This window comes from Passer montanus, unplaced genomic scaffold (assembly GCF_014805655.1).
Source record: "Passer montanus isolate IOZ18808 unplaced genomic scaffold, ASM1480565v1 scaffold72, whole genome shotgun sequence".
Lineage (NCBI taxonomy): Eukaryota > Metazoa > Chordata > Aves > Passeriformes > Passeridae > Passer > Passer montanus.
In genome coordinates this window covers 3,794,384-3,935,512 of record NW_024372370.1, presented here as the reverse complement: position 1 = coordinate 3,935,512, position 141,129 = coordinate 3,794,384, and the positions used below count along the sequence as shown (strand labels likewise).

At 40.7% G+C, this 141,129-nt stretch overlaps 4 protein-coding genes and 1 non-coding gene across 8 annotated transcripts; 2 read left to right on the top strand and 3 right to left on the bottom strand.

Annotated features, from left to right (window-relative positions):
* Window positions 1-18,775: 18,775 nt before the first annotated feature.
* GPC6 (glypican 6) lies at window positions 18,776-29,906 on the top strand. Its single transcript, XM_039730440.1, has 4 exons — window positions 18,776-18,787; window positions 19,153-19,289; window positions 28,209-28,384; window positions 28,818-29,906. Exons 1-4 carry the CDS (start codon window positions 18,776-18,778, stop codon window positions 29,018-29,020), a joined length of 528 nt encoding a protein of 175 aa, XP_039586374.1. The 3' UTR covers window positions 29,021-29,906.
* Window positions 29,907-52,975: 23,069 nt separating this feature from the next.
* On the bottom strand, window positions 52,976-80,608 carry DCT (dopachrome tautomerase). Of its 3 annotated transcripts, none has more exons than XM_039730443.1 (9): window positions 80,496-80,608; window positions 70,296-70,530; window positions 62,001-62,300; window positions 60,460-60,560; window positions 59,203-59,369; window positions 57,393-57,572; window positions 57,152-57,287; window positions 55,452-55,653; window positions 52,976-53,550 (listed from the first exon to the last, which is right to left on the bottom strand). In XM_039730443.1, exons 1-9 carry the CDS (start codon window positions 80,547-80,549, stop codon window positions 53,369-53,371), a joined length of 1,557 nt encoding a protein of 518 aa, XP_039586377.1. In that variant the 5' UTR covers window positions 80,550-80,608; the 3' UTR covers window positions 52,976-53,368. The 3 variants fall into 3 exon arrangements, with proteins under 3 accessions (XP_039586377.1, XP_039586378.1, XP_039586375.1); XM_039730444.1 differs by lacking the exon at window positions 80,496-80,608 and adding an exon at window positions 72,117-72,169; XM_039730441.1 differs by lacking the exon at window positions 80,496-80,608 and having other exon boundaries at window positions 70,296-70,596.
* Window positions 80,609-81,012: 404 nt separating this feature from the next.
* On the bottom strand, window positions 81,013-81,085 carry TRNAF-GAA. The gene has a single exon. It is a non-coding gene; the product is annotated as a tRNA-Phe (tRNA).
* A 4,134-nt stretch (window positions 81,086-85,219) lies between these two features.
* On the bottom strand, window positions 85,220-98,822 carry TGDS (TDP-glucose 4,6-dehydratase). Of its 2 annotated transcripts, XM_039730478.1 has the most exons (12): window positions 98,511-98,822; window positions 97,054-97,120; window positions 96,594-96,662; window positions 94,830-94,920; window positions 93,742-93,884; window positions 92,098-92,196; window positions 91,318-91,377; window positions 89,674-89,717; window positions 89,238-89,403; window positions 88,612-88,670; window positions 86,622-86,719; window positions 85,220-86,246 (listed from the first exon to the last, which is right to left on the bottom strand). In XM_039730478.1, the coding sequence occupies exons 1-12, from the start codon at window positions 98,552-98,554 to the stop codon at window positions 86,146-86,148; spliced, it is 1,041 nt and encodes a 346-aa protein (XP_039586412.1). In that variant the 5' UTR covers window positions 98,555-98,822; the 3' UTR covers window positions 85,220-86,145. The 2 variants fall into 2 exon arrangements, with proteins under 2 accessions (XP_039586412.1, XP_039586413.1); XM_039730479.1 differs by lacking the exon at window positions 91,318-91,377 and having other exon boundaries at window positions 89,674-89,684.
* GPR180 (G protein-coupled receptor 180) lies at window positions 98,767-121,969 on the top strand. The gene is made up of 10 exons (XM_039730439.1): window positions 98,767-98,789; window positions 98,869-99,125; window positions 101,619-101,777; window positions 104,944-105,138; window positions 108,479-108,659; window positions 108,882-108,931; window positions 112,504-112,661; window positions 118,823-119,014; window positions 119,367-119,444; window positions 121,123-121,969. Exons 1-10 carry the CDS (start codon window positions 98,767-98,769, stop codon window positions 121,279-121,281), a joined length of 1,452 nt encoding a protein of 483 aa, XP_039586373.1. The 3' UTR covers window positions 121,282-121,969.
* Window positions 121,970-141,129: the final 19,160 nt, after the last annotated feature.

The window sequence follows — 141,129 nt, the reverse complement described above, 5'->3', positions numbered from 1 at the left end:
CAGTCTGCAAGCCTGGTCTTTAAACATATTTAAAAAATCCATTTAGAATTTTTTCACTAATTTGTTTCTAAGGAAGAAAAATTACCCATGGGAAAGCAGACCTTAGCAGTGATTTGTTGGCTGAAAATATCTGGGAGTCACTAGCTAGAAATAGCCAGTCATTGCTTAGGGCAGGCTAATGTTTTAGATCTTGACTTCCTTGACATATTTGGTGTTTTACCCACCAGCACCAGGAAGCACCTCTGCAGATAACCTGGATCATAAATTTATATCTGTTCACCATAGCGTCACCTTGAAGCACTAGCAGAGGTTGTCTTCCAAAATGGACATCACGAGTGACAAAGCTCATTATGACAGCATTCACAGGCACATGGAAAGTCCAGGTTTAATTTCTTTCCCTGGCTGATGAGACTGCAACCTCCCATCTTCCTTCCCCTTATGACAGCATTCACAGGCACATGGAAAGTCCAGGCTTAATTCCTTTCCCTAGCTGATGAGACTGCAACCACCCATCTTCCTAGAAAGGGGCTTATCCATCACCTGTTGTCCATCCTAATACAAGAACATCCTCCTTGATGAACTCTGTAGCATTGAAATGTCTTGGCATAAGTGTGGGAGTGTGAATGATCCTGGCTGTGAAGTTCAGTGATTAGAAATCTCCTATACCTCCTACTAATGCCAGTTAGTTAGCATTTAAGGTGACTTACCCTCCTTTCAGTTTCCAGCTGTTCTTTGGTTGTTGGTCTCTGGACCAACAGCTTGGTTTGTACTTGATGTAAGAACTGAGAGCTTGAGCACTTGAACCATCCTTGGAAGCAGATTCCATACACTTTACTGTCACCCCTTTTACCCGAAGTATGGACAAATACAGCACAGCAAGAGTGACAAATCCAAGTTTCTTTTACTGTTTATCAGTGGAACACTGATTGTTTCAGTGTGGTAATTAAAGAATATTAAAACTTGCCAATAAAGTTTCTTATTTGTTAGAGTTTGGAATGCAGATGAAATGTGTTACTAAATTGTGAATGCATCATCAGTGTTGTCTATTCTATTAGAACTAATGATAGGCAGAAAAGATAGAAAAGTGTAGCATAAAAATTATATTGTCCATTTTTGACAAATTGTAGGTTTATGGTACCTGTCATTTTGGAATGCCTTCAATTTTGAGGAACAGTAAGATGAGGTCATTTAGATATTATTGACTCTGCCTTAATGGCATCAGTCATAAGTATTTAAAGCATTTAACCCTCTATGAGGAGCTTTGAACTATAAAAGTTATTCTGCAATAAGGACAGCCTGCTGTTGTATAGCAGTGACACCAGATGTGTGGTCCCTTCCATGGCTGCCTCTACTGCCACAGGAACTTCTGTGGGTCTCATGGTGCTTGGAACAGCACTTTCATTGAAGACAGTGAAACTATACTCATATTAGGATATAGCAAGCATCTTTTTATTTGCCTATATATTTAAACTCATTCTAGCTAGATTGAACCATCTTTTCTAGAGTAATGTTAATGGAGTTTGGAATCAGTGAGCAAACTAACAAACTCTTGTTCCAGGTAAACAGGAGGTGCAGAATACATATTAATAAAAGACACCACATTCCGTTAGTAGAGCCCACAATTAGGCTAATAATACTATACTCAGCTTTTTCAGCAAATGGCCTTGTTTTTCAGCAGGCCTGGGCACTGACTGTTACAGTGATTTTGCAGGAAGCCTCTGCTCATTCATCCAAAGCATGCAAATGTGGACATAGCACATTAACTCAGACACCCTCTGAAAACAAACCTGGGCATAATGTTCACAAATCAAACTGTACATAGAAAAAGAAACCTAGAGCCTAATATTAAGTTCAGTGAGGTCAATATAAAAATGTCCACCCATTTTCTTAGGTTTTGGGTGAGTCACAATGAAGATTCAGTAGGTGTTCAGAGCATGAAGTTTGGAATTTCTTGTGGTCTAAGTGTAAACCCCAAAGTACAAATGAAAATGCTAAACACATTCCATTCACAGAGATAGCCTTTCCACTCACCACTAGCCTTTCCAATTTAACATATACCAGCAATTAAGTTTTCATCCCAGTTTGCCTTAAGTAAGCTTGACTTTTTTACCATTTGCAATTTCTAACTCTCTGTGAACTTCATAGTTCCAGCTTTCCTACTTGTGTCCATCTGTAGTCTGTACTGAGCCTGCAGACCACCTCTTCTGAGTTACTGGCAAAGAAGCACTCCCCTGATGCTGTTCATCAGTGTCAGACAAGCATGAGATACATAGATATCAGATATTTGAGCTTTTAGAATGCACCTTTTTCACTATCAGAGCTCAATGCATTTGTTACATATGGTACCTACTGCCATTTGAAATTATGCAGATCATGTGAGACACCTGCATGTGGCACAAGCTATGTGTCCCAGCAGTGCTTCAGCATGATAGCAGTCATGCACCCTTCTGAAACCACACCCAACATCCAGGTAGTGTTCTCTGGGGCATCTTCAACAGCAATGGCAATATTGGGGCAATTGGATCACATCCACCAAGTTAGGCAAAGGAGTTTCCATATACATTGCAAATATCAACCTGGGCTGCCTATAAGGGTATATTGATGCCACTAAATAGAGAACAGGCTAGGATATGATCCTGGCATTTTGAGTCTATGCAATGTAAACTGTGCCTTGTTCACACTGGTGAGGACTCATTTCCACAGGAGCAAACTGCCTGCACCCACAGACCACACCTCTTGGTCCTGGACCTCCTATGGTCATGCATTGTGCTGCTGTAGTCTTAGAAAATACTGACTGTGTGTGTCTGCAGTTCAAACAATCTGAAATAATGTGAGAGCTGTGCATGATCCATCCGTGTGGCAGCACTGAACTGGGCATATGTGTCACCGCACCCTTGAACGTGGCAGGAAAGATGTATGGCTGTGCAAGAGAAGGCAAAGCCTGCCAGGATAGCATTAGAGAGCTGTACAGAGCATAGGGTATCATAAATATGCAGTCTCATGTGCATTGCCTGCTGGGAGCCATCTCTGGAATGAACTCTCCACCAAGCCATATCAGGACACTGCAATGGAGAAAACACTTGGAGTGATTGAGCACAGTTCCAGGGAACATGTTAACAATTTAGCACCATGAACAGCCTGAGGTCCCATGTTTGGGCCATTTCCTATTTTTATGAAGTAATGTAGATTTATTTTCAGTGGCAACTGGTTAGTATTATTGATACTAGGGTTAAAAATGTACGCTTATACAAACATAGTTACATTTGTAACTTTTAAAATATAGGAGAAATATCAATTAGACTGTGCTTGAAATTCTGGTATTATTTTATCCTGGACTGTGTCAGGATAAAGAAGGACTGGGGTGAACAATTCTGCTTAGTCTTCCTGGAACTTAGCATGCCAACTCCCTTGGCAGACCATATAAAGGACCATGTTCAACAGCACTCCTGCCTAAGATATGTGAGACTGGTGTACTCACTGATGTAACCTACATCTCATGGAGAGTAGATGATCTGTGGATAACGTGTATACCCAAAAAAAACTAGAGTCAGTGAGAATTAAGCACTTAATACTGGCTAAAATCTGTTCCTGGCTCCAATAAAGCTAATCTAAATGAGCATTATGATGCACTACTACTTTAATTTTCAGCAGCCTTCCTGTTGTGGGAGTGAGAGTGCTCTGGGGAAGCAAATCATCAGGACATTGATTTAATATCAGTTTTGATTTAAATTTCTTGCAACACAGTAGGTTATGCTGACTCTCAGCCTGCGTGTGTTGTTATTTGGATTCTGGATAAACAAAGCAGTGTTCATTAGAAAGATATTAGTACTTTTGTTTTGATGCTCAGAAGAGGAGGAAGGGGGAATATGCCTTACATTTGTTGTCATTTTAAAATTTTAAACACTGAAAATCATAGGTAATTCATATCTGATGTATTTCCATATCAACTCAAAATATACTTCATGAATATCACTGCTGGTAGAGGAGTCATGCTTTCATATGGCTTTGCTGTTCGTAAACAAGTTTTCTTTTTACAAGTGAATGCACAGATCATTTTGTGACTACTGTACTGCAAGCTTCCCACAAACCTGAGTATTTGTGCCTTTCACAGTATCATTACTTTTCTGTGTGAGGCATCTCATCCACACATGTCTGCAGGATGTCAGTGTGCATTGTGAATATTTTGCTTGTTATGAGGGAATATCTCTTGGGTTTTCAAGGGTGCTTTAATCCCCAAGTATGGATTACTACTATTTTTTTGAACAGTGTTTTTTCTTTGCTGAGGTAAACACCTAGGAATCATCTGTCTGCTGAGAGAAAGCAGTTTAGCTTGTTGTCCCTAAGGGCAACCAGAGCTATCTGCTCCCAGTATTGTATTGGGAAAATTATGCTTATGTTGAAAATAACATTGGTCTGAGCTGTAATGGAAGGTACCACTCATCATATTCAAGCAAGACCAACTCTTGGTGTTTGGAGTCAAATTAATGCAAGGAGGAATTATTTCAGCATGCTATGAATTTAGTCTGAACAAAATAATTTTCTTCTTCATTGCATAGGATTACACATAGCCACTGTACATTCATCAAAAGGAATTTTTAATTCTGTTCTTAGAGTTATCAGGCACGTCTTTCTTTTTGTAATTGAATTTATTTACAGTTTTTATGCTGGACTCACTTGAACTGGCCCTGTGCATTTTTTGCCCCATCCCTAGTATTATAACATCTTGTTTCTCTTTTTGGTAAGAATATTCTGTGTATTTTTCATAAATCTGTGCTATCCTTATGGGAGGTTGTTCAATCTGGTTAGTTTTTGTTTTTGTTTTTGTTTTGTTGTCCTTTTTTTATGTTTTCTACTTACTTAATTGCTTTTGAATTTCAGAATAAAATAAAGACCCTAGCACTGATACCTGTCTGTTGTCTGGTTTAGAAGGAAAAATTAAATCATCTACAAACTGTCCCAAGAATCTGAATCCATAGGCTAGGCAGCATCACTGACTCTAGCTTGTCAAGCCTTTAAAAAATATTGAAGTATAGAGCTTTAATTTGTTTTGCAGTGAAGATGTTTCTCAGAAAGTCATTCAAAAGTAGCATCTGTGACCAACAAAATATTTTGGAAAAGCAGTTAACAGAAATATCACCAAGATTACACTGCTCTGAAATTCTTGTTCAACTACTTTTTCATTATTACAGCATGATCATCCAATGGATTGATATGAAAACAGACAGAAAATATATTTTGTGCACTAAGGTTTGTGTTGCTCCTGGAAGAGTTTAAAAGTAGGATTTTCAGTGCCTGTAGCTTCCAGCCATATTCAAGGGCACCTTGATTTAACTGTAAGCAGTGCCCCAGTGTATAGTCATAGGGTTATTTCTGTTCTTTGGGGAGAAAATCAGGCTGCAAATGCACACATCCTTCATGGCAGAATATCTGTCTAGAGAGAGGAAAGCAGATATATGTATAAGGGTAAAAATCCCAAATATAGCCTCTAATAGGTGTGATAATTATTTTCAGGAAAAAGTGATAAGATGCAGTTTAAATCCATTGGGCACATTGTTCCAATGAATGTGCAGTGTATTTATTAGGGTACTCAAAGGATTTATAGCTGCTCCAAAGAAGTACATCTGCTCTATGACTACAGGCAACTTTAGTTTCTAGGGAAAGTTTCTTGAAACTTTTTAAATATGCTTTAACCTCTTGCATGCTGACTTGACATACCTAAAAGTGAGTTGCCTCACACAGCCTTCACAGGAAATGGCTCAACAATAGCATCCATCTGCTCTGGATGCTCACACCAGGCATCTAACACCTCTGGCCTGACACCATCTCCAAGTATACACCTCCCAAAACTTTTGTAATTCCTGGTTTCTGGGAAAGGAAATCAGGGTATGAAGACTGGATGGAATTATAGTTTTTCCTGTAGTATCTGATTTAGATGACTTCAGCATGCAGCAGCAGTTAAGCACAGAGGAGTATATAAATATGTACACACATGGAATGATCTGCTGGTCCTAAAATTGGGTATCCTTGACAAACAGCCCAACAGGAGCCCACGTCTACATTGTACAGCCCTGCATGATTTGACCCAACAAATCTCCTGCCCTTTAGCTGTGCTCACACTGGCAGACCTGTAGTGTGGGGTGCCAAGGAAGAGTCTCTTAAGCCTCCTCTCAGGCCTGCAAGGGTTCACTCATGCTTCCCCTCAGGTGTCCACAGACCAAAGCTGGAGCTATCACAACCCTGGGAGCTGGTTGCCAGACCACAGCCTCCTGGTTACCCCAGCCACACAGGACAGACAGAGTCAACTGAGACAGCAGAAGAATGAGATACTGTGCTGCACAAAGGAAGAAGAAAATGAGACAGAGATAAAATTGAAAAATCAAAAGGAAAAAAATATCCCAGTAAAATAAGAATTAATTTTTCATTACATTCCAGTGCAAGTTATTACCACTGTGACAAAAAAAAAAAAAAAACATTTTAAACCTCATCGCCTCTTCTCATAGCTGCTGAATAACTTGCCCTCCTCATATGTGCCCATTTGTGGCTCAAGATGTGAACCAGAGAGAATGAAACTGCTTGCTTGATATTTAGGGCAGGGTAGTCAACAACTGCTTGCTCTGCTGGCAAATGACCCATAGGTCAGGCCCAGATGGATGTTGCCATTCAGAGTGCTGACTCAGGGAGAGCAGGAATGCCAAATGAATGAGCAATCATCTTGGTATTTTGTTTAGCATGGAAAATTCAATTAGAATTCTGTACTTCTCCTGCTTCTTGTTCTTCCTTGTGGCAATCTTTTTACACAACAGCAAGATGTTAACAGTGCAGAATAAAAGGCATGCTAATAAGTATAATTTTCCTTTTATTTTTTTCCCCTGAACACCGCATTTGCTTCATGTTCTTTATTCCATTGTACATAGCAATTAAATAAAGAAAAACTGGTGCTGGGCTGTTTCTTTCTACAGGGATTTTAAATTTTTCAAGCCACTCCTCTCTGAGCATTTGTACATTTGAAAGCAATTGTACATTTGCTCCCTTTCCTCCACAAACACCAGGTCCCCTCTAGGAAACTGCTGTCTTTGTATGCAAAAATGTAAGGGCAATGAATAGCGGTGGAATAGTCTGTCTGAAACCCATTTTCATCTGCTTCTTTCCTTCTTTTATCCCAAGTGTTATCTTATTCATTATAAAATATTTCTGTTCCTCTATTATATTTTTTCAGGTTCTTTTTTCTTTTTCAAATTCTCTGTGTTTACACAGGGTAGATGTGGCTTTGATGGACATATGATATACGATAGTTTGAGGCACATCTGACAGAATATGACTTTGGCCTGCATAAATTACTGTCAGGGAATTTTCAAGGAAGTATTGAAATAAATTTGCAGTGACTCAAAAATGTGTTATAAATTATAACATAATCCGCACCGTGGAATGATTTGATGCTTAAAACAATTAAGTGAGTTTTTTAGTTTAGGTATATCCTCATAATTTTTCCTCATAGTTTAAACTTCTCAAACTGCACTGAGCCCTTTGAGAAAAATACTTTAGAAGGGAAAATTTTCCCTCTCCCTTGATAAAAATCATATTTCTTTTCTGTCAGGCTTGTGTCTCTACTCTCACAGGTAGTTCAGAGATGGCAAGGTTTGGCCTTTCCTCACATACTTGTATCAACTCCTATAGAGGGTAACTAGGATCCTTCTACATTGTGCCACTACCTTCCTGATCCTTTTCTACTCCAAGTCACCAAATCCCAGCTTTTCAAATGACATTCTAGAAGTACTCCAATTAAGAGGATAAGAAGTGAGAGTTTGTGAAGCTCAAAATCCTTATGGGATCTTGAAAATATTCTTCAGGCAGTGGCCTATATTTTATGCATTCAGTATCAATGGTAGCTTTGACTCAGTGAGAGTAATCTCTTCTGTCTGCTGAAGAGCTCCTGACTGGAAAATAACTAGAATAGACAGAAAATGTGAATGTTTCTATTATTATCTTTAGCTCCCTTATGACACTATACTTTGTTAGGGTGTATATTCTTTTTTTTTCCATTTTAAGTTTTTTCTACACTGTGAAGAACTCCAGAGTTATTTTTACAGACAAAATTGCAAATTTTCTAGATTTTTCACTCCCAATCCTCTGACACTGCTTTTCTTAAAATCTGCAGTTTCACTCTTATAGTAAAACACATGCAAATTTCCACTTTTTGTGACTATTACTAAACTCCCAGAAACATGGATTTCAACGCTTCTAGATTTTGGAGGCAAATAAACTGCAGCACTCTTTACTTTTATAATGTCATTGTTTTTATGATAGACTCCTGACCATGATCCCTAAATGCCTGCTGATGCTGAAAAGCATCAGCAGACACAGGTGGGGTAGGCATTTCAAAAAAAAAAAAGCTGAACAAATAACCAGTGCACAGCTGCCTCCATCACGAGGGGGCTGGCACAGGAGCTGGGCTGCTTTCAAGCTCCTGTGTGCGAGGAGCAAGCATCGATCTTCTGTCCAACTACTTGCTTCCATCAGGAGCAGTAACTGGCAGGAGGCTGCCTGCCAGCTACAGGCAGCTCTGCAGCTCGGCTGTACCTGTTTGTTCTCAGAGACAGCTGTGAAGAACAGGCGGGATTGCCTGGGCTTCGAGGGAAGAATGAGACGAGAATATTTTACTGCTCTTTGTGAAGTGACTCACTAGATATCCATTGCAAATTGATTGCTTTGAGTCCTGTAGCTTTCCTTTCGTCACCCACCCTGCCCTCACAGCCCACAGCAGAAGATGCAGAACAGATGCATTCCCATTTTCCATTTGTGTTTGGAAATATCCCAGTGACAGCATCCTTGTCCCTGCAGAACCATGCAGGCTGTCTTCCCCCTACAGCCTCTGTGATGCTGGGGCCTCTTGCATCAGCACTGAAGGGAAGGGGAAGGTGGAAGCACAGAAAGGTGGAAAGAAAAAAATTAACAAAATCAAATTTACATTCATAGCTTCTTCTTGACTCAGGCCTCCTCCCTTGGTAGCACCCAGAAAGTGTGTCCCCCTCAGCAGTGTGGTGACACAGAGTTCCCAGATGCCAGCTGCATGCTTGTGGTGGCAAGGAGATGGTGACAAGCAACAAAGCCTGCCCAAGAGCCACAACAAGTACTCAAGCAGTAACACCAAGCCTAGGTTGCATGCTGTGTTTACCTGCTTGATTTAAATATAGCTTGAATTGTGCTATATTATCACTGTTGTTAGGCAGACGTGTTGGGAGAAGTGGGGAGACTTTTTACCTGATGCAGAATTCAAGAAGGGAAAATAGAGTTTTCATTGTAAGGAAAGTACTAGAGATGTAGGGGAATGCTTTGCTTATCCAGTGACTCTCTGATTTCAAGTAATTTGCTTGGTATATTATTATTTTTCATCTATATGGGGTGTTCCTTTCTTCTCTTCATTTTTCTATTTGGAATAAAAACTCTTTGGGACAGAGAGCTCATTCAAATTCACAGAGTATGCCTCAAATGCTGGAAACTGTGTTCATTCTTATCCATCAGTGTTTGCTCTTTAAATTGGCCAGATTAGATTTCACAAATGGTTTTGCAGTGTATTGAATTTATGGCAGAGGTGAGCTGTGCACCTTGAATTCATACTGCTCACCAAGTCACAGGGCTCAGACTGAGGACTCCAGATATACATATCTGCTGCAAAGAGAACCAAAGAAGGGTCCATTTCCTGATTCAGGATTAGATTGAGCACCAATTTTGAAAGAATATCTAAATTCATGACTTTCCACCCAGCCGTGACAGAAAACAGGGAATTGATTAGTCTCATAAGATTTTTGCTGCTTTAGGATAAAATCTTATGAGAACACTCCGTTAGTTTACTATACTTCAATCTGGACTTAAATTTTGTCCCTCTCTTGGAGTGATTCTTGAACAGCAGCAGTAGCTGGACCCACACCCAGCCCCTCCATCTCCTGTCTGCATCCACCTGGTCCCTGGTAGCCCTGAGGAAGCTGTGTGCAGTTGTTCTGTGAGGATCCAGTAATTGGGGCACTTAACCCTATCGTGAAAGGACAAGAGAGTGCAAGTCCACCTCAGCTCCCCTGCTCAGTAGGACGGCAGTGAAAGCCATTAGTATATTGACACAGCAGATTGACACTACCAGGCTCTCTCTGACTCTGATTGTTTTCCTGATAAGCACTTTCCCTGCTGAGCCTACTCATCCTGCTAGAAATATCTTTTTACATAACTTTGTGTCTCTGAAAACATTACCTTTTTCATTCTCGATATTTTGTGATTTTCACTTAGAACTTAGATGTTTTAACAATTTATATTGCATGTGATTTAACACCAATTTGTTGACATCTTTCTCATCCCTGAAACAACTCTGAAAATGAAATCGTGGCATCTTCCTTGGAGAGTCTGGAAAGAAAATTTAGCAAAAAAAATACAAAACTACACATCACTACAATGAGCAATTGCAACATCACAAAGCCTCTATGCTGACTTTTCATTTTTTCCTGACTGTATATATTCACCACTTGTAACAATGTGGATTTGTATGTATTTGGATTAAAATAATCCAGAAGGAAAATATCCAGGTCATTGAAATGAAGCTCCACCTCCAGAAGAGAATGACTGGCAACTAGAAGAGTTAGGGGACTGAAATCTAGCAGGCATTAATTTTGGATGGAATAAATTGTGATGTTAGAACAAGCAGGAGTTTGCATGCTATGGCTGTAAGTTTGGGGTGTTCCCATAGAACATTAATAATGGGAACATTATAAATCTAGATTATGATGTGGAGAAGAGCACTCTACTGTTCTAATGCCTTGCTCTCTGCAGCTGCTCTCCCTTGGGCTGAGTCTGTGGGACCTAGGGATCCCCTGGGATAATAGAGCCTGAAAAGTTTGGCTTTGAATCATTGAGAGTCCTCTGAGAACTTCTTCAGTTTGGAAAGCAAAGGAGCTATGTCAAGAAGTAACTACTAGAAGAAGTGAAGTTAAATGTAAGGCTACTTCAAGTATGAAGTACAATTATCCTTGCTCTGTTATGAAAGGACATACCCCAGCTCTTGCTGCCCTTTGAAATCTCACACTTCTCACGGCTCTTAGGAGGCTTCAACTATTTTTCTGCTGTAACACACGCAGTTCCTTTTAAACCCTTGAGTTTTAAGAGAAGAAACAGCCACTCCAGGTACCAGATAAACATTTCCAGGACAAATGAAAGTCTATGTAAGCTTGAAATACTCTATTAGTAATTGTTTACATTAGCTATTAACATTTGCTTGGAGAGATGAAGGATTGTTCAGAAAGAATCAGTGCTTAACAGCTTAGCCTTGCCACAGAAAAGCCTCTGGCATTTTATCTTTAAGATTCCAACATATTTCTGTTGCTACTTTAATGCTTATCTGCAATAAAAAGCTGATTCCTCCGAGTGCTTTGGATTTGCTTGAATCAGATTTATAGACCAGCTTTTTAGCGCTGCTCCTAGGTATTGCAGGGAAAGAGAAAGCTGCTTCAGGTCCTACAGATTTCCATTCCAGGGCACTGAGTTTCCAGTACCTTCTACCTTCCAAAAGCAATGTTTTGATTTACTGGGGGTCAAAGTGTAGAGTTTAAATGGACACATTTATGGAAAGGAGGACACATTTATGGAAATGATATTTGGGCCAGCTTGCTCCACCATTGGACAGACTTCTGCCCTTCATCTCTCCCCAGCCAAAATGAATGTTGAATGTGGCAGGAGTTCTGTGTCAGGCTTTACCAGACTGTAAGCAAAAATGTCAGTGTTTTATTAAAATGGAAAGGTCCATTTGATGATGTGAGACAACATTGTGCTCTCTGCAAGCTGTGGAGATTGCTGGAGGGAGGATCCCCGGGTGAGGGTTAAGACACAGAAAGGTAGCAATGCCAAAGGCACATACCTGTTTGCTTGTACTCTTTTGGAGCACAAGGCTGTCAGCTCTGAGCAGTGACTGTCTAGCCCCTACACGAGCCATAGCACCTGCCCCTGGAGCCAGCAAACCTGCAATGTGACACGCCAGCATTTCTGGGCCACAGATGGCAAGGAGCCTTCTGTGAGATAATGTCAGCTCTCACACAGACCCACAAATTATTTTCCTGAAAAACATGCAGTAGGCAACCTGGATTGTTTTAAAATGCCTGTTTCAAGTCAAAGCTCAATGAAACAAAATTCAGTTAGGTCATCCAAGACAGCACCCTGGGCGGTCACATATAAATCACAAGTTACAGGAGACCTGCCCAGATCCCTGCAGGTGTCTCAAACGGCACTAGAAACTTAAGTGAGTCTGTGTTGGTTTCTGGGGTTGTGACATGAATGTAGATACATAAGTGTAGGAGGTAGGAGTATTAGTGTGGAAGCTGAATGCACCCTAACTCTCTGAAATTATATATGTGTTATTCTGAGAATTCTGTAAGGTTAATAGCCATTCTTTACTGTTATTAAAAGACTTAACTTTTTTCTTGTCAGAGAGGCAATAGGTCTCAGAGACAATGACAGCAAAAAATGCTTTCATTTTACTCAAATACTCTGATGAGAAAAGTCTTGCTTTATAAAGTCACCTGGCTCATTTGTTTTATTTCACAAATTACCCAGGCGCTCATTTGTGCTTTATAACTGGAATTCTGCATTAGTTCTTGATTAGAAGAGCTGTCATCTGCTTTTCTGCAGATTCAGAAACATGAATCATGAGCAGGCAGTTATTGGTAAAACTCCAGACCATTTCAAGTCACAAAGTCAGGGGGCAAAAAAAAAAAAACCTGTGGAAAATAAAAAGCATTTGTTGAGCAAGAAGACCTCGGTGAAATTCTCAGAACTTCTCTGCCCTGAGAAAGTATCAATAACCATAAAATTTCACAGCCCCCTTTTTAGAACCGCAGCCTTAATGTTTTGTAGGGAAAATAAAGCTTTGGTTAACCTTGGCACTGGCAGACCTCATTAAAATAACAGCCTGTCACTTTCGAGTTTAAAATAACAGGGTTGTCAGTTTTATATTCAGCGGAACAATCTACGGTCTTATTCTCTGGGAAACACAGCGGGTGTGCTGAGGGGGGCTGGCAGCAGCGTCAAGACTGAGCAACACTGCCATCTCGAGGGCCCCCCAACCCAGGGTGCTCCCTGGCAGCTGGGGCAACGCGATGCTCAAATCCTGCTGAGTCCATGTGGTACACGCCTCACTTTTTAAAAAGCTGAAAATAATCCGCCGTCAAGTGCATGGTGGTTTGGCAACTGCTTGGCATTTAAATTTATTTTGTGAGAAAGTATGGAAATGTATAATGTATGAAAAGAAAAATTTCCATATAGAGCAAATAAAGTTCTGCCTCGCTTGTTTTATAATCGAAGCAAGTCACCCTTACTGAGGTACCTAGTGTGCATTGAAATTTTGGGCACCTAATGAGCCATTCTTAACAAAAATGTGCACCTAAGCTCCCTACATCTAATCAGTGGAGAAATGAAGGTGCCTTTAATAAAATGTCTGAGAGAGATCCTGTTTAGCTAAATTGCTGGATGAGAATAGAGGAAGCCTGGTTCAGTTGCTCATACATAAATGGCTAGTGCCTCCAAAATATCTATATGAAGATGAGAGAAGTAACAAAGGACACACAGGAGACATGTCTTTCTTGGGGGATAGTCCCTAAAACTTAGTGAACTGCTTTTCATTAAGCCCATTTTTCAAGGAAAACTGTCTGTCAGTTAAAATACCCAGCTGTCCTATACTATGCTGGTTGTGACATATGATTCTTGCCCTGACTGTGACACACACGTGCAGCAGACATATAAACATAACTTAGTTAGAGACAGTATATAATAAGTGCTTGCTAGCCTAGTTCTTTTAAACAAATTGTTAGCTGTTAGTCTTAGAATGCTTTCAGGTTAAATCCCTAATGGACATAAATTGATGTATGAAAGTCTGGTGCAGTTTTCTGCTGGTGTGGCAGAACACAAATCAAATGGTGAACTGTTTGTTCTTCCTACCTGGCCATGCCCATGATGAAGGGCATGCCTCTCACAATTCCACATGCAGCTCAGGTGCTCAAGCACCATATCCACAAATCCATTATCCAGCTGCCACCATTATGCAAGGTCTACATTATTTTTAATAAAGACTGCAAGGGTGCTGAGTGCGTGGCTGGGTGTCTTAGTTCCAGGGCTAAGCAAGCAGCAGGCAAACAAAAAGCTTGTCTGGTGTTTCACTGGAAAACAATGTAGCACGAAGAAGTGGCATTAGTTAAATGTTTCTTCCGAATGAAAGGGCAAAGGAGTCTGTGACTAAAGAAACTGAACAGACATGAACATGGCTCGTGATGGCTGCTTTCATGTCTGCTCTCTGAAACAAAATGTCAGACCTCTTTGCACTCGCTGTCTGTAGCTGTTCTGTCAGTGTGACACACTGTTAGAATATACTTTACATACACGGCCTGAAGTCCCTGAAATCACAGCACCCCTTCACAAGCAGCCAATCAAAACATCTGCCAAGTGTCTTTGCTGCCACATACAACCCACAGACAACATCTGGGCTGGCACCCTGGTACCCCAGAGAAGCAACTTCCAGTGAACAACCAGAAAGATTTGTACATTTTTCCAGGTCATAAAGACTTAATTCACAATGGATGTTGCATCAAGACATTTCTGAGCATCCACAAGGAGAAGGTGTTGACAGAAAGGCAGGCTGAATATTCTGATTTTACTTCAAAAGGAAAATCTTTCCAAATTGCAGAATAAACAAGAAAAAATGCAATTCAAAAACATCTTGAAGAAGAAAGAGAGATTAACGGGAAACATTTCTTCTTAACATAAAGACTCCATATTATTTTATTTCATTTATTGCATTGAACCTATGTCAGATTTGTGTGCATTTCACCGTCTTTGAACACAATTTTAGCATCTTGTGATAGTCCTTTATCTTTGAAAGTAGAATTATATGGGTGGGGATGATAAATCTGGAAGGAATATGAGATGGTCTTGGCAGGGGAAGATTTGACAGAGTAGGACAAAAACAAAAAAAAAAAAAGAAGAAATTTACTTTTAAAAAATTATTTTAGGGACTCCACATTTAAAATTTGCTTTTTTTTTCCCAATTGCTTTTGATCACACTGCCAAACATGCATTCTTCCACCAGAAATTAAACCAAAGTTATTCCATTGGCGATTGCCTGCCTCATTCACAAGCAAGGGTCTTTCTGCAATCTTTCATGCCTTATGAAACTGATATTCAGCACACTTTTTTTTTTACATGGTATATTCAAAACTTACTTTGAATTCTCATTTTATCCAAATGTCGTGAAGTAAAGCAAGGATTCCCACTAAAGTGACGGGCTTGCTTTTAGCTCACTTCCTAATTTTGACATGCAAGGAGAGTAAAAACAGAAACATGGGTCAGCTTTATTTACCTTACAACTGAGCCCATGCTGAAAGGTCTGGAACTGAGCTCATGGGTGCCCTTCCAAATTCTCCCGAGGAATTGCGTGAGATACATGACTAACTTGGTTGCGTAAAAAGTCAGTGGCAGAAATACAAAATAAACTGTGTTTCTCAGTGAAGGGTGTGGAGCTAAACCATTACTGTAACTCTGGATATGAGTTTCTCTTTGCAAATTATGCAAATACTTAACTTTTCTCACTTACACATTAATGCCTTTCTTCTGTTAGCAATTATAGATCAAGACAAGTCTATTTTAATATCCATTCTTTTATGTCTCCAATAAATTAAAAAGTTTACTTTTTGTGTGTTTCTTGCAATATCTATTTTCATATGAGAAAGTATTGTGATTCAGAACAAGTTTCATACCTCCAAAGTAGCTGGAAAAAAGGGTATTTCAATATATCAGGGCTATGTCAGGAAGTTAACTAGGGAAATTCAGGCTAGCTACAGCCAAAGATATCCAGCTGTCTTAATCCCTATAAATCTCTGCTAGAGCAAGTGGAAAGAAAATATGTAAAATATCAAAACTGTATGTGTCTCATGTTTAAATGTTTCCACAGAAGTCTAACCAAGCTTGAAAGTTAATCTTTAATTCAAAGAATAGGAAATACCGAGGAATCATTTACAAGGCCACAGGTCACTAGGGAATACAGTAGTCTGACTTCATAAATCACAAGCAAGCAACGTTAACTGAGTCCTTAGTGGGTTCTATCTCATTTTCAAGGGTCTATACATCTGTTACATATTTTTTAAATGCTGGTGGCGATCAAAACAATGTACACAGGAACATGTGTAACCATGGGGACTAATAAGAGAATTTCTGTGGTCGTGCTTGACAAGATCCCAGAACTGAAGCCTCTGAAATTCACAGGCAAAAGTTTAATATGTCATGGCAGGCATTACATCTCCTAATTCTGTTCTGCATTTAAATTTACATTAAAAGTACTCCAAAGTCATTTCCTGCCCAAATATTCATCTCACAGAAGTGGCCATTAGGCTACTCCCTAAAATAGGAGGTGAATCAATCAGTGTTCAGAATTCCTTTAGCAAAGCCATCAGACACCACAGTGCACTTCCAGAAAGTTTCAGGATGAGGTTCAAGGAACCAGTTAGACAGATGTGCAAACTCCAGTGCTAAAAACTGAGGATTAACAGAGGTCTGGTCAGACAGCAGGAAATGGCAATAGTCCAGCGACTGAGTCCACACAAGTTGTGTAAAACTCCATGGTGAAATAAAGCATTAGGAAGGTGTGAGGTGGGAGATAGCTGTGAAGGGAAATTTCTGAAGGACATAAAAAAATTTTAAAATGCATCTGAATCGAAGGCATCTTGAGAGGCTGTAAATGGTAACATTTCCCTAAGCTGAAGTAATTTTTACTATTGCTGCCTTTTGTGAGTCATGACAATGTCTGCTTCCCCCCAGGCTCTAAAACAGGAATTACACCTCAGAAGGATGCCTCTGAGATTTAATTAGTTGTCATTTACCAACGATCCTGAGTAAAGACCATCTTACTTTATCAGGTGTATCTCCTTAACACAAATTAAAAAGAAAATCCATTAGGACATTTAATGATTTGTTATCTAATATAGAGTATGCAGACACCATTTAATATCTTCAGAAGAGACTGGGGAATGGGAGTCCTTATTTTGATTTTCAGGGAGTATCTGGAGAGCGTGTTCAGCATGTGAGCTATAAGAATCTCTCTCCATCCTTTTACTGGCTTCTATGAAAAGGAAAGGCTTCTACTCCAAATTACAGCCCTTAGAAGGGCTGGGGGGAAAATCACTTTCCAATAGGTATTGCATCATTTGTTGAAAACAGAAGTCTGCAAGTCCTAGAGCACCAGCTCTAATTGGAATATGGGCAAAATCTGAATGTAACTCCAAACATATGAGTTTTGAAGAACTTTACATAACTTCCAGCAAGCAATGAAGTTACTGCTCTGAAAGCTAACTACTCACAACCAATATCAATCAGATTACTTGTGTAAATAGTCATCCAGGCAAAAGCAATAATAAGAAAATCTATCCCTTTGACTTACATGTTCAGCAAACTTATATTAATGGATCCTCCACCCTTTAATCTTTATTCCTTATACTTTCTATAGAATTCCTCTATTCTCACTGTGTCCTAGAAGGAATTTACACACCATGAACAATGGGCAGTTTAACTGAGTTGCTTGTACTGGTTTGCTGTCCCAGTAGAGACCTTGGGGTTTTTACCCCCAGCATGGGCAGAAAAGGAAGAGGGATTGCTATCTCCCCAAAAACCCTGGTCCTATGGACCAAAAACATCAGAAAGGCCAGGCACCCTGAGACCATCTCCACTTCTGCCAAAGCCTTGCTCACAGCCTGTAAACTGGAATTTATTTTTTGGCTTGACAGGGCTCCCCTATTGAGACTTTAAAGGCTTGCAAATGCCAGTAGTATCTCATGTGAAAACAAAGCAACTAGGGCTTGGCAAGGGGTGTGGAGAGATTTATAAGGTGTCTATCATGGCAAGAAACACTGTCAACAACCCAGACAGAAAAATACTGTCCTACTTATTTCTTGTGGATGAAAATTCAAACAGCACTTCTGAAATAACATCCTCAGCTGTTTCTATCTCCTGGCTTATAAAGTGACATTCTGCAGAGTTTAAGCATGGCAAAGCAGCATAGGCCATTTGTGAGGAGAGCTATCATGTCCTGAGAAAAAAGATAAAAGAGATAAATAGCCAAGTAGAATATTGTACCTCAACAAGCTGAAAGACAACCTCAAAACTGAATGGAGGAATGGAGAGCTTTTATTTCTTGGTTTTTTAAAGAACAAAGCTTAGCGATTTCCTTTAAAAGCTATTCAACAAGCTCCCCTAAATCCTATTACAACTTAATGTGAAATGCATCTGTTTCCATAAGACCCACACTGGTATCATTCATCCTTTGTAGTCTGTCCTTTGTTGTTTTTTCTATCTATTCTTGTAGATTTCTCCACTCTAGTATACCATACACAAAACAAGAACTGATAAAATTTTAGTCAGAGCATTTATTTATTAAGTTGATGCTGGAAATTCAGTTTGTTCCTGCTTGCCACCTGAATCATGCCAAATTAAATTATTGTTCAAGGAATTTATAAGGTAAAGAAACAGTTTCGATACTGTCCCAACATTTCTTGCATGCGGATTCTGTAGTCAGCTACAGATATTTAGCTACACATAATAGCAAAGATGAATATAGTCTCTGCATGACTTCTCACTGCAACTGAGTTCCAAATGTACTGCAATGTATTCAGCCCGTGTATCTTAAATCAGTTCAACATCAGCTCAGCACTGCACAATTTTTTTAGAACCTACACATGTAGCTGTCTATATAATTTTTTTCTAAGACATGACCAAGCTGGTGGGTTTATCTGATGTAAACTATTTAACTGAATTCACATTCAGCACACTGTGAAGCATATTAATTCTTAAAAAGGTGTATATTTAGAAAATCTTAGATAAATAGAAACCAGGAAGCGCAAGATGCAACATGCTTTTATTAGTGTTTTGCCTGTGGAAAAAGGTGACTTTGATTGTTTGTATGTTCTGAACTCAAATGCTGGGTGTCTTGTTTTTAAACACAAGGAAATTGAGTTGTAGCACCTTTAGCTTTTTTAACCTTCACCATCATCACCATTACAAATTTATACAATGTATTGTTTAACATTATAATTAGTGTGGCTGATGTTTTTTAATCTGTTTTCCCTCTCATTGTCTCTTAATCAGGTAACAGACATTAAAGAAAAGCTAAAGCTCTCTAAAAAGTTCTGGTCAACATTGCCCTACACAATCTGCAAGGACGAGCGAGTGACAGCGGGTCCGTCCGTCGAGGAGGACTGCTGGAATGGCCACACCAAGGCGAGGTGAGGTGGACCCCTCTCCACCCCACCCGGTCCAAATCCCCGTCTGGCCTGAAGCATTCATGAAACTGGGGGTATTTCACAAAACTGTTTGTGAGGGTGAAACAGAAATGGGGAGAACAAGTCATTGTCCGCACACCGCTTGTAGCCAAGATTACTTATTGTCAAAATGCCATTAAAGCCAGAGTGTGAGCCAGGGTAAATGTGCACAGAGGGTCAGCATGTGAAGGCAGAAAATGTGCATTGGTTCAGCTCCAGAAGGATAATTTATACTGAGATTTCAAAAAGCTCTTTAGGTCCATTTAGCATCCCTGTGTTGGGACTGACAGCTTGTGGAGCAATTGCACTCTCGGGATACCATACTGGGATGAAACAGAAATTGGAATTTCAACTCTACTTGCTATTGGCTGGCAAAGCTTAGGGCTATTTACAGGGGTTGGGGGGGAGGGCAGCAAAAAATGAAAAATCACCACCAGAGAGTAAATGTAGCACTCCTACTTAGCTTGTGTAAAGATTTGACCTTATGTTACTTCTTCAGAGATAACTGTGATCATCTGCCCGTGTTTGTGATGAGTATTCTGTGAGTTTTAATTTTGAAGCTTACTTGGCCCTGGCTGCAGCAGAGCAGGAGCCAGCAGATGAGCAGGTGTCTCCAAAAGTCCCAGTGTGGATTCATCAGCTGACAGAGGACAGGATCTGATTATCCCTGCTGAGAGGGGGAGGAATTGGCTCAAGGACCATGCCAGGGGCATGGTTTCAGGTGTGCAGCAGTATCCTGTGCTTTTGGGTAGACATGGGAAGTGGGGAGGTTTGAGTATCTGGTGACAGCTGAATCTCCAGAGAAGTGACACATTCTGGCACTCAGGGACTGGAATCTTTATTTTCCTTTTACCTGAAGATACCTATGAAGACAGAATATAAAAATGAGCCAAAAAGAAAAATAACAACTAACCAATTAAACAAACAATAGAAAAACATGATACAAGCATGTAAAATATAAAAACAGTGAAAATAAGACAACATAGGGAAAAAGAAATGTGCTCAGTGTCATTTTAAATGGGTGTATAGATGGACAGATGCATAATTAGGTTGCACCCACTTCACCATGTCATCATCTGATCATTTTGATGAGGAGCACAATTTGCAGGAGGATGTTTCACACTGAATACACACAATTTTTTCCTAGTCTTACTACATAGCCTTCAAAGGAATTCATTTTACAGACAGGAGGAGGGGGCCGTTTTGGAATACTGCTAGTCCCTTGAATCCACTTATGGATGCATGTGAACAAATCTGTCCAAAAGCATGAGCCACTGCTTAGCTGCTAAGCCCCAGATCCAGAGAAAGCCCCTGGGGATTCAGAGAAATATTAGGAGGAGTGTCTATTACAGGAGCGGCTATTACAGGACTCATCATAAAGGAACAGTGTGAAAAGAGAAACAAAATGTGCGGTTTCTCTTTCTCTATTTTATCCTTTCTTGTTATTGAGCTTTAAAAGACATGAGCTCAGGTCTGTGCACTGCCAGCAGTTAAGCAGAGTTTCAAGGCATGCCAGCTAAATGCCATGAGCCACATCAGGGTGCATGCATCAGTAAGAGATATATGCTGCTCTTTCTGCAAAAGAGCAGGCAAATCCCTTAATATCTATCTATTCCTCCTGGTATCCGTGCTTAACACTAGTGTGTGTACCACATCTGGCAAATACTTGGCAGCTCTCTTCTCCTGCACTGAAGGGCTTGGCACAGCTTCCACATTTGTTGGGAGTTAAGGAGGTACATTTTATGCATACAGTTTTTCACCCATCTTTTGCAGAATTTATCTTATGAGAAACCTGGGTTTCTTCATTATGACTTCTGAGATTAATGTTCTGGAGAGAGAAGAGCAGTCCTCTGTTAATCTCCTTAGTAATTGAGCACAGATGTTTCACTGGATGTAGAGTGACAGCTTCAAAATATCACCTGAAGATACCATTTCAGCAAGTCCAGCCACTGCTTCTCTGCCCAGTTTCTGTTTAATATCCATTCACAAAGGAAATGTATAGTCATAGTCTTAGTAACAGAATTCAATAAATTCTTCAGGTGGAGGCAATAGTAATAAATCAGAGAAACACCCCAGAATGCCATGGCTGTATATGAAATAGTATCAAAAACAATATTGAAAATAACTAGCTCTAAATGCAAAATCACCTCTTGCCAGTGGACTGCTTTCACTGCAGCAGAAAAAAAATAAAGGTTTCCTTGATCAGACTGATTAGTATCTGATATCAAATGATAGCTCACAGGAACAAGCATCTGGCCAATATTCATATATATATGTGTGTGTGTGTGTGTGTGTGTGTGTGTGTGTGTTCACTGTGTCAGCTAACATAAGCACCCCTGTGCTATATGAGGAGCTGCATGTTGAATTCCAGAGAATATGACAAAACCTGTGATAGAAAAAAAAAGAAACTTAGCCACCTCCTGTCTTCCTAGACATTAATGCTGTAAGAAGAGAGCATGGTGTTGGCTACCACTGGGAAAGGAAATTATTGCTAGGGTTTTAATCAAATCCTGTTCTGGAATAAAGAATTAGAAACTTTGAATTGCCAGATAGATATTATGCCTTATGTTTCACTTTACACATCACCTTTTGATGCTGCTTTTGCAGGGGAAAAGAGTTACAAACCTGAGATCACAGAGAATGAGAGCTTGGCTTTCTCCTGAGAGAGGCATTACACCAAGGTCATTTGTGGTTATTACACTCCCTAAATATCACTTTGCTGCCATGATTAATTTACAGTGACACCAGGTCACCAACTGAAGGTCGCCAATTCACAAGTAATCATGGCGTAACAGAGTCATCCATTTGGTGTTCTGGAAGGGTGCTCTTGGCTCATTGCTGATCCTGTACAAATAATGGTTTTAATCGGGTCACATCACGTAGAAACCAAGTGCTGTGGAAATGGGAAAATATTTATTAGATGGATTAATCTCTTTTTTTGAAAAATTCATATTAAGGATAATAATAATAGCTACTTCAGACAAAGTGCCTTTTAGAGAGATGCCCAGCAGGATTTCTCCATCAAATTTGTATTCACAAAAGAACGTGAACATAATTTTATGTTTAAAGAATTAACATCTTCTACCAGATGTGCAGAAACAGATTTCTGAAAGCTATTTAGGATCTAAAAAACAACATTAAGATCAAACTTTGAAAATTTACCTCCCTCCCTACATGCAATTAAATTCTTAACAACAGCTGATGGCATCTTCACTAATAGGTATTCTTCAGAATTAAGAAATTTTCCCAAGAATTATGGAAAATCAGACTTTAGGACTTAAACCAAGTCCAAGGTATTAATCCTTGAATATGTGACTTTAACTGAAGAACAGCAACCAAATCTGGAACCCTCTGGTGTTCAGGAGAATAACCTTGGATTGCTCCAACCAACTCAGGCAGCTCATTCCAACCAAAGCATCGGGGAGATTGTGCTCATGCACTATCATCCTGGTGCTCATGCTCACCAGGGCTATAGACTTTCTAACATGTCTTAGCTCTGAAAAGCTATAATCCATGGAATAGATGATACCTGCATTTGTTTCCACAAGGAACCTATCACTCCTCCAAACAGAAGAAGAAATAGAATGATATATGAGACATAAAAATAAAACAAACAGAAAAACATAAAGAAAGGTAACGAATAAAAGGAAAAATGAACCTTATAATTTTCAATATCTAGCTCAAAACTACAAGGTATGTCACCAAAGCAAACACAGGATAGATTCTCAGCTGTCCTGACATTCTCTTCTTCTCCTGCCACATATGTGGGAGTGTCTACTTCTGTGGCAGAGAGCTTTTAATTTCTGGTGAAATTCAGTGGGAAGAAAGACTCACCAGGTCAGTGTTTGCCCTGAGAAAGTTGCTCACTGCTGTCCAGCAAAGCTTGCAGTGACAATGAGTTTAGTGTCCTTTAGCTGGATGTAGGCACAGGTGACTGTTCAGCATCACTAGTGAAAGGGGGAATAAACCACTTCTCACTAAGTGTGGAAACTGCCTAATCTTAATTGATGGCTCTAGTTTATTTTTATATCTTAAAAAAAAAAAAACCACCACGCAGTGAGGCTTTTTTTTCCTCTCCTTGTGTCTGCTCAAGGTTTTCTCCAAGATAGAGGGGAAAAACCAAACTGAAAATATCCTATGGGGATTACCTCCTGAGAAAACAGAATCAGATGAGGTGAACTAGTTAGCCAAACAAGCCAGTTTTCCACTGCACTTATCTTTCAGGACCAGATGTGACTGGCTAAACCCAGCCCAGCCTGAGTAAGCCTCTGCTGTATTTTGTATTCTATTGCCTACAATTCTGTGCACCTGGAATAACTCCAGTACTGCCTAGGTGGCATGCCCCAGTTGTACTGTAAGCAGCTGCTGTGGCAGCAAAGTATGGAGAATGTTGCCCTTAAAGACAGATCCTTTTTAAAAATTAGATGCCTCATTTTTTTTTTTTCTTTTTCTTTTTCTTTTTTTTTTTATTGGACAGGGTGGGGGGGTGTCAACTCTACAGGCTTTATATATGTGACCTGAAAGATTCATCAATCATTTTAAGACTTGAAAAGGAAGCAGACACTATGGAACATTAACAGGTTATTAAAAAAAATATGAGGGGGAAAAGAGAAGTGGTTTTAAATTGGCCTTGTGGTACTTGGCTATGATGTGCCAAAAGACATCTTTGCTGTGTCTGCTGAGACAAGCAAGAACTGTGGAAAGGCTAAGAGGAACAGAAAGCATTAATATTTTAGAAAACAACGTAAATTACACTAAAATCCTGACATAGCTGAGCAAGGAGCAAACACCAGAAAACAAACAAACAGTATTGTTCAGCTTCTCTATAATCAGAGGGCTAAGGAAGCTTGCTTCCTTTTATTTTTTTTTTTCCTTTGCTAGGAGGAGAGGACGGAAAGAACAGACACTGATTCAGGTTGGCACTTCTCTTCATTTATAATGGGCATACAGTTCTTGTAATGGCCAGGCCTGCAAAGAAATCATTAAGGAGAGCAGAAGCAGCAGCAGAGCTTAAAATTCACAAGGGTGTCTCAACTTACGGAACTGCAGCAAAAGCAGCTGTGTTCAACAACTTTGCCCAGCCAGCAACAAATCTTCTGTCAAATCATGGTCCCAAGACATGGCTTCCTGTTTGGTGTGACTTAACCCTAACCCACACACATCAAAATGTTTTTGTCAGAACATGTGCTGGGCTGCCTCTCCGAGGCTGCCACTCACAAAACACCTTGGGCTGCATGTTCTCATATCTGCATCAGTCCTTTCAAGAAAGGAAAACTATTCAAAGATATTTCATTCCAGATAGACTTTTCTGTCTTTCCTCTCCCCCTGCAAAGAAGCAGGTGAACTAGTTCAGTAATGAGGGCAGAATCCAGCTACACATTCAAATGTGTAAATTCAGGTACTTAAATATGGAGTAGGACAGCAAGGAGTGTGTTGCCCAAGCAGTTATAGTATCATTGGAGATTCTCTGGCCATCTGGGATGAGTGTGACACAGGACACTGCCTCCCCTCTGGACCAGAGCCTGGGCTAAAACTGCTTGAGCATTTTTGAATGCACCAATGTTAAGATGCCTGAAGGGACCCCCAATATCCTGTCAGTGTATTCAAAGAGGCAGTTTGCCACTGCCAGAATACACTTACCTACTGCTATGTAAGATGATCTGAGTAGTCATGACACCTTCATGGAACTGGGAAATTAGACCCTGGAGCCAGTGGATATTCAAACCCTACTGGAGTGGCAGCATGATGCCAAGCAGCTCACATCCTAGTGGCTAAAGTGGCATTCAAGACCCAATTCAGCTGCCTTAATACACACACTATAACTTTATATGCCCCAGATGTCCAGGACCTCCCCCTAAAGCCTGCAGATATGATCCAGAAAGCCTCACCTTTCAGAGCTCACCTTTCAGAGCTAGTGACAAGAAGAGGAGGAATAACTAAGAGCATTCAAATGGCACCAGCTGTCTATGTTTATGCAAGGAAATCCCAGCAGATGAAACATAATGAACTAGTCATTTGGCCAAAGGCACATGGGACTCTAACAGCTGTCCCTGCTCCACTGATGAATAAACTCCTGACTAGCTGTGACTGGATCTGGTGGTGGCTAGATCTGGTGAGAGTGGGATTCTGCTTATGCACAGACACTTGCATTTGAACACACGAGGTTTGGTATGTGTGTAAACCTAAAGATTAATTTTCAGCCTTTTTGATTCTTTTGCTATTATGTCCTAAATGCCAAGGGAATTTAAGCATCCAACTAACTGCTAGGCAGTGTTAGGGCCATGGATTTCTTGTGACCTACATCAAGTATGTGTCCCTTACACACCTAAGAGAAGTACACTTGCCAGGAATGCTTTGGGGGTCACCAGATCCTGGGCAGATAAAGCAGGGTGTGTGGCAGTTTGACAAAATCACTGAATGGGCTGCCTCATGTAAAGCTAGACAATCTGAGAAGGACATCAGATGCACACTAGTCATAGTGCAAAATACAAACCTCCGTGAAATGCACACACCACAGCACTTTCTAATTGCTTTAAGTCAGTACATTCTTCCTTTATTATTGATGGTAAAACAAAACGAAATCAGACAGAAATCAGTCAAAGAAAGCCTGTGAGCTGCCCTTCAGAGCTGTCCTTAGCTTGTCATGGACAGCTTGCAATAAAGAGCTGCTAACCCATCATAAACAAGGAAAGCAATCCACATGAATATTTAGCAATTTCAGATCACTTGTAGCTGGTAACAGCTATGGCCATCATCATGGACAGGATACGGAGCAAGACAATCATCCTGTCTGAGGCAGTAGTTTGATTCTTACATTCTTGCTTTTTTAATCAACTGCACCTTGAAATTGCTGATTTACTACTAGGCTGAGTAATTTATCTACAGCAGCCCTTTCATTTGTAGAGACGTGTGACAGATGGAGATGCTGTTCCTTTGCAGTCCAGAGCATCCCTGCTTGCCAAGGTCTCCATCCTACTGCCTCCAGGCAGCTCTGCAGAATTATTTTCTATTCTGTCTTTAGTGATTCATAACACCATGGCCTGCAGTCTTCCATACTGGGGGAGGTAGCTCTGTGTTCTCACCACAGTAAATCTGACTGCAGGAGCCTGGATGGGATCCCCACAGCAATGTTATTTCTTGTCATGGTACTAGTGAAACAACAGGACATGCAGCTTGAAGCTGGGTATTTTGGCAATCATGTTTGGTTCTTCGGTGTTCACACACCCCCAGGATTATTGTCATGTAAACCTTCAAAGGCCACTGGTGGCAAATGAGTCTCATCTTGCAAAGTGAGGGCCCATTATGCTGAGACTAAGCCCTTCCTTGGTGCAACAAAGCACCTGTTGTCTTGTGAACCTCCAGAAGCAATGCAGAGCTTATTTTCCCTTCACCATGAATTCAACAGAGAAAATCTTTTCATCTCCCTTACTTTCACATTTATTTTCCAGAGATATTTCTTTTTCCAGACCAATACAATGCTGTCATCAACGCCAACCTTCAGTGCTGGTAGAGAACTGGGCACACACAAGTGAGAGTGATGTGAAATATTCTCAACCTATATTTGGTACCAGGCATCGTGAAAGTTTGTCTTTAGTAGGCTAGACTGTGCCATCATTGTCTGAGCACACAAGCACACAAGGACTCCCACAAACATCAGTAGGGCAGCCTGGTATGCAAACTAATTACAAAATAGATCATATCCTTATAAAGAATGTAAACAAAGGATAGATCTGCCCCAAATCCCTTGCAGCCTAAATATGAGACAAAGATAGTAGGAAAGGTAGACAAGAGAGAAGAGGGAAGCTGTGATGCACTATCTTCTTAGGGTATGCCAGCATAGAGAAATAATGTCAACCTTTTTTCAGTCTGGCAGCTGTAAAATGCACTGATAATTTTTGACTGAAATTTGAAGCAGGAAAAAATGTAGCTTTGCAAAAGCCTACAAGAAAGCTTCCTGAGAACAAAAAACAGCAGGGGACAAAGTGCATCTTTAACAAAGGGTAATGGAGATTTTTACTGTAGGATGATTGGAGGCATGGGCTGCTTTTTGTAGGGGAAAGATGTGCAAAAGCACACTTGCTGCCTGCAAGCAGCCTAAGACTGCATTATTCAAGGTCAGAGAAAGGAATGCTGCAGTAATCAAGAAATTATAAGGTAAGAGCCTGAATAAAAGATTCAGATTTGTGGATGGATAGGAAATGCCATACCCTAAATGTTATGCACAAAGTACATGAGACATTAAAGCCTGATTTAAAGAAATAATAACCAAATCAAAGAGAATACTGGAGTTTGGTAAAATTATAATGCTTTTTATGGGACTGGATGCCATGTAGGCTGGAGACGTTTTTCATGGTGGTCTAAAAAAGAGATGCAAGGAAAAATTGGAGAAGAAAATTAAGTGCTCTTTTAAACTAAGAAAGCCATAACCCCTCAAGATAGGCTTCTAAACTGTCTCAGAACAACAAATATGCTATATACAACAAAGGACTTCATATTTTTAAGCAGAAAGAAATAAAAACAGCACAATGCACTGTTAGATGCTTAATTTAGTGTACAGCCATTCATGTCAGCAGAGGATATGAATATGTGCTGACTTACTGCTGGCTTGCAAACCTTTTCCATAGTTCACACAGTCATTGCTCTTGCTGGGAAGTATATGGAGAGTTAGGAGGTTGAAAAACCTAAATTCTTTCTGCTCCCTATGCAGCTGTGCTACTAAACAGATCCTTTGGAGTCAGTAAAATTAAAAACTATATTTTTAAAACAGTTTTAATGGATCTGTTTAAGAACTGCACATTGAATTTCTTAGCACATCATTTACTGTACAGTGTTTTATTTCTGGAATTACTGTGTCTCAAACTAATCTTTCATTCTGCTGCATAGATATTTGCCTGAGATTATGAATGATGGCTTGACCAACCAGATCAACAATCCAGAAGTAGATGTGGACATCACAAGGCCAGACACCTTTATTCGACAGCAAATCATGGCCTTACGTGTCATGACTAACAAACTGAAGAACGCGTACAATGGGAATGATGTCAACTTCCAGGATACGAGTAAGAAACCATTAATGTCATTACATAACTGTAACTTTGGAACCCATTTATAAATTGGCTCTGTTGCAATGACTTTCTGCGGTCTTTGTGCTCTGCGCTGCTGACAACATAAAAAGTCTTTCTTCTGTTCCAAAATTCCAGTTATATAATTGTTTCTTTTGCTTCTCTTGCTTATCTTCATGTTTAATACATCCAGACACTGAAGGCTTTCCATAATGCCAGCAGTCTGATCCTTTTTCAGAAGAGCATTTAATCACCTAATTAAGTCACAGTGGGTTTCATTTGGAAGCTTTACTGATTGAAATTTAGCACCACCAACACTTCCTCATTCCCAATGTGTTCATTCCCGCTGGGGTGCCAAGTGGAAGGGAGAAAAGGGATGAAAGCTGCAAGCTGTATCACTCACGCTGTCTCCCTCACTCCTTTGTGCCAGGTGACGAAACCAGCGGCTCAGGCAGCGGGAGCGGCTGCACAGACGACATCTGTCCCACCGAGTTTGACTTTGTCACCACTGAAGCACCGCCTGTCGACTCGGACAGGAGAGAGGTGGAGGCTTCAGCCACACAGCCTGGCTGGTCACTGCAGACATTGCTCGTCATCTTCCTCAGCCTTGTACTGCAGAGACAGTGGAGATAATCCTGGATCTAGTCAGAGAAACTGTGTTTTAGCTACAGAAACAGCCTACTTTCTTCTTTTCTTATACTCTTGGACAATGGACCATGCCACAAACACTTGCAGTTTTCTACAAGATGGCAGTTATTGCAACCTGCTTCCCATTTTAGTTTTCCCAAAGAGTACCAGGTGCCAGACTGAACTGCTTCCTGTTTTTTTCAGATATCTCTGAAGACAATATCCACTCTTGAGAGAATTCTTTCTCAATCCTTTATTACAGGAGACTTTGTGAGCTTCATTTCCTTTTATGCTGCAAAAGGGAAAAAAGATCTTACAGTGTGTTTTTCCCCAGTGAGAAAAAAGACGGGGGAAGAAACCAAGAAAGTTTTCTTTCTGAATCAAGCCTGACTCAAGGCTGCTGCATTTCAACAGAATATCAACAAAACAAAACAAAAAAAAGACAAGAAAGGAACAAAAAAAATGCAACTGTTCTTCACTGACAGCCAGGTTTCCTTTAGGAACTTCTGTAGGATGATTCAGGTCATCAGAATGATCACTGTTATAGGGAGGAAGGCTGAATTTTTTTTCCCCAACACTAAAAAAGTATGTCTCAGCAGTGAATGTCTTGCACTCCATCTGCCAACCACATCAGATTGGTATGAAGGTAGAGAAGCTGAAAAATAAGTTTATCTTTTAGTATGGTAGTAGCTCCACTAGCTTCAGAATGTCATGTTACAGTTGCTTAGGATTTGAATCTTAATGCCCAGTAAAAATATGAGTAGTAGCACGATTTCACCTAGTTTCTTTTAGGATTTATCCATGTTATAGAATAGTCAGTTTTCCACTTAGCTCACCCCTGTGAGCTCACCAGCCATGATGGTAATGTTAAACAACTCTCTTGACCCCTCACGGGTTCAGACAGAAAATAATCTCTTGTGATGTAATCTTTTTCCTTTTGTTGCTGTTCTGACATCGATTAGAACTTTTTGCTACTATGTCCATTACCCTACCAAGACAGCAATTCACTAACAGACTAACAGCAACTGGATCAATAGTGTGTTTCACACCTAACTACATCTTTCATATCAGTTAATTTCAGTGTCACAAAAATTTATTCTACAAAATTTCAGATCAAACAAATATATAGTACTGACATGGAGATTTCTTTCACTTTTTTAGTCTTAGTATGATCATCTATTTTTATATATATAAATATATATAAATCACAGATTTTAACTTCTTAATTACGAGCTCAGGGTTGACACTTTATAAGAAAAAAAATGTTTGGTCAACCAACTCTTCTTTTTTGCTGCTCTGAAAAGTAACCCTCTAATGACTGGTGAGCATGAAAATCAAAGAAGAGAATTTTTTACATATCCAGTTGTCCATTTCCTAACAAGTTTGCAGGTTGGTGAAGAAAACCTCTCTCATATGTGTGTATTTGGTGGAGGGGGAAGGGGGGAGCATGTGAGTTTGTATGATAAGCCTAGAGAAGGACATGGATGTTAATTGTGATGGTAATTGTACTTCAGATTCTTCAAGGATACATTGCTTTAATAATCATTGTCTAAAAGTTATGGTCTGGGATAGAGTTTTCCTAATTCACATCCGGTCATAAAAGCCAAGATGGAAGCTGTTTAAAAACTGGACAAATGTGTGTCAATAATTAGACATCAAAATCTTCCTTTTTTTATCAAACACAGACGAAGGATTTTTGGGGTAATTCTGTGTGGTGTCGAAATAATTCGCCATAAATTTATTTCTGATTCTTACATTGACTCTGGAAATGGTATACACAAACTGTGGTAACACTGTAAGGCCAGCCAACCACATTCCAATTTAGCAGCAGAACAGGTAGATTGTATCCATTGCAATTGCTTTTTCTTGTCAAATTATAATTAGCTATTGATTTAGGCATGAAATTAAAATAGAAAACACACAGCACGTTAGAATAAAGTATACTTAAGCACTTTTACAAAAAAAAATATTTACAAGCTATTTATATAGTATGTCTAATAACAAAAAGCATAAGTTTTGAGCCACTTGTATTCAATTCCTTTTCTTCCCCATTTGTTTACTTTGAAATATAATGATAGATAGCGTCATAGAATCATGGAATCATGGAGTGGTCTGGGTTGGAAGGGACCTTAAAGATCATCTAGTTGCATCCCTCCCTGCCATGGGCAGGGATGCCATTCACCAGACAAAGTTGCTCAGGGCCCCATCCAGCCTGGCCCTGACAGGTAGTATGTCACTGTCTAAGTGTGCAGATCACACAGGTCTTACATGGCCATAGCAATGCTTCCTGCTTCTTCATATGTTCCCCCTGGAGCAGGTCTTCTGATTGAGCATTTACTGTATCCAGGAAGTTTAAGACAATGCTCATAGGCTTTTTCTTTTGCCCTGGTACAGCAGGTATCAAGCAGAAGGTCTTTGCTTTTAACTTTTTTCCTGAACTTGAACATGCAGTTTTCTATAAGGAGAACCCTTCAAAAATCTTCCCTGATCCATGTCTTTCTACCCATCTCCACATCCTCTCTACATCCGCAGCAACCTTCTTTCAGGAGAAGTTAAGCTTGATTTTGATTTCTCTGGTTGTGTGTTTACTCAGTGGTAACTGATTCTATTTCCATCTGATTATTCTAGTTCTGAAAGCTTATTGACAGGCAAAAGTGTCCAAGCCCTCGGAAGCAAGTCCTCTGCTGTACTTTCTCCATTCTGCTAGTGAAGGAGCTGATGGACTCTTCGGGTTTTTGGGTTAGCCTTGGCACACATGTAGGTGATCTGATTATTGTTTTCAGCTGGTGCAACCAAGGTGTGTCCAGGGTTCTCACATCTATTTGCAGACTTCCATGGACTTTTAGACAAGAAGTAAGTTGGATCTTTTTAGACAAGGAGTAAGAAAGAACTAGAGGTTCGCAGAAGGCGCTCATCACTGGAGGAGCTTGCCCTGCTTTTCTTGAACTGGATCTTATAAACTGCTGTTCAAACAACACACCAGCTTAATCTTTGCCAAAATGTGATTTTTGCAGGAGTTCTGCCAGAAATTTTTGTCTTCCATATTATTATTTCGCCTCTTATTTTGCTACTATGCGTGATGATATTTTGTCAGGAGATGGAGATGCCTTTGTGTGAAGTTACGGTATATACATTTCTTTAATAGTCCCTAAAGGTTGAATACACTCTTCATACATTGCATTTTTCTGAGATTAAGAGAGCTATTAAATCTACAGAGAAAATTAAATTGGGAATGAAGGAGAGAAAAGAAAAAACATTCATGTTCATAAATGTGAGAATCTACATAATTTCCAATTATTCTATTCACACATCCTTTGCGTCCAATAGCTCTTCTTCTGAGGTAATGTTTTGGTATGCCACAATTTTAGTATTTCTGTTAGCAGCAGATAAAGTAAAAAATTATAAAGAAGACAATTACATGTTCAAGAAAAAGGAGCTAAGTCCTAAGGAAAAGTCCTTTGATTGTGTAAACCCTCTATACTGGGCAATCTAGAAGTTTTTCAAAGGTAATGTTCTTTTAAAGCAGAGGCTAATAAAATATTAGATGCAACTGAATACATAACCATTGCTGTAGACCTCTGTGAGGTTTTATCTTTTTTATATTAACTGAGTTGTTTTCACATCATCCCTAATTTTTTCATGTTCATTGTACTGCAGATTTTTCTACTGATAACTCAGTACACAGTACTGTAAATGCAGTACAGACTACCTGGACTCTGGCCAAACTTAGGCATTTCAAAAAAGACAATCAGAAAAAATTGAAAAAAGAGAATAGAGATTTCCTGGAAAAGAGGAAGAGGAAAGGAAACTGTGCCTCGGTGTTCTGGTAAGGGTTGATCTATCCTAGTTCCCTAAGAGGCATCACAGATCTCTGTCCATGTAAAGCTCCAAAAATCTGAGTCTCAGATAGACTCAGTCATTCCCAGTTCTGTGGGACTTTTAGGAAGAATGATTCCCATAGATGTTTTAGGAAGAATGATTCCCATCAATTGATGAGAACCAATTTGAGCTGCTTCCCTGCAAAATGGCTTTACTGTGCATGTGACTGAGCACTGGCACAGATTGCTCAGAGAGGCTGTGGAGTCTCCCTCATGGGAGATATTCAAGAACCATCTGGACACAATCCTGTGCCATGTGCTCCAGGATGAACCTGCTTGAGCAGGGAGGTTGGACCAGATGACCCCCTGTGGTCCCTTCCAACCTGACCCATTCTGTGATTCTGTGATTCTATGAGCTGGAGCTGTTCTTGGGAGGTGGACTCTATGTGCAGTGTCTCAGCAGGCAGCAGTTGCCTTCAGTTTACTAACTGATTCTGAATCATTATCAAATGTAACTATACTTATTCACTGAAACTTTTATTATTTCAACATAAAAAATAAATTACAGCACTGATGCAAGTTGTGTTTTTTGTTTTTAATTTGCTTCCAAAGATAGCCCATTAGAACTGAATACAGAAAATTTTAGAACGATTATGCAGGTTTCTGTAGATTTCATTATGGATATTTAGAAGAAATCCACGTTTCAACGACCTCAAAACTATGTTTACTATATTAACCCACAAATGTTCAAACTTGGTAGAGGAGAATGGAGAGAGTTAACAACAGTGCAATGTTACATAAAATTGAAAAAAGCCATAATTTTAAAGAGAAATTCAGCAGTCAAAGGCTAAGTCAGTACTGAGATTATGTTGTCAAAACATAATAGACTCAGCAATGCCTACTTTCAAGAAAAATAGGTCAGGCAATGCACTGAACATGGCAATGTTTTCATTACAACTACTCAGATGGACTGTGAGGATCATATTAATATGGGTAATTATGACCCTTTTTGGATAAGATAATGATAAAGACCAGAGTACCATTGTAGCAGGGTGTGTGAAGGATAAATGTTATGATAGTAAAAATTTCCTCCTCTGTTAAACCATGCAGAAGACATTATGGAGAATGAAAAGCTTTGATTTTTAAAATAAAGTTCCAACATCGGACAAGAGTGATGATCTCAAATTAACTTACTCTGAACATTTTGCAACAGTCTGTCCTATTCAAATCTGCTGACCATTACAAACAAGCAATCACTTGAGGGTAATTTGCCAACATAACATGAAGTGCTCACTTACAGTATCTACTTACTTTTCCTACTAAGATGAGTATATAGTTTATGATTCTGATTGTGCATCATATGAGGTCATAACCAGACTTGTGCATTGCATCTGTTTGAAATCCTGGTGCCATGACGAAGCAAATGGGAGCTTTGTCATTTACAAGGATTTTGACTCTAACTGGGGAGAAAAAGTTAATTCCTTTTTTTCCGGAAGCTGTTCATATGTGGTTTATTTCTGACTCTTAATAAAACAACAACACTGTCCATAAAAGAAGTGACATTAGCATTGTCACCTGCAAGTTTTCAACCTCTACTCCAAAGCAGTTGCAGTCTTTCTGCCTGGTTTCCCCACAGCCAAGGTCTCTGGACTCTCCAGGAGTTCAAGAAAGTCATATGTGTTTGTCCATAGCTAAAAGTCTACACAGTTAAATCAAATAATTTCAAGAAATTGGTCAGTATTTCAGTCAGCTCTTATTTCACCTTCATAATTAATTATGTAGCACTGATAATCAACAATATAACACACATGAAAGGCTTTTGTTTCACACTGATGAAAAAAAGTCTTCCTTCTCCTCCTTTATTCTGGCAACAAGAAATCTGTGTGGCTTAATACTTAAAGCAGTTGGCAGCATCTGGTGTGTAGTTTGTTTATTAAATTCAGAACAGCTGTATTACTAAGAGGAGTTGTCTTTTTCTTGGGAGGGAAGAGGGAAAGAGTGTGTCCATTTATCATTAGCAAAAAAGATGTACAGAATGTTGACTATTTATCTTAGATATAGCGGAGGTCCATCTGTCAGCATTTCTGAAGATGTTTTAAAGTCAAATTTCCAGGGAAGACAAATCTACTCCCACTAAAGCATAAATCAGTATGATTTTCTTCCATGAAAATAATACAGAATATGTGGCTTTCAGTTCCAAGCACTGAGGAAGTTAGAAAGAAATTTTATTTCTCCAAAGCGGGAAGCTAGCCATTTAGACAACTCTCCTTCTCTCATCTCCTGCAGCTCTTTTGTAGCTCTCCAGGGATCTCCTGAGCCCCCACACAGATGTCTGAGGCAGGGAGCCTCCTGGGCAAGCAAGTTGTCCCTGCTAACAATGGAGTTTGTTTTTCCAAGATGAATAGAAAGACACCTGAGGAATGAGTCAGGGCAGAGTAACTTCAACAGTGAGACCCAGCAGATATATATGGCTGTGGGGGATTAACAATAAAATCAGGTGAGGGACAGCTGGAGCTCTTCACATCTGCCCAGCTCTTCTTTTCAACCTACTGCCTGTGAATTTTCAGAGTCGTCTGATTATATCTACTCATGGACATAGCAAAGGCATAAATATTGCTTCACAAGTCAGCAGTGCTTTGGTAGTCTGCTGCAAAGTTTCTCTCTTCCCATTTTCCTGGTAGACAGTCTAATTCTGTGTCTTTCAGAGTCTGAGGAAGAGCCTACTACCTAAAAAAGATTTCTGTGTGTCAGTAGTCCATTTTCCATGTTTAAAAAGCTTTATTTAGGCATAAAAGTTGTTCACATGTCTCATAAAAGTTACTCAATTTCACTATGCATCTAGTGAGTTTTATCCAGCCTGAAAATAACACTCAGAGGAGGCTTTGGAGAAAGCCCAAACTCCATTAACCCTCTAAGTTTCTTAGAGGTCTCCCACCTTCCACTAAATACCCCAAATACCAGGTTACAGGTGGACAGTTCTCCTTCTCATCCCTCCTCTCCTCTATTCTCACCTCAAAGTATCATCCTGGTCTTGAAAATCTTTCAAAATAAGTATTTCATAATTCCAGCCACTACCTTAGGAAAAAAAAAAAAAAAAGTTTGCCTTCGTGTTTCCTGATGATAAATAATTCTAACTAATGCTTCCTGTGTGCCACATGTCCCGTCTTTGAGTCACCAGTGTTGGCTATGACAATTTTCTTCTCCAGGCTGAACTGTCTTTTCTGTCATTTTTAGCTCACTGGATTTTCTATCTCCCTTCACCAGATTTCTGTGCCTTTGGTAGCAACTGCATCTTCTATTTTCAGACAGAGGAAGTAGCAACAGGGAGATTTGGTTCACTTATTTGGGAGGTTTCCATTGGGCTTTATCAGACCCCACCTTTAGCTTTTATTCTCTATTCTAAACACACTTGTGTGGATGTATGCTCTGGATTATCTGACATAAATCCTGCTGACTCCTTTGTCCATCTATAATATCTTATAGAGTATATTTGGGATTATTCATTCAGCTGTGGCAAAATTCTACTTCTTTCTTATAAATATAGCCTGAAATTTCTGTTTTGTTATTGTCTGGTATGCTGATGAGCCAGCAAGGCCAATGCCAAAGATCTTGTGGATTTTCTATAGCCAGATTAACTGAATGGGCAACAACTTCTGGAAACAGCTCATATTGCTTCTGTAATTGATTATTTTGAGGTCTGGTGTTGGGTATTTTTTATTTTATTTTAACCTTGTGGGCTTCATTTCATTTATTTCACACATTGGCTACAAGTATATTACATTGTACACAAATAATGTAACTACAGATAAATTTTTCAGGCTTTAGATCACACAGAAGATTTTTAAGCAATTGGTTGATCTTAAGGGTTTTTTTTAAGAGTGATCGGATCAGTAGATCAGTCTCAAAAATTTGCCCAAAGAGTAGTCGGAGGTCTTCAGATTTCAGCTTCATGCTATTAGTTGAGTTTGAGGCTCCAATAATATTTTGTAAATAATTTGTGAATATGTGTGTGTACTTGACAGGGAAGAAGGGAACATTTGCATCTCTGAAATATTCTGATGCTTCTTTTCAACTACTGCCTAATCTGAACACAAATCTACAAATTCACATTCAGATGTTCAGGGAAGTCGAACTAAATCAATTGATGGACATTTATAGACAGACTCCCCCCAGGTTACGTTTTCATGCTGATGAGCAACATCATTTAATTTCCACTAGCAATTTTGTTACATTTCTCAAATTCAAAGAAAGGGTGTTGTTTAAGTAGCTCAGATTTCTTGGTTTGGGTATCAATTGACATTTATATATGTTTGTTAAACTTTTATGACTTCAGACATATGAACATTGCTTGAAAGCATGCAAATTGTTAGCTCTGGGGTTTATGCTATATTTCTAGATTAGTATTTAACATAGCTAAATGTGAATTTATAGGGATGATATATGAATGCAAATCAACTTTAGAATAAAATTAGTTTTAGAAATGGAGTTGGGTTGAAAAGATATTCTTAAACTTTAAACCTGCTTTTCTACTGATCTGGTTCTAACATTTCAGCTTCTGGCACAACAAAAACCCAAAACCAGTTTATAGCTCATACCTGAAACTAAACAGTAGTTTCAAATTTGGGGGTTTCCAAAAAAAATGAAAGTTAGAGAAAAATCCCAAGTTCTCCCATCTCCAAGCACTACTTACAAAGATAGAATATTGAGCAGCATATGGCAGTGTATGTGTGTATATATAGCAGTATATCAAGGCAGGGTTTGAACTTTTAAGGGAAAGATTCTTTATGGCTTTGTAACTTCAGAGAAGTATTGTACCACAGAAATAGACAGAAATAGAAAAATATATACAATTGTTTTGATACATTTGTGAAATAGGTTTCACAGAACCTGATATTTTTTGTGCAAAATGCCTTAAATCACTTTATGTAGGGCTAACGCAATTGAATTTATTTCTGTATATAGCCTTTTATAGTAAATACTTCGGATGCAACACTAGACTTTTCTTTCCACAGCAATGATATACAGCCTTATGATTACAAACTATAACAGAGAGACAATGAAAGCTCTGCTTTACTAGCTGTGAATGCACTTTCAGTCCACTTGTAGACTGAGAGACTGGAAGCAAGAAGTGGTGACAGTGCCAAGAGCACCAAGTCCTTCCTGATGGGCAATGCCTACCTTCTCTCAGTCCTTTGCAACTAACTCTTTTACCTCTCATGCCATCTGTCTTCATGAAAATCAGCTGTGACCTAGGGCCTCAGATCATCCCACCAAGCACTTCAGGGAGCACACTGTCTTTGTAGTCTCTATTCAGTCAGCAGAGATGGGCACCTCTATACCTGGGAAGGGGCTTGCCTCCCTTCCCAGCACAGGCTGCCTGGGATGACAAGGTTTGTCGTGGAGAAATCTCACTTAAGTGCCTGGAGGTAGATGCCACTAGTGAGACAACAGGTCCAAACTTCACCCAGACCCTCTCCTGTGGTTTTATTTTCTTGGCGCAATGATGCCTCTTCACACCTGGGGTGGAGTGAGTAGCCTGGAGAACTCCACCTGGAGAAATCATGGTACAATAACTTTGTTTCTGGGCCAAACCCACCCTGGTGATTTGCCTCATACAACCAACATGCATTTCTTGCTCTGAATGCTGCCTGACACTGCTGTGTTTTTATGCTTACTAATAAGACATTGGAACCAGTCAAATGTCCTAGATTCAAACAGGAAAGGAGACTGCCTTCAATGCACATATGCACAAGGGATGGAGCTCAAACAGGTCTTTTCTGAAATCTCAGATGTCTTTGCAAGGCTGGTAAAAGCAGTGCACAGGGCTAAAGCCAGCTCAGACAGTTAGCAAAGATTATGATGCACATAGCCAAAGGACAGGAAGCAAATTAATGCAGTGTCTCAAAGAGTGAGGAACTGAGATAAAAACACCCTTTGGGTTGAATCATTAATGCACTTAGTTGTTTGTCAGTCTCAGCCCTTACTGCATCAGTGAAAGGAAAATACACATCTAAGAGGTCAGTAGAGAAAGCAAGGTTAATACTTACAGGTTAATGCTGACAAACCACTAACACACCTCTTAAAAAATAGCTGAATGGTATGACAGAAACAACTCATTAAAAGCTGAACTAAGCACAGCTTCATCTGTATCCCCTCCATCTCTTGAGACTCTAAATGAGGAAATTATTTTTTCTTCCCCAGAATACTTCTTGGGGGTACTTGAAATGTGGCAGAAACCAAAAGCCCTAGCTGTGAAGCACCCATTTCAGTCCAATACTCTTGGCCTCCTGCTCTTGTTTTCCTTTTGCATTTCTGAGAATGGCATATGCACATAGTGCATGTGAAGATGCATGTTTTCCCCATATGCACATTTATGTGTGCATATAGACATATATATGTATCTCTACAAATACAACCACAGACCAGTAAATTTCAAGCACATATGCTATAAGAGTATTGGAAAGGCTCCATTCACCACAATACTTGGCATAGCATAATGAGAAGAATCCCAGGCAGGGACTATAAGAGAGTATTGGAAAGGCTCCATTCACCACAATACTTGGCATAGCATGAGAAGAATCCCAGGCAGGAATTTGTGCTTTAAATATGTTTATACCTTGTGTCTCTATGAGTGTTGATGAAATTTTCTGAAATAACTGTAAAAGGGTGAGCCTGCAGAACTTAATTTGGCAACATCTGCTGCTACTAGTAAGGAACAGATAAAACCCACAATTTTCCAGATAAAAACAGCAACCTACATGGTATTTTGGGGCTTTGCTGATACAAATTTCATTATTCCTTGGTTTCTATTTCGGCAAAAAAAAAAAAAACCTGTAGAAGCTCACCAAGCTTTTCAGAACATCTACTTCCTTCCTTTCAGACTACAATAGTGGTTAAACGATGACTTTTCTACATTTATGGAAGTATTTTCTTTAAATATGAGTTGGGTAAAATACTGGTGATCAAAACCATCATCCCAGTTGGTGGGGATTTTTATAAAAAGTGAATTCATAATGCATGGAAAGTGGCTCTTACTTTTAATGATATCATCTGCCCCCCCTTAACTAAATTACAGCTTTATAATCATATTGCCACTGTCCATCACCCAAGAATGACATGTCACAATACCCAAAGGATTACCCCTACAGCAATTGGGTCTTTTTAATTTCTTTTTTCTCCACATACTTTCCTCCAGGAAGTTTTGATTAGTAGAAATGCATTCAGATTTCCCTGTGGATAAAAAGAAGGGAAGTGTTTGACATTTTCCAGGCAATCTCAGACGACACTGCTCAGCCCATTGCTTTTCCATTTCCCCCCGAGTCTTTACTAAGTCCAGTGCACAACAGCTAATGTGGTTTTCACAAAACAATGATCAGTAATGTAAATACCATTTCTCCCCTCAAGATTTATAATGAATTCTGTGTTTCTGAAGCTTGTTTCTCTCACAGTTTTTGACGTTAAACATGATATTTGGAAATCACAGAACAGTTAAAACATAAACCATTGTGTTTCTGTTCATTAGTAAGAAAAACTTGACTGCAGGGATATTTTCTTGGCAGGGTTATATTAACAGTCATTTACATGCATTTATACTTACACATGTATATGTAGAGCTGCACCTGCTTCTTTCATATAGCTTAAAATTACTACCAGATAATGAATGTCCTCCTATTAAACTCTTTTTTTTTGTATAGCATCTTCCTGAAATATAGACATTAGAAGACCTTGCTGCTCAGCCAAGGCAATTTTGCCTGGTGCAATATTATGTTAGTAGAGAAAGGCATTTGAAATATCATACATTTTATTTTCTGAATCAATACTTCTTTTGCTGCCTACTGAAAAATCCTTTTTTCATGCTTACAACACATCTGAGAGCTGGAATAGGATTGTAATATTCAGTAACAGACTGAAACAATAACTAGCATTCTTAAAGATTAATTTTATTTGCCCTGCCTTTTGCCTGCAAACATTATCCACATAATGCTTTTCAGACAGATTTTACCTTGTTAGCTTTCCTGCTTCATAGTATACATATATTAATGAATATGTATTTCCATTGGTGACAGTGTAAGGCAAGTTATTTCTCTCATAGTGTTATTCTACTGTTTATTCATGTGCATATTTTAAATTTGCAATGGCTTGTTGGAAAGTCTAATTGATTGTCACTGACTACTAGCCAGAGTTTTCTTTTGTTAAGACACCATTATATAAAATTCTGATCACTACATGAGAATTCACTTTTGATTGTTAGATCTAAATTATATCCTTTTCAAAATCACAGCAAACTCCTTATCAATGAATTTCCACTAAAACATTGTCAGAAAACATAGTTTTTCCAGTTGTCTTTATAATAAGAAAGAAATAGATTTTCTGAGTTAAACAAGATATATTGACCTTTATATGAATCTTGCCATAATTGGCAAAGCATTAAAATATAGAACTCACAATTCACTAACTCTCTGTACAGAGAGAAAAATAGCTCAGCTAGAAAATACCAGATTGCTTGTCAGGGAAGTCTTATTGATGCAACACACAAAGTCACTTGCAAACCATCTATAGGTATCTTATAGGTACTATAACTGTAGGTATCTATAGGTATCCTATAGGTAGTATAACTACTGTGAAATGTAGTAGAGACAGTCAAACTCTCTCCTTCCCAGTGTCATGAGATTTCAACTGTCTATATAATCAACAGACAGAAACAGGGAAACACATTCTTTCCACCTGCTGTAACTACATATACTGTATGTTGCTCTGACTTCTCTCTTGGGTAAAGACAGTAAAGGGTATTCTTGATCTAGCATCATGGCATGACAAGCTCTGTGACTGATTCATTGCCATCTTCAGCTTAGAAACTTTTCAATACATGCACAATGCCATAGGAGGTGGTTAGCACCCAGCCCATTAATCCAAGTATTAAGAGATAGGTGACCAGAAGTAGTTATTTTTGCTGAGGTTACTAAGTATATGGATTAAGACTTCCCAATGTAACTAATTTAAATTCAAAGTTTAGAAGTGTTCCAACAACCTTGACAATGTAATTTATGCTGTGTGAGGACTATGCAATGGAGGATCAGAAACACCTTCCCCAGCCTCTCTGGTCCTCCTCCCAGTGAAGTTAGTGAGAGTTTGCCATTGGCTCCAGTACCAGGAAAAGCACATCTAACAAGTTTGATACTAACCATTTAAATCTCTGTTTATATCTCAGTGTCTATCTCTCAAACAACACTGGTGACACTAGTTCATAATTAAAACAGAAATAAAGTGTGGGACTATCTTTTACACTGTTACTTAATATTCAGTACTGTATGTATATATCTACTTGACACCTCAGTGAAGACTTTGACATGCCTTATTCATTCTAGTTATTTTTATGGTATTGGTTTTGTTAGATTGCTCTCCCATATAAAGAATAAAACTATAACTGTTCTGACTTTAAATTGTCCAATTCATTTTTATCCAAGTTTTGTTAAATCTAAATCATGTTCATCAGTTCTTCTCATTCCCATCACCCTTCACTCACACTAGGAAGGCAATGTATATTGGTGGTTTAAAAACAGGTATTTGATATTCTCTGATGGACTACAATAAATATCTGAAGTAAAAACCTGCCTCATGTCTTGTGGTTTCTTGTCTGCAGAATGAAAAGTGCTCTCTGCAGACCAGCAGTGTTAATCCTGTGATTGTCAGATATTGGAGAATCACGAGGTCAAATGAATCTTTAAAATAACTTGTGAGGACTTCATTCTACAGCATTCTTTTTTTCAGCTATATTTATGTGCCAGTCATATTCCCCTAAAATCTGTCAGAAAAGTGAAAAATATCATGGAAGTGTCCAAAGTCATGACATCTAAGGATAAATTTCAGGCAGGAGTCTTTTATTTACTCTTTTGTGAAAGGTGAGATCTTTCTATGTCTACACATAAAATACTTCTAAAAATTATACTTGATTGTTATTTTTACTTACTTATTAGTTCTAAGTCAATCATATTAGGAGATAATGTAATGTTAGTGTTTTATTGAAATAGTTGAACACTTTTTTTTTTTATTAGAGTGCCCATGATCTAAGAGTCTTAAAATGTAAATCAATCTTGGTCTTTAAGAAATGTAGGATATGGCAAGTTAGAGGGGTCTCTTTCTCCTTTTTAGTTTGGCTTATTTTAATTTGTTCAGTGGAGTCTAAGATTTCATGCTAGGTTTTCAAACTGTCAGCACAGCCTCTTTAAAATTCTTCTCTTGATTAGGTTTCAAGTTTAGGAGTTTGTTCAGATGCCTACATACTGTTATCTGGCATCACTTGAAACACTTTAAGTTAGCCAAGGCATCTGCCCAGAGCCAGCAGACATGACACAGGACCTGCAGAGCCCTGCGTCCTTCCAGACTGGCAATTAGTTGTCCAAATGGGATGGTCTCATGAACCTTGAATGAAATTAAAGGCCTACATTTAGGCAAGAGAACCAATTTCCTAAATTCAGGTGAGCTAAATCCCACTCTAACCTGGTAAAAACCTAGATTTGGGCAAACTAAATCTCACTCTCAGAAAAGGTTTAGTTGCTTAAATAGAGGCAACGTTGTGATTCTGGGTATGACAGGGTTTGCTTCAGCTGCCTATTTTACATCTTCTAGTCCCGCTGCCCTGGAATATCTAGGATATATCAAAGAGCAGTGGACACTTCTGTGAGGCTCAGTGAGTCATAGCTTGCATTCAAGATATGTTTGTGTAGCTGGCAAATACACAGAGCAGCAGGAAATCCCTGGCTTCCTGGGATAGCGGCTGGAGCCAGTGCAGGGCACGCTAAGAATCTCCAGAGGCGCTGTGTCACCTGCCTCTGGCTACCCACACCAGCTCTCCAAGACAGGGGAAGCCTGACACCTTCTGGGCGTGTCTATCATTGAACTGAGAGAAACCAGCTCGTTTTAAAAATGATCCCGTGAAGAAATTGTTTGGGTAAGTTTGGGAAATGTACTCCTTTCTTTAGAGCACACTGCTGTGTTCCCCATCCTAAACCAAAACACTGTGTTTTCAAGGAGGAAAAAAATAGAAGACTGAAGAATGATTTCCAGCTACTAATAATTTTGTAGTATTCTTTAGCTTATTAACACAAAACAAACCTTACTGTGCATGTTTCCTGACAAGGTAAAAACAATTGCTTATCATAGAAGACTTTAGTGAAGCTTTAAATTCTAGTACTTCCTTGAAGAGATGATACCTGAAGCCATGCATAGTCTTCTGTGAATCATGGAAAATCTGACAATAATAACTTCTTTTAATTATTATTCCTTTCCTGTGCACCTACAAGAAGATTCTGTTAATTAATAGTGCTTTGCTTTAAATCCTGCTGGAACAGAAGGAAAATATGAATCACTAGGGATTCAATTCTCTTAAGTGACAAAAATTTACCTGCCTATTCAAACAGCACTGAATCCTTTAGTCTAGAAATACCATCACAACAATTTTCTGTGCCAAACTTCTGATACTTGTTTCATGACTGTATGAAATATTGCAAGTCTATTTTGATTCTTTTGTCTCATCAGAATGCAAATAAAATTCAAGGAGAATGGAATGTGAGAAACTATTTTTAAAAGTGAAAATACAACCATCTAACTGTTTGAAAACAACAGATGCTTTTATTTGAATGGCAAGTAAAGGTTCTGGTCGGTTGTTTTACAATTTAGAGATGATATTTGAACACCAGACTTGGCACTGAAATTATAGTAATATACTAAATTCTGAGGCTTTGCTGAATTTATTAGCAAATTTATCTCTTGGTGTAATACAGTATTGAACCTAATATTACATTTGCATATGTGGAATGCATATCCATTTACCTGAATGTTCAGGTAGTGTCTATGGCAAATATTAATAAATCCAAACTGTTGAAGTTAATCCAGGGAAAACTGTGGCCTAAGAAAATGTTTTCTGATGCATTGCTAAGCTGAGGCATACCAGAGAGCCACCAGATACAGATTTCCAGCTAATATAAAGAATGTGGAGGTGTAGAATTCTTGCAATATGAGGTAAGTGCAAAATACCTCCCCTGGGACTGGGATCTGCATGAGGAATGAAGTTGTCTTATAAAGAGAGGGATGATGGCCCATTTTTGAGCAGCTGATGTGGTGGATGATTCTCACTTCTGCCATCAGCTTCACCTCTCCAAGCCCAGCTCAGGGAGGAAGCAGAGGGCAGGGCAGCCCATGCAGGCAGGAGCTCTGGGGACAGGGCAGTGGGGGAGCATGAGGGATAGGAGGGGCTTGGAGAAAATACCAACATACTGAAACAAGACATCTTTGGTATTTATAGTTACTTCAAATAAATTATTTTATGAGATAAGGAGCATGGGAGAAAGAGGAGAGTAAAATTAAACAAGTCCAAGAGCTATAGAATAATGGAATTAACAGGAAAGATTTGAAGTGAGTATCAGTAGAAATATCCTTAAAGGGAAACAGATAAAGATGACTAGTCTGGCTCCTGATGTTAATTTTTGTGATGAAGTTTCTCTTTTTTCTGGTTAATTATTTTCTTCAATAATGCATTTATTTAGTTTTTATAGACATATTAATTAATTCAAAACAATCAATAAAATTATAAATACATAAACTTTTCACACACTATAAGATGTTTAAAACTTCCATCTTTCAGCTGCAGCCCTATACAGCACAGTATACACGATACAAATGGTTAGTACATGGGACAACTATTTGTGCTACTCAATTTATGAGGCTTCTTTAAAATACAGCCTAGGTTTAAGCATCATTCTATTTTCTCCCACTGGAATGAATGCTAATGGATAAGTTAGAGGAGGGTGAAATAGATATATCTGGCAAACAAGGCAGAAAGAACCAAAAGGACAAGAAAAGCAATGTGGAAGAGAGGAGGGAGATTGGAGAAGTCTCTAGAGGAACAAACAGAAGTGAAATCTCTGGGTACCTCCCAGCAGAAAAGAGAACTGGGACAACCCTGTGCTGCAATGCAAACATGCTGGAAATTCACACTGGATTTTTTTCTTTCCCGAGCTGTTTTTCCCTGAAATACTGAAATATTTGAGGGACTCCTCCCTGAAACAATTTCAAAGTTCCTTAACCATGCCACAGGCACAACTGAAGACTAAGGGATTCTACTCCAGGGCAAGCAGCTCCACTGCACATTCCATGAAATGTAGAAGGAAAAAAGTCTGACATTCCCTGGCTGAAAATTGAATTTATGGACACTTTTCAGGCAAAGGCAATATTCCAAGTAGTCATTTTGTTGCTCAATAAATTCCCATTGCCATACACTTTGCTGTGTAAAACCTGCCCCTACCTTGTGTCCAAATGAAATAAATCATGGTATATTAGAGAAAAGAAGAGAGAGCAATTTTGTGAAGTGCTACTAGAGATGTGTTTTCCAGATAAAAACCATACCAATACTGAGAGACTGACAGCAACTAAAGCAAAAATGAGCATGAGACAGGCTGTTGTGATGAGCTGACACAAATTCATCTGTCTGAATAACACAATTAAGTATACATCACAAAAGCACAACTAGCAATCCCCCGACCAAGCTAAAAAATTTAGATATAGGCAAGACTGAAATGAAAAGTACTATTTTTTCCCTGCCTTTTCAATTTTAAGTAGAAATATACCTTTTATCCTTATGCTTGTCTGTCCTAGCACAGCCACCAGGGTATACTTCTTTCTTACCAGCAGATACACATAGTGTAAATGAGCACTGAGCTCTGTAATCTCTCTCTATATGTTTCATGTCCCTGATCAAATATTTTTATTTGGGGGTTGATTTAAAAACAAAAAATTCTATAATAAAACAAATGCTCTCATTGCTTTTGCAAAATCAACTTTTCCTAAGATTACATGTGGAAAATGTTGGAGGAAAACAAGAAGGGCTTTTCCTTCTGTTAAAAAAAAACAGCTTCTTCTTTCCCCAGGAAGGATTGTGCTCTGCCTTCACAAGTGGTATTTCTCAAAGCCCTGAGCTGAATTCTGAATCCATAGGGTTTGGAGTGCAGAGCGGGTGCACACCTCTGCAGGGGAAGCAGGCTTTCTGCAGCTCACCACAGCTCCAACTCCAGCCTTGGGGAGGGCGTGCAGCCACCCTGGGATGTGACACGCATCCCAACAGCCTTGGAGCTGCTCTCAGAGGAGCTGTTGGCTCACAGCCATGCCAAGGGGACCAGTGAGAGCACAGAGTGCCGGGCAGGAGAGCACCTGCCAGCCATGAACCCGGCTGTTGACATTGGTCCCGAGGACTGGGAGCAGATTTGGTGTTCATCAGCAAGGGCTGAGCACAGCAGCTCTCTGGCAATGCCCTGGCCCTGCACAACCCACTGCAGCACCACGGGAAGAAGCAGCTCTCTGGCAAGGTCTCTCCATCCTGAGCAGCTACTGACCACGGGACGGCAGCATGAAAGAGAGTGAAAAAATTTGCTCATACAAACTGGGCTGGAGTTTGGAAGTCTCTGGTAAAAATTAAAAAGAATCCCAGTGAAGAAGGCTTCATAAGCACTTCAGGCTCTATCTGGAACTGGTGGCACCTTGACCCAACACCAGCCTTATTGCAGACAAGAACAGCTTCTGAGCATTTAACGTGTTTAGCAGCTTTTCATTTAACTCAAGCAGAAGAGGCAACTGTGAAACTCTTACAGATACTTGAACAATAATGTTTCCACATAAATATGAAGCCACTGAAAGATGTTTTCAAGTAGAAGCCATGCAGCGGAGGAAAAAATGAAAGGAATCTTAGGAGACTTTCTTCTAAGTCAGAAATTTAAAAAAAAAATCTGGTAAGAGACAGGATAGACCAAACAGAGATGGATGGCAGGGAAACAGGCCTGGAAGCAGCCTGGATGTAGCAATGAAATCACCCAATGAAGGAAGCTGCAAGGGATATTTGTGGCTTTGCCACTAAACATTTAAACATTTGTCTCCCAGTCATAAATCCACATAACACAACTCATCATTTCCAGAACAGACAACTGAGCTCTCTGCTACAGAGTCACAGAAAATCAGGAGCCACAGAAGGAGATCCATGACAGGCAAAATGATGGTACTGGAAAGGATCTTTTTAATCTAATCTGTGAGAAAGCCTGAGGACAGAGATAAGGGCTGGAGACTCCATGACTGCCTCCTTTATTCAGGCACTTGGGAATGCTGCCAAGGGCAGTGGCTGCAGCACACCCATACTTTCTTTCCCTCCCGCCAGTTGAAGTTGCTCCAGGGTTCATCAGCTTGTCATGAGGCCAGAGAGAGCAAGGCAGTGAAGGGAGGAGAGACAAACAGGGATGGATTATGTGATGTGGAGGAGACCTAATGGTTTATTTGGTCTCTGCTGAAAAGCTTGGTGTGTTGAGGTTTCTCACTCTCACAGTCAGGTTTACTAGCTTTGTCACTATCCTGCAAAACCCATCTGTCCTGGCCCAAGGACAAATGAGACCTCTGAAGTGGGAACACATGGCAATGGTAATATCATCATAAGTGCAGACAGAATTCATGATGAAGAAGATCAGGACAGGCAAAATAACCAGATTCTGCAGTTAGGTGAATACCTGGAGCTTTCTTTTCATGTTTCATCCACACCCTGCTGGTCTTGGAGCATGGTTTTGGATCTATACAGTGCAATGGTTTATATGTTGTCTTAATTTGTGTAGAGGTACTTTTGCTGTCCATGGAAGAGAAGGTGAATGCCCCTTCATGAGAAGAAGCTGGTGTGTAAAAAAGATGTGCAGCATTGGTACCACTTTGTCTGGCCACCCAGGTCTTGGAAAGCCTAGTTTCAGTAAAAAGCCCTGGATAATGAATATCTGCTGTCTCTCAGCTGCAGGAGCACTGGAGCAGAGCAGGATCATAGACACAGCTTTGTTCATAACCTGACTCAGTCCAGGCGCCTGTGTGCAGGGCACATTACTGGCTTCATGCAGTGCAGAACAGGGCACAGCCAGTGTTTCAGGAAAAATAATTCCTTCCTGGCAGCTATCAGCCTACATGCCTAGTTCTGTAAGTGTATACCTTCCCTACTAAATTTAGCTGATAGTCTTTCAATTTGCTTCTTTTCTTTCTCTTTTCTGCCATCACAAGCATAGACATGTGTATGCCCCAAAAGAAAGTCAGTAATGATATTGCCACTTAAAATTTTACAGTAATAGCCATGAGACATGGGAGCTTTACGTCACTTCTTTCCTAAATCAGGACAAAATTGGAACAAATTCCATTTCAAGCATTTAGCTAAACAGACAGGAATGAGATTTAATTTTATTCAGAAAACAGGGTCTCACTAATTCTTAAGAATATTTTCATGATAATAATTTTTACAAAAGCACAGGCCATGACTGACAGAGATGATGTGGCTTTCATCAGCTCACTGCAGTGTCAAAATTTAGGCACCTAATCTACTGAGTGGCTCAGAAACAGGCATTAGCTGCCCACAGATCCAGTACAGCCAGGTGAGAAAGCAATTAACTAGTGACCAGAGAGCATTAAACTCCTCAGAAAGATGATCCATTCAAAACCCTACATAAAAAGCTGAAAGCAGCACGGGTCTAGCTAACAAAAAAGGCTGAGAAAGGGATGTTTTTGAGTACTTCTCCAGGGCTCAAACATCTCATTTGTAGCTCCTGTGTGCAGTTTCTCAGAAGAAAGCAGCAATTCAGTAAGAATTATTTTAGAGGGGGCAGGGGTGGTGATGATTACACCCATCTCAGCTTGAAGCCATTCAGCAGTGCACCTCCCATCTGTTAGCTTATAGCCTTGAGTAAAAAGCACAAAAAGACAGATGTGCTGATCCTTCATCTTTCCTCCCTGGGCTGTGTAATTATGAATGTGAAGGGGAAAAGTAAAGGGCAGAGGAGGTCCATGGGCACCAGCTGAGGTTATGCTTTGCACTGATTTGTAGGATGAAAACCCCAGGGTGTACTGGGCTATGTGGAGATTTGGGATACTAAGTTTTCAGCATTCTTTCCAGCAGTTTAGGCATCTGTGGGAGTTTTTGAGCATCCCTCTTCATCCCACCCCAGCAGCTTCAGGACAACCTATGAAACAAGAGATGGTAGATATTTCATAATATCTGCATAAAACAGCAACAAAAAATGAATCTTGTGTTGTTTGGGAGGAATGGAATATCAAAGCATGTAAAACCAACCTTTAGATTCAGACTTGTTGCAGGATTTCCTCCATCCATTCTTTAAAGTGCCCATGCTCCACTTCCTTTCTTTTTAAGCATTTCACACAAAGATGACCTGTGCTTCTTTCCTTCACCAAAGACACAACTTTTCTTGGTTGCTAGAACAATACTGTACTTTTTTAAGAGGGACAAAAGGAGTTTTCTGGTGTCACCAGTAATATTCCAGTAAGCCACGAGAGGGCAGGTTGTGCTCTCGATACAGCTGCAGATTTTTATAAGCAGCTCTTAAGTCCCCTCACATTTTTAAAGCCCTAACTACCAAACCAAGCTCCAGCCAGTGAAAAGAGGAATTCACTGGTCTTTGACCCTGGAACTTGTTACGAGCATAGCATCAATCTAATGCCCTCATTGCTCTTCTGGAAAGGGAAATACCTTTCCACTCAGACAAGAACAACTATCCTTTGCTTTACCCACAGGCTCTTAGGCAAAATCTGTTCTAACAAGTTAGCTGCTGTGCTACATTTTTTACATTTCTCCCTCTTTCTTTCCATCCTCTACCCCACTTCCGCTATCACAAGCCCCTAACCAGGGCATACCCTTGGGACAGCAGCATCCAGACCTCCTGATGAAGCTGATGAAGCTAGCTGGGCACCCTGTGAGCCCAAGGAAAATTCTCATCCACCCTTGGAAACAGCAGTCTAGAGTGCCTCCTAAATTTTGGCACCCAGATCCCACAAAGGACAAAAATGTGTCCATCTCCATCCAACAGCATCTCTAAATTAGTGTTTAGCACAAAGTGGTGCATGTTCTAGGTTGTCCAGCTTGGAGGAGAGAAGGCTCCAGGGAGACCTTGCTGCAGTCTTTCAATGCTCAAACAGGGCTTATAAGTAAGATGGGGACAAAATTTTTAATGGGGCCTGTTGCAATAGGACAAGGGGTAATGGTTTCAAACTAAAAGAATGTAGCTTTAGACTGGACATAAGGAATAAATTTATTACAATGAGGATAGTGAAACACTGTCATACGTTGCCCAGAGAGCCGGTGGAAGTCCCATTGACCTCCCTGTGAACATTAAAGGTCAGGTTGAATAGGACTCTGAGCATCCTAATCTAAAGATGTTCTTGCTCACTGCAGAGGAGCTGGACTAGATGATCTGGACCCAAAGGGTTCTGTGATTCTATATGAACTCCCTTGTAGTGCTGGAAAACAGCTGACAGCTCCTTGAGAAAGGCACATGGAGATCTCAGACCTAGCCACCTTCTGACACACATCAGGGTCAACTAATGCGACACATGTATGCTCGATCTCTGGAGACCTCATCTGTTATCTTCAACATCAGACAACACCAGTCCCTAAATAACAAAACCCCCCAGAGGCAGCCTGATTTGGGAACTAAGGTACTGAGCTGAGCTGCTGTCAGGACCCAGGACATTCCTCTGGCTGCCCTGGATGACTCGAGACCCTGGCAAGGGGCTCAGAGACCTTGGCACAGAGTCAAAAATACCTGTGCCTTCAATTTTAGTCCATAAAAAAAATTACCAACTTTGTGTGAAGATTTACAAGCCACAAAAGTTTGAGCAGAATGATAGTTAATTTGTCACAGGGTGAAAAAGTAGAATTTTGAGGTTTTAGAATGGAGGTTCAAGAGGCAAGATGGAAGAATCTAAGCCTATCCTGTCCTTCATTTCCATCTTCTTACCCTCCATATTCTGCTGTGATGGTGACACTTCTTGATTAGTTTAGATTAGAAACAAACTGTCTAACATAAGTGATAAGTATTACAAAATTATTATAAAGTACACATAGTTCTTAGTATAAAAAGCTACCACAACCCCAAAAGCAAGCAGTGTGCCACAATCAGACCTGCAAAATAGATCTCAGCAAGTCAAAGAAAGAATGCAATAAGTAAGAAAAAATAAACAACCTTAAAAAGCAGGACCAACAAATCTCGACTTCTTCAGTCACAAAGCTGGGAAAAAAAGAGACTTTCTAACACCTCAGAGTAATCTCAACCTCAGAAACCCATGAAGCTGCTGTACAAAAAGTGCTTCAGCCTTTGACATCTTGGATATAATCCAGGAACAAGTGCACTGGGATCCTCCAAAGGCACCATAAAACAGCAGAAATGGCAGCAGATGCTGTCCTCCTGATGGAGCAAAGGCTATCTGAATGTGTGGTGAGCAACTTTGTTTGACCCAAAAAGTCTGCATTTTAGAGGTAAGCTTTGTGAGTTACACGTATTCAAAGCTAAGTATAAGTGAAAACCATCTTCTTTCTAGTCCACACAGGTGGCATTTAGCAGGCCTAAAAGAAATGCCAGAAAATGTTACTAACTGATTTTTTTTATTCAAGGCTAAAAAAGTGAAGGTTTTATAAGACTCCACAATACACAAAGTCTGAATACTCCATTAATGTAATATATCAAGCACCAAAGCTGACAGGATCTGTTCAAGATGTCATTTGCTATGTAAAAAGACCTGTTCCAAGATAACACTGGAGAACCACACAAATGTGCTTCAAATCTCTGTCTAAATAAAGAAATAGATAGGAAATGTATAATGGAATGTTTAGGATAGGGTCTAGCAACTGCCACATCCAAACCTGATTTCCCATCTGCACATCTGAGTAATTCAAGCTATCTTAATCTTGTTACCTTGAGTCCTGTATCCTAGACTTTGGAAATTTGGAATTTTATGTCTAGATTCATAGAACAGTGCATCAGAGACAAAAAATTAAGTCCCACTTTCAACTTCTGTCCAAGGTCCCTAACACAGAGGTAAAACACAAGTGTATATCCAGGTGTCAGGGAACTCCTGGTCTTAAATGTTAGGAGCTGGAGTTTTGGACTTTACCTATTGCTGTCATCAACTTTATTGGAAATAACATACAAAATTGATCATGTTTCTAAATAAACTGTAACCAGGGTAGTATTTTGTCAAATAACATTTTGTCAAACTGCATGAAACATTATGAACCTTAAAACAAGACTATGTTATTCAGAATATTTATTGATAACTGTAAAATAATCTATTATTCAACTATACATGTACAATTAATAACTTTCAGCACATCTCAGCTACTAAATGAAATCAAGAACACATTGAGGTGAAAAATTATCTTGGTTATTCAAGCTGGTTTTCTCCTATTTGGATTCTCAGCTGTCTTGATCTAAATCTATAGAGGATGATTTACAAGTGTCACACACTCCAGATAACATTTAGTCATGAGAAAAATCTAGCCTGACTTGGGCCTTTCTTATACATACTCAGAGACTTCACACATTACAATTCACAAGATAACGGGGAAAAACCTGAATGAGAACAATTTAGTCAGCTGTCAAAGGAGTTCATGATAAAGTCTCAGCTAAGATACCAGTAAGGCAATCAAGGTCACTTCCTACAAGAGCAAGCAAAGAAAGTGAAGGCACTAGGCCTCTCCCATGTACTTCTTGGGGCTGAAGCTCACATTCATCAGGGGTTCAAAACCTCTTCTGTGCCTTCGGTGCTGGAAAAGTACAAGCAGCAGAACAAGCACGGCCAGAGCTACAAGTGCTCCTCCAATTGTGGATCCAACCATGATAGCCCATGCTTGGGTTTCGTCAAGGGAATCTGGAAATATGAAACAACTGAAGTGAGGACCACCTAAAATTCAATTTTGCAAATCACACAGAAGACCTAACAATTCCTTCATGCTGATAATTACAATTACTTGTGCAGCTTAGTGACCTACGGGCCACAGGCAAAATTCATAACTCACCACATAACTGAGACATATACCAGAGATGGAGATGTTTCCTGCCAGAGAAGTCTACAGCTGAATTTAAACTTCAACATTTCGTACAAATTTAAGTGTTCGGAATGGAAAAGATTAACACTGACAAGACAAAAAGACCATTCTTTCATCTAATTTGGCCAAAATTATGCATGATCTAAGAAATTCTTTCTATAGTGACATTTCGAGTCAGCTGCTTCCAAGCTATTTTGGTCAAGAGAAAACCCTCAAATTTTAAAGACCACAAAGCAGCCTACTGTCAAACTTTTAACTGAAAACACTACTTAGTGTGCTTCTGCTGACCAGCTCCAGATCGCATCTGCTGATTTTGAACCACTTCTGAAGAACCATTATCTTCAAAGATAACATTGCTCATTCCTATAATAACACTGCTCCACTTGACTAAATGTTTGTGTTTTCATTTATGCTTTCAGAAGTAAAAATTGCCTGCCCTCCTTTTCTGAAGAATGTTACATATACTGAGATGGCAATAATAATATTTGATGAAACAATCACCAAAAAAAAATAAAACCTCTCAAGAGAACTGCACATATTTAAAAGTTATTTAGATATATGTGTTAGAGGAGACAGTTGGCTAAGGGAGATGTCACACTGACTACAAAAGCAACTAAAAGTCTTGTGCCCCAATCAGCAGTCTTCAAAAAGGTCAAGTGCAATCATTCGAAAAATTAGTGAAGTCCCAAAATGGATTGTTTACTGCTTTATCACCTTTCAAATAAGAACCAGCAATGTATTAATATATGTTTATTTCCAATGTGATTACCTGAAGTATAATTAACAAATTATTATTTTAGCTGAAAGAGAAGGGTTTGAATGTAAAAGCTGTATTGTCTGAACATAGGCTATGCAGACAGGGATAGATACACTCCTTCACAAAGAGCTAAAAATTTATTTAAGTGTGAGTCAGAGGCCACAGAGTCACAAGCTACCCATGTTTCTCTCTGGATGCCTCATGCCAAAGGGGCATCCACATTTGCAAAGCAGGAGTGGGGGACAGTAATACCAAAGGGAGGAAAACTTAAATTCCGTAAGAGGGGAAGTTTAAATTTTCAGGGAAAATTCTGGAGATGTCCTTGAGAAAAGCACTGCAGAAACAGCTAGTATGCCTCCACAAATCAGGGCCCCCCTGCATGAATGCAGCCTGAGGGCAAGGGTTTCAATCTTTTGCAGTCTATAGACCTTTAAATAGTCTCCACAGATTAAAAACAGAGATGTATGGTAAGCATTTAGAAGAAATTCCTGCCCACACAGGTTAGATAAGCACCTTATGCCTCTCAGAGTAATACTGAAATGGAGAAAGAAATTACTCAGATTTAATCTTTGGAAAAGCAACTGAAGCATGGTTTTCATGCAGATCTTACTCTTCTGCTTTTAACAAATATTTTAATATCTTGTTGCAAAACTTGGATTTTCTGCATAAATACTTTGCTTTCTTGCTATTTTCTCTTTGTCTGATTTGTGTCAAGGGTAATTTCAAATGAATAGACAAACACTAAGGAAGATCCCAGCTACGGACATGGAAAATCTTTAAAATTGGGGGTTTACAACAAAAAACACCCAGGTACATCTCTCCAGGTATCCAAATATTAATGTTGGGCAGTGAGCCGGTGAATAGACCTGTGCATTTTGTGAAAGGTTCCTTATTTTATATTTTCCTGTGCCATGGAAAATGTGAGCTGTCTCATCACCTGCTCAGGAACAGCATGCTGGGACATACCTGGCAGGTCGATGGCGTAGGTGTAGCCGAGCTGCTCAGCAGTTTGGAAGAGCTGGTCGTTGGTCACCGGGGGGAAAAAGGGGACCATGTTATACAGCCGGTTGTGCCCGATGGGGGCCAGCTGCTCGGGCCAAGCCTTGTCAGGGGGCTTGAAACGCTTCATCCACTCATCAAAGATGGCATCAGTAAAGGAGTGAAGAACCTGCAAATCCAGGCATGGACATGTGCATTTATTAAGCTCTTTCAATCAACCGCCTTTAAAACATGGGAAAACAAGAGAGGTGGCTGGAGCTTTTGAAAGAGAGAGAAGAGGCTAATTTAATTTAGATGGGATTTACAGAATAGGGAAATCAGGAAAGCTCATGAGAAGACTAAACCGATCTTCTGCAGAATAGGAAATCAGGAAAGCTCATGAGAAGACTAAACCGATCTGCGTGGGAACTTTTGCTTTATACACACTTGTTGCTGCTTGTTCACAATAAGATCTTTCTCCAGACAGTTTAACACCAGCTGACATCAAATGGACAAGTCAGTCTTCTTCACAGGTGAGGAGCCACTCTACTCATTCAGGTGAATGTGCCTTTCAAAATTATTTTAACCTTTCTCGTCTGTGAACAAGTATGGAAAGTTGCAGGAAATTTTACTCCATCATGCTCATTTTAGAGCATGCGCCACCAGCTCCACAGGTGCAAGTGCTCATGGCTTTGACCAGGTGAGTTTATAGATCTAAAATTAACTAAAGCAGGAAAGTTGTTTCAGACAACTATTACAAATGTCTGAAACTAATTTCTAATGTATTCATGTTTTTTCAATTACAACCCTGGAAAAACCTTGGAAAATAATCTATAGAAAATAATATTTTCAATAATAAAAATAAAATAAAAATAATATTTAAAATAATAAAATTACAGCATAGTGAAATTAATTTCACTGTGTAAAAAAGAAAATAATGCAGGAATTAAAGAACTATTAAAGAAACAATCTGAAGAACCACTGCAAAAGTATTTGGACTAATTTCTCCAAAATAAAAGGTGGAAAATTTAAAGGTAAGAATAAAATATTTCTACATAATATATAGATATAATATATAAAGAATTTATATATGTAATGTAAACACTGTGGTTTAATCTAACAAAGAGGAGAATAAATTTGCATGAATTTACTAGAGGAGAAAAATGTATAAGCAGAGTTAACTACTGGCTTTTGCACAATGGTGTTTGTGCTGCTCATGGCAGTACTGCACTATTTCAATGCACCACTGAAATAATTTTCTTTCTATTTCCCAAGACACCCTGACTTCCTTTTAGCCTGTAAATTTTAAAACAAAGAAAAAACCACTCACCCTATTGCTTTAAAATAACTATCTCCACTTTCACCTTACCTTATTGCTGTAAAATAAGTTTTTGTTGTTGTGCAACATAAGCCATTAGATTTAGATACCACCTAATGAAATTATTCAAGGCAGCATGACTTGGAATAGCAGCTCTTCTCCCTAGAATCTTATTTTATATTTTACAAATTACCCTGAGATTTTTTCTTTTTATTCAACTTTTATGCAGGTGTGGCAGTGTTAATAAAAGATAAAGGATTCCTCCTTTTCTATTTAAATAACTATTTCTTAGGGAATTCACTTTACTTGTTCTTCAAATCCCTTGTGAGAAAGGTGCCTTTGTCAATCACGCTGGGGGTAAGTGACATACCACAAAGATGGGATCATTGGCAGCTGCGTGAGGGAGAGCACTGGTCCCATTCAGGAAAGAGTGAACCAGATTATGAAGGCTCAGCATGGGCGAGTCAAGGGCTCCATCTGGTTTATCAAAGCCCTCCAGCGCATTCCTGTGGATGGGTAAAAGCACCATCAAGTAACCACATTTTGCTGACAAATGTGCTCATAAAGAAAACCAGTGACCCAGCCAGCTCTAGAGGAGCTGAAGGACAAACCTGAAACTGAAACTGGAATTGCGGAAAAAGGGAGGTCTGTCGAACTCCTGCAGGGAAAGGCACCTCCTGACATCTTCCACAGTGGGTAGCTGCTCGCTGGAGCCGCGGGGCGGCCTCCGCCGCAGCGGCCCCTCATCAGTGCCATTGCACAGCGTGACCAGGCGGTTGTAGTCATCCAAACTGAGCGTGGAACAGGGAGAAGCACAAGTCAGAAGAAGGTGAGCACTTGTTTGTTGGCCTTTTTCCATACAGTACAAAGAGGCCTCGGCTATACGTGCGAGAGAGCAGAGGTTTGGGATGGACACCTCCTGGGGCAGATCAGTTCACCTCCCACAGCCTGGCAGGTGAATTTATTGCAGGACTGTCACCATGACATGGTTTTCTGTGGCTCTGCATCCTCCGTGGACCATCAGTCATTTAGACCAAAAGTTACCAGGTTCATCATCCACAGAGAGAGAATGCTTTCAAAAAAGCAAGCACAACTCCCATTATGCCTTCTCCCCTCCCAAGGGCTTTGGAAGAAGTTTTTGTCAGGAAAAGTAAAACGTAATTTTCAATTTTGAATTGACATCCTTTCAGTCCTGATTACAAACTATTTTTTAAACTCTTAACAAAAAAAGGAGAAAATTAGCTGAGAAAACAAAAGAAATTACAGAAAACAGGTTTTCACTTGCCATCTCTCATCCACTTTAGAAGAAAAGCAAGAGCAATGCATTGCATCCTCTTTTTTCAGGGCCTTCAAGAACAACCCGCTGTTGCAGGGGTTACCCAGTAACTAATGGGGAGCAAATCCTTTATACCAGGGAGAGAAAGAGGGAAGAAAAACAGTGTAACAGTGGCGAAACAAAAAAATCTGTTCTATTCAGTGTGAAATGAAACAGCATTTTCAGAAACTTTTGAAGTAGACAAAAGCTCTTCTCAGTTTAACCTTGGTGAAACAAAAGTTAGGTCACTTCAGTTTTCAAGAAAAAATCCAAAGCCCTATGTATCTTTGAGGAAAGAATAGGGGCAAGACTTAAAGCCAGCTGGTGCCTAAAGCTGGAATTTCAAATGTCTTTTTAGTTATCCAGAAAAAAAGACTATTTTGAAAAACCCTGAGCTTTTGGTACCTGTGTCTGACTAACTGCACACTGCCCCTGAGCTGAGAGAAGAATGATGTATGGGTATTGTAACCAACAGCATTTTATGTCTCAGCACCCTGATCCCACATCTGAATCCTCTGTCAAAGCCCTGCTCTCACACAAGTCAGCACATTCCCACAGGGAGCTGGCAGCAAGCTCCTGGCTGGCTCTGTGCTGTTTTTCATGTGAAATCTCAGATATTTGAAAGTCAATCCCCAAACTGCATTAAATATATCAGGGTTAAAGTCTCATCCAAAACAAGGTAGCAGACTTTCCAGCCTATCTCTAGCCTCCTATATGCCAAAACAATTTTCTTTTTCTGCTGCTGAGATCAGTTGGGTGTATGTAATATAGAACCAACACACAGGCATTTCTTTTTTAGAAAGATACTTGCCAGTTGGGAAACTCTTCAGAGTTTTGGCAGCCATAAATTCTCTAAATCAACTAAAATCCTGTATTTTTTAAAGATGATTTCTGGAAGAATCATCTTTAAAAAATACACTTCCAGAATATGAGAAAGTTTACACAGAACCATCTACTTTAAAGAAGACGGCGATCTTCAGCTTTAAAGAAGACATTTTGGCTCTTTTCCTGCCACTCACTCAAACTGAGAGAGCAGCCCATGCTGTCGATGCTGAATGACAGCAAGGTTTTGTCTATATGTGAGCTTGCCCTGGGTACTCCCCTACCTGTTACAAACCACCTGCCACCGGGAGAACCTGGAGCTCAGGTTGATCAGGCCCGGGTCGTCGGGCCGCGATGCCCCAAAGAGCTGGTCCGTGCAGATGTCACACTCGTTCCTGCCCGTGGCGAAGTTCCAGTACGGCAGCGCAAAGGACTCGTTGCCCGTCAGGCGCTGCAAGGGACAGAAATGTGTTAGTTGGGAATCAGCTCCAAAGGGAAGAGAAAGAAAGGGACTCCTTCAAGCTCTTTGACTGGATATTTCACTGAATATTCAGCTTTTCATTCTGCATTTCAACTACCTGCATTTCACAGTGCCGCTCCAACTCCTTCCAAAAGATTGTGGCATTAAATCAGTCCAAGCAAAGACACTGTCACTAGTTTCCCTACTGTGAGACTGCACTTCTTTTGGCCATGTTAGGCTTTCTGCCAACTCAGAGACCAGGCAGGAGAGCAGGAGCAGAGATGAATTGAGCCTTAAGCAAGTAACAGGCTTTGAGTGATGTAAGTGGGTAATGGGTAAAATTGTGCGTGTGGTTGGCTTTCGTTCCAGAAAACTGGCCCTGGGGAGGAATCTGAACTTGTGTTAATAGGGGAGTACAGTGCATTTGATTGAGCTTGCTTGCCAGATACAATTTCACACAAGCAAGATCCTGCAGCTATTTTGATAAGCAACCATTTTCATTAGAGATCTGTAAGGCTGAAATACGGCAACACTGCCAATATAGAAGTCATGCAAATGGAAATGAGTCTATGCTTCTGAAACTGACTCTCAGGCACGTTAACATATATTAGTTTAAAAGGCATATTGCTAAATATATGTATGTATTAAATGTATAATATGTCATATTTAAGGGGAGTAATATTTAGAGCTTTCATAGGAAACAGCAGAGGTTTCATAGGAACAGCATCTTCAACATCAGCCAACAATATCTGTTTTACATGAAGGTGTTGCTTCAATTTTATTAATAAATACTGTTACTTTACATCTTCTATCCTCTGTCATGGAGATGAAAGGAAAAAAATCTCCATGATAACCTTCACATCACTGCTCATGGTGAGAAACCATTCAGTCCTCAGCACTCAGAAAGCACTAATTTCACTTAAAACAAAACAAAACAAAACAAAATTATCAATGAGCAAATACTCCTGGGATTTTGCATGGGAAACTATCCTAGGAGGTAGCTTATCCTTGGCTGGCTCAACAAAGTGACAGTGCAAAAGAGAGAAGCTGTGCAAGGAAAAGGAAAGGCTGTTCAACTAACCTGCAATTCCCTCTCCAGCCACAGCAAGTGGTACCTATGCCAAGTAACAAAGGCAGGTCCTTGGTGGGAGAAATCAATACCTTTGAAGGGGCGGCCAGGACCTACAAAGGGATGATAAAACAAGCATTTAGGCATCAAATGAGGCTGGAGAGAAAGACATCACTTCCTCTTATTGCCTGGAGTGGAGTTAAACAAGAACCTTCAGCTCTGCGTCTTTGAAAAAAAGTGAACACATCAGAAGCTACATTACTTACTTGGGACAAGTGAAACAAACTCCTCTGTGGATATTTGCTTCAATGCTTATCAAAACTTCACATTCCCTAAAAAGCTGGATATTATGAAGATTTCTTTTCACTTTGGTGGATTTTGACTTTAAAAAGCCATTTTACTTTCTAAAACCCTATCTCCTTGCTAATATGTGCATTACCTCATTCTCTTGCTCAGCTGCAAGACTTACACCATGTAAGACTTACACCATATATCTATCAAGAGAACCTCAGCATTTTCCATGCCAATAGTAATCCAGAATCCTTTGCCAAATTTCTTCAAATTGTGCTTGTTATTTCTTGTACAGTGTTTTTGCTGGGTGAGAGGTGAGAGGCTTCAAACCACATATGGATTTGTTTATCACTGTAGAAACCTTCAACCCATATATGCATTTATTTACCATTGCAGCAGCGCTAGAAGTTTCCCCTTTCCCTTTCCACATGAATGTCCTGTCCCCTGAAGAACCTTTGCTCACACTATGCCAGAGGCTGATTCCTTCAGCCCTGCAAAAGGGAGCTGTGTCAGAGGGGCAAACTGAGTGATACCCACTTCAGAGCAGCAGTCGCCCTCCAGCAAGGAGATAGACATGGGCTATTCAGCCTGCACATGGGACTGCCAGGTAGAAAAGCCATCACTGGTTGGTGCACCTCCTACAAGAAGTAGACTTTGTGAAATGGGGCTGGTATAGGTACTTCTGTCTAGAAAAGAAATGAGGCCTAGGAATCTGAATTTGGGAGAAAGCATGGGGTTAGATACCCAAACCTCTAATCTAACCCCATGGGATTTGCCTGACTATCCACCCCATGGATAGTCAGGCAAATCCCATCATTGGGAACTTGGTGACTTGCTGAAAGCCACAGAAAGCAGTAGCACTCTGATCCTGAATATCTCTGCATGGCCTGTGGCTTCATCACTGCAGACCCCCTTTCCCACTGCCACTGCATCTACCTTGTCCTATGGACTGGGAACGTCTTTTTGAAGTCAGTCGCTGCATGGCCACACTTCAGTTCACTCAAATGCAGACTGTGCATTGCTCCCTGTCAGACTGAAGATGCACCAGGAGTGCAACTGGTATGCTCCAGCTGCCATGGGGTGTGGGACCAGACCATAGCAGGTCCAAAGGACATCTCCCTTGAGTACTGATGGCCACCAGCTTCTCACCACCAACTGTTTCACTCCACAGCTCTGTGCCTACTACTGGGACCCTTGTTCAGCAGTGGTATTTTCATCCTTTTCTTTACCTGCAGATCCCATTGGAAAAGAAAAGCACTTACCCAAGAGTGTGTCTCTGACTGAGTAGTAATGAAGCCAAACAAAGTAGTTATAGATACTGCAGTTGGCAATCTGTGGTTCCTGTCCACTTGGACCAAGCAGACTTCTCCAATGCTGAGTTGCAATGACATAGTCCGGGTGAATGGTTGTCTTGGCACGGTCTAGAGCATCAAAGAACTGCTCTCGCTCCTCTGCTGTCAGGGAGTGGATGTCCTTCCTGACAACTGCTGGCTTCCTCCTGTTGCATTCAGGGCCGGTCCAGCCAAACTTGCATTCACCACAGTTGTACCCACCAAAGTTTCCTGGATCAAGAGGGTACAATCAGTCATGATATTATGAATCAGGGAAAACTAACAGTACAATGTAGAAGAATGAAGAATTAGTGCTCTTCTTCCCCAGAGATGCCAGTTCCTGGAAAGGACAGCAGCTGAGCAGACTTGCAGCTTTGCCAATTGACTAACCAGAAGGATGACTGGCTCGATTCCCAGAGCCACAACAGAGCCAAGAATCACAGTCAGCCAGCTGGGGAAGTGCTGGGTAATGGGCTTGACGCCCTGAGGTGCTCAGAGCTCTGCAAAGTCCTCAGGCACGTGAGGACTCCCACTGAACAGAGAGCTGAGCAATTGAGGTTAAGCCGGTGATGAAGTGCTTTGCTCGACTGGCTCTCAAGTACTCCTGTACTTCCAGGATCAAACCCAAACAGGGTCAGTTCACATGGATCCTTAAGCTCAGAAAAAAATCCCTAAACAAAACAGTTCTCTTAAGAACAAAACTTATGTGAAACTAGTGCCTCTTAACAGTGTATCTGGGGTCCAACACAAACCAGGACAAGCACCAGGGCTGCTGCTGGTCACACTTTAAACATTATTAAATAGTGCTGCAATAACAGTCTGAGAAACACTGCACTACTGTCATTCCCTGCTGGCATCAATCCTAAGGCAAGTAATCAGGTCTGCTCTAGGATATTAGATCAGACTCTCTGATGAGATGGAAGAGCCCAGGAAAGCAGAGCTTGCTTTAAGTGTGGCAGACAGCTGGCAGCAGCAGAAAGTCCCCACTGGATCTTGCTCCCCCGTTTCTGGGGGAGCCAAGGAACATCCAGCCATTCCCGCAGTACACACCTGCCCCCTGCCTGTGTGCTGGCAGGCTGCACCAGTGTGGGACATGGGGCAATCTTGCCAGGGGCAGGGGGGAGCAGATGGCAACAGGGTTCCTCTGGGATCTCCACACTGCTGTCAAAAATCTGCACTGACTCCTTAACCTGTTCTCAACCTCCCCTCCAACTCCCCACACACGCATTCCACAACAACCATGACAACTGTTTTCCAAAATGCCACCGAATCTCACTGCTCACCACACATATTGGTCCTGGACTAACACAGGGATGAGGAAATATCTTATGAAATTTTCCCAGATGGGCAGATGTCCCTAGGCTGAAGGCTTGAGCCTATGACCAGGACAGCAATTAACATTAAACCAAGATTTCAGACTGTTGGAGGCTCCAGGGCTTATTACCAAATTCAAGGTTACAAGGGCTGTTACCACCAAGTCCATGAAGCTTATGTCTAGCTTTTAGGGTAAGAGCTGCTGAAATGTAAACATCTGTGGCAGACTCCTGTGAGACCTGCAAAGGATATATGGGGACTCTTACTGCAGAGTTTGGACCAAATGTAGGTTGGTTATGGTTGCTTCAGAGCCCCTGAGATCCCTAAGTTTACATGTAGTCATGAAGCTGAGGATCAGTGCTCAGTTTAGGGACCACAAGAATGAATGCTTCATTGGGGTTTTGGATCATGCACATCCCAACGGCATCCCATGAGGGCCATTTCCAAATATATGGTTTATATTTTGGCATGAAGCAAGTAGAAGCAGCTGGGTTCAGCTGCCATATTCCAGCTATGAGGGAAGGCACCCAAAGCCAGGGGTCTGAACTGGCTAAAGGGGATGAACACATACACCAGAAAAAGCAAGTAGGTTGTAGTTATGAAACCAAGCAGATTGTGTGGGTTGTATGGACTGGGGCAGGGGGGTGGTAAGCAACATGGAAGATTTATTTGATCACAGTACCCTAAGGGTCCCATCAGAACAGCACAATTATTGCAATTACTGTTATCAATTCAGTATACTCCACTATCTGTGTCTTGTTCATTCTTCATGACTCAGCCTATTAGGGCCCATCACAGACTCCAGCCTGAACTGACCAGATGACAAATATTAAGAATATCTTATGACATTGCCTAGTTAGGTCATGTATACTGCTCAAGTTTCAGTCATGGACCACGAACTTCTGGAAAGCACCTATTGACCCCTCACACTCAGGTACAATTCAATCCTTAAGAGAAGGAGGAAAAAGCAGGAATTAACCATGAAAAGATGTGTCAACAACCTCTTTTAAGATTGGCAGTTATTCCTCCAGTCATTTAAAGGACCCATTTACTCACAATGCTGGATAAGCACTAACAGAACCAGAGGCAGTGCAGGACCAGGTTTGTGCTGTCTGGGTTGGTACCAGAACAAGACACTCTCAGTCACTTGAGTCTCTCATGGTGCCTATTCCTCTCTCAGGAAGGGCCCTTGGGAATCTGCAGGTCTTGATGCCTGAAATCATTTCATCAGACAATATCTGTATTTTAGGTATACTCTATGCACCTCCTCAGGCTCTGACAATTTGCAAAGGCCTGAAATTATGCGTTATCTTCATGGGAAGATAGCTTTCCTCCAACTGTATGTATCTGGAGCCAGGTGGACCAGTGACTTGTCACCTGCTTCCCTCAGGCAGGTACTAATTAAATCCAATTGATGCTCTGCAGGATTGTCTCCCTTAACCACCCTATCTACGAAGGAATCCAAGGGCTCCATTCTTTCCATCACTTCCCCAGTGATTTTTCTATGGGGCATGAGCTTTTACTAAGTGAGGAGGACTGCAGTGGAGACTTGCAAACAGGAGACAATTTCCAGGCAAAGGGGTATTTCACATTGCAATATTTCTGCCAATTGTGTTGAACATTTTTGTCACATCCTCAGGTCTATTTGGCAATGTGTCATTGTCAGAAACACACAAAACCACAAAACTTCATTATGTCAAAACTTGCTTTTTGCCATTTTCTTTCAACAGGCTCTATGTATCACAGGACTGCCACTATGCAGCAGCTGAAATGGCAAGAAAATGATGGAGGTCTATGGGATTTCCCATAATTCAAAGATAAATTACTGCAGTAATCAGACACATCTTTTTTATGACCTACCCAAACCCTTTTTCAGGATTTGTTTCTAAATCATTCTGCCAGGCCACTGATCTGGAAATTATGCATTACTGTTTCCAGAAAGTTCATTTACTGCCATGTGCACTTCCCACATGACAGCATTGTGAAATGCTGGTCTCTTAACCTCCCTGTCTGCTATGCTAGTGATGGTGGACTTCAATGGTACAGCTCTATGAAAGCAGGAAAAATAATCTCCTGTTAGCAGGATATAGTGCCCAGTAGATATTTTCAGTAAGGCAGTGAAACCCTTTCAAGATTCTTTTGCACACAGGAACTCTAGAAACATGCAAGGATTCATGCCTTAGCATTATTTCACCTTCAGTGATTAACACATAGTGCACAACCCCCCCTGAGGCTCTGCCAGGGACAACTGAGATTATTATCATCTCTTGTGGTTTCCAGAGAATATAGTGTGGGAGGTCATTCTGGTACACAGGAAGGAGATCAAATCACTCCCGGCTTCCACTGTTTCCAGGAATGTCCACTGTACTGCCGCTGGTCAAAATATCATCTGTGTATTCTCCATTAACCCTTTTGTCTGGAGATGGGATCACATGTCTGGGGAGCTGCCTTCTTCTGTGCTCAATCTCAGCAACACTTAAAGTGCTTTTTCTCAGTCAAGTTGGGTGAATCTGACTGTTTCTGTAGGTACTATGGCCATGCTACTTCTCCCAGTGGGTCAATCCATGGGCATGGCACTGAGAAGAATACACTTATGACCTGTCACTTGGTATGTGCTCACACACATCACTGGTGTATGCTAACACCAGTCATCACACACCACTGTAGCTGCTTCTCAAGTCTGGGCGTTGCCTGAGCTCATGGATTTTCTACCTCTTAGTGGTTGTAACATGTGGTTGGCCTTCAGTCACCAAACATAACACAAATTAATAACTTCATCAACTTAGTGTCTTTTCTTCCATAAAAATGAACCCACTCAACACTTACCATCTTCTGCCTTGTTTTAGTGCACCAAGATGACACCCAGGCAGCTGCCATGCCTCTTCCTTCTATAGAGACCAGTTCAAATTAATGCCCATCATTTATTGGATGGGGAGAAAGGACTCCTTTCCAGACTTCTTTAGCTATTGCATTAAAACAGAAGTTACATTGGATTTGGAACACCTGCATACTGCAATTTCTCAGGGCTGGGATCAGGACTGCTAACATGTGGAACAAATGGATAGCTCTTCTCTCTTTTCTAGCTCTTCATTTGGACACACTCACAGGCTGTAGGATGTGGAAGATCTGTACCTACACTGGATTTAATAGGATCATCAAGGGATGGCTATAATTTAGTATTGTCCCACAGACACATTACCCTACAACATGTAAATTAAATTTATTTTGTAACCACTTCAAAAGCCCAATTTTTACTTCACGGGGTAGCCACCATATCAGTTATACGTCTTAACTGATAATTTGATTACAGATAAAGAATAGATGTTAAATCATCTGTCCCCAGCTTGAATATATTGCACAGGAATTCAAAAGGATTTTCTTTCTTTTTCTCAAAAAACTTCAATTAAAAAATAAAGTTCAGCACATGCCCATATGTAAAACTTAGAAAGTAGAAGGAGAAAAAAAGAATGATAATTATGTTTAATTCCTCAGTGAACTCAAACTACGTCATTGTTTAATCACTGTCACAATCTGTACTAGCCACCACATGACTGACTGCAGTGGTTTTTCACAATAGTCTTCTGTACTGAGTTTTTAAAATGCTACACCAGATCTGTATCCCAGCAGCACAATGTTATCGTTTGGAACTCAAAATAGCATTTAATTCACAAGTCTTCTAAAATAGTTTTCTTCTAAATTAAATCTCACTATCTCACTGAGACACTGCTTTGTTGTGTAAACAGCTACAAGTCCCAATATTCAAGGTTGGACTCTCGTATCCATCACTTGGTCTAATTCAACACGTACACCTTAAAAACAAATTAGCACATTTCCCTTCACACACACTGCACGCTGTCAACATCTGTCAGGAATTTCAGTTTAAGAATTTATATAAATTGAATAATATGAGGGGCACCCAAACCAATTGTAAAACACATTCAATGGATTCAAAACTGAAATAAGTCAAGAACCAAAAACTCTTTGCTACCTTCCAACTACATTCATGCCATAACCCCATATTTTTTACAAAGATGATATTTTTGCTGCAACCAATACATTGACTGGAATGTTCAGGATCCTGACAACAAACCTGCAATTGTTTATTGACCGTGGCCTTTGGCACAAAAAGTGGAAAGCAAAGCTGGAGCTTTCTTTTGTTCTAATCTTATTCTATTTGTTCTCAGTTAAAGAAAAACTTATGCATTATATCTGCTGAAGACTAAAAATGGAAAAAAAATCAACTGATCCCATTTAAGGCATTCATCCATATTTGTGTTTGGGATTTTCTTTTTTCTTTTTTGTTTGTTAGGCTATTTGGGAGGAAGGGGCGTCCATAAATATTCAGTATCCAGACCTGGACAGATATGACATTAAGGTATTTTTCGTCAGTGAATGGCTTCAATAAATGGAAAAATTTTCAGTTTCTTTTCTCCTTAGATACTAAGCTTTTAGCAAAAAGCAAAATTTATTGTAAAAACTGCAGAATCCCACCATTGGAAAATCTCAGCCCCTGTTCCTCACCATTCCTCCAGTTTCCTTACCACATAGCCATCAGCTACGTGACACGTTCAGTTTGCCCTGTCTAACCAAATAATCAGCTACATGGTTGTCGGATTTCCCATAGCTTATCATTCTAAACTATAAAGATGCAACACAACAGTTTATATTGTTAAAGTGCAAGAAGGAGCCTTGGTGGGGTTGGAGTTTGCACAATACAGGAACTATTCCAAACAGGCAGTTTGCAATTTGGAAAATAAGACACCGTAATAGCAGAGATATGTGCTGTTCCATGTCCCTTTGAATGGGCATGTTTAATTCCTGTTACCCTATGTTACCTAGCATTATGTTACACAGGTAGCAGAGCTCTGGATGCCTAATGAATACCACACATCACACCACGTACAGCTGGTGTGCAGACAACCAACCAGTGTATTAAACCAAGTGGAAAAAAACCCACAAAAACCCCTATAATAGACACAGAGCCACGATCACCAGCATTGTAAAAGCATCAAATCTAATTCAAATCCCAGACAGCTGTGAACTTCTTAGCATTCTCCCAGAAATGGTTTTGCATACAGCATCAAGCAGAGTACAGCCCAGGAAAGCTTTCTGAAAATCATGCTTAAGGATATGTTTCACTTACTGTTCTATCACTGGTATATTCAGATTTTTAAGAACTGCAAGGAGAAAGAGGAATCCAAGTGATTTAAAGAGACAAGGGAAGCAGCCAGCTCAGAAGAAGTAAAGCTAAAGGAAAGGACAGCACATTCTGCTCATGTAACTTGGGATCCACTCCTGCAAACATCAAATACCAGTGCTTATCTCTACTTGGACAAGAAAATTAATGCCTGCCTATGCAGAGCATGTCTGTCTCCACTGCTCTTCAATTTACTCCCAGGTTTTGATGCTCTAATGACTTTAACTGAGTAAATATTGATGCATTGCCAATGTGCTCCAGTGTTCTTCTGACACAGGATCTGTGTCTGTATGTGACACCTGACTTAAGTTTTGGAGAAGAACATTTATATAAGAACCTTTAAGAAAAAAAAATGTGCATCCAATTTCTTTTTTTTTTTTTGCAAACCATCTTGAAAAGTCCTTTCGCACAAGCATTTGAAATCCAGTCAAAGAAAGAGATAAAAACTGATATAAAGCCTATTATACTATAGGCTAGTATACTATAAAGTATAGTATACTATAAAGCCTATTATTATTATTTTGAGGAGTTTTGGTAACACCATGTATCCATTTAAGTCATCTGCCACTACCTCTCTGTTTCCAGTTGATAACTGCACTGGAAAATTTAACCTCTTCAGCTGAAATTCTCTGCAGTGCTGCCTTCCCAGACTGACCTGGGCTTTCTTGGCCAGTGCGAGCCAAGGTATACATTTTAGACACACCAGTTCAGCTCGTTGCATCAGGCTGATGCAAAGCAGTTTATTCTTCTCATGTTAGAAAATTCAAACTTGATGTTTTCAACAAGAAATCCCAGGTTTCATTTGAAATGTGCCTAGAAAGAGACTTCAGTGCCTATGATGTGCCTTTTGCCCTACTAGTGGTGCCATCTCCTGCCTGCCCTGCACAGAAATCTGGGCTGAGGCTGCAGTTCTTGCTTACTTTAGCCCCTCTTCAACCAATGCTGTTGCTGAGAAAGGGTCCTGTCACCTCATTCTGTCCTGAGCTCACCTTCCTGCTCACTGCCTCCTGCCAGCATTAGGGAAGTGGTCTCATTAGAATCTTATCCCTTTGGCCAGGTTAGCCTTCAAGCACATCTCCTCCCAGATCCGTTTCACCTCCAGCATGCAAACTCAGGAGCCCATGTAAAGTCACTGTGAGAAGTAGCAGCTGGAGATGGATGAGGAGGAAAAGGATGGGATGGCCTCTTTGGTGGTTGTACCGACACACATTGGATCAGTGTAAGATGTAAATTTAGTTAACACACCTGGGAAACACCCTGGCCTGACGTGGGGAGACTTTCAGTGCACAGGACTGTGTCATGCTGCAAAGTACTCATCCGTGAGGAATAAAGCTTCAAACAACGCACACTGATCCAGGTTCAGTGCACTGTAGGTAGCAGTGACAGAGGTTTGAAAGCAGCACTGAAGGGTCCAAAACCCTGTGGAGAAAGGGGATTGCCGGCCACAGGGACAACTCCATGGGTAAAGAGGAAAACACGAAAGTTCACATGAGAGAAAACACTTTGACCCTGCTGCTCTGAAAAAGTACTAACAGTATTTTTTCATATCATGAATACTTCCATATCACGAGTACTTCCATATCATGAATGTAGAAGAACTTTTCAGATAATGGTAATATTTGAAGCCTTCTTGATGCTTTATACCACCAGGAATGTCTATGGCCTTTGGAGCAGACCCCTCCATCCCCATCCCCTCTCCCCAGCACCCATCTCACCTGTGCAGTGACAGCTGTAGTTGAAGAACTTGAGGGGCCACCGTTCACGGTCATCCACATTTTGGAGAGTGTAGGGGCCACTCCAGGGCTGAGTGTCTGCCTGCACCTCCTCACACCGTCCCCTGCCCTGCAGGGACCCGCAGATATTGCCTGGCTCTGTCCCCAGGGCCGGGCAGCAGCGTTTCAGGTGAAGGGCTTCCACCGTCATGCAGGCACGGGGAAACTGTGCCTGTGCCTGTGGGGGACAGCAGCAGGTCAGGCAGCCCAGCCCAGCCCAGAAAAGCCACCTCAGAGCTCCCATTACTGCTGTTTGCCTCCCTGCTGGACCTGACTGCGAAGAGCAGGGAGCTGTGCACGGTGGGACAACCTGGCCTCACCACAGCTCCATGCCCCAGCCAACCAGGATAATAACCCTTGCTGCTGAGGATGCTGGTGTTGGGTGTTTGTTTAATCCCAGCCTCTAATTGCCTCGAATGCAGTTCAAAAGACGGGTGCTTTGACTCTGTGGTGCCTGCCCAGCAGCCACGGCTTTGAGCAGGGTTTATATAGAGGCTGGGAGAAGCCCTCATTAGAGGGATTAGCACAGCACAAATCCTCGTGTTTTGCACATGACATCAAGGGCAGAAAAGATGCCAGTGTGAGAGCAAGGCTCTGGCAGCTTGTCAGGAAAGTGAATGCCTCAGATTTATTTCTCCAAGTCTTTTATGAGCTTTGAGAAATTGATGGTCTTGTTTCAGCTGAGGTGGCTGGAGAAAGACATTTATTCTTTTAATCAAAACCCTATAAACAGATGATAAATAGAAGAGGAAACCTCTTCCCTTTTAGTTCATTCACTGCAAGGCAATACTTTCCATTAAAGCAATAGCAGTGGCAAAGTAACTGGAGGCGCAGAGGATAGAGATCCACGATTAACAAAAATTAATAAATGTTGTAATATAAATTTGGGGTGGAGATTCCACCTGCTAATTGCTGAACTTTAGTTCTTGCACTGAAAACATCTGAGTGGCAAGTGGGGAAGGGTTTCTTTTCTAATAGCCTTTTTGCGTGCAAAATTAATTATTTAATTATTTTAAAGAGTGAATGGTCCTTATTTGCTCTGTAATCCTTTCCCCATCATTACACCAGAGGTTGTTGTAGAAGTGGTCTGGCTGTTAGACTTGCAGAACTGTCACAGCTGAGCATTTATTACCCACCTGACAGGAGACAGTCTATGAGATCAATACACACACCAGACATGCACTTAAGTGGTTCTGTTCAGTACACTGACAAAAATATCTTTTAAAAGCTCCTAGTATGCAACAGTTCTTGCCCTCAATGCAACTCCTACAGCAATAAAATTAACAAACAAAAATGAAGTAGTGATAAGTGATTCCGTGAGTCTGAAGCAATAGCTATTAGTGCAGATCCACCATGTTAAATAAAAACTGGCAATTCCCACTGCTTCACTGAAAGCTTTCACTACCTTCCCCCTCCACCTTCCCCAGCTCTGTTGTTTAGCCATTTTTATAAGCATATATAATGAAAAAAACCATGGTTGTGTAAGTGGTATTCAATACTTCCACGGATGTTCAACCTCATCATTCTGCTACAAAAAGTTTTTGATCAATGAAGCAAATTATTGCCATCAGGTAGCTAAAGAATTCATCCACACCATGGACACTGTCATCAGCACTTTTAGGTGCTCAGATTTTTATATCAAAAACTTGTTTGACAGACAAACTGAAATATGATTCTACCTCATTTATGGAGGCATAAAGCATATTAGCAATACCATGTATTCTGAAATGGGTTTCAACTCACCTCACTTTGGATTCAATTTACCTGGAACTGGCTTTTGTCTGCTGCTCTTGACACAACGTGTGAAAAAGACCGAAAGTGTGAATAGCTGCTGAAAAAATATGTTGAAGAAGCTCAGGAGTTATAAAGGAAAGAACTGGCTCAAAAACCCTCTGGAAAACACTCCTCTCCATCTTACTCAGCATCCAAATGCTTCTCTCTGCTGCGTGAAGGATCTATGTTAGACAATGTCCTGTACCAAAATTACCCACATAATATCTGAAAGCAATTAAAGTAAACACTCACTTATCAGCATTGCCAATATGAAATCAAAATATACAGATAGCATTCAGCTAACCAATCAAACCCCTAAACTGGTGGGTCTATGTGCAAAATATGTGTCCAAGCAACCATTTTAATCAAAGCTGGCTCAATTCAGACACTGATAGGAAGGTTTCTACAGCTACTTGAAACCCTATATGAGACAGAAAGAGTAAGCACAGAGAAAGGTGAGGTACTGAGGCAGGCAAGATAAGGTAAGGCAAGAAAATAGGTTTCTAATGTAGTACATGAGGAAGGAGAAATCTGCTATTTTCAGAGAAGTTGTAGTGTGGAAAAGGAACAGCAGGTAGAGGATGACATGGAAATTACTTAGTTTGCAGGGAAAATAAAACTGTGAGTAGAAGAGCGGCACGTGTAGATTTTATTATGATTACTTCCCTCCATCACAACCACATAATTCTACAACACCGGGAGCACACTACAGCATGCAGTCCTGGCATGGATGTAGCAGTAGTCAGTAGTATCTTGTCCTCAGTAATGCCTTAGCATTTTAGGAGTGCCTTCCCTGGCTGAGGGGGAACACCCAGACAAACAGAAGGATGCACAGATCCCACATCCTGGCATCACTGCGTCACCAGCAATGGTGGTTTTCTGCTGCTGCATGACACGCCATGAGGAACACACTGAAGAAAATTACAAAAAGACAGTTGTATTTCTATTAGTCACTGGAAAACAGCAAGTATTGTCCATTCTTTAGTGTGTCACTACTGAGAAGTTCCTCTGTTTTTCTCATGCAATCACACTTCAATAAAGGAGCTGTTGTTGAGGCTGCACAGAATCAGCACTATACCAGTTTACAACTGAGTACCCTGAATGACTTTCTATTTACTACTGAGTTTCACTATGTCTTGAAAAATGGGTGGTGCTGTGTGTTGGCATTACTGCCCTGAAGCATCAAAGGACTTTTCAGGCAGCAAATCTGAGCATATGAGCCATGCCAATGATCCAAACTGTGACTGCACTCCCTTTTCCACGAGCACTGGGCTTGCATGCCACAGTTTGGCAGATGGGGAGCTACAGGAGTGGATTCTGTGAGAAGCTTCTAGAAATTTCCCCCATGTCCAAGAGAGCCAAAGCCAGCTGGCTCCAAGACAAGCCCACCACTGGCCAAGGCCGAGCCCATCAGTGAAGGTGGCAGCACTTTGGGGATAACAGATTTAAAAGGGGAAAAGAAATTACCGCATAATGGCAACTGCAGACAGAGAGAAGAGAAAATATGTGAGAGGGACAGCCCTGCAGACCCCAAGGTCAGAGAAGAAGGAGGGGCAGGAGGTGCTCCAGGTACAAGAGCAGAGATTCCCCTGGTGCAGCCCATGGGGAGGCAGCTGGGACCCTGCAGCCCATGGAGGTCTGGGGGGACCAGAGACCCTCCAGCAGCCTGGGGAGAACTCCACACCAGAGAAGGTGGGTGCCTGAAGGAAGCAGTGATCCTTTGGGATGTAGGCTCCTGGCAGGACCTGTGGAGAGAGGAGGAGCCTGTGCTGTAACAGGGCTGCCAGCAGGACCTGTGACCCTGCAGGGACCCACACTGGAGCAGTCTGCTCCTGCATGACTTCACCTGTGGGGAGGACTCCTACTGGAGAAATTCATGGAGGACTGTCTCCTGTGGGAGACACCCCAGGCAGAAGCAGGGGTAGACTGTGAGGAGTCCTCCCACTGAGGCAGAAGGAACAGAAGAGACATGATAGACTAACCACAGCTCCCACTCACTGTCTCCCTGCACTGCTGGTGGGGAGAAGGCAGAGAAATTGGGAGTGAAGTTAAGCCCAGGAAGGGGGGAGGTGTTTTCAAGATTTTATTTCTCATTGCCCCAATGTGATTTGGCTGGTAATAAATTATACTAATTTCCCTGAGTCTGTTGTGCCCACAACAGTAATTGCTGAATGATCTCTCAGAAATTGGGAGTGAAGTTAAGCCCAGGAAGGGAGGAGATATGAGGGGAGGTGTTTTCAAGATTTTATTTTATTTCTCATTGCCCCAGTCTGATTTGACTGGTAATAAATTACACTAATTTCCCTGAGTCTGTTGTGCCCATAATAATTGCTGAATGATCTCTTCTTGCTCTTATCTCAACCCACAAGCCTTTCGCTACATTCTCTCTCCCCTATCCTGCTAAGGAGGGCAGTGACAGAGTGGCTTTGGAAGGTGTCTGGCATCCAGCGAGGGTAAACCCAACATACCACACATCTCAGCTACTGGATCAGGCTACCACACCTGAAACTGTGTTCAATTTTTAATTACCTTATTTAGGATTTACTGTGAAAGCACAGATAAATAGCATTTCAGCTACCTTGTTGTCTGGATTCATGCAGAGGGTGACCCCCTACAGAAAACTTCTCAGCCGGTCATCAAAGGCTGGCAAAGAAATATATCCATATGCCAACACATTTTTGGGACAAATACATTCACATATTTTTGTGGCAAGAGAGGAAATAAAGAAAAAGAATACTCAAATGTACAGGCAAAGAAATCACTAAACACAATTCACACAAGTAATACAGAATTCCTGAGTAGTAAGTAGGCAGCAAGTTCACTTTTTTTTTTCTCAATGACACTATTGTTTCTCAGGCTCCTTCTACTGTACTCAAGCACAGATTAGTATCAAGCCAGAAAAGTATTTGGCCTTTGGAATTTTGGAAAGAATTTTGGTCAAAATAAAACATTCTACATATAAACTGGTGTGGAAACCAGAAGAATTATATAAACAGAAGAATAAATAAATTACACAATAATTCATAATTACTCTAGAGATAACAAGAAAGATCATTTTATAAGGAAACCTGTAGCAGAGGTTTTCAGACACCTGTTCATGTTCTACGTTTCCACAATCTCCTAACAATCTTATATCTTTGGGATCTTTCAACAAAATCTACAGCCCTGTCACCACCTTACCCTTTGTCTCCCTGTCCACTTTGTGGGAGAATGCGGCCAAAGTCTGGGAATGTCAAAGCAGCTCTGAATATCTCATGATCCTGCCATTGCACAGAAGCCCTCTTCATATGAACAGTCTCATCATCTCCTGGCTTCTCATATTTAAGTTATTTATCCAGTCCTTTCCTAATGCATGGAATTATTTTCCTGAAAACCAATTTATATGCTACAACATGTTCACGTGTTAGAAGAGAAGAGCAACTCAGAGAACAATATGCATGAGAGGTCCACATTTAGACAGAAGAATTCCCCCCAGATTCTTCATGGATTCCTCACCAGGACTTGTGGTCCAGATGAACTCGCCTCCCAGAAGTCTGGAGCTGACTGCAGTGGGAATTCCTCATTGCTTAAAGACACACACAGTTCCAAAGCTCTGAATTTGCCGGCACTTTGCTTCTCCTCTCCCCAAGGATTCATGCTAGCTGAAGCATGTACTCTGCACAACTTGCATCGGAAGGTCCTACACTCCTACACTGCTTTGGTACAGCACATGCCTGTGTCAACTCTGCCAGATTTTTCCACAGCCTTAAGTAAACATTATTTTCAGACACATTTTTACACTTTTAAGTCAGGTGTTGACTTACTGTGGTTTTATTCATTTCTCTCTGAGATAATGATTGAGCACTTCCATTTCTTTTGTAAGATCTTTCTTTCATCCTACCCCTTCATTCAAGATGTCTGACAAACTTCTTCAGTGACCACGACTGAGTTGGTCATTGGTTTATGAGACTCAGTACTCTATCACTTCCCAAATAAACAAGGACAATTTTTCCAGTGCCCATATTATGTAGGAACATGGATATAAGTTTAAGCCATTTATAATTTAGATAAAAACAAGGCTGACTGGCAGATTAAACTGCTGCTGTGGTGACCACCTACCCAAAGACAGTTTTATCTTCAGAATTATTTAATCAGATTCTAGCCTGGGCTTACTATAAAGGCAGTCATAGAATATAAAGTAAGATTCACTAAAGGAAGCCAGAATCTGGAAAGTAAGAAAACTAAATCTCTGTTACCCTGATGTTCACCAGCACTCTATGAAGGGAAAGAAGCAACTCCAGGGAACAGCACACCCCATTCTCAGACAGGCATCTTAGCAGTCTTCTGTCCTAATTTGTCTACCTTGATCTTAAAAGGAGGTGAGGGTGACTAGTTTGACTTCGGACAGACACTGAAATTCTAAATGTCACTTATATCAAATGAATGTCACTAAATGGTTTTGGTAGGGGAGGGCCTGATCGACATGGAGTAGATTTAGCCAGTTTACAAAATATGAAGCGAAATAAGTAGGTCTCTTGTCTCAACAATTCAGCTATGCAACAAGTTGCCTTGTCATAGGGGAAGAAATATTAAGAAGGAAATACAGATCTGACTGTGTACTACATTAAAAAAAATTTGAAAGATAGGACAAGCATTTGAAATAATATCTGAAATTACAGAGTCATAGTGTATTTGGTTTGGAATCTTATATTCAGCTTTCCAGAGCCTGATCCAGAAGACATTCTTCTCTCACAATTTTTATTCAAAATACTAATGCTACTAGTTATCCCAACAGAAAATATAAAATGGAATAAAATGTATTCAACCCTCATGTCATGTGGCCTAAATTCCAAGAACATTGTGGACAAAGTAATGAATGCTCCCTTGCTTTAAGCAAGAGGATGTGTTTATGTACATTTAAACAAAAAATATAATGTTCCCCGTGGGGTTCACCGAGGGATAAAGATAGCATTGATGACCTTAGCAAGACTGAAGGCTAAACTTTCACTTAACTGCCCCAAATTTGCCTTGGTAACTGTACCATAAATTCAATAGTTCTACATATAATAGAATAAGAGTGCTATATTACCAGAAAAGCATAAAGTAGGAACTCTGGAATAAATCACTGAGAAAAAAAATAAAAAGGAGGAGGAAAAAAAAATCACAGCCCAAAACTCCCAAGGAATGGGATCAAATGAGGTTCCTCAGCATAACTCAAACAGGATAAAGCTCTCCTAAACTGCTCACTCATGGGGGAACAGGGGAAATAAAAGACTTGAATGTAAACTATCGGATTCTAGAAATGTATCATCAGCTGAAAATTGTTGTTGCCTTTTTAACTGCATTTATTTCCCAGAAAATTGAAAAAACACCATTCTAGCTCTTCTACAGGACCAGAAACCAAAGAGATTACAACTAAGATTTGTTATTAAAAACATAAAAAATCTAAATGTGACTCCTGATTCATGTTTTCTAAACCCCTTGTATCTGTAACACTATGCAAATAAATGGGATTTACCAGATGTCTGTAAACAGTGAAGGAGACAAAGTCAGAAATCTTTCAGTCAAGATACAGAAACAAATATTTTCTATTAAACAAACCAAATTTTTAATCCAAAGAGAAGGAAATTCTACTGCCAAGAGGTAGACAAGACAGTAACAAATATCAAGTGCAGAAATTCCTGCAGGGACAAGGAGGAGACTTTTTAAATTATGTAGATGTGCAGCTCAGGGGATGTGGAAGAAAAGGAGGAGCATTTTGCACAAGGAACAGCTGAACTTGAGCCTACGGACAATACCAGGCACAGCAACTTTGTCTCACCTGTCACCATCATATTTTCTGGAAAAATCCCTTTGCCAGGATTTCTCCTTCTAGGAAGCTGAGAAGCCTCAGAGAAAAATGAAAACAATTATTATCTGATTTGCTTCTCCTGTGTTTTGCTGCTTTGGAATGTGTTTGGACATTGTTTACCAACTGGTGATTGTTTCATTGGTTTCATGTGAATTGTTTTTGACTTATTGGCCAATTATGGACAAGCTGTGTCGGACTCTGGAAAGAGAGTTACAGGTTTTTCATTAGTATCCTTTTAGCCTTCTGTCTGTATCTTTTCTGGATTCTTTAGTATAGTTTAGTATAGTATACTTTAACATAATATAATAAAATAATAAATTAGCCTTATAAGGACATGGAGTCAGATTCATCATTCCTTTCTTCATCTGGGAACCCCGCAAACACAAGACCCACTACTGTCAGAAATTCCAAATAGAGGTATTTCACATTAAAGCTTTAAGCTTCTTCATTATTTGTCGTGTTCCATGACTGCAAGTTGTTGCAGCCTGCAGCAGAGCTAGAATGTGAGATATGCCTTTCTCTGATCCCCTCCTTCTGCCTCAGTTTTCATTCACTTAAAACAGGAGCCAAGGATGACCATGCAAAAACGATGTGAACCAAATCCACCAGATTTTGAATCTTTGTCTAAGGCTGAAAGCACATGAAAAGTTTTTTTTTCCTCTGAATCCCTGCCAGGTATCAACTTCAGTATTAGGTGTACATTTAAGAAAGCATATGTGAGTATATCTGTAGTAGCAGAGAAGCTTCCCAGTTGCAGAAAAGGAACTTTGTGACTAAATCATAAAGGCCTAGTTTGACAGCCTGTATTTGAGTCCTAGCAGGGAGTTTATCTTGAGGTAAGAAGCTGATAGAAAAATAAATAGAAATGTTTGCTGGCAAGAAGAGGCCTAGAGTGCAGAAAAAAAAAAAAAGATTGTGTAGAGAAGGTACAGCTGAATGAAAAAATGCCTGAATACTCTGTGACAAGCAATAAAGCAGAAACACTTGAGGTTATTTTCACAGAACCTGCCAAATCGCATTAGAAATCTGCATCAAGCCCGCAAAATCAAACAGACAGGAGTTAAAAAGTTCCAGAATTGAGGTTATCTCTTAATTTTATCCTCTTCTTTCACATAAGACTTCAGGCCATACTCAATGTGTGCAACCTAAATCCCACACCAAACAAAAAACGAGATTTTCTCCTCACTCTTCCCATGGCTACCACCATTACTATTTCAGTGCTCCACAAAATTTCTGTTTAACGTCACAAAAGCTCTGAGATTGGAACTGCCATTACAGGTAATATTATCTTTATCAATAAAATAGAAATATTAGACACTAACATAACACATATTTGTCATAGATCCTTGTGCCTGGGTGCTCCTCCCAAAAATCAGACCCTTTGAGGGGTGAGGTTGACCCACGCCCTTCCTGGCCCTCCAGGAACTCAGAAGCAGAGGGGATCAAACCTCCAGGGCAGCACTGGGAGGTTATAGCCAGAGCACTGCATAAAAGCAGCCCTTTCATGGCAAATGACCTCGGGCAGAGCTGTCTCTCAGGGTGCTAGAGCACAAGCCAAGCAGAGAGTCAGCGGTCTGACACCCAAGCTTGCACTATGACTCTCTTTTATTCAGCAGTGTGAAAAAGGCCAAAAGGTAAACAGCCCTTCTCTGGTTTTGCTTCTTTGATACATATCTGCAGGAAATTAATATCTCCCTAACTCTTCCCCAAAGCAGTATAAAAGTCTTTGATGAATAATTGAGCACTTTTGGCAAAAAAAAAAAAAAAAAAAGCTACTTAACATTTCCTTCCGTCCCTGAGTACTCAAGTATGCAGTCTTAATGTTATTTCAAAACCTTAAAAAACCTTTAGGAAAAATAGTAGTATAAGCAGTTACACTACCCCTTATATGTCTTATCAGTAAGGATCTAAGTAACACTGCCCTTTGCAGTAATAAGATATTAATCTGCAGTGAGTGTTCCTTGTATTGGACAAGTAATTCCATATCAATGTTTGTTGTGATTAGAAAAGGACTAGCGACACCTTCTCATGAAGAGATGAAAGCTGCTGAACAGGGAAGTAAAGGAGATGTTTATTGCTGCGTTTTGCACTTGTGACATCAATATTGAAAGTCCTTCTTCTGTGTATTGTTCTGGTGTCAGTGTATTTAAAAGGTCACCAAAAAAAATCACCGGAAAGCAGGAGAAAATGTCTTAAAGACACAAAGAATTTAATTTCTTTAGCTTACCAATACAAAGATGGGTGCTGACTTGACAGTTTCGTGATGACCAAAATGCCAGGTACCAAGAAAGATCTCTGATTTAGCAGAGAAAAGGTTTAACAAAGGGTAGGTCCAGATTAAACGTATGTATTTTTTGAAATTGCAATAAATTGCCGAAGTCAACCAATGTACTGTCCTCCTCTTCATGTCTTCAAATCAAAACCAGACACCCTCCTTAAAAATATGCTCCAGAAAATCCAAGTTATTTTTCTCAACTTACAAGTAAAGAAAGGAACGGGAAGACACAGATGAACGGCAAAGACTAGCTGACATTAATTACCGGCTTTCCTGGCCTTTCCTTTGGCTTTTTGTGCTGTAAAATACTTTCAGCCATCTATTGGCAGTAGAGGAGCAGTGAGGTCCGGCAGGATTTGGACTGCGCTTCAGATTTTGGCAAGAAACAACTTCTAATCGTTCTGTCCCCGTCCCCGTCCCACCTAGCGCCACTCCTTCCCCCGCTGTCCCTTCGCTCCCGGTCACCGCTCCTCACGCAGTTTCACTTTCTCTTCTCCCGTCCCTGCCGCCATGAGAGAGCGCAAGGCAGACCGGGAGAGACAATGAAGCTCGCTCCTTTCACTTCCTCCACCCCAAAGAAATAGCTTGAACTTAGATGAGCTGAAAAGGGAAACGGGAGTGCAGAGCACGCTGTGCCGGGAGCGACGCTGTCGGTACGAGCCCGGCAGGGGAATTCCCAGGCGCTGCAGCAGCTCCGGGGCGCTCGGAGCCCGCGGGCCTGCCCGCAGCAGGAGCTGCTCGCCACCTCCCGGGAGGGCGAGGGAAAAACAGGAAAAATGTTCTGCCGAAACCCGGGATCGAACCAGGGACCTTTAGATCTTCAGTCTAACGCTCTCCCAACTGAGCTATTTCGGCTGCCGTGGGGCATGTTTAGTGGTAAGATAGCACTAATCCGTTCTTCCACACGCATTACCCGGCGGCTCACACCCGCTAGTCTAAATAAAATAGTTGTTATTAGCCCTGCGGCTCTGGATGCCACAAACGAGACAATGACGGGTCCCCGCAAACAAAATTACACCGTAAGCCAAATACAAATCAGCAGTAACACAAAATTGTGCATATACAAACATCTATGCACAAGACACACCTCAGAATGAAGGTGTTTTGACAGTGGCTCCCTGAATTATTGGGGGAGGTAACAGGAACTAGAACATTATGTGGGACTCGGGAGCATGAAATTGGCAGCATTTTACCTTCAGTTTTCAGGGATTTGATTTTAAAGCCTGACAAAATGTGCGCAGAGATGATGGTGTCACAAAAATACATGAACAGGAAGGGCACCTGCGCCTTCTTGTGCCCATGGTCTTCCACTGAAGAAGCTCCCTGTGTCCACATAAATCACAAATCCTGACTAAGTAGTGTAATAAGAAAAAAACTGTTTACATTCACGTTGTTGATTAGGCATTGATTTCAACAGGCAACTGGTAGCACACACAGGGAAAAGGTAGAGGATGCATCAGAGTGCCCACGTTAGTGCCTGTGGTGGGCACTGACATCTCCAGTTTGTGTTGATTTGCACAGCCCATGGTCTAGAAAAGCCACTTGTGAGGGCATCTCCCACTGACACTTTCTGTGCCCTGTGAGGGGAGAGAGGCTGCTTTGTAAAATTGTCCACTGCTGCTCCCTCCTGTTAGCAAAAACACCAAGACTCTCTTCCAGCCACGTGAATATTTGGTAACATAAATCACCCTGTTTCCTTTTATTTTCAGAGTGTATTTTTCCTCATGTTGTCCCACATGTGTGGGTTCTTCAGGATCTGATACATTTTCAGGAGTCAAATACTTGTTTTCAGACGTACAAAGGATGAGGACTGAGCCAGTTCAGTGACTGAAACCAAAAACTCTTCACAAAAAAATTCAGTTAGGGAGAGGTTAAAAAAATCCACCCACACTTGTGCTTCAGAGGTGTGTGAACAACATACTGATACAAAATCTCATCTTCTCGTGATTTGCCATTGCCACTGGCAATGATCGTTTTGCTGAGAAATGATGAATATAATCCCTTAACAAGAATGCCTCCTACTGATGCAGCTAACACAATCTGTGATCTTTGGTGCAGATAAACTCCAAATGTGTCACGGCATGCACAGAAGTCAAAACACTATTGACTTAAGAGTTTTCATACATTACCACAACAATCAGAGGTATGATGGAGCAATGGGTTATTCCGATTCTTATTTTTAGAAATCTCTGTTTTGCCAGGTGAAATGGAAATGACAATGGGAATAAAAACAAAAACTAAAGGTAATGCAAAACAAAATTAAGTAAAACAGAAGGACAATTCAGTCTCAGACATAGCATATTTAATAAAAGAGTCAGCTTTCCCCCTAACAGAATTTGGCAAGGGGGTTTATATTAAAAGTTCCTCCTTCTGTAGAAAGATATTTGCATTTCATGCCTGTCTAATGAGCATAAGAACCCAGTTTCAGCAAAATGGAGGATTCTGAGTCAAAAAAACCCACAAACCAATAAAAAACTCCCACATTTTTCATCCACAGCCTTTCTCCTACATCAAAAAAAGTACAGGGTGGACAAACCAAAGGTACTTTCTAGTCCATCACCTTATAACAGTGTAAACCAGCCTAAACCACAGCTGACACCCCTTAATGCAAGCAGCACACAAATCTGAGCAAGTGCCGAGGCCAGAGAAAGCCTTGGAGAAAGTAAGAGCTCTCTTTGTTGCATAAAGTGGAGCTGACACACACACACCACAAATGCCCCACAGGCGTGGCAGGGTAAGCTGTGGCTGCCCCCTCCCTGGCAGTGCTCAAGGCCAGGCTGGACAGGGCTCTGTTGTCCCTGCACATGGCAAGTTCCTTGAACTTGAAGGTTCCTTTCCCGGCTGAACCACTCTGATTCTGTGAGTGCAGACAGCCCTGCCTCAGCTGCCCACTCCAGTGTCTTCCAAATCCTTTCACTTGCTGCTGGCAAGGGATGCACTGAGTAGCAGCTGTGGTACACCAAGACAGTGAGGTAGCAATGCTGGTTTTCCCCAATGCACCAGGGATTTCAGGAGCTGCTTCCCAAAGATCTGATCCAATTCAGAACAGTAATCCCAAAAAGAGAAGCAAACCACCCAAGTTCCTGATAGAACCTCAAACAAAACCTTTGCCAAAGTCCAGCCCTTCTACCTTAGAGAGTTGTAACAGTTAAGTGACATATACATTTACTCCGTTTATTTTCTTACTGGTGTGGCCTCACTTTGCTCTGTGACACAAACTTTGAAAGAGTAGACTGAAAGATTAGAGTGTTCACAGTATTTTACATCACTACCTCTGCCTCCTCCAGAAATGCTTCCCAGTAAAATCAGTGAGGAAAAAAAACGGAAAGCATCACACTTCTCCACACTGACAGTTTACTAGTTGATCCTTTGTCCTTTTTTCCTATAGAAGCCAGAAGGCTAATGGCAAAATAAGCTGTTTTCTGTAACAGAAAATACTTTTCCCTGTGAAAGAAATGCTCCTACCAAATCACTCACCTGCTAAGAAAATCTGACCTACAGTAAAGTGGCTCAAAGCAAAAACCTCCTACATTTCTTAAATATATACATTTCAATATTTTAAAATGTGCATTTATTTATATATAAGTAGTAACACAAAAATCGCAAACACTTGGATGAATTAAATCTTCAAAAATATTTAAATAAACTAGAACAGCTCACACTAAAAAATTAGTAGATCCGATTGAAAATCCACCCTAGGTAATATTACTTCTCTGGAGAGTCATATAAATATCAATGCTTGCATCTTCAGCATCTATACATTAAGAACAACTTTCAAAAGTTCTGTTCAACAAACCAATCACTCCCTACTGCTTTCTTCTATGCATTTCTGATAACACTGTTTTTAGTGTTCCAAAGACATTTTACCTATTTTGAAAGGCTTAAAATAGTTATAAATTAAGGTTTATGCGTGTTTAAAATGGTAAGATTTTAGTTATCTGTAATCTCTACTCTTAAAAACACAACACAGCCAGTATTCCAGTATAAGGAGATGTGAAAGACACATATTTTCATGCAACCCACTCAAAGCAGCTGTCACAGCAATCACAAATACAGCTAAGACAGATCTTTCCAGCACTTGAGCTATTTCTGGTACTGACTTTTACAAAATACAGAACAGCAAGACAGATATTGTAAGGAAGGATGCACATTGTAAGGAAGTAATATACCAGGAAAAGTATAAAAATTAAGGAAATCTTTGAATATAGTCAGCAACGTGGTTTGACAATGACATTTCAGTGATTCATCCACAGAAACACATCTGGTAAGCCAAGTACGCAACAGATCATTACATACAAAATCCTGCAACTTCTATCTGTCCCAAATGGAGACTTTTACTTCCAAATCAAGCATCAGTAACTGCCACATAATTCTAGTATTATTATCCCACTGTGTCACAGAAAACCCACCTTCAATTACAGGCTCCCAGATTTTAAAACCCATACTTGGCACTGCAGTAAGCCTATAAACTTCCTGATTACCCTTCTTTTAGAGTGACTCTTGCCAGCCACAAGTGGCACTTCATCAACAGCACCACGTACCACAAGGTGTGATGAAGCTGGGAACACTTGTGTTTCATGACCTATCTCCCAGTTTCTGAGACCCTTTAGGAGTCACAGCTTTTTCTGAGTACACCACAGCATCCCAGTCCTGTGCTGCTTGCAGCTCTGCCCAGGGCCCACAGAGGATGAGGGACTGGGCCAACTACAGAAGCTGAAGTGATAAAACCAAGAACAGTGGTTCTTCTTACGTTTGCCAGATCACCTCAAAGACAAAAAAGTGAAGGTAATTTTTTCAGAGTAGAGGAAGAGCAAAGAATTTTTTTTTAAAAAAACCCACCAGCTACTTTTTCAGCATGTTCTTCTTAATTACGAGAAACCAGTTACACCGTAGTATTTATTATTAAATCAACTTTGAACAAGATTCATTGACATATTTCTAGAATTAGAGGTTTTTTCAAATTTTATAATAAAACTCAAATACTGTTTTATCTTTAAAATGTTTATTACAGAAAAAATGCTGATACACTGCATTGATTAAGGTCTGCCAACGCACAATTCACAGAAAAATAAGAGTTTTAAAAAAATTTCTCCATAAGTAGCCTTCATATCACAGGAAATAAGATCATTGGAATGTTAACTGTCTTCCAGTATTCCAAGTTTGTTACAATTACAGCTAAGAAAAAGGAGTTAACATGTAATAGACAGTAATACAGTAAAAGGAGTACAAAGTTTAAGGAAATACTTCTGGAAATCTCATCGAGAACACCTACTACTTCTTGACATCATCCCTCCCCCCCTTGTTACCCTTGAAAGGGGCATTTTAAGTTACAGAGTAGGTAAGTTTGATCAGTCAACTAGAAAAGCTAAAAGTGCACCAGCAGAGAAATGGACAGAACCATAGAGGTGCTATGTCCAGCTTTTGTCAATTTATAGTCTCCAAAAAATATATAATTTCTCCCCTTGATTAAAAATAAAACCCAACCCGCTGAAGTGACAAAAAATTATATATATTACACTGTAAAAACAAACTAATACAGATGAACAATTCCAGAACAAAACCAAATTTAACTCCAAATCTCAAAAGCTGCAATCACAGTTAATTATTCTTAATAAGGCAGATTTTATTTCAGTACACTAATTTATAACACTATAACATTATAAATATTCTTCACTCCATACAGTTTTTTAAAATCAATACCTAGTGAGAATAGAGTATTGCACCAAAAGCTGAAATTAAGAGGTTCAACAAATAAAGTGCTGAAACCATTCCAAAGTTGTGCCATACTGTGGTTCTTTACTCATCATGGTTCATGTATCTTGAATACATTAAGAGTCCAGCGTAGCCATTTGATTGCAGGCTTTGAAGAAAAGACCATATGAGGTAGAAAAAACTCCTTCAGGTTCTGTGCCACACTATGGACCACTGAGCTGGGCAAATGGGTCTGTCACAGGAAAGGGCTCCAAAGCTTTCTCCGAGTTCTTCCAGTTGTGGAAATTTTCTTTGTACCATTCAACTAATATGGGAAGAATGTTGATGAGTCAAGCTGACCAGAGATAACAAGGAAATCCAAATATTCCACAGATATACAACTAACAACATGCTAATTGTTCTTTATGGAAGACTTTAGCCCATAATATTACAAAAAATCTAGTTTAAACTTTTTAAGTTCTTTATGCAAGACTTACTCTAGCTGTAAAAAGTGATTATCCTTTTTATTTTACGTCATGTAAATTCACTGTTTTAGAAAGCAGCCAATTTTATGTAAATTCAAATGTTACATTCAATCTCTTCAGCTCCTCATTAACTAAGCTACTATACATTCATTTCCCCCTTTTCCCTCTCCCTCCTCCCACCACTCCTAAATCAGTGTAAAAGTCATCAGTCTTACTTGTTTTCGTTATTCCTTCTTCCCAAGGCACTTTGGGTCTCCAGCCTAAGTTGTGCATTTTTTCTGAACTCATTGGATATCTGAGGTCATTTGTAGGCCTGATGAAGTATAAAATGCACATGGAAAACAATCTGATTATACTGCTTCCTTAATTAGTCATGTAGTACCTCACACTGTCTTCCAAGGAATATTAGATATGCTTCAATTTTGAAAATTCCCATCAACATAAACAGGTTGCATTGCCTTCAAAAAATACGTGGCAGCTGAGTGCAGCTACAACAACACAATTCAGTTTGTACAGTCAACTACTTGAAATTGACTGGAATAAATATTAATTAGTATTTTACTGGCACAAAAACACAAAAATCACTGCCAACGCATTTGTGCAAATCGGTGCATTTGCAACACAGAGCCAGCATTTTCTAATATTAGCATTTACGTTTTTCATCCTGAAAACCCAAAAATGTACACATACTTCAGATTTAAAACACACAGGCTTCCAAAGGGGCATCATTACAGTGGCTCATTAGCTACATGAACTTCGTAATACTGAATATGTAGAAGCCCAAGCTGCAAGATTCAACACAGAAAGATACATCTGATATTTAAGCACGGCAGAAATTTTCACTTGCACAGTCTGGCAGATAGGTAGCCCAGTCTAGCATCCTGCACTACTGGCACTGGCATACTGAATAGTCAAGGTACATGTGCAGGCACAAACTGAGCACTTATCACTGTTACTGTAACATGCTAATCCGAAGCAGAAGCAGAACTAATTTTTCCATAGCAAGTAACCCCCACAACCTTTAAGTCACTCATTATAGAATTATATAGTCATAAATTAAGTACAGTAACAATCTTTTATACGACCTCAACACGTATTCCTATGTGGTTAGTTTTCCCAAGCCCATTTATGTTTAAACATTAGCAGACAGGGCCCAATACACACAAAGAAACATCTCAAACCGAATTACACTGAGAACTCCTAAACACTCACATCATGTGAGCCAAAGGCAATTCATTCAAAGTCCTGTAATACACTGAGATAGGATTCTGAAGAACATTTCCTTTTAAAAACAAAAGTTAGCACATTTTTAAAGACACTTCAGTTGCCATGATAACAATCTAACTGTGATCAGAAAGTGAGAATTCTAAGGGCCATAATACTTAACTGCTATCAGTAGACACATCATTTCTAATCACTCTGGAGAGAGTGATATCTAAAGTAAGCAGAGATTCATTGTTGCTGCAGAAAAGAAATGGATATAAAAGAGCAGAGCCAAACCAAGCCTGAAATTAAGGACGGAAACACACAGCAAAAGCATATCTATAAAAGCTACCCATTTTTCCACTACCCTAACTTTGGTACCTTAGAGCTTTACATCTACTTTTGAGATAGCAGCTTCAGCTTAAGATAGAAATCTAAAGTTAACTACACTCCACAGGCACATATTTCTGCCTGTGGAGACTGGGTCTTACTACAAAGTACATCTAAGTCTGAATTAGTCACATTAATGCCAAAATACTAAAGTTAGGCAAGAGACGATGGGATTCATCTCACTCAATGATGCTGAATAAAAAATACACTGAATAAACTGTCCAAGCTACCGTGAAGGAAAGATTTAGTTGCTCTGTAAAACTTTTCCTCTTCCCAGAGTAGACTTCAGTAATTACAAGTATGAAGAATGTTTGAAGACGGAGATTAGCATTACATGGCTCCCCTTCAAATCATTCATTCTGACCTACAGATCCAAATAATAAATGAAAGTCCTGTTTTCTATACAGAACCCTGATCACAGATATCAAATCCACTAGCAAAAAAAAAAAAAAAATCAGAGAGCAAAACAGTTCTTACTCCCTCAAAAGTGTTCCCTTCTTTAGTGCAGAAACACTTTCACAAAAAACTATTTGGTTAAGAGTCTCAGAAAACCTGCAGGACAAAACTATCCTGCATGGGCAGCACATCCTGCATGTCCTCCACATCCCTCACCTGTCTTTGACATAATCCATCCAGTGCTCCATTTCAGACTCTGAACTGGTCTTCTTTATCTGTCAAGAAGAAAAACAAGTATCACTCCCATATATCTTGGACTATCTAAACATATATTTAAAAAACAGTTTTTTCCTTAACAAACTTAAATCTTATTAAAAACCCCCACCAAATAAAAAAATATAAACCACAAACAGAAATGGTCTTTTGTATATTGAGTCTTCAAACCACCGAAATTATCAAAATTATCTAGAACAACTCCAACCTATCTCCTTCACCCAGAGCACTGCCAGAACATCCATAATCAAACTGTTAGATTTTAATAGTGCCACATTCTCCAACCCAAACTAAAGCAGCCAGCATGGAAAAGAAATGGTAATTAATCATGACCCCAGCCAGGATATGTCCCAGTCAGGATAACTGATGCAGCAGCCCAGCACAGAATAGCCCATACGGGAAACTTGCACAGTCCAGCTGCCACAGAAAGGGTAGCACATCATTCTGCTGCAAGGATCTTCCAACACCCACCACAGGTCTAAGCTCTTTCAGAGCTACAGAAGGTCTGTGTAATTATTCATATGTACAAGGAAAACCAGTAAAGAAAAGCATGAGAACTCTTTACTCACTAAATGGATTAGCTCCTTAGCAAGCTGGGCAATGGACATCTCAAAGTTAGTTCCAATGTTATAAATTTCACCTGGTTTCCCCTCCTTCAGGACAGTAAGGAATGCTTCTACCACATCAGTTGCATAAAGGAAATTCCTTCTCTGAAGTCCAGAACCATGAATACAGCTTAAAACAAGAAAAAGACAAAAAATATTTTTAGTCCTCAAATAGACACATTCACTTTACTGGACTGTGTTTTTTAGCAGTTTTGCTGTTAAGATGGATGCCTGAAGGTACCTTAAGTAGCTGACAGGCAAACAATCCTTGACTTTAAGGAAATCCTGCTATTAAAATAAGAACTTTGTTATGTAATTATCATTTTATAAACTTGCACATATTTATAACTGCAATTACAGTTTTATAGCACAAATACTACCAAAAATGTGAGTTACCTACCATTTTCTGTTCTGCTGCAACAAAGATATAAACTTTGGAATAACCTAAGGATTGAAAAACAACAAAAAAAATTACTCCACTATTTTAGAAGCTGTTATTCTACAAAGAATAAGGAACAGTTATGAAACATTAAGTATTTTAATAAGATCCTTTAAATACTTCTAAGTTTTCTTAAATATAATGAAAGAATGTATCAAGCCTAGAAAATGCAAGGATTTTGGTTTGTAAGAGTACACACCTCTACTGCAGTGTAAGCCTTATCTTTCTGGCTGTTACAACAGTTTTTGAAAAACAAAAAAAAAATTCCACTACTTTTGCACATGGCAGTCCATGACAATCCAACTGGAAATAATACTACCAACAGTTCAGAACAAGGTTTAACATCCAGCAAACTGCAGTAATTCTAGAAACAAAGAGTTGTAAAAGTAGTTAAATTTGGAAGAAAATCAACAGAGAATTTTAAGATAACGTGGATAAACACAGATCAAGTGACAGTGTGCTTGCTGCACAAAGATTTACATTATGTTCATCTAAATGCTTAGATCCATTCATAATGCCCCAGATACTTCAGAACAGTTACCCCCACTATTAAAATCCTTAAACTGAAGCCATTAGAAAACTATTCAAATTACTTAAATTTAACTTCCTGCTCTAAAGACAGGAGCAGAATACTAGATAAAACCGAAGGTTCATGTAGCCTAGTGCTGTGTCTTTAGCAGTAACTACAATTTGGTATGTGAAGAAGAATATATGTAAGTCAAAAGCTAGCAAATATGTCCCCTAATACACCCCTAACAATCATGCAACCTGTAGCAAGACACAGATCAATGAAAAATGTACTCTAAAAGCCATTGCTTATCCACCTGCAATAATGCAAGTGAAAATAAATTTATTTGGGAAAAAAAACTCACAAAAGGTGAAAAGCAATTTAAATCAAAAAACAACTCTATGGAACTGTAAAATATAGCTGCATTTTCCAGCAGTTCCAAACTTCAGAGAGTACATGGGATGATTACTTTCATTTCAACAGTGTATTTACATTCACTAACCAAGCAGATTCAGGTATTGACTTAAAAAGGCAACTCCTTCTCACAAACAACTGTTTTAAATAGTTACCCTGCAAGGTTTGTATGAACACATGCAAAGACAAGTCACTTTACACTGCTTTTCATCTTATATATGAATGTTATAGCTCCATCTTACTTATTTTCTGTGCAGGCTGGAACACTCCTTTCTATACCAGACACTGTATTCTCAGTTTACTTTTTGAAATGTTTCCCTTAGGTATTAAACACTCATGATTACAAAATATGATGTGAGTTAATGTAATTTGTAGGGGAACTCTGTCAAAATATCCTTTGAAAAATAGAAAAGCTACAAAACAAAGTTGCTGTCATAAAATTTATTTAAACTACAAGTTCAAACTTCAAAATTGAAGTTTTATCAACAACCAAAAAATATGTGTTCAGGGTAAGACACGTTAGTGTAAGCTCAAAATATATAATCACATTAATATATAGAGTGCTTTTTTCAAAGCACTCTTTCACACACTTTTTCATCCCATGCACATGAGAAAAAATTAACATCACGGCAACCCTGAATTCTGGTACACTGAAGCTCAGAGTAAAGCACAATTTAACTTACTTTTTCTGGATACTGATGTGGTCCATAAACATTACTGCTCCGTGTGATGACAACAGGGAACTGGACAGCATTAAACACACATGTGATTACATAAGAAAGCATATACCAGTAAAAATCTGTAACCTGCTGCTAATCAATAAGCAAACCAACACATGCACAGTGATTACTCAAAAATCTGCAAGCCCTTACAAACGTTACTGAATTAAACTCTCTGTAATTCTCTTGAACAGGCAAGAGACTCCAGTCTTCTCAGCCTGTTAGGAGCACCACAAGTGACAAATGTTAGAAACCTCTCTTATCCAGGAATCACCACAGGACACTGCATATGTGTATCTGGTTGACTGAAGAGTGGCTTACTCCTACTTATTCCAATATGTTTCACAGGTCTTTAACATCCTGTTCTTGTCCACTTTATAGCAAAAGCATCATATATCAAGAACAGAAGTCTAAAGTATCCAAAATACTAAATATGTTTGCTTAGCGCTGGTTTTTAAATTTCTAATGTTCTCTCTCACTATTTTATCACAGAACATTTTTAGATATTACAGTTCAGATTTAAAAAATAGAACTTAAAAATGTCTTATCTGTCCCCACTGTCTTGCAATGTATCTTCACAACTGACTGGTGGAGATTCTCTAACACATCCAGACTACAAGACTAACAACAAGGAAAAAAGTGGCACTATATGGACTAGTACTGATTTTTCTTTTATACTCTTACATTCATAATACAGACACTTAATTACAGGCTTCAGAGTTTTTGAAGCTTCCATGGACTTACTTGGTACCTTTCCCAGTAAGACTGAACAAAACACTCTGCAGCTGCTTTAGAGGAGGCATAGGGATTTGTCGGACGTTTTGGTGAGGATTCATCAAATTCCTAAAATGAAAAGAAAATTTGCATTGCTCAATTTCTTTTGCCCAGATAAGCCTTAAAATTACAAAAGAAATAAAAATCCTTAAATATCCAAGCACATCAGTCTAAAAAAGACCCCTTACAACAGAAGGCCATAACAAAAGACAGCCTATTTACTGAACACAGGAGGCAGACAAATTACCAGCAGTAATATTTTTATACCTGTAACAGAGTTACTTCACAGCAGCAGGTCCTCAGATTTTTATCTTATTAAATAATCACTGTTGCTAACAGAGAGGCTTAATATTTTTGGGTTCATATTGCCTCAGAGAGCAATTGGGCCACCACTAGCAAATTCACCTTTCAGTCCTAAATAAAAGGGATCTTCTCTTAAATTTTTGTTTAACTTTATTTCTGTAAAAAATGTAGAATTGCAACCCAAAAGCTTCCAAAGCAAGACTTCCACAATTCTGACCAGTTCGAGACCAGGTATCTTCCAGACTATCCTGACACTTGAATCTACTTCTCACTTGAAGAGAGAAAGAAACAAACCAAGAGAAGGAGGGATACTACCCAAGGTGTGATTGGTACCAATCACCTTAATGTGATTAAAACACTTGCTGGTCTTGTCTGACCGCACCAAGAGAAGGAGGGATACTACCCAAGGTGTGATTGGTACCAATCACCTTAGCCAAAACACTTGCTGGTCTTGTCTGACCGTTGCCTCTGAAATTAAATGGCCTTCCTCCCCTCAAAAAAACTCCACAAGAACTTCTAGTGTGATTCACAAAGAGAAGAAAAAATAGATTAAAGTTTTCTTTTCAAGGCCCAGAGACAGAAAAATTTCACTTGAAGGTATCAGCCAAGCCACGGGTCTACACACAAGAAAACATCATCCTTGGGTGTCCTAAAAGCCTACAGATGGAAGTTGTGTTGAAGGAACTGAAAAAGACACTATGATAATAAGAAAGTGCATAGAACTCTTCAGAAGTACATTAATATTTCCAGGGACTATGGCAAAAGGCTCCTTGACTTTATTTATACCTTTAAAAAGATGAACATGCATAATTTGCCTTTTTACTGAGCTAAATTACATTTCCTGAATTAAGGTCAAGTATAAATTCTCAAAAATCAAAGATGTACACATAACAAGAAACATCTGAATATTTATTACAGTAATACAGGAATTGTTTTCTATTTGAACTGTCACTACCTACAGTTCTGTTAATATTTTAGCTAGAATATAAAGCAGTTCCCCTCCTACTAAGCTGTGCACATTACTGAAGTCTCATGAATGCTCCAGGACAAAACCTGTACAATACACTCCTTTGATACCATCTCTGAGTAGTGACATCATTAATGACCCAAATCTCACTGCTTTAGACAATAAACATTCAATATAAAACAAGCTATGAAAAAAAGGACAATTTTGATATTCAGCTTTCTAGAAGCTACCAGTGCTTACTTAAAGTCAAACATTTAGAGAGGCCAAGGAAAGTTAGACTCGACTTTGTTTTCACTATTAAAAGCAGGTAAACTAGAAAAATCCTCAAGCATTTTCAAACTCACCTCATCAGTGCTACCTCCATATACTTCATCTGTACTAACATAGACAAACTTCTCCACATTGGCTTCATGTGCAGCAGCAACCAGCACATTGGTGCCATAAACATTCACGTAGGTGAATTCCAGGGCATGCCAAAATGAAAGATCTACATCAAAAAATGCAGACAATTCTGATTAAATTTAGGCAAGACAGGGCTATAGGTTCTACTTGAAGGCTGCAGTACAGACCTGTCAGACAGCAAGGTGCCTTGTTAAATGAAGGCACCTTCTACACTTACACAAAGACAGAAATCCTTGTTCTCAACAAGGGGCTGGAATCATGAACAAAAGCTTGTTGGTTATGGATTTTTCTAATCTAAAACAGCATTGGCTAAATACAGTAAGAAAAGTGTCATTCAAAGACAGTTGCAAGATGCAGTAATATGGACACATGATTAATAACTCATCAGCAGCTGTTTTCATTCTTACAACTGTTCCTGTGACCTAACGACTTTGTGCCTATCAAATGTGACAATTCCAATAAGTATTTTCCTGGAGAATTCTTTGAGGATTTTTTTCTCATGATGGATGGAGTATGGTGGGGATTGCTCTTACTAACAGTGATACTGAAAAGCAGCCATCTGAAATAGGCACTTTATAATTCATTCTCTCTTTTAAGCATGAAGACAAGATTCCAGCGGGACTTATGCCTAATCCTTCAGCTTTCACACTCTTTTTACATGTGACATGGAGGCAATTAAGTAAAAACTTCAGGCTATGTACAAAGCCCCTCTCCACTGTCTTTATGACTCCCTCAGTACACTGTCCGCTACATGTCAGTCTAGATAGAATTTAAAAATGTAATGCAGACAAAAAGGTACATTACCATTTATGTGCAATGAGAACAAGACAACAGTCAAATGAAGAACTTTTTAAATCAAGGCTTTGAATCTCTCTGAGTTAAAAAGGCCACCAGACAATCAGTCATGTGATTTGTAGAGACAAATTGGATCCTTGGTTTATATGAAGGGAAAAGACAAAAGGTATACTGGCATATATTTCAAGCAGGTATAGCCATGGAAAATAACACCAAAACATGCAGCAATGCTCACCTACATGTGTTTGGGCTGCAAAATGAAGGACTATATCTATTTTCTCAGTTTCAAAGAGCTGCTTTATAAAATCAGGTTCACAAATATCCCCCTAAACAAGAAAGGAAAAAAAAAAGGCAAATTATTTTTGATAGAAAATAGTTAGCTTCCTTTTATACCAAGTGTCACATAAGAAACCATTACAAAGGGAACACAGGATACAAATACAGCAAGATCAACTGAGTTCTGGGCCACTTATCAATACCATGTCTAAAATAAGACCATTCATAAAATTTCACCCATTTTTTAAAAAACCCTAAACGAAACTTATTTCAGAATTTATATTACTATTAACATTAGAAATAGCAATGTGTCAAAAAATACACACAACAAAAGTACAGCGTGGAGCTCCAGCACTGAGGCTGAAATGCCAAGTTCCCAGAGCAAGTAGGAGTTCCCAGTCTGGCAAGCTGGTAGGGACATCTAGTGGCACTGCAAAAGGAGAAGCAGATTCCCACTAAGCGGGATTAGATTATGTCTTGCAAGGGCTTTGCTGCTTGCTGTTTATTCCAGTAATTTATTTTTAATTGACATATTTTTTTAAAAAGAGACATTATTTTTAACTAAATGGCTAGCTACTGATTTTTTTTAAACTGAAATTCAAGCTTAGTACATCTATGCTGAACAGCAACAGAAATTGTGACTAAAATGTATCTTTCATACAGCCCCTGAGTCAAATTTTCTAAGCTTACTGTTCTACTTTCCAAAACAGACTTCCTTTCTATAGCACCACTAGAGAATATATCCTTCCTGCTGTCTCCTATGGTCAGGACCAATGTTACAGTTCTAATTATAAGGGCTGCACATTAGAAATTATCTTTTCCAGCACATTTCCTGTCAGTGTAAACTGCTTGGTTGTATACCAGCTGGATGTTAAGCTGTGATCAACTGTCCCTAAAAAGAAAAAACAGAAACAAACCCAAACCACAAAAAAAAAAAAAAGAAGAAACAACCACAGTGAAAAGTTGGAATTATTTATACTGATGTAAGTTTTGTGACAAGAGATTCCAACCCTTGTTCAAAATCAGAATAGCTACATCAGTCCTAGTTACTGTTCCTCTGCTTCACATAGGCATCTGCCTGTTTAAAGAATATCTTGTAGTACTCCAAGCTTTCCCCAGCAATTAAATGTTAATATCTCCTCAGGTAACAAGGCTTTTATAGGGCATTAGTACATTTTATATTGCACTCTGGAAATAATCAAAGACCTTAGGAAAATAACCAAAAAGCCACTTTGGTCATGCTGAAACTGCACACACGTGCATGTCTACATACAGAATGTAACTTCTATCCCAAAAGTTCTGATATAATCCCTTATGGAAATAAAGAGGTGATTCACAAAAACATGAACAGTCATGGGGGTCACCAACAGGCCAGGACAAGTTCAGCTTCCAGCCTCACCTGGATCTAAGGAAAGAGGCAAGTTTACAGTTTATATCTACTGCCTCTGAGAAAGGTGCTGCTTCAGCAAACTGAACTATATGCATTTCTCAGATGTCCTGCAACCTTGGGCAGACCCCAAGACAGAGAGGTGAGCATCAGCACTGCCTTTTGTAGACAGGAGGAACCTCAGCATACAAGCCCAGCAGTCCAAATATTGATCTGAACAATAAATCAAAATCCATCCCCTGTCTGAAGACAAAACTGGGGAAGCAGTAACACCAAAAATGGTAACACCAAAAATCTGTAAGAAGTCACATTTTGTGGAACAGAAGGCTCTATCACCTGGATAAACTTGTAGTTTTCCTTCCCAGAGACAGTTTCAAGATTCTTCAAGCTTGCACAGTAGTCGAGCTAAAGAGAAATACCACACAACATCAGTAAGTGAGCTTCATGGAAGTAAAAAGGCTAACTCAAACCCAACCTGGTTTCCAAACTGGAAAGTCTGAGAATAAAGTAAAAACTTATTTTAAAAAAATCTACTTCACAAGCAGATGTGAAGCTTTAAAAGCACAAATCTCCAAAAGATACCCTAACTGCAAAAATTCTTAAACAGATGTTTAGAGCTTGAAAAGTTTTGTTCTTTTTCTGGACACCAGTTGACTTTTTTTTCCACAAGAACAAATGGAAAATGAAACGAAAATTAGTAACTAACAATAAGCCATATAAGTTTCAACATATTATAGATTGCATTATAAATCACTTAAATCAGTTGTCCATATCAAGAAAGAAAACAAGGTATTACCTTATCCAGATTTATAATCAGATAGTTTGGATAGTTTTTCACAAGAGAGACGACTACATGTGAAGCACTGCAGGATAGAAGAAAAATATACTTTACAATTATATACTGGACTTTAAGGTAACGAAGAGATGACAAATTCCAAATAAATTCAGCAATATTAACAGTTTTGGGGGAAGAATGGGATACATTCAAGATGGATAAAAGACAAATTCAAAGATATTAGGATAACGTATAGAATATGTATTAATGTTGAAATAGTGTTAAAATATTTTCTATATGTAAGTGAATATGGTTAAGAAACTAAAAATCAGAACAAAAGTTCATCCTCTAATGAAAGAAATAAGCACTGCCCACAGTCACATTAAAAAAAATAAAAAACCAAACCTGTTACAGGCTATATTGAATTGACATTGTAAAATACTTTTGCACTCAAAAGCTTACAAATTAGGTATCAGGGAGAACCAAACAGTCAACACTCCTAACCCACGACAGTGACTGCCATCACTCACGACATTACTGCTAGGTGTAAGAAATGACAACCAGACAACCAGGTGGCACTGCCCCTTCGGCACGACCTTGTGTACATGAAGCTTATTCTGAGAGCTCAGGTTAGTTCAGGGTTATTGACACACACAAATTTAACCCTCTCACAGCTTCCGCACACTGAGGGGCTCAAGCTAAAGACGGGCCAGACGCTGCTCTGCCTCAAACTGAGCCCACAGCACTGGGGGCTGATACGGGAAACTGCAGCTGGCCCGAAGCCCTGCCACCTTCAACCCAAGGAATCCATTAGGCTGGAAAAGACCTGAGATCATCGAGTCCAAAGGACCAAACACAAGGGTTAACCCTTCGTTAACCAGACCATGGCACTAAGCGCCATGTCCAGTCGTTCCTGCACACCTGCAGGGACAGTACCTCCTGACCTCCCTGGGCAGCCCATTCCAATATCTGCTCATCTTTTCTATGAATAATTTCTTTCTAGCGTCCACCCTAAACCTCCGCAGCTTAGACTGTGTCCTCTCGTCCTGTCACTTGTTGCCTGGGAGATGAGGCTGAACCCCACCTGGCCTTCAGGGAGTGGAAGAGAGCGATGAGGTTGTTTTGCCTGAGGCTCCAGGCAAAACAGCCCCAGCTCCCTCAGCCGCTCCTCACGAGGTTTGTGCTCCAGGCCCTTCCCCTGCCCCGCTCTGGGCAGTCCCGTCCCGGCTGAGGCCGAGCACCGACTGCCAGCGCCTCCTTCCCCCCTCGCCGGCCGCAGGCGAAGGGCGGCGGGGCAGGCTCCCGGCTCGCTGCCCAGCACCTACCGCCCCGGAACGCAGACACGGGCGAGTCACCGGCAGCCCCCGAGCGAGCGCGGCCCCAGCCGGCGGCGCCGAGGAACCGGCCCGGGATGGGCAAGAGGCGGCGGCACCGCGGCCCCCGCCCGCCAGGTCTCGCCCGCCGCGGCGCTCACTCACATGAAGCCGGCGCCGCCCGTCACCAGGACCCGCTTCTCGAACATCCTGCGCCTCACGGCACCGGCCCCTCGCTCCCTTCCCCCGCGGCTGCGCGCGAGCGGCACCGGCCCCTGCGTTTCACGGGCAGAGTGGCAGCGCCTGCAAGAGGCTCATTGAAAGATCGCCTTCCTCGCTCCCCGCGCGGCCCCAACAACGGAGCTGTCACCGTCTCGGAGGCCGCCGGCAGCGGGGCGGGCGCGACGTGCGAACGGAGCCAATGCTTCGCCTCCGCTTTCGGCGGCAACTGGTGGCCGTCTCTTTTACGACTCTGAGTCTCTCAACTTACGGCCGGACCCGTCAACGGGACACGTTGCCGCAGGGGCGGGGCCTGCCGCTCGGTCACGCCCCCGGGGGGCGGGCGCGCTCTCTCATTGGCTCTCCCGCCCAGCGCGGCGGGAGGCGTCACGTGCGCGGCGGGGCAGGCGGGAGGGGCCGGAGGGCGGCGGCGTCCGGCGCTCCCGGGATGCGGTGGCGGCTGCTGGGGCCCCGCCGCGGGCAAGACGCTGCGCGGCGGCTTCGCCAGCGCCGCCGCCCGTCGCGAGCCGTGGCGGCCCGTGGCGCGCTTCCAGTTCCACGGTGGGTGCCCCGAGGGCAGGAGAGCGCGGCGGCAGCGGCTGTGCCGTCCCGGAGCGGGGCCGCGGGGACGGCGGCGGCCGTGAGGAGCCGTTGGGGCGCGGGGGGACCGGCGGCGGCTGGAGGGGCCGCGGGGCGGGGAGCGGGCTCAGCCCTGCAGCGCTCCGTCCTTCGCTGCTTCTCTCTCCTCCTCTGCCGGGACGTGCTACAGGTCCCACCCGCTGTCCGGGCCGCGCCGCAGCGGGGCCGGGGGCCCGGCCAGCAGCGGGACACACCTCGGGGCGAGCGGGGCAGCGCTGTGCCTCCCTTGGCGGCCCGCAGCCCCTGCGGGCACTCCCGGCGAGCGGGGCCGCGGGGACGGCGGCGGCCGTGAGGAGCCGTTGGGGCGCGGGGGGACCGGCGGCGGCTGGAGGGGCCGCGGGGCGGGGAGCGGGCTCAGCCCTGCAGCGCTCCGTCCTTCGCTGCTTCTCTCTCCTCCTCTGCCGGGACGTGCTACAGGTCCCACCCGCTGTCTGGGCCGCGGGGCCCGGCCAGCAGCGGGACACACCTCGGGGCGAGCGGAGCAGCGCTGTGCCTCCCTTGGCGGCCCGCAGCCCCTGCGGGCACTCCCGGCGGAGCAGAGGCGCTGCCGCTGCCAGGCGCATCGCTCCTTGCCTCCCGGAACTGCCCCATGGCAGCGGTCACTGACGGCGCTCTGCGGTCGTGGTGGCACCGCGCGCCAGGGTGTAAAATTCTCACCTGGTTGTTCCCTATGGCTTTTCTTTCCCGTGTTAAAAACTCCTTGTTAGTAATAATTCCTGACTGTTAGTCCGTAGTAATAATGCCTGGTGAAAGAGAGCCCTAGCAGTGGCTCGCTGTGCTTGCTGGAGAAGTTTTAATTACAGAAAAGATATGTGTAGCCGTGACAAGTGCCACGTCCAGCCGGGCCGTGCTGGTCAGCCTGCTTTTCCTGTGTGCTCAGCGTTTCAGTAGCTTAGGCTCTTTCTCTTTCCCATTGAGCTTCGTGGCAGAGCAGTTCTGCACGGTGCTTCCGAATCTAACGGGAAGCAGGAAAACGTGACATAAGCAAAACAGAGCTGGAGCACGACCTTCCAGTACTGAATGAGGAATGACAGATAGGGTGGAGATAGCTTATGAAGTGACTTGAAAGCAGTTAATTAGCATTGTCCTAGAAGTTAACTGTACGAGTGCTCTAAATAGATCTGAAGGAAAAAACTGCACTGTTTAAATCTGAGAAAAGACTGTCAAAACTGAAGATGAGCGCTGTAGTTGGTCAGATATAATTGTATAAATTGATGTTGTGTATTTGCATAGAAATACTTGTCTTCCTGCATGAATACCAACAACTATTTTGGGTCTTAGCAAAGCTTTCTTTAGAACCTTCTGTTAATATTTCAAAATTTTAGCTAAACTGTAGTTCATATAAAATTTAATGACTTTTCTTCTCCACTAAATTCTACCTTTTAATTTAGGATACTCCTAGGTTAAAGTCTATAATGGCAGTATATGAAAGAAATTATGAAAACAAAGTGGAATTACTCAGGCAAGATAAATTTTGTCAAATGAGCTAGTTCTAAAAGGACTAAAATATTTCTGTGTGTCAAGATGCAGCCTATAGTGTCAGGACAAGGGGGAATGGTTTCAGACTGAAAAAAAAAGTAGGTTTAGATTAGATATTAGGAAAAAATATTTACGGTGAGGGTGGTGAGGCACTGGAACAGGTTGCCTAGACATGTTGTGGATGCCCCATCCCTGGAAGTTTTTAAAGACAGCCTGGATGGGGCTTTGTGCAACCTGGTCTTGTGGAAAGTATGCCTGTCCACAGCAGGGGGGTTGGAAACTGAGTAGTCTTTCAAGTCCCTTCCAGCCCAGGCCATTCTGCTATTCTGTGATTCTGCAGAATAGCAGAATGACACATTAGAGAACACTTTTGACATTTGATTTTCTTTGCACCAATCTGTCATCTATAATTAAGTATTTTAGCTCTAATCCATCCATAACATGAAAGTCCATTCACATAAGTTCTTCTGGTGTTAGACTTAAGAGCTACCTTGTGGTGCTCATAGTTATTCCACAGAGATCATAAAATACTAGACTTTGAACAAGTTATTGAGGCTATTGAAGCACTGTCTTTAACTTGGAAACAATAAAATTTGGGGTGGGAGGGAGGAAAGTAAAAAACATTATCTGGAATCTGTTTTGAAAAAGAGGGGAGAGGGAAGGCTGTTTGTAGTAGAGAAGGTTAATGACACTTATGCTATAGTTAAGGTTTGTTTAAGTACCATCATAGACAATTGTACATTCACTGGTTTCTTAATGAGAGACACAGAAATTGTTTCTGAAAGACCATAAATCATTCTAGCAGGAAGTAGTGGTAATAAATTAAGGATAATATGAAGGTGTATTGCAGCTACATGCAAGAAAAATCTGTGCCACACTGTTTGCTTGTAACTAACATCAAGACAGAATAGTTGATTTTGTTTTTTAAATATTAAGGTGACCATGCTGTTCTGTGTGTCAGAATCAAGAATGTAGCAGAAGCTGTGGCAAAATCAGCTAGACTTCACCTCTTTCAAGCACAGGAATGGCAGAAGCTGGAGAACAGTGTCCAAGATGACAGCTGTACAGAGAAGTTCTCTAAAGCTCAGCTGACAAGTGAGTTACTGGGGTTTTTTTTCTCCTTGCAGAGTTGCTGTATATTTAGAACTCTGTTAAGTTATCTATGTGTTTAGAATATTCATTTCAGTGAATTTGGGCTTTGCATCAACTTGGAATTTGATCTTCTACAATTAAAAATACTACGAGGAAATAAGATTTCATTCTTTGTATCACTTCAGAAGAATTTGTTTGCAAGTTATGATTTAATGTGCTGCTGGAAAATTAAATCCATGACAAACAATGGCTTTAGTGGAAACAGCCAAACTTTATGGCCAGTTCCAGTTCATGCTTTCACATGTTCACAACTCAGAGAGGGTACATACTTGGCTGAAGTTTTCATTTAGTCATTCAGTACGGAGAAATTTTTTTTAGCTCTGCTTGGAGTAAATTTATTTCTTTTTGTTTGGTTGGGGTTTTTTTTAATCTCAAATTTTCCATAAAATAGATTATCTTGGGTATGAAAGAGAATTTATGAAGAATACCCTTGCACGAAGAAACTGAAGAATTAAAGAATCTGAATGTTTGGGACAGTCAGATGTTTGACTTGTTTGAGGTGTGACTTGAGCTGTGACTTGTTTGAGTTTGAATTGTAACTTTCATTGCAGTGGAATGAAAAGCAAACTAGAGGCGAAGTGATGGAACCTGCTGCAGTTGCCTCTAAACTTGTGAAGCAAATTCTTGTAAGGTGGTAGTGTGTAGCCCAAGTACTAAGTAAAAGGGTAATTTTGTACATGTAAACCTACTCTTTCACTACCTCATGATAAGTCTTTATTCCCTATAAAAATTAATCTGCGTCATGCTACCTTACTTTATAACTTTCCTCTATTATAACGTAATGCTATTTCACCCTTTACTTTTATAACTTGGTATTTGTTACTGAATCTCGCATTCAGCTGTTTTTAATGTTTGAGCTAAGAGTTATACCAGTATAGAGTATGTAGATTGTCTTTTTGTCTCTTGTTTACAAAGGAACATTTCTCACTTGTCAGGAGGCTCCCATTGTCCAATTCCATAGAAATGGCATTTTTCAAAGCAGAGAAAACAAAAATAAAATTATATTTTCATGATAGCAAAAATCTGTCATGCTTCAATCTATAAAACATGTTAGAAAAATTTTAATACAGTATTAAAGATGAGCTAATCAGGATAAAGCTTAACTTGAATATCCATCTAAATGTGACAGAAAAGTAAAACACTGGCGCATTGAGTTATGTAACTAGAAGACAGACTGAAATAATAATTTTTGCACCATTTGTTTATCATAGTGGTACTTAAAGCATAAATTTTCCTCTGAGAAGTTAAATCAGTATTAGATGCTTCATTCAAATGTATTTAAAAGAGAAGCTGTAGTCACTTAAAATACATTTCCTTTGTGCAGTCAGAATCCCAAGAGTAACAGGTCGACCATGTAACATTTGTCGTAATGAAACCTTACACAGATGTCACTTCTAGGGATGTGGTTTCCTTACCCTTCATCAGAGCTGGACAAAAGTGCTACGGGAATAACTGGCAGTTGGTCTGTCTTTCCTGACTTGTCCCAGCAGTGTACTCACTGTTTTCTGCTCTGTTAGGGGTTGTATGACCACAGGGTGAGTTGGATTTCTTTGCTGATCTTGGGCAAAATCAGTTGCTTTTCTACTTCTGAATCAGATACAGATTTGACAGAGAACTGATTAAACACCCTCTGTGTGATCTCTTACTCTTGGTGCAAATAACACAGTGTCAAGCTGAGCTGAGAGGTGACATAGGGAGTAAAGCCACTCCTGTCAGCCACAGTTTACCTCTCTTTGGATTAAGCACATATGGAATACTGGTTTGTGTGTCATCCAAATCTGTACCTCATGACAGTTGCTGCAAGGACACATACACTACAATTCTTCCTGGATTCTAATGTTTCTCAGTTCATACCTTAAGAGAGCAGAAAATAACTTTTTGTACTTGAAACATATTTATTGGAATTGCATAGAAGTTTTTCACAGGTAGGCTTCAAGTTAGAAATTTTTTCTAAATTTTGTCTACAAAATATTTAGGGAACATGAGGTTTTATGTTTGCAGCTCTTATTTAGAAAGACCATTTACAAAAAAAAAGTTTTTTGGGTTTTTAATGAAATTTTTATTCATCCTTAGCCATTGTCATCTTTACCTATTAAGGTGAGTTATTCTGTTATTATTATTTCTCCTGCAGAGAAATGATTGAGCTGATTAGCACTCAAGTTCAGTAGTCAGTGTGACAATGCTTGCGTTTCTTGTAGTTTCAGCCAAACATAGAGAGCCACAGGTTTCATTTGCATCAAGAGTTTGTTTTGAAGAGACTCTGCTTGGTTAACTGTTGATTTTAGGCAAAAATAGTACATGTAAACCTACTCTTTCACTACCTCATGATAAGTCTTTATTCCCTATAAAAATTAATCTGCGTCATGCTACCTTACTTTATAACTTTCCTCTATTATAACGTAATGCTATTTCACCCTTTACTTTTATAACTTGGTATTTGTTACTGAATCTCGCATTCAGCAGCAAGAAGATAAAACATGAGTATCTTATGTAGTAATTTTTAAATGTAATCTAATTTGAAATATGCAGTTTGATTACACAATGGTTTCAGATCTCAACTGTCAATTGAAATACAGTATGTTACAGTTTGGAGAAGATCCTGTGAAATAATACTGGTTTGCACCTTTAAAGCTTGCATTATGTTGAGCTCACATGCAGCTGTTCCTGTTTGGTGCTCTAAATCTCTTCAAAAGCAAAGTCAAATAAATTTCACAAAGGTATTTTTCATGCTGCAGAAGTAGCTGGTGGGTAGTACAGAATAGCTAATCCTGTCAATACAGAGCTAGAGGATGGAAATGTGCTAAGCAAAGGACATACTTTGTACTTTCTGGCTTCTAGACGGAGGGAGCCCTCCCAGCAGAGCTGAAAGGTGGGATGCAGTGTCCTTACCAACACTTGCCTGCGCCTACTTGAAACAAAAAAGTTGGAGGTCTGGTTTCTGGTGTTACAGATAGCTTTCAAAACTCAATGTTTTCTACTGTGTGTAGTTTATAACCGGTATATGATGCTGTGGATTTAAGTTTTATCTTCATTGAAACATGTGTTTTCTAAAACCAAACTAATCAAGTATTTACTCCTATTTTTGGGTTTTTTTTGCTTTCTTCCAAAGTGACTGTGAACCACACAGAGCAAAATCTGACAGTGTCCCAGATTCCTTATCCGGAAACATGGTATGTGTTTTATGTAGACAAGTTTACCTGCGAAGAGAATTATTCTGAATCCGAGGATATTCAGTTTGAAATGGTCTTACTAAACCCAGATGCAGAAGGGAATCCATTAGATCACTTTAGCGCAGGGGAATCTGGTAAGATTTTTTTTCTTAAAATTAGATTTGTAAGTTAAGGATCTGATTACTCAGATCAGTACTTATTGTGCTTGGAAGAGTATGGGGAATGGATAACAGAGCCTCTTATATTTCTTATTCTGTTTTTGTACAAAGAGTAAACTTGAGTTCATTTTCTGTCATCACAGAAAGTTTCCTTTCCCTAGACTGACTTTCCAAAACTTGCCTAACTAGAAGTTGTAGGTGCACAAGAAAAGGCAGTGTTCAAATCTTTGCTGGTAGTTATTTTGAGCATGTTGAAACTGTAATCTTCCACTTGAATGTAAACTTAACACCTGATTTTAATTAATTAGTGAAATTCCTTAAGTGTGTGAAACTTGTTTCTGTGCAGCAAGAGCACATACACGGTAAAACACTTTGCTGGTACAATTTCAGTTCAGTGTTTAGATCTTTATAAGTGTCTTAGTCTCTGGCTGTAGATGAAGTTTGTCAGGCCTGATTTTGTTATAATTCAGAAATGTAATTTTAAATCTTTAAGCACCCAAAGAAAAACTCAAGACAGCAGCTAAAGAAATGCCTACATAAAATTATATGCTTTGGACAATCCAGCCTAATGTATTCTTGGTTGCAGTGAGTAGCATCACTGCTCTGGGAGGCCTCATCAGCTTGTCACTCACCTGGGTCTGTTGTGAGGAAAGGGCTCTGTAGGCTTAGTCTTCTTTCCTATACAGAGTGAACCTGAATATACCAAGGATGAGCCTAATTGCTGTGCTCGGAATCAAATGCCCTGATGTCACTCATGACCTCAAGAGAATGTAGAGGGAACAAAGGCAGCTGAGTTTTTGAAAGGAAGAAAATATTCATTGGAATATTTAGCAGAATCTGCAAGAAAGTAGCATGTTAATAATCAGAATTTCAAGGCTCATAATCAGACTTAACCTCTCTCAAGTCCTATAAACTTCACAATTTTTATTTGGTGAATTTGGCCTTCAGAAGTGAATTCTAGGTTAATTTACTGACTCTCAAAGAAGATTGAAACCCAAAGAGTAATTGCTAAATCCAGGGACGAAGCAGCTACGAAGCAGCTATGGCATCATATGGCCCACTGAAGTGACGCAGAGACCTCCTACAGAGGCATCTCAGCTCTGTATTAATTTTGTTGGGAGACTGATCACTGGGAAGCAGAACTCTGAACAGCTTATGTGCTGAGTAAGGAGGTGTGCAAATGTGCTGGATTTTAGTATTTAGATCTAACAAGTAGGAAGCAAGGCGAGCTGTACATGCCAGGTCTTCCAGAGTTGCAGAGGAACACTTCTTTTGATTCAAAATTAAAACTTGCAGTGTTGCCATGAATCCTGAAGCTACATGGTTTCAAACAGCTGAGGAGCATTTCTTCTCTCTGTCATTCTCTCTCTTTTTTAATTTAATTTAATCTGGGAAATAATCTTTGCCATTTTTCCACAGAAACTTAGAATGAGAGGGTATCAGAGAGAAGATCCAGCTTCATTTCTTGCTTATTGCATGCAGGCAACTAAAAATTATATAGTTGCAGAAGGTTTTAGTTAGGTCTTCCTTCACTTGGAGTTACACTGGCACAGGACATCTCAAAAATTAAATGCATAATAAGGAAAGCATGGGAAAGAACTTGAGGCTGTTACTTTGTGATTGTTTTCCTTCAGAGATGAGGGGGCCTGACTTCTGATCCCTGGCAAATAATCTTATTTTATATGGTAGGGGTTGTCTATATAAGATACGGTGTCAGTGGAATCCAGGATTTCTAAAGGCAGCTGAACAGGTAGCATTTTGAAGAGCTTTGAAGTAAGATATTTCAAGTAATATTTTACTTTGTCTGTCAGCTAGGTTCCTTGGAAGTCAGGAAACTTACAGGGGACAGGTTGAATATTTATTTATTTATTTATTTATTTATTATAGTTGGTTTTCAATGCAGCTCTCTCCTAACCCCTTTTGGTCTCAAACCAATAATCTGCACTGTGTCTGTGGTTGGAAGGAGTGTTCTATCATAAATGCTTAGGGTTTGTTAAAAGCTAGTTGATTTTCCTAAAGAGATGGGGTTTTCACTCATCATGGTGAGAAATAACTTTTACCTGCAAAGTCCTTGCCAGCTTCAGTGGGTATCTTTGGAAGCTGAAAAAAAGATTTGATCTATACCTCATACTTTTTTCATTGATAAATCATGCTCATGTATTGGTGTAGAAGAGAAGCAGAGTCGCCTGGAATTTTTAATCCTATTAATTACCTTATGCTCTTTTTCTCCCATTTTCCTGTGTGTATGTCTAAAATGCTTCATTTCAGTCAAATAATCTATAATGTTAGCTACTATTCAGAACTCATCCAGTTCTAATCTTTTTCAGCTCAGATATTGAAATGTGTATACTTGCTCTTCCCAGTCTCTGGGGGGAGCTGGCTGGAAGCTTTTACCAGAGTTATTTTGCTGCTGGAAAAAAAGCTTTTTTTAGAATCTGATTCTATGGGCACCATTAAATTTCAATAAAGGCTGGAAAATGAAAATAAGGTTTCTGTGAGAAGTGTTTATTTACCTGTTTTTACTTATTTCTCACTGGCTTTCACCCTTTGGGAGCTCCTGATGGGTTGCAAAGCTTACTGACAATAGAAAAGATTTCCAGGGTCCAGGTCTTAAGGGAAGCCAGACTGAAATAGATATATTTAACAAATATATATGTAACATATATATAAAATATATATATATGACATATATTATAAAAAAAAATTGGGAAATTTTTTTTAGACAAGTGCAAAAAAATGCATGTTAAGAACTGATTACTGTTTTCTGTGATCGTTTCTATCTGTAAGTTTTCAGACTTGATCAGTTGTGCTTCTTAAGCTGCTTTATGTGGAGGAAGGGTGACACCCAGTGGTTAAAAAGATTAAATAGAAATCTGTTTGGGGTTTGTCTCACCTCAGATTGTGCCAGAATCAAACAAACAAGCCAAAAGAGCTAAAAATGAGTCCTTTAATAAATATATTTCTTCCTGATCAAATGAGCTACAATTGTTTAGTGTGTATCAAGAAACTGTGTCACTTTATACTGGTCTGGTAATTGCTGCAAACCTCTCTGCTCAGAAAAGGTGTTGTTGATTAAAAACACTTTGTCAGATCAAATAGTAATCAGTTGTTTCGTAAAATTCACCGATTTTATTGGATAAAACTGACTAGAATTTAGACCTTTTATGTGTACTACCATTTTCGGGTAACACTTGCTCAGTATTTCCCAATGATTGTATTAATCCCAAAGATTGTAATGATGGCACTGTTTTTTTGGTTATTTGCCCTAGTAGCAACGTTTTTTTGTAAAATTAAGCTGTATTTTTTTTCCCCACAGGATTACATGAATTCTTTTTCCTGCTTGTCCTAGCATACTTCATAACTGCATGCATATATGCACAGTCCCTGTGGCAAACAATTAGGAAGCGTGGACCTATGCATGGTGTGTTAAAGGTGTTGACAATTGCATTACTGTTGCAGGCTGGTTCAGCATTTGCCAACTACCTGCATTTCTCAAGGTACCTTTGCTCCTTTCTGCTTTCAGTCTTTAAACTTGAAGAGCAATGTGTTGTAAAGATCAGTACGTTATTTGCCTGGGAGGGATTGTGGCAAAACATAGGACTGAGTTTTGAGCAGCATCATTACCTAAATGTACTTGTGAGAGAAAACACTCCTTGTGAGAGAGAACACCCATTTAAGACACACCCACTTAAAATACAATCTTTTTCTTCTTTTTTCAGTTATTCTAGAGATGGGATAGGAGCTCCTTTTATGGGAAGTCTGGCAGAATGTGAGTCCCCTGTTTCTTACATATTCCTACCCGTGAATCTGTATCATACATTATTAGCAAATGCTGTTGCTGGATTATACTTATATTGGATCACATAGTTTGATTTTTAATATAAAATACTGAAAATTGCTTCTCCAGAAAAAAAAATGTTTTATGTGTTTTCAATAACTGTATTTGAAGTTATACATCTGTGATATTGTTTAGGATTTTTCAAAGGATTTTTTTGTCTCTAGATTCCTTGCTATGAACACTCAGACATGAATATCACCTGAACAGATTTTTCAGTACATTGAAGAGTTTTGTGGAGTTAGATCTAGAAAGCCAAGCTTTTTAGGAAACTTAATTATATTTTATAGAATTTGTCATTTCACTGACAAATTTAACAATTATTAAGTGGAAAAGTATTTTACAGCACAAGTTTTATTATTAGCATGATGCAAAAAATGCTTATGTGGATGTTTGATGCTAACAAAGCATTTTTCTCCACTCTGTATAGATATTCCAGGTTCTCACTGGAACTAAATTCCTGTAGCATACCTTTCCAAAATGCACTAACTTAATCTTGTTCCATTTTTCATTCTCCATTGTTGTTGGCTATTTTGGGTTTTTTGTTTTTTTCCCTGCAGTTCACCTTTGAAGAATTGGGGGTTCATTCCAACCAAATACATTTTCTTTTGACTGGCTTGAAGCACCCCAAGAAAGTACTACTGCAGTAGTGTGGTAGTGTTGTGGAGTAACAGCCTGTACAGAGAAACATTTCCCTTTGCAGAGTTCATTTAGAAGGCTGCAGTTGGAATTATCAGCCTCTTGATGGCACCTGGCACCACAATAATTGCCTCTTTCTTGTTTTAACCATTTGAGCTGGCAGCTCCTTGCTGCCACTCCAGCAACTGTGTAATAAAACATACCTTCTCATCTCATCTCATGAAATAAAATGGAGAATATGGAGGTAGCCATAACTCCACCCCAGTGTTAACTATCCAGACAGAACTTCAGAGAGAATAACTTCATGTTAGATTTTTAGTTTTTTTTTATATGTGTGGTAGTCAAAAAGCCCACTTTTATTTATATAAGATTATAATGAATATTATTTTTGAACAGTAGCTGAATTTCTTAAATTCAGCAAGGAAAGTTTTTACTTGCTTGCTATCCCTGAAGTTGGTGGTTTCCAAAATAGTAGGAGAGCAGAAGTAATAGAAATGTGGAAAGCTTCTGTGGCAATTACATTTCTGAAGAATGGCTGATGGCAAGTAGTAGTTTGAAGGGGAATAGTATAGTTTGAAGGGGAAAGATGATACCATTTTTCCTATATGGCAGCAGAAATCTGAGTTAAAAATAAATGTTAAAATTTCTACTAATTGCTGTGTGGCCAGAATATCTTTCTAAAAACCTGTTCCGATCTCAAGCAATTATTCTTTTCCTAGTATAAGCTAGTCTTTACCACGTATAAAGAGCTGATCCTCAGTCTAATTAACCACCTAACCCAATCACATAAATCACACAAATAATGCTGGTGCTCAGAAGCATTGCAAATGCTGTCCTTATAACTTTTGGTAAGAGTAAAATGTGAAAAGTCAAAGACCATTATTGTGTCTGTCGAATAGTCAAAAAAGAATAATTGTGATGAAATCAGACAATTAGTATCAGCTCAGTAACGTGACTTTACCCTGACCTTGAATATTGTGGGATTATTGTAACCTTTAAAATTTTTCTCACCCTTTTTCTTTCCAGCAAAGTATATGGGATGTCAAAGATTAAAGCTGGTTGAGGATTTTTGTCTTGCATGAATTTGTGTGGGAATCCACTTGAATTGTTAGCACACTGAAGCAGAGCAGTAGCTATATCCACGATATGATGGAGAGATGATGTCTGGCTATACCTTATAGGGCAGCTTATCTTAAGGAATGACAGAAAAGAAAATGCTCCCTGTAACACACAAAATTATTCAGTCATTTTTCTGGTTTGGATTTGTGACACTGGTTTGGCATGCCTTTGGTTCATGTAACAATTCTTTTTCTAGTGACTATTGTCTCTCAATAAGATAGCATTGGAAAATAATTCCGTTACCATTTTTTTTCCCAAAATCAGTGCTGGTTGGTTTTATTAAAGAATTACCAATTTTGTATTTACTAAAAGCTCTTGGCAGATCTTAAACAGCAAAGGTGTCTTAATACATTAAGAAGCATTTAAGCATGTAAGCCCTGAGAATACCAAGCATATCCCAGGAATTACATTCTGAAGTCTGATTTATACTCTTTATTTTGCTAGTATTGCTAGATGTCAGGGAAATATTGTAGATGATCTTCTTTTGACACACTTCCCTTGTATCCATATTCATTTCTATATAGTGGCAACATTTCCTGTGCCAATATTTTTAGTAAATGTGGTATTTATCTTTTTTAATACAGTCCAGTTGTACCAAAGTAGGGCTTTGCTTTTTCTGTGACAGAACTATTATTCTTGTACCTGATAGTGTAAGTGAAAATTACAGATAAGGAACAAATTTAATTGAACTAAAATAGTAATGAAGCAAAAAAGAAAGTATTGCTGTGTGTAGTGCCCAATGTCTAGTTTCTGAACCAAATTTACAATATACATAGTGTAATAATCTATTTTTCTTTTACATCGCTGCTATGCCGTACAATGAGTCAGATCCCAATACCAGCTTTAAAATCGTTCATTAAGTCTAAAACTTACCAGGTCTAAAGCTAACAATCACCCAGAAAGAAATCTTCAGGTTTTTCTACTGTCAGTAGCGCTGCAACAAGCCTACAAATAAAGGCTTTAATACATCCTAGCTTAAAGGTTTCTTTATTCTGATGCAGCTTCAAACACAGGTTTGAGACACTGATTAAGAATGTAACTTTATAGAGTATGTGTTAATTATTCCCAAACAGAGGTAAAAATGGACATAGCAAAATGAGGCAAAGGTACTTTGCATTTAATAAAATAAAATACAGACAACTTGTTGATCTAAATGAAGTTTGTGTTAGGGTTATTCATTATATTTTCCCCTTTAAGTATCTCAGAGTGGAATTTGTCCTAAATATTTTTGCTTTCTTCTGGAAGCTACTACATCCTCAAGACAAAGTGCAATTAATTCAAAGTACAATGTAACTATCTGATTTTTGAACAAAAGTTCTTGAGAGTGAAGAAAGGAGTTCATTTCATCGTGTTGCATATTTGCACTATGATTAACATACATATGATTTTAGTTCTTTAGCATTTATAAGTCTGTTTATGCAGATGGACTCCTGAGCCCAGACTGTTCTGACAGAAGAGTGGAATTTGGAAAGACATGGCGCTGTGCCCATGTTATTGCAGATCTGCAGCATAGCTGCAGGAAAGCTGATAGTGATCTGTTTGGTCACTGGAAACTCCACAAAATAGCCACATTTTGTACCAAAACAACCTCATCTAATCTAACTCATCAAAATTAAAAGGTGATACAGAGCCATAACCATCCATCATTCATTTGTGGGTATATATAGAACATTTCTCTTTGATATAGGAAAAAACCCAAAACTTTATCTTTGTTTTAATTTTATTTGTTTTTCTTTTGTTTTCAATAGTCTGTGACATAGTTTCACAGATACAAATGCTGTACTTATTGTTGAGTCTGTGTATGGGTTGGACAATAGGCAGAATGAAGAAATCTCATGGCAGACCTCTTCAGTGGGATTCCAGTCCAGCATCTACCGGCATTGCTGTAGTAGTTGTTGTTACACAGGTTTGTATTTCATATTCATTCTTACACTGAAGTATACAGCTGCTATTAGGTATGACAGAACTGTGAACCAAATGATTTCAATATTTTAATTTTATGAGGGAGGGAGTATTAAGACTGGAAAAAAGCCCACAGCATAATGTGCACCCAGTATGTCTAATAGGTAACCACCATCTTCTTTTTACTGTAACAATTTAAGATGTAGCTCCACAGTATGTTTTTGTCTAGCAGTAAAACCACTTAAGAAGTTCCCACAGTTTCCCAAACTCCTGATTGTGCCAATTGTTTGTAGCGTTATACAGCGAACCAGATTAGTGGAACAACCTAGACTGAAAAAAAAATTATTTTTTTTTTGCACAGTCATTTTATTGATATGATTTGTAATGTGGTCCTGTAAATAATTGTAATCAGTGCATCTGAGGCATTGTGAACTACATTATGCAGGCTGACAACCAGCAGCATAGGAGGAAAGACAAGAAAAGCTGCTGTGACAAAGTCTTTGTTATGACAACACGGAAATCGTCAGTGCCCTCCTTTTGGAAGCACTCAAATAGAATGTCTAATGGTCCTTTCAATCAATATAAGGAAGGGAATTCTTGAAAGGTTCATGTGCAGGATTGGTCTTGCAAATATACAAATGGTCTGACACATAATTTCATTCAAATATTTTCCATTAGTATAAATTAGAAAGTTAAGTAAATCAGCAGCTTAAAAGTAAATTGTAATGGAAATCATTCAACCCTGGTGGTGGCTTTTGTAAACAAATTTTTTTAAATCGCATCATAAAGACGAGAATCTGAAAACCATTGAGAAAGAGAAGAACAGGGAAAAACTGGAGACAGTAATGAGGAAGAGATTATACTGAAGATTTTTGTGCCATTTGGGTAGTATCTGTAATTAGTGCTGCTTCTAAACTAAATAAGTGGACTTCTAGAACATTAAGAATAGCTGGGAGCTGGCATTTCTTGCTAATTAAGAATATAAACCAAAGGCTGTTAAGGTCAATGGGACTGTTGAAATTTAAAGATGGGTGTTAAAGTAAGGTGGAATGAACCTATCCAGCACCAGAAATTTTACATGGTGGTAGTAAAGAAGACTTCTAAAGTATTTAATTTCATTCATGCCTCTGCATATGTATGGGTATGTTAGTACTCTGCCGCTTGAGACTGGAAACTTTTTCATTGTTGTTTCCTTTTACTATACATAGAAAAGACAGTATAATCAGCTTGATCTTGTTTTGGTTGTTACTTGTGGTAAAAGTGGGGCAGGCATCATGCATGTGAGCTGCTTCCCCCAACACTGGTCCATTAGACATCTTTTGGCTCTTGGAGCAGCACTGGAGCTCCATTAGCACATAGTTGTCTATCTTACTTTTCACCAGTATGACACAGCTCTACCACATCTCCTCCTGGTACCATTGCGAGTGTCAGGTTCGGCAGGAGTCTTGTAGGAACACAATATGGATATTGGAGTATGTCCTTGTCTAAGTGGTTTTGCACCTCCATATCAGTGTCTACTGTCTCCAGGAAAATTTCCCTCACACCAAGAGTATCCCTTCGGGAGAGGATATTTTCCATCTCGTGGTTCAGTACATACAAAATGCACTTTCTGTCAGATTTGTCCTCCTAATTACAGAGTGCAGCTGTTGGGCTCAGGAAAACAGGGTTTAGACAGTTTTTTACTGGTCTGTCTAGATTGACATGGATGTTTGACCTGCTATAAACACTCAATGGGGCCTTTCAATGGCTAAAAATGTAGAATAACCTTCTTCCTGTTCTGATCTTTCCCAGAGATTCTTATGGGAGAACCAGCTTCCTCTTATGCCAGAGATTGGACAAACTTCATGTGGATAATCAGAGATGTTCTGAGGACTTGCTGTGGAGGCTGCTGGAAACTATGTGCATTAACCTAATGCAGCAGATAGAGATTGCACCATGTTAGTTTTACTGACATTCTCCTATACCTGTCCTCAGCTTCAGGGAAGCCAAGAAAGTGGACAACCTGAGAAAACATGTTATTCTTCAACTTAGCTTGCTAGCCAAAACTGCATTTATCTGAGCCTGTTTGCCTACTACTAGTTCAAATTGCTCAGCAGATTTTCAGGGGTTTTTCTCCTCTTGGAACTGATGCCATGGATTTTTTTCTTATTGTTCTTTCAGAACCACTAGCAATTTCCTGGGCTATATTTATGGGTTGCCTTCAGTGTCAGGTGGACACAGCCTCCTAGTCAGCAAATGTCTTGTGGTCTTTGCAGCTGCAAAGAGGTAGCATCTCAAAGGAGGGACAAGTCTGCCATTTAGCATCTCCTTTTGCCTTAACTTGTTCTTTATTTCAGCCACAGAGTAAAAGATTCCCAGGCTGCTGTGCATTCATTAAAAATTCTGCTTTCTGCTGCTGAGGCACAAACCTTGTACACAACCTTGTTGATGGCAGGCCCTTCCCATCACATAGACCTAAGCAGTTTCAACTTTCAAGGCTGACCAGACTGTAGGCAATGATTCTGGGAAGATAGGTGATTGCTCTGAGCCTGATCAGAATGGCATAGAATCTTACTGCATTAAACATCGCCCTACACAGGGGTTCTTAGGTATGCTCAGAATGAGCTCTGCCTCTGACCTTAGATCTAAACCATTTTTTGCTGTACTGCATTGCATGACATCAGATAACTCAGTACTAGATATGGTTGGAAACAGCTAGTTTGCCTTGCTGCTCCTTCTAATTTCCCTTTTGCTTCCCCCTTCCCCTTGCCTCTCAGGGGTGATCTGTCCCATGAGAACCTGTCTTTGCTGGAGATTGATACCTTATCTTGGCTTGTCATACAGTCAGTGTTGGCATCGTGAAGGGAAGGAGGAGTTCTACCATAATTGTTTTCTCATGACATAAAGGAAGAGTGTCTGGTTCTTCTTCCTATGGATGCGGAGGTTCTGCTTGTATATCTGGAACATCAGGATGATATCTGTGGCCACCATTCCTCTAGTATTTGAAGAGGAAGGCCAGTACTGGACAGTGGTTGGTGTCCCCTGTGAGCCAGGATAGGTCAGGATTATATACAAGTAAAATCAGGCATTTTGAACAGTGTATTATGTGAACAAGGAGATGGTCATTCTGTTTCATCTTATGAAGAAGCAGTGACTTTAATGTTGGACATAGTATAGTGTGAGTCAGCTCTTTAGCTTCCTCTCTCATCCAGTTCTTTTGTCTACAGCCTAAGTACAGTTGTTCTTCTGGATAACAATTAGAATTGTCCTCTCCTGATTTCTTCTCAGAGCTCAAACATAATTTTGCTGACTGCCAACAAAATAGGTGTCTGATGTCTACTTCAGCAGGCTGATGTCTGGTGTTTTTAAGTTTGTTCCTGATATTGCAGCTAAGTGAGCTGATACTTGACTTTCTGTGGTCAAGGTAAGGGACCTTAGGGTTCCTTGACCTTGATTTCTCAAATTTTAATTTTTTTTATATTTCACAACCAAAGAGATTTTAACTTCAACATCATGCTTGTCTATGAAGGTTTTTCTTAATTGAAAACAGATTGTCTAATCCATTTTTACCTAGAAACACTTGATAGCACAGTTCTCTATAGGATCCTGCTTTGCCCAGGGGATTGAGAACAGCCCCAGCTCACAGAAAGGGCAATGATACATTTACTTTGTCCAAGTTTACACTGTGTTGCACTGACAGTTCCATCTCTGCCTCTAACACCTCTGCCTTCTGCTTATTTTGGAATAATCTAATGAAGCTGAAGGGAACTGGACTTCTGTGATCTCACATTCCTGTCACCATACACCGCCTTTGATCAACTGATGTTGTGTTGTTTACACTCTTTAAAGGGCTGGTCCAGAACATACTCTGCTGTCAGACACTATTATCCTATGAGGATTTGGGCTTTGTTCTCAAGATCCCTTTACTCCAGCTCCTTGTCATCTTCCCATGAAAGTGTCTTTTTTCTTTGCTGTTACTCTTGGTGTAGACTAAGGAAAATTCAGGCCTTCGTGAGCTCTGTTTTTTAAGGTAAGGTAGGTTCCAGTGATATTTTCTTCTTAGAGCAGTGTCACAGTTCTGTCTCCATCAGCCTATCTGGGTTCCCCCCAGGTGCTCGAGTCAGGAAGATTCTATACATAAGTTCAGGGAGTCTTTTATTTTTCTCAAGCAGATTATGTACGGTCCAGGGAAGTTAAACATTTTGGCTGTTCCCAAATGTAAATATCAAAAGGGACTCACAAAACTGCAGTGGTTCTGTAACTGGTAGAACTGTTGTTCATTGTCTGAGCATGTTCTGACTGGACTGAAATAACTTCTGTGATAGGAATTCATCAATTTCTTGCCAAAACTAGTGCTGTAGAGACAGCACGGTGTTTGGTAACATTGTATCTCAGTGATTTGGGAGCAGTTTAGTCTTAATTCAGTCTTTCTCTTTGACAGAATTCTCAGTCAAGTAACTTAATCATTTGAAGATGTTTGCTTGAAATCACTCTTTTTCTGAGCATTATGGTGAGAACATTCAAAGCCTGTTGGTCAGATTGTTTGCTAGTAGTCAGTGATGTTGAAAACACGCATGCTTTATGTCTGTCCCTCTCCCATCCTTCCATTTTCCATCCAGGTGGTTGAGGAGTGACTGAAGTGAGAGCAGCTGTGAAATGACAGGGCTGTGTCCCCCTTAGGTAAGGGAGGGGGAAAGCAGGAGACTACTCTGTGGATATTCTAAGTACAAATTATTCTAATACTCAACTGATGAGACTCAAGGCCACCCACCTTTGGAAGGCACAGGTGGATTACGCATTTTTTAAAAAGTTAATATTAGGAACCTTTTTGTCTTTATGTAGTGAGAAAGTCTTTGAATGTGTTCAGAAAGGAATTTGACTAATTTATATTTCTAAATTGAGCCATACAATGTCTGCTTCTGAGACCTTCAGAGCTACTTTACTCATCAAATTTGCCTACCTTTCTTTAAAAAACCTGCTTTATTAGGCACCTGAAGCCTCAGTGCAGGTTAGATATGTGCAGTAGGTGGACTGGATTCCAGTGTATATTCAAGTTTTAAAATGCCATTCATCTGCTACATGATGCTCTGAGACTAAACTTTGTGTATTCTAATTTATAATGTTAGCATTCTCAAAGTCCAGAAAAGGTGTTCTTCAGCAAGACACATTTTCTTTATGCAGCTGGTTGGCGCCTTCTTCACATCTAATATTCAGAAATTAGGTGCTTGTTAGTCTGTTTTTCCTTCGAGAATATCAATATTGTTTCTCACAGTGCTCCCAGAAAATTGGATTCCACAGCAGATGGATACAATGCTGAAAGTTAAGGAGGGGGTTACTATCTTTTTTGTAGTTATCTGTTGGCTGGAATGGCATTTGGAGCCTGTGACACTCCCTTTCCTAGACCCTAGGAGGTTTCTGAGCCAGGTGTTTGCAGAGTCAGGCTCGCTCACAGTTTCTGACCTAGCTGATGCTGAATTCTTTTCTCCACAATGGCACAGCTTCAATAGAAGGGGTGGAGAGTGGCCCACCCAAGAACACCCTATAGCCTGGCAGTTGCAGCACTCTCCAAGGAGGTGGGAGATGTGAATTGGATATCCTTTAGGCAAAGAAGGGAATTGTGGGAGATCCAAGTTCAACCTGGGTGAATGTTTGAGCCTTAAGGCTATTGTATAAAAGGGGCAGCAGCACCACCCTCTTACTTCCCCATCTTTGAAAAGAAAAGTGAATCCTGTTAGGATTTTGAAAGAAAAGGCGTAGTCGCCTGCCTTTGAAACAAGCTTTACAGGTTGTGGATCACAAGTGAAAGGAGACACCTCCCTGTAGCTCTGTGAAATCATTTCAGTGGTCTTCCTGTAGAGTAGGACGAGTGTGCAGGTGATTATTTCACTTTTTTTTCTAAGGTGCTACATTGCCTCTATCCAAATTAGAGGAAACTTTAACTTGTCAAGCTTTCTAAAAGTTACAGAATCCAAGAAGTGAGACTCTGTTTCTGGCAGCTGCAGTTGGAGTAATAGGTCACAGCAAAAAGCGTTTCCGGCTAGGGTTTGTTGGGTTTTTTTGCTCAGCATGGCAGTCCCTAACAAGTAGAGTAGAGCATTACCAGGTAACTTAATCTGTGATGGAAAGGTTAATTGAGACTTAATGTAACCTGGTTTATTCTAAGTGCACTTTGCTGTTCTTTTTCAGAGCTTTTTGTTAATTTGGGAGCAGCTTGAAGATACAGATCACCACAGCTACCATTCGCACCATGGCTTGGCAAGCGGGCTGCTCATTGGCCTCAGAGTCTGCCTAGCTCTGTCCCTGGCTGCTGGGCTGTACCAGATTATCACAGTGGAGAGAAGCACACTGAAAAGGGAGTTCTACATCACCTTTGCCAAAGTAGGGGTTACATCAAACAAACTGATCCCTTCGTCTGTAAATATAATGGTGGCATGCAGTTGACTGAAGCACTAAACTCTTTCCCTCCATAGGAAAGTTAAAGTGTCTGATTTGATTACATTGCACCCTGTCATCATACTCTAAAGTAGGCATTTTAATTTGACAAGGAGTATAGAGCTTTTTAAAACAGAAATCCCACCTTTCATTGTGTGGTTTTCGTTATGTTGATTGAAAATTAAACAATGGATTCATAAAATAGACAGAAATGTAAATGTAGTTCCTGTAACTGTCATCTCTTTCTCCTAAGCTGGCATGTAGTCATTTTACAACTTACACTCATCTTCTTTTTTAGGCCTGCATTCTCTGGTTTCTGTGCCACCCATGTCTTGCAACCATTGCTGTAATATTCAGAGAATATCAAAGAGAAAAGGTATGTACAGGGAAGATAAAAGAGATTAAATTTGAATAGTAGTTGTTCTTCATGTTTAATGTTTGTTAGCAAACTTGTGCTCTTAGGCTGTTAATCCTGTGACCCCAAAGCAACTTGAAAAGTCTTAGTCACACAGCTCTCATTGATGCTAACGTGAGTCATATTTTACAAAGGCATACAGGGCTCAAATCATCTAAGGGTAATCATTTCTAGGTTAAGGGAGGGAGAGGGGGAGATTAAGTTAAAGGAAAATGTGGAGGGGGTGTTTTGTTTTATTGTTTGCTTGTTTGCTTTTAATTAAAAACACCTTGGAGATTCTTTTAACAAAGGGAGTAGAAAGATAAATCAGTGGATTTTTTTTTTTTTGTTGTTGTTGTTGTTTGCTTTTTAGTCTTCATCCTTTAAAAGCTTTATGTGGCTAAATAGGTCAGGGAACCTGTAGCTGAACTGTATTCTTTAGATCAAGAAGTCTGTCCAAATATGTTGTTTAGTTTGTAAGCTCTAAACAGTTAAAAACAGAGGTGGACTTGCTGAGTTTCTTGGTTGCTTAAACGTATTGGGAAGTGGAGAACTGTGTGTGTGTAGCCTGCCATGTTCAGATTAAGTGCACCACTATTCTCAGGTGATTGACTACCTCATTCCAGCATAGGGTTTGCTTCTTTTCTTTATGCTTATAACCATCTGTGCATTTGTATGCAAATATATTCAGAAAATGAGCTTTTATTTGTGTAGAGGATATGTAAGGGAAAGAAGAAGGTTTTATTAAATATAAATAATAAATTAAATTCTGTGTTTGATTTACAAAAAAAAAAGGAAATCTAGGCAGAAAAAAATTGATTCCTCTAGAGTTACTAATGAAAAGACTTTTTGTTTTGCTTGATGAAAACATCCTCAGGGCAGGAGAACAGTCTCTAGAGGTAGGATCAGTAAAGTAGTATTTTTGCAGTATTTTGAGCTTACTAAAGGAAGAGTACAATTGCTCTGCTCTTGCATTTGAGCAACTTTAACCATTATATGCAGCTGCAGTTCCTGCACTATGATAATTCAGCTGTGTTTGCTTCTTCAAATGCACCTCAATACAATAAAATGCACAATCAATAAATATCATATTTAAGAAAAACATGCATTTTAAAGAATTCCCTGTACATAAACTGAAGACTTGTGCTTTCTCAGAAACAAGTTACACCTTTAGGCATTTGATAAATACTTACACAGCTTTTGCAGATGAAGAGACTTGAACTGAAAGAGATCTGGCTAAGTGAGATTGATAAATCACTATCCTCGGCTCCGTGATTGTGCTAGTGCAAAGTGTTTCCAAGCTTTCTTTTTTTCCTACCCCCCCCCACTCTGTTTGTTGTAAGAATAGAATATCTAAACATCACCTCTGCTTGTGAAACTGCATGGGTGGTGAATTGCAAGTCTGAAATTCCCCAGAACAGAGACTGCCAGAAGGGTTATGTGACTTGCCCAGGGCTATCTACTGATTTAAAAACACCCAGGTGTGAGAGTCTGATTCCTGGACTTAAAATGCATGTTCAAATCTTTTGTAACTGCAGCAGTGTTAAATGGTTTAAAGTTAAACCTCGAACACTCATGCTGATAGAAATTTATTGTGGCTTGTTTAGTGAGAGTGTCTTTTTCACTTACTATTTCTTTCTCTCTCTTTTTTTGTCTCTAGATTATTACCATAGGTGTTATCCTCTGTCAGTGCGTCTCCATGGTTATCCTCTACAGACTTTTTCTGTCTCATAGTCTATATTGGGAAGTATCTTCATTGTCATCGGTGACATTGCCACTAACAATATCCTCTGGACATAAAAATCGACATCACTTCTGAGATGTTTAGGAAGAATACATTATGTAATAAATGTGCAATAATGACTTGAATATACAGGTATTTTTGTCACAAGTGTATGATACATTGGTTTCACTGGAAAACTGAGTGATAATATCAAAGCACTTCACAGACCTTTGGTCTGACAAGATTCCTAGATTAATGTGTTAAAAATATTGTGGAGTGTAAAATTCCATAATTTGAAGAGTTTTATAGATACTATTTAACAAGTGGTGCTGAGTTGTACCACAGAAGAGTACAATGAGTCTTTCCTCTCCCATTCACGGACACCAAAAATGCCATTACTTTGTGTCAGTACTAGGTTTGAAGGTCTTATAAAATGGAGTTCTTAAAACATCTGCATGCTCAAACAAGTTTAAAATAGGCCAGTTGTGAAATTGGTGTGATGAATAACGATGAGTAAAAGGGTTTTTTATTTTCATGCTTTAGAGAAAATGCATTTTATGTATCAGTGTAAAAGATGGGGAAAGAAAGGAGAATGATCTAGAAAACATATGTAAAGTGTTCACAACTGACTGCAAGAAACTTTCCTTTATCATGGGTATAAAAGAAAAGCCTTTTTTTGCATCTAATGTTCATACTGGTTAAAATCCTAATGGGAATGTAAATAGGGTTTATGTCTTCCTTTAAAAAAAAAAAAGTAAATATAACTAAATATTTCATCAAGGTAATCAAGTAATCAAGGTCTGAACAGTTTTTCAGGCTTGGAATACATAGCAACATAAAGGTAATTAAAACAGCAGCCTTGCATCTTTTAAAGGAGAAAAAAAAAGGCAAAGAAAATGGAATGGGTGATGTGGTACTAGAATTTTAATCCTGATATAATTCATTTCTGTTACATTGAGGATTCAATCATAATTAAGCCATATACACAGATTAAATTAACAGAAGCATTTCAAATAAATGTTGGTTTCAGTCATCAACTACCCATGAATTCCTGCCCAAGGATACTTAATCAGGATTAAATTTTCTATGAATAATTGAAAAACAAAATACTCACTGGATTTGTTATAATCCATGTTGGCACTGGGTTCTAAGTAGTTGCCATCTTCCATCCATTGTAATAAAGCCATTCTACTTTGTGATGCCCTAGCATCCAGAAAGCCAGTGTAAATATATACTTTATTGAAGTGCCTATTTATAGAGTATGATTAAATCATGCTGACACTTTTTTTCTTTCATAATATGAACATACCTATTGCCATTGTGAGTGAAATTTTTCATTTTGGATTTAGCTTAGTTTAGACTTCATATATGTGTGTTTCTTCACAAAATGAATTTTATTTTGTAGTAAATCAGTGTTTGCTTCTTCTTAACAGGGTGTATTTGATTATGTGTCTGTGAAAATGTGAAGACACTGGTTCTAGCTTTAAAATAGCCCTAAGTTTTCCATTTATCTTTGCCTCAGTTATGAGCATAGTTGAAACATAAGTCTGTTCCATTTTAGTTTAGGGGCAAAACTAGATATTTGCCTTTGACTAAGGCAAAATGGCAACATGACAAAGTTGCTCATTAAATCATCTCCTTTCTTATTGTTTGTAATTCAGATCAAGAATGGCAGGTTGAGGCTGGAAAAGATGAGATATTATGATTTCACACCATCTTTAGAATGATTAAAAGATTAATTATTACATTCCTCTGATAACCACACAAAAATATTATTGGTTAAAACTTCAGTCTTTATTTCCTTGCTTATCTCTGTACTTTTCATCTTCTCAAGAAAAAAGCGTCTTGGTTTTGATAAGTCTCCAATAATGTCGTAAAAGAGTTCTATCTGTCCTCATGTATAAGGCTTCAAATTCACACATAAAATAGAATTTTCTGATAGACACAAGTACTGCTTTACACTTCATGATCCATCATGATAAAAGTTTTAATCTATGCAAAAAACCTCTATGTGACTTTCAGAAGAGGCACTCCATTTGTTTTGTTCTCCAGCAGTATTGTCTTACTTCCTGTAGTTCTTGTGACTTGACTTGGTCAGTGTTATGATACCATTTACCTTTTTTTCACTTTATAGATACACCCCGCAACAAATCATGGTTCATTAGTGTAAGTGTGAAACATAAGGTGTTGTCTTTTGCATCCTTCCCACATTGCCCCATAAGTCAACAGGTAACAGTTTCTTAGTTTGGCCTTGGATCCAGTTGCTTGAAAATAAATTTTAATTTTGCTCTTAATGTACTGTAGCAATGAAGTATCACTTTCTCATGGGAAGTGGTACAAAGGGCCTTTTAGCAGATAAGCAGTGCTCACCAGTTTGGTGTTATTAAATAATAAATGCACACTATAGCAGCATGTCACTATGACTGCAGTAATATTCAGTTAATTTTGTGCAGGATATCTTGGGGAGGTGGGAAATCTTCAGGTGTGACTAATGGACAAAGCCTCATACTTAACCTGTACTCTGTGTTGTAACTTACTGCCTCTGATCATGCCTGAGGAGTGGTTCAAGTATGTAAAAGTCTCTCTCTTCTTTCTAACTTACATCTCCTGGGAGAACAGCTGATAAGACCTTGCTTTTTTCATGCTTATCCACACTGTTACCCATTCTATCAATTTGATTTCATAACTTCGTCTTGAAAAAATAGCTTCCAGCCTTCTTCCAGTTGTCCTCAATCCGTGCATCTCAACTTGAAAACTATCCTTCTAAAATGTGATTTCTGTCACCAAAAAAAAAAAAAATTGTTTTCTGTCACAGACTGGGGCTTTTGTGTGCATCAGGGAGTGCTGTGCCCTACACTGGGACTGCATTAGGTGACAGCAGTGGACAGAAGCACTCCTTCAGTTGCCCCCATAGCCCCAGTGTGTACAAGGTGTGTGTCTGTGCCTGCTGAAAGCTGCCGCTCACCTGGGGAATGTTCGCAGAGAACTTCAGCAGTTCCAGGCTCCCTAATGCCTCACCACTGCACGGGGCTGAAGCAGGGTCCCCCTGCAGGCAGCACTGCCCTTGCTGACCATGCTGAGCAGCACTGCTGAGGTTAGGGGACAGCAGCTCACCTGAGAGTTTCTGTGCATTCTGTTTAGATAAAGTTGGGGTTACCATGTCTGTTCATTCTATTGCCTGTGTGTTTCAGTGCTTGCAAAATAGGAGTGTGTATTGACAAGACTGAGGTTGGTTGTGCTCTCAAGAAATCCACTTCTCTGTGTGAGAGGGCATCATTTGGCCGGCCATCACCATTTCTGCTAGTGCAGATGCCAGTTTGTGTCAGCTGTATTTACTGGCTGGCAGGGAGGATCTCAGTGTGGTAGACAAAAGGGTGAGATCACCAACTTGATCTACAGGACCCCCCACAAGCTCTCAGGAGGGATCATCCTGCATTGCTGCTCACCAGCAATGTGGAGGCTGGAGCAGTTCTGGGGCTCATTGCGAGTCTCCTCAGCTATTCACTCCCCTTCCATGTAGACTGTGTTTATTGTATATTTATTTAAAGTGCTTCAGGTAGGAAAATGAATATTTACAATTAAATATATGTAAATGGAAGTAGAAAGACTTGATTGGAAAAATACCAAGTTTCTAATACATATTACAATACTAAGACCTCCCACACAAGATAAACGTTTTTAGCCAGATCTAAATGAATATTTCTGGTTCCTGTGCCAGTGGAAAGCCATGGAAGTATCAAGATCTTTTTGTTTGCATCTCAATCCTCTACAGAACTGAAAGAACACTTTATTTGATTTGGTTTTAGTTTATTCTGTGCAATGTCCTGCCTCTAATTGATAGAATAAATGTTTATGGGGCTGGCCAATGCTGATGTTAGGCCAATGCTGTTTAACTCTTTGTGTGACTATGCAACGTACAAAGAGCAGGTTCTCCTTGCGAATGTCAAACATGAAAAGAGAAACTACTGAGCTGGCTTTCAAAGGATCCTTCTTTTCTAACTGCACTGATCTGACCAGGCTGTGGTTTTCCAGTGAACGCTACGTTCCTATTCCAGTTTTCCTTAAACCATTATTTTCTGCAAATCTATTTCCTGCCTTGCGAATTCTCTCTCCCACTGTGCTCTCTCTGCCCTCCCCTCTCCCCCTCTCTCATACATATGATTTTGAGTGTAATGGGTGTCATTTCTCTCTCTATCTCTCCATCTGTTCCCACGATCAACACTCACAGTCCAGCCCCTGCTTTGCATGTAGTGTATGTGTATTCCCTTTATCCCTGGCCTGTTTTGATTTCGCGCTTTTCCTGTCTCTCCTTTGCCCTCTGTGCCATCTTTCTAGTCTCCATAGCCATCAGAGACCTGAGGGTGTGGTTTGACATTGCAGCTAATTTGGGCTGTTAGCTGTCAAAAATAGTGTCCCTGTTCCCCTGGCTACACACTGCTCTCACTTCCCTTGAACTGACACTGGCTGTCACCTTGCAGTTTGGGTGAGAAATTGAGGAGTTAAACTGGTAAAAAAATCAGTCTTTAGCAGCAGCCAAGGAAAAAACAATTTAGTTCTCAATGATTTTAGGTCACCAAACCAGGTCCAACAAGCTTTGTTTAGTGCTGGTGACACTGCTGGAGATGGGGTTGGAAAGGCACATTGAAGAGAGGCCAGAACCCCTTTAGAAGTCTGGCTGCAAGGTTGGTCAGTTTTTCACAAGCTGTCAGCCCTTTAATTCCTCCATCTCTCTTCTCTAGGTCTGCTGCGTTTTGCATGCTGAGGGTTGGACTGTCCCTGCCCTCAACCATTGTCTCTCAACAGGAGTGTGTTGTTAGGGGCAGAGGAGTTCCAGCAAAAGAAAAACACTTCATCTGCTTTAAAGTGTTTTAACTTGAATTAAAGTTGTGCCTTTGCAGCCTTAAAAAGCAGCTGGGAGGTGTCACAAGCAGCCCCCAGTTTAAGGAAGTATTTTTGAGGAGAGAAAAGCCATGAAAACAGACACGACTGGAGTGGGTGCCATTTTTTTCAACAGATGGTAACACTGTGGTAGAAGGCAACCAAGGACATCCTATGGCTTTTCACAAGGTCTGCCTGTGGGTAAGGAGAGACTTAATCCAAACAGCTGCAACCCGAAGAGCAAAGGTTTCCAGCAGCGGGTGCTCTGGAAGGTTGCCTTTATCTCTCGGCTGAGATGCATGACTTCAGGAGGCTCTGGTGGGATGGGGAGGATCTGTCTCACCCTGTGTTCAAGTGCTTCTGAGTTTGTCCAGTTTGGTGAGTGAGCTTGGCTTCTAATGCTTCTGCAACACCCCCCTCCAAAAAAAATGAATTAATGGAATCTGCAAACAAGGTATCTCAGTAATCTCTCCTTTAATACAGTAGCCACAGCTAAAACAGTGTGTGTGCACCTTGTTAGTGTATACTTGTTTTTGCTTAGTTTCTCACCCTTCCAGCTTCTTTTAAAACAATGGCATTATTTTCAAATCAAATTTTATAAAATGAACATTGGAGTTGTTAAGAAGAGATCAAAATTTACATAAGACTTCTATGTAACCTATTACCTATGAAAATTTACTTCAGGCTGAAACATGTTTTCCAAAGTTTACAGCATACAAAACAAATGGGGTTTTAAAATTTCTTTACTTATGATTACCTTAAATTGTGTTTTCTAAAAGGGAAGGGGAAAAAAACCCTTGGAACCTTACCAGTTTAATTTGCATTTTGGCTCTGATGTAACTCAAAATAGATTAGATTAAAAAAGGAAATTTGGCAAGTGATTACTCAATTACATGATTTTACTGCTTTGGTATTTTGAAAATAAAAATGAACAGATCTGTTTTACTTTGAAAAGCGCCTGGTGCACGTGTGCTGTAACCACTTTTCAGAAACCATATGGAAGGTTCCCTACGCTGCATATGGCAATCCTACCCAGAGCTCAGATATGTATTCCTGTGATAGACTACACAGGATTCAGTCGGATCAGGGATATTAATGTCTACATTCAGATAGTGCTATATCAAAGCACAGCAACCCTGCTGTAATGACTTTGGTGTAAAACATGGCAAGTTCCCAGTGACAGGGCTGCATGGCTCCTTTTTCATAGGAAGGAACTAAAATTGTTTGGAGCTAGTGCCAGGCCAGGAAGTTTGGAGGAATTTCAGGAAGGGTTACAATTACTATTTTGCAAGATAGAAAAGGTGAGCAGCATCAATAGATACTTTCAAAATATTTCATCATCTAGAGCTGCTCATCTCTAGCCTGCATGCCAAGGGTAGGAAGCCTCTGCTGGCCCCTGGAAGACCAAGCAAGTGGTGACAAACTCCCTGGAGTAAAAAAGCATTGATCCTCCACGTGGTGAGGGATGGGGTAGTACTGTGTCTTAAACTGGGTATCATCAGGATTGTCTGTAATTCCCATCACCCTCTTTTCATTAGCAAACTGGTAGGAGAAGATGGACCATCTGTCGCCCTGTCACTGACGTGTCCCCTTGGAGTCCCTAGGGCTATTTGTGGTTTTTCAGGTCTCTGAGAAATACAACACTTTTGCAAATGTTTGTCTGGTGCCATGATCTGATCACTTGCCTGTCCTGCTCTGTAGAGCTGCTTGTGTCCTTAAAAGTTCCTCCACGTGCATGTGTGCAGCTGTCCCCTCAGTGCAAACATTACTGTGTGTCTGCTCCTTCACACAAAGGCAGCATCCCTGGCAAGGGATTTCACCAAAACAACCACAACTTCAAATGACAGAAACCTTACTTAGTGCCATCGCTGCCCTGACAAACTGTAGCACTTCCACTTCATTTCAGTGAGGATTAAGACCTTCAGAACACTAATCTTGATGTAGTAATGATGATACAGACCCAAAGTCCTGACACACAAAGAGTAGAATATGCTGGGAAGTTAGAAATTAATAAATTCCTTATGAAAGAGTGGTGTGGAATGGAGGTGATGGGCTACAGGATTTCACTGTGGACTGCTGAGCCTGTGGATCTCCAGCAAAGCAGCCCTGTCTGAAGAGGGGTCAGTCACTACCTAGATGTCCCTCACACAATTGGCTGTTGCAGAGGGACAAGTGTTCTGCTGTTGCAGCAGGGAGACCCTGCTTCCATCCACCTCAATGTATTTAATTACATGGCATGTGAGTCTTGGTTGTCCTCTGCATCTTTGGTTTCATCTTTCTGCCTCTTACAAGTGACTGGGTTTGGGTACTATACACCTGATATTTAACAGACCTGTTTCTGAGAAATCTGTTAGATGGATCTTTGCTGTCTAAAATAAAGCGCTTCTCAAGACCCTGAATTTCCTCATGTCTTTACTTTTCTCCTGTTTAAATGTGAAGCAATGGCCTTCATGGCCCTTCACTGCTGTGCCATTGTCTCCAATGGCATCAGTACAGGAAGATTGTTTCTGCTTCTCAGGATTTGAATATGTTTTGGTTTTCCCTCCTTCCTACTTTTGTGGGATGAGCTCAAACCTGGTCTCCGTCCCTCCAGGTCAGCGACCTGTGCTGGCACTGTCAATAGCCTGAGTCATCCCTGACAGTGGACAAAGCATGAAGCCTTTACTCAGTGACACGAGAGGAGCTGAGAGCTGCCATCAGCCCCAAGTAATTCCAAGGGAGGAACGGCCATGCACTTACCAGAAGGGTTGATCACCTTCAAAGAAAAAGAAAAGCAAGCTTTTCCTACTACTGAGTTTGAGATATGTAGACAGTGAGTTTCAGTTTCTTATCTCTGAGGTCAGGGACCAGAATGTGCAGCGGTGTGCGTGTGAGTGGATGTCACTATTGTGACTTTATAAGTTCTGTGCTGGGGGAAGCAGCAAACCTAGGGCTTCTGTTCTGGAGATGAAAATAGGACGATAGAAGCAGGGCAGGAAGAAACCGCTTCCCAGTCACCATATCCTGGTGGAATTGTTGCAATTCATGTATTATTCAAAGTCTAGATTTCGTGGCCAAGTCTTAAATTAACCTTTGAGTTATCTGGAAAGTCTCTTCTTCGCTGTCGAATATGAGGCTTTCCCAAGCAAACGCCCTCACTCCTCACACACCTCACCCCCAGTCACGGCTGTTACTGCTCCAGAGGGAAAGAAATGCAAGCGGCGTCGTGGCTGAAAAGCTGCCTTAGGAGTCTATCCAGGTTAATTCCACGGAGCACGGCTGTGGCCGTGCAGGGCCCGTGAGCACCCACACCTCCCTCTCCTCAAGGCCGGGTCTGTAGCCGCGGTTTCCCGCGGTGAGGAGGAAGCTCCCGCGAAAGGAAGCGTCTCGGCCGGGGAAGGCGGCTGCGGGCGGAGTCCCCGGGGCTCGGCGGGGCGCGGAGCGGGACCGCAGGGCGGTGCCGCCAGGGGGGGCCCTTGGGCCGCGGCCGCAGCCCCGGGGAAGCGGCTGCGAGCGGCCCCGGCCCCGCGAATCCAGCGGGACACGGCGCGGCCGGGCCGGGCGAGCAGCCTGCCCCGCGTCCTCTCCTAGCTTCGGGGGCCCGCGATCATTTATGATTTATCTGTCTTCTTATTTTCTTTTTTCTTTTTTTTTTTTTCCCCACCAGCCTACGATTATTTCTGTACACCTGACCCGCTATTTCACAGGCTCGGGAAAGCCCAGAGCGCGGCTGACACCGAGTCCCAGCGAGTGAGGGGGAGAGGATGTGAGCAGAGAAGTTTAGGAAGATAAGTGTGAGAGAGGAAAAAATAAAACACCACCAACAAAAGCAACAAACAAAACGAGTCTTTAGAAAAATCCCGAATGTCTGAACGTGTGTGTGCGTGTGTGTATATGTGTGGTGCGTGTTTTCCTTCCTGCCAAAGCAGGATGTCAAATACTGTCCTTTCCCCCTCTTTTTTTAAAGCACGCTGAAAGGAAAATTCTTCACAGAATCTTAAAGAACTTTTTGACACAACAGCTGCAAAATCTATTTTCTAAACAAAGATTTATACATATTTATACGAGCTTAATCCAGATTTTTTTTTTAATAAATCATTCTCAGAACTGCAGAGGTAAACTATATGTAAATACCTCAAGTAATAGGCTTGTAGTGCAAATCACATCATTTTATCTTCAATTTTGCATTCGTTTTTCTGGCTTAAAGGTGCATCAGAGATATGCATTTTAGCATATTCAGAACACGGGGCGTGAAATTAAATGTTTGACAGAGTGAGAAAAATATACAGACTTTGGAGATGCCTTAAAAATAGTAATTTATGCAGATCTAGAGGAGTGAAATCATTTGCAATGGAGTGACCCTCTCTCCAGGAATTTTTTGCTCAGTGTTCTTCTCTAATCTCCTGCTGTATCTTCATTTTTCATTGAACTAGCCAGTTTTCTGCGAAGCAGTCTTGTAGATAAGGGAAGTGCTAAAAGAAGAAGAAAGAAGAAGCTCAGTGGGTCCGTTTCCATTGCACTTTTACCCAAGGCAATGGGCAGAATTTAACGGATTCCTTCCAACATATGTTTTTGCCAGATAAGTAAACAGTGTGTGTCGGAAATGAAAAAGCATTTGCAATTTAATGACATTACAGCTCTCAGCTTAGGCTGGCGTGCTGCGAGGCGAAAAGCAGAAAGAGAGAGGAGAGTAGAAAGAGAAAAAGAACAAAGTTCATCTTCCCTTTTGTGCATTTTTATCAAGGAAAATATTACTTCTTTCCCCCTCTTGTTCTCTTTTCTTTTTCTCTTTGCTTTTTTGTCTCACTCATCTACATTTTTTTCTTTTCTCTCCTTTTGTCTCCTCTGTTCACTTTTACCTTTTTCTTCCACTGCCACCGACTCGTTTCCTTTCACCACCCCCCCATTCCATTGTGTCGCCTTATTCATCTATTTGGCCCATTCAGTTTTTACCTATAAGGAGCTGTTTATCCAACAATGTATCTTTTTTTCTTTTTTTTTTTCTTTTTTTTTTTTCTGCCGTGTTGTACTCCCGGCGCTACAGCTCACAGTCAACAGGATTGTTGGAGGGATTATAACGTTTCATTTCAAAGCGCGACAAATCTGCTCGCCTTCCCTCTGTCCCCGCTCTGCCCAGGCTCGCCGGTCCCCCCGCAGATGCGCGGCACCCTCGGGGCCGGGATCGCCCCCACGTCCCCCCGGCGAACCCCCTCTGGGCCACCCCCGGGGCCGCCCCGCTCGGCACGGCGGCGGGGGAGCGGGGGCACCCCCGGGAAGGGGCAGGGGTGCGGGAAGGGCAGGGAGAGCCTCCGCGCCCGCCACCGCCGCGGGACGCGCCCGCACCTCATCCCCCCGCTTCCCCCAGCCCCCATTAGGTGAGCGCTGCAAAGTCACGGGCTCCCACCCCAGGCTTTCCCTGGAGCTCGGGTGTAATTGAAAAAATACCTCCAGTCAGTGGCAAGTCCTATCTTACAGGCACATATCTGAAACGATGTTTAAACCAAAAAAAAAAAAAAAAAAAAATAAAACCCCCAAAACAACCACCAAAACAAAAAAGTGTTGTCTAAAAGATCCGTGCATGGGTTGGTTTGGGGTCGGGCTGGCTGGTTTGGTGGTTTTTCTTTATTTTATTTTCCTTTTTTTTTTTTTTACCATGAAATTACATCTTCCACATCTCCCAGATCCGGTACTTGGTAAGTAAAAAGGGAAATCTGTTTGGACATAAGGAGGTAAAGTAGCTAGAGGAGGTAATTTAATCATCCGAGGATATATTTCAATGTTTTTTCTGGTCTTCTAGGCATTAGCACTTTAAATTCATTATGTCTGTTTGACAGATATATGCAGCCTTAAGGATCTAAAAATGAAATCCAAGAAGTATAGCCTGCTAGAGGACATATATTGAAGTTAAGAGATTAAAACGGTCTAACCATTGCAAACAGAATGGAACATCTCGCATTTCTCATTCCTTATAAGCATGACTATTTTGCAGATGTTAAATACGGTCTGCTCTAATTATGAAGGAGGGGAGGGGGGGGTACCCGCTCAAGAGCCGAGGCTTTCTAACTTTTACATTGATGAAGTGGATATTAGAAAGACAATATTAGCTCCTGTGCTGTGTCTCGGGCTCGGGAAGTTTTACATGGGGGATTTTCTCTATCAATAATTTAATAAGGAGGGTGCAGTAGCAGGAGCAGCAGCCTCTCCTACATGCTTTAAAGACTCAAGAATCGTGCGTGAATTTCCTATAAGGCAAATAACAAAAGAGCCAAATGAGAAGAGCGGGTCTTTTTTCTGTCTAACTGGGACACAGAGGACTCTGTGTCATTACAGTAATTTAGCAATGTTAATGATCTGTAATATTAATACATCATACTTGAAAATGGGGAAGAGTTGTCATAATTAAATGCATTAAGCCACAATTAAAAAGTCATCTAAGCAGTTGTAAAGATACCAGCGACGATAAAGCTGTTCATTACACTGTGAACCTCTCTGCCCATGAAAGCTCTCCCTGGCAGGGCTGGAGCAGCAGCCGCGCAGGAAGGCGATGGGGCGCGCAGCCTGCGCGGCCTGATCAGCACATCGCCTCCGGAGGCGGGGGTGAGGGGGCTGGACCAGCGAGCCCTTTGACGGATCTGCCTCAGCTCTTCAGGAGCGGGGGGAAGGGAGGGAGGCAGCGCGGGAGTCTCATCCCAGACATTCCCTTTTGAAAGCATGTCCCCAGACGCACTGAAACGCAGGTTTCGGGCGCCAAGCCGGTGTGAGGCTCAGGAATAGCCCGGAGCAGGTTCCCCCTCTCCCGGGGGCCGGGCGCTGCCGCCGTGCGCTCCCTGCCTGCCGCGGACACGGGCGGGTCCCGTCGGGGCGGGTCCGGGCCGGGCGCTGGCACCCTCGCATCTGCCGGCTGCTGAACCCCTGAGCCCTGGGACGGAGCTCTGAACAGCGGACGGAGCGCCCCACCTGTGGGGCTGCCTCCTCGACCCCGGTGCTCCCTCTGCCCGCGGTCTGCCTCGCACTGCCGGCTTCCCAGGGAGTCAGCTCCCGGCTTCCCAGGGAGTCAGCTCCCGGCTTCCCAGGGAGTCAGCGCGCTCCCTGTACCGCGGGAAGCCGCGCAGGCACCTGGGGCTGAGGGGTGGGCAGACACAGCCTGATGCTGTGTGCTGTTAAGCCTGGCCCTTTTGCTGCCCAGGTGCTGCCAGCCATCCCACGGGGGCAACATCCCCACGCATTTATTTCCTCGTATTACTCGTGAGAACATCATCCCCAAACTAGTTTTGGTGAAAATCTCATCCCTAGCCTCTTCTGCTAGAATGATCCAACTCTAAAACAATATTTTTTTTTTTTTTTAATCGCATTCTACCAGATCACTGCTGATTGTCAGAGTGTTTCTTCTTCCATCTCTGTCAGATTTTCTATCTCATAGATATCTCTTGATTTTCAGACTGGTTTAGTAATGGAGAAGAGGTTGCACTCTCTGACAGTGTGCTTATGCAGGGCTCTCTGGTGGTCCCCTCCTGAAAACGTCTCATCTCTTTGGACAAATTCAGGAAAATCTGGCTGAGGGAAGATGATCTTGCAGCCCTTTATTATGGAAATGGGCAGTTGGGTAAAGAAGGAAAACACAGTCTGGCGATTCCAGAGGGAAAGACTAACACCAGCTCAATCCTATGAATCAGTCACAGAGATGAGTCTTCCAATACAAGGAAAAGTTTTGGACAGATCTCATAGTTCCAAAAATTAGGCCTATTTCCAGCCATAATCCACAACTCCATGCAAATGTAGGCTTGCCCGGGAGAGGTACAGCACTGTATGGACACTGTCATCTACATGGAGCCCTGAGAGGAGTGCTGCATATTGCAACTGCTTATACGTTTCCCTCCCCTGTTGATATCAATGATAAATGTGATCACCAAAAATAAGAGGGAATAGAATTAACGCCAAATAAACAGGTAGGAGTAAAGACTATTAAGTAAAAGCAACACAAATGACTCAACCTTCAATACGGCATTTTGGTAATGGCAGGAATTTTGTATTTTGTTTTCTATTGCTGTTAATTCAAACACCCTACAAATGCACAAGATCAAGATCTTGGTTTGATATTACTATTTACACCAATATATTAATGAAAATAATTTACATACATAATTTACATATATATGTCCAACTTTCATATACGGTTGAGTGTGATTCCTTGGAGGCCCTTGCCTTCCATGGGAATGTTGCTTCTTTGAATGACAGCATGATGATGAGAAAGTCTTCATTTGGATTTGTAAAAAATCTACAGGTAGGAAATAGATTTATCTTGCAGATAAAATGCAGGTGAAATGACAATGCCAAAGTGATGGAACTTTAGCTTTTGTGAGTATGGATTTCTTAAAGGACTAAGGCAGCTTTGTCTCCTCTTCCCCTCCTGCATCCATTGATACTGCACATCCAAACTCTGTGAGAGGGTCACAGCTGTCATTGATACTGCACATCCAAACTCTGTGAGCCATGACTGCATGGCTTCCCATTTAGTGGATCAATTTTTCTTCTGTGTTTGTCCATCAGAAGAATCTCATGCACCCTCACCTTCCTGTTTCATAGCTTTCCTAAGTTTGCTTAAAGCCCATGTTTGACCCCAGCCAGAGGCAAAATAACCTTGGACTTGAGCTTGCATTTATGTCCATTGTTAGAATTCCTTGAAAACACTCAAAATAATCTTGACTTCAGTTAGGAAGGAGCTGTTACCTTTGAAAATGGGAATGGACCTTCAATGGTCTGAGGCCAACACTGTGTCTCAGAACCCTGTTTGTGGTCTGTTTGTCTAAACATGACATGGGCATGTTTCATAATGTATCTTAATGCAGAAGAATAATACCCTACAAACCTTATGTCCTGGAGAAGACTATTTCCCACCGTGAAATCCCGGAAAATACCTTCCCTGGCATTCAGCCCTGAAAATATTAATCTGAACCCAGGCTCCCTATCTTTATGATCATCCCCACTGTCTTTTGCAGGGCTGGGATTCTGAGCCCAAGCTCTAGGGTCATGCCTTGGGGTCCATGGTCCTGGGCTTGTGTGGGAGGAGAAAATGTCTCACAGCCACATGTTCTGGGAGCTTCCAAGGTGCCTGGGGACAGTTCTTGAAGAAGCCCATTAAAGAACAGCATTTACCTCATCAACTGCAAGATGCAAGGTGTATTTTTTTACTTGGAAATATTACATTTTGGTGTTCTAAAGGGAATTTATTTCTTTAAAAATGTCCAGGCTGTGGAGAAATATTTTTTACAGAGATGAAAGCTATGTATAAATATATATAAAATAAATTGTGTTCATGCTTGAATCTATGTTTATTTTAAGTCTTGACAAATGAAAACTGTGCTCTTCAGCTAGCTCTGCTGGGCATGCAACCTGAGATACTTTCCTGGCACTGGAGAGTGAACAAGCCTGTTGTGTGATACAAGGCCTGTGCAAAGAGGACGAGGAAATAATCACTCACATCACAATGAGCAGCCACCCAACCCATCCACTGCCTTGATTCTGTTGAGTGTTTCACTAGTGCAATTGGAGAAGTCAATTTTCAGGAGAGATTAGGAGGAGTACACTGTACAGCTAACCTCACAGGATGCTCCTTACCTGAGAAGTGGGCAAAGCTGTAGATGCTTGAGAGGGAAACTGAATCAATGAGCCATAAGGTTGTTATCAAAAGTACTGGAGAGGCAGAAGCTCCTATAGCAACACTGTAGTTAAAGTAAAAGATGCTGTAAGATACACAATTGTCAAAGCCACCACAACAGTTGTGTTGAAACTGTTGACAGTTGTGTGGAGCAAAGAGGTGCAGAGAAGGAAAGCACAGGAGTAGGTGGCTGCATGGACCAAAGAGACCTGTGCACTCTTACACAATGATAGAGGGAAAATAGATAAATTATATTTGTTGAAGGAACTTACATTAATCTAAATTAAAACTTAAAACTGGTTTGAAGGACAGTAAGGGAAGGTCAAGATTCAGAGATGTTGATAGGAATATTAACCAAGGGAGGACAGTGTAAGAAAATGCTCAGAGCCTGAGAAAGAAGGAGCTTGCTCTGAGCTAGGCTGAATTAATGCTGGTATGATAAAACCAGCAAAAGATATTTTGAAAACAAATACAAAGACAGAATCTGAGTGAAGAGTGATATTCTATGCTGTTACAGTGAAGGTGATAGATGAACCCATCTTCTCTGGAGTCACCAGGGAACGGAAAGGTAAAGGAAAGAGGGTAAGAGAGGCCAGTCTAAAAAGCCTGAAAGAAATAAAGCCTGGAGAGTGTGGCTGCAGGTGTTAGAGGCAGCTGAGACTTTGAAAAGGATGAGAAAAAGCCAAGGGCCATAAATTGAATGAGCTGGATGGAAAGCCTTCAGAGAGCAGGCACAGGTGGCGTGTCCCAGGGAGGAGGTTGGTTGGAATATCTCCTGCCATCAACAGGAGGTATTCAGCAAGGTGGGATATTAGCTCAATTTGCAGCTGTAACTAGTGCTAGTTTGGTACTAGATGTTCAGCTCTATCAGAGCTCTGTGGTCTGTTCCCAGGGGATAAACATGTTTGTCAGAACTATAATAACAGCTGACTAAGGCGGACTTGCTCTGAGGTTATCATTATTATCATTACTTCTCCATAGCTGATCATAAATAAATATTTCAGTAGAAGCCTTAACTCCCCTTCTAGAAAAGTAACACAAGAGAAATGAATGTTTTCTTTGAAGTGTGAGTTTTGGAAACTGACAACAATTTCATCAGTCATCATTTGGAAGCAATACCTTCAAAAAGAGTGCCTCATAAAAGTAAGCTTTGCCTAAAACCTCGCAATCTTGTACCTGAGCCCTTCAAAAATGAGAGATCTTTTTCTTCCTCACAAGCTAAAGGTAAAATATTCTGCTCATTTACAAATAACTTGCCTTGGGTACATCTTATTTGGTGTAATATAAATTGTTACTGAGGATTCCAGAGCAAATAAATGAGAGGGGGGGAAAAGTAAATTTGTCTTAAGCAATTGTCTCTAGTAGTAATCTTTAAATAATTTGTCCTAGTTGGTCATCCAGGAGCCAAATTTGTCATTAGTCCATGTCAGAAAAAGACCATTCTCAAGAATACTTATGAGATGTAAATGAAAGACTAAATTTTCATTTAATCCAGTACCCTATCAACATTTCACTTTATTAATCAGTAAGGAACTGCTACATGAACTTAAAAAAATGTTCCTAAAAGTGATCCAGGTGCACCTTCAAGAAGGAGCATGTTTTCATCAGGATTTATGACCCTCTGAAGAGTTGGAGCCCAGAAATAAATTAATTTATCTCAAGGCATCAACAGAAAAAAAAAAAAAAAAAAAAAAAAAAAAAAAAAGAAAAAAAAGAATTTGGGTAAAAGCCTGGTCCTGGTAAAATCTGTGGTAGAGATGCCATTTTCCTTAGTGTATTCTGGATTTGCCCCATTTTCTTTTATCTCTGACCATTATAAACCTGATACAGTTGCTTTCTGACTACTTTTATATTTGGAAAATTTTAAGTCTATTTAAATTAGTGAAGTTATGTTTAAAATACAGTAAAATATCAAAATTAACATTGTCTTTTTTTAGTAATTTTTTCTGGATGTGACAATAGATTTTCATTTGTGCAAATATGTATGAATGGGCATTGTTTATACAAATGTTTTGGTCAATATTGGCCAGCAATACTGGTTCATGGACTATTCAAATGCTGGCTGGCTAATTGTTAAATTATGCTAATGATGAGATGCAGGAGCAAGTATAATTTATCCTGTATGCAGAATATTCAGGCCATAAAAACAAATTTCAAACATACCTTTATTCTTCGGTAATTACAGTAACAAGGTCAAGAAAGGCCCGTCTAGAAATGACCATAGCCAAACCACCAGCCAGACTCGGGCAATTAACAGCAGGTGTTAATGAAACCTTCTTGCCCAGCGATACTCGAGAACACGCATTCAAGAAAGTGGCTCACCAAAGGAAAGGCAGGGACGAAAACTGCTGATGGAGTCCACAGCGGGATTTGCAAAGGAGGCTTCTGAGAACAGATGCCTCTAATGTCCATTTCCTGCAGCTAGGTGGTAGCTAGGCATTTTTTGGAAGCTGAGCATCCGAGCCTGAAATCACTCGTTTGACCCAGACCTGAAGTATCCTCTGGAGTTCTGCACTCTGAACAACACCTGTGTTTTATCCCATAACTAAATAACAAGAGATATGGAAACAAAGCAGCCACGGAGCAGAACCCCAGAATCGCTGCAGCAGGAATGCCTTAAATTCACTTTTCTCCATCTCGAATCTTGTCCATCTCCTGCCTCTAGATCTGGCTCACCAAGTGCCCCGGTGAGAGGCAGGCCCTCACCTCCACTGCCCCATGGCCAGCTGGAGCAGACAAGAGGCAGTAGCTGGAAATCCTCCCTAATATGGCATGGCCAGGAGCTGGAGACCCATTTCCTAGGTGAAAGCTACTCTGCCAAGCAGGAGCAAAATCGGGAAATATACAGGGCAGGGGGAAAACTGGGGATTTCCTGATTTAGGGTCCCAGGTCCTTGAAGGCAGGCTAGAGAATGACAGTGCAGAGATCAGGTCTGTGAGGAGTTCCAACAGCTCCAAGAAGCCACGACCAGGGCGCCATAGCAGCAGTTCTCCTGACCTGCTCCCACGGTTTTAGGCTGCCCCATTGACTTTAGCTATTAAAAATCCTCAACAGCTTCCACGGGGGAAATCACAAAGTTGTGTGCCCTCCTTTACAAGTCTGGGTTAGGGTTTTGCTATTTGTTTTGGGTTTTTTTTCATTTATGAGAAAGTAAACCAGGTTTGGGTTTTTCTTTTTTGTTTTTTTTTTTTTTTTTTCATTTCTGAGAAAGTAAACCGAGTCCATCCGAGTTGCAGCCCCTGAAGGAGTGAGGGTTCGCCGCCTGCAGTCGGGGCAGCGCGGCACCCCCGAGGCGGGGCGGGGGTCACCGTCGCGGCACGGCCAGGGCAGAACCCCGAGACACTGAATGCACTCCGGAGACCCTCAGCCGACCCCAGAGCGATCAGCAAAGTCCCACAGAGCTCTGTCCTCAGCTTCCCCCGACACCCCCCGAAACTCCTGGGTCGGCAGGGTCTGTCGCCGGGGTGGCCTTGGCGGGGCCGGGGCTGGCACGGAGGCCGCGGGGGGCACGCGGGGAGGCAGAGGGGCCGCGGGCGGTGGCGGAGCATCGGCCGACTCGGGGGATGCACGGCCGCCGGTGCTCCCGGCTGCGGCACCCGCAGCTGCTGCGGGACACCGGGGCTGGGGGGGTCGTGCGGGGCTGAGCAGCAGCACGGGGAGCGCGGGGGAGGGTGACACGGACGACACACTTGTACTCGGGCTGCCACAGCGGGGGCAGCTGCTCTGACAGAGCCGGGGAAGGCTGAAGGCTTGGGGTCGGGGGGTCCGGCTGCAAAGTCACTCTGTGCGGGAGACCGACCCGCAGTCTCCCCTTCGGGCTGCCAAGGGGGATGCGCCCGGCGCTGCCGTGCTGTGCCACCTGCTGCGGCGCAAACGATGCCACGAACAGCGGCGAGGGACGCGGTCCGGTCGCCGAGGCTCTGTGTCCCGAGTGTCCCCCCGGGACGCTCACACGGCAGGCGGGGCGGACACGGAGAGATACGCCTGTACCCCAGCCCAGCTCCGGGGCTGGCCCCACACTGCGGCATGGGGTCGCGGGGGATTTCCTCAGCAGGTGTGAAGCGGACGGCCAAGGAGGGATAACTCCCTCCTGGTAATGGGGACCTTTCCCAAGGTTATCCCGCGGAGGGTTGTCAGCGCCTCCTCATGCTGAAATGCTTCAGCGTGGCAAGGAACGGGGTCGGCGCTAACGATTAACTCCCGAAGTATGCTGAAAATGCAGTGACACTTGTCTTTAGAAGGGCTTGGTTTTGTCTGCGGTGCTAATTGATTTCTGTTCAGGCTGATCCCTCTTAAAACATGAACAGATTTAATGGTTCTTACTCCCGAGCTCTATGCTATTGAGATAATTTCGGTTATTAAGACGCATTAATAAACAGTTAATAGACACCCTTTTTTTCCCCGAGAGGTAAGCTCTTCATCGGTCCGAAATAAACGAGCAGCTTCTACCGATGCTCTCCCGCACTCGGGATCAGCAGTTACTGCCCACGCGAGTCCAAAACACCCTACAGCTAAGGAAGTGCAGGCGGCTTGTCCCACAGAGCCCAGCAAGTCCTTCTGCAGCGTCGCACGGGAGAAAGAAGGGCTGCGACATCAAAACAAAGGGTCGGTGACTAATTCGGTCTCTGACTCTGCCGATGAGAAAATAGCTCCCAACAAGTGCACCGAGCCCGGCTTCAGCCCCAGAGCAAAAGAGGGCGAGTCAAATTCCTCGAGTCAAAATCCGGGATGTGCTAGAAAGCCTCCTCGCTGTTAAGGCCAGGGGGATGAATTCCTATTGTAGGGAACCTGAATGAGAGCTGAGTTGGATAACTTGTCATTTTTCTGGCTCCAACCTGCACTCCCGCCTCCTTCCCCTCCACCCCTCCAAAAAAAAAAAAAAAAAAAAAAAAGGCTTATAAGAATTTGCTCTGGCCTTCCTTTACTTTTTCTCTGGTAAGGCTCATATTTCATTTCTGGCAGCCAGAGAAATCTTAATAAAAAGAACGTGTAGAAGCATTTCCAGGGGAATAATTTGATCAGGAATTATTGCTGGTTTTGGAATTAGTCCTAAAACTTATTAAAAGTTGAACAATCCTAGCACATACTCTTCCAGGGATCGTTTTCCAGCGATAATAGCCTTCGCCCTACCACTTTTCCCCCCCTGCTGCTCCGCGTGGATCCCATGGATAGTAGTGGGGCTGGCGTTGTTTTACCCTTCCCGAAGTGTCTGATGATATTTGGCAGGCTGATGCCATTCTGCCCCACTAGCAGCAGCCCCCAGGTTCCCTTCCTTTTATCTCGTTATCGCGGGGGCCCAAGGCTCCCGTGGGCAGGTGGGAACCGCCACTCCCAGCGGGAAAAGAGGCCCCTCCCGGGCCGACCGCCCCCTCCACCCGCACTCCTCGGGCCAGCGCTCGCCCCCCACGGCCCCGGCCCGGCCTCGCTCCCCG

Bases quoted from the DNA above. Each gene is read 5' to 3' on its own strand.
- GPC6 (XM_039730440.1), top strand. The intron at 19,290-28,208 runs GTGAGGTGGACC...TCTGCTGCATAG, and splicing joins AATGGCCACACCAAGGCGAG to ATATTTGCCTGAGATTATGA. The intron at 28,385-28,817 runs GTAAGAAACCAT...CCTTTGTGCCAG, and splicing joins TGTCAACTTCCAGGATACGA to GTGACGAAACCAGCGGCTCA.
- DCT (XM_039730441.1), bottom strand. From the start codon at position 70,596: ATGGGAGCTCTGAGGTGGCTTTTCTGGGCTGGGCTGGGCTGCCTGACC. The intron at 62,301-70,295 runs GTGAGATGGGTG...CTCTTGATCCAG, and splicing joins CTACAGCTGTCACTGCACAG to GAAACTTTGGTGGGTACAAC. The intron at 60,561-62,000 runs GTAAGTGCTTTT...ATCCCTTTGTAG, and splicing joins AGTCAGAGACACACTCTTGG to GTCCTGGCCGCCCCTTCAAA.
- TGDS (XM_039730478.1), bottom strand. From the start codon at position 98,554: ATGTTCGAGAAGCGGGTCCTGGTGACGGGCGGCGCCGGCTTCAT. The intron at 96,663-97,053 runs GTAATACCTTGT...ATTTCTCTTTAG, and splicing joins TGATTATAAATCTGGATAAG to CTCGACTACTGTGCAAGCTT. The intron at 86,247-86,621 runs GTAAGACTGATG...TTCCCATATTAG, and splicing joins AGAAGGAATAACGAAAACAA to TTGAATGGTACAAAGAAAAT.
- GPR180 (XM_039730439.1), top strand. From the start codon at position 98,767: ATGCTTCGCCTCCGCTTTCGGCG. The intron at 108,932-112,503 runs GTGAGTCCCCTG...TGTTTTCAATAG, and splicing joins TATGGGAAGTCTGGCAGAAT to TCTGTGACATAGTTTCACAG. The intron at 119,015-119,366 runs GTAGGGGTTACA...CTTCTTTTTTAG, and splicing joins TCTACATCACCTTTGCCAAA to GCCTGCATTCTCTGGTTTCT.